Below are 125,106 nucleotides of genomic sequence, written 5' to 3'. Positions count from 1 at the left end.
ATTTTTAGTAGAGACGGGGTGTCACCATGTTGTCCAGGCTGGTCTCAAACTCCTGACCTCAGGTGATCCACCCGGCTCAGCCTCCCAAAGTGCTGGGATTACAGGGGTGAGCCACTGTGCCTGGCCTATAGATAGGATTTCTGACATTAGGATCATAAGATCGTTTAATTGACTTGCATCTGCATTGTTCCCACAGACAGGATCTCTGACATTAGAATCTTAAGGCTTTTTTGGCGGATCACGAGGTCAGGAGACCGAGACCATCCTGGCCAACATGGTGAAACCCCGTCTCTACTAAAAATACAAAAAATTAGCCGGGCGTGGTGGCGGGTGCCTGTAGTCCCAGCTACTCAGGAGGCTGAGGCAGGAGAATGGCGCAAAACCCGGGAGGCGGAGCTTGCAGTGAGCCATGATCACGCCACTGCACTCCAGCCTGGGCGACAGAGCGAGACTCCATCTCAAAAAAAAAAAAAAAAAAAAGATCACTTGAGTTGTTTTTCAGACCCCCAAATTCCAGCAACCAATGTGAAGACCCCCACAGAGGACTGCGAGTAGTATGAGAATACTGCTTCTTCCTCTCCATGTTCCGAAACTTCAACCTGCAGTCTTCCAACAACGATATCCACACTTTGTTTCACCCCAAAATCCTTAAAAATCCTTGCCCCACGCGGTGACTCACGCCTGTAATCCCAGCACTTTGGGAGGCCAAGGGCGGTGGGGGGCGGATCACCAGGTCAGGAGATCGAGACCATCCTGGCTAACGCGGTGAAACCCCGTCTCTGCTAAAAATACAAAAAAATTGGGCGGGCGTGGTGGCAGACGCCTGTGATCCCAGCTGCTTGGGAGGCTGAGGAAGGAGAATGATGTGAACCCGGGAGGCAGAGCTTGCAGTGAGCCGAGATGGCGCCACTGCACTCCAGCCTTGGCGAGAGTGAGACTCCACCTCAAAAAAAAAAAAAAAAAAAAAAAAAAATCCTTGCTCCAGATTCCTGAGGGAGATGAATTTCAGCTTCTCTCCTGTGTTTTTATTTGTTGACCCTACAACTAATCCTCTTTCTCAGCTGCAGCTGGCTGTCTTGATTTGCTGTGTGCATCGGGTAATGGACAAACTGGTTGTACAAACACCTGCCCGTGGTTCCCGTGGCCACCGTGGTCCTCCATCCTGTGACCACAGCAACTTCTCCATCCTCATATCCTCTCCCCATGATCCTGCTCTTTTTGCCCCAGCCCCGTCAACCTTCTCCCTGTTCCTCAGGCACTCCCAGCTCTTTCCTGCCTTGGGTCTTTGTGATAGCCATTCCTCTTCTGGGAACACAGTTCTCCCAGATCTTTGCAGGGCAGGCTCCCTCTCTTCCTTCTCTTTTGCTCTGATGCCTTCGCCTCAGAGCTGCCATTGTGCCACCCCAATGAAAGCCCAACTTCCCCGTACCCACGTTCACACAGCACCCGCCTTTCATTCTCTGCATGGCACGCCCCACATCCTGTTCTTCCTCTTCATTGGGATTTGCAGCCTGGGGACGGTGGCTCATGCCTGTAATCCCAGCACTTTGGGAGGCCAAGGTGGGAGGATCACTCGAGGCCAGGAGTTGGAGACCAGCCAGGGCAACATAGTGAAACCCTGTCTCTACAAAATAAATAAATAAGTAAAATAAATAGAAATACCTGGGTGTGGTGGCCTGTGCCTGTAGTCCCAGCTACTCAGAAGACTGAGGCAGGAGGATCACTTGAGCCTAGGAGTTAGAGGCTGCAGTGAGCTATGATTGCACCACTGCATTCCAACCTGGGTAACTGAACGAAACCATCTGTAATAAATAAATAAACAACAACAACAATGACAAAAACACAGAGGGACAAGAACACCTGGAGATGGAGATGGTTAAGTAGGGAAGGAGGAGCTGAGGGGCCCAGTGGGAGTCAGTGAAGAAACTGGAAATTAGCAGCAGAGGGAAGCTGCCTCCACTGTAGGTTGGAGGAACAAAGGGAGGAGGTGGTGTCACCGGAGCCCAGAGATAAGATTTCCTAGTAGAAGCTGGGAACACAGTGGGATTGTCTGGCTGGCAGGAGCTGGGGCTCTAGAGGAGGCATAACTACCAGGAGAAGGGGGAGAATGACCCTTGGGGAGTGGAATGACCCCGGCTGCTTGTTCTGGTCCTCCAGCCTCCTACCTGAGATTCCCATTGGTCAAATCCCAGCTGGAGGGAAGACTGGAAATAGCAGCGTAGGATGCAGGAAGAAAGGGGAGGGCAAGGAACAAATCTAGGGACACATACAGCTCAGGGCAGTGCAGCACGGGTTCACCAGTGCCTCAGAGCTCCCACCACACCTGCTCACCTGCACCAGGCCCAACTCACTGTTTACATTAAACATCTGGATGCTGTAGGGTTAGAGTGAGGGTTGAGTTTGCAAACCCAGTGTTTCAGTTGTCTATTGCTGTGTAACAAATTATCCCCAAGTTAAGTGGCTTATTTTAGTTTCCCTCTGAGTTTTTGGGTCAGGAATTTAGGAAGGGCTCAGCAGGGTGGTTCTTGCTTGGCATTACTCATGTGGTGAAGTCAGATGTTGGAGGGAGCTGGAGTCATGTGAAAGTTCAACCAGGCTGATGTCCAAGGTGGCTGATGTCCATGGTTGGCAATGTCACTGGCTGTTGGTTTCGAGTTCAGCTGGGCTGTTGACCTGGGCCAGAACTGGCTGAGCAATCCTCCTGCCTTGGCCTCCCAAAGTGCTGGGATTACAGGTGTGAGCCACCATGCCCATCTGCGTATTATATTTATTCATTTATTTTCCCACTTATTCATTCACTAATTCATTCTTTTGCATATTTCTTGAGATCCTGTCATGTGCCAGGCTCTAGGTGCTGTGGATAGAGCCTGGTGACAAGATAGTAACATCGTGAAGCTCACATAATTTAAAGTGTGTTTCAGTGTAAGAACAATCTTGATGGGTAATGTACCAGAATGACTAGCCAAAGACAGAGCAGAAGAGCAAGAATGCATTGTAGAACAGAAGCATAATGTCACAGCAGTTGGATTTCTGTCTTAGCCATTTGAAGTCCAAATATTAATTTGGAGACTGATAAATGAAAATAAATTCCAGATGGACTAGAGTAAAATGTGGGAAGAGGCTAGGTGTGGTGGCTTACACCTGTAATTCCAGCATTTTGGGAAGCCAAGGCAAGAGGATCCCTTGAGCTCAGGAGTTCAAGACCAGCCTGGGAAACATGGTGAAACCCTGTCTCTAAAAAAAAAAATACGAAAATTAGCCGGGTGTGGTGGTGCATGCTTGTAGTCCCAGCTACTCGGGGAGCTGGGAGAGGAAGATCTCTTGTGCCCAGGAGATTACAGCGAGCTGTGATCTGTCACTATACTCCAGCCTGGGTGATAGGGTGAGACTGTCTCTTTAAAAAAAAATTTTTTTAAAAGAAAAGAAGAAAAGTAGTTAACATCCTTAAGGTAATGAAAACATTAATAAATTTAATATGAGAAGCCAATCAGCCAAAAGAGAAATGGGCAAATGACAGGAAAAGACAATTCACAAAAGAAATACAAATAGCTGAAATTGATCAAAGCCAAGTTTACCCCCAGTAATAACTGAACTTGAAGTACTGAAACCCTCCTCTTTGCCTGTCAAATCAGCAAAGATATTAGAAATCTGGTTCCCTATAGCCAAGGAGAGCACAGGGACATGGGAGACCCCACTCCCATTGCTGGCTGCAAACAAGGATGACCTTTCTGAAGAAGAACTGGGCAGCCTTCATCCAAAATCTGAAAATGTGCACATCTGTTGACCCACTATTTCTACTTCTAGGAATTTACTTTCTGGAAGTACTCCAGCAAGTGGGAAAAGATTTCACTACAAGAATTTTTATGACGCCATAAATTATTTATTTAAGTATTTTTTTGAGACAGGGTCTCACTCTGTCACTCAGGCTAGAGTGCAGTGGCGTGATCTCCACTTACTGCAACCTCCACTTCCCAGGTTCAAGCGATTCTCCCATTTCAGCGTCCTGAGTAGCTGGGATTACAGGTGTGCACCACCATGTCTGGCTAATTTTTGTATTTTTGGTAGAGACAGGGTTTCACTATATTGACCAGGCTGGTTTCGAACTCCTGACCTCAGATGATCCATCCACCTCGTAATTTTTTTATTTCATGTATGTTGAGATGGGGGTCTTGTTATATTGCCCAGGCTGGTCTTGAACTCTTGGCCTCAAGTGATTCTCTTGCGTTGGCCTTCCACTGAACCCAACTTCAAGACTGGTGTTTCTAAAGAGATTCAAGAATATGAGAAATGGATCATGTTTCAAGAGCACTGTTTGTTAGACAAGATACAGGAATGGTAGGATATGAACCCTGAAACAGAACTCAATATAATAGTGGCTTAAGCAAAATCGAACTTTATTTCTCTCCTACAAATTGACCAAACATAAAGAACGCAGAATTGGTGTGAAGGCTTCATGGAGTCAGAGATCCAGGTGGCTTCCAGTTTTGTGCTACTATCCCTGGGAGAGCACTGGCCTGAAAGATCCAGGATGGCTCCCAGGCAGGGGGAAGAGGAAAAGGGAAACAGATTTGCCCCCACAGCTCTTTCTAAATACAAGTGAACTGAGAAATGAAATCTAAGCTTTAGTGTTTAATTTGTTCTGGGCCAGGCACGGTGGCTTATGCCTATAATCCCAGGACTTTGGGAGGCCGAGGTGGGTAGATCACGAGGTCAAGAGATCGAGACCATCCTGGCCAACATGGTGAAACCCTGTCTCTACTAAAAATACAAAAATTAGCTGGGCGTGGTGGCATGTGCCTGTAGTCCCAGCTCCTCGGGAGGCTGAGGCAGGAGAATCGCTTCAACCCAGGAGGCGGAGGTTGCAGTGAGCCGAGATCGTGCCACTGCACTCCAGCCTGGCAACGGAGCGAGACTCTGTCTCAAAAAAAAAAAAAAAAAAAAAAAAGGCCGGGTGCGGTGGCTCACGCCTGTAATCCCAGCACTTTGGGAGGCCGAGGCGGGTGGATCACCTGAGGTCAGGAGTTTCAGACCAGCCTGGCCAACATGGCAAAACCCCATCTCTACTAAAAATACAAAAATTAACTGGAATAGTGGCGCATGCCTGTAATCAAAGCTACTAGCGGGGCTGAGGCAGGAGGATCATTCGAACCTGGGAGGCGGAGGTTGCAGTGAGCCACTTTCACACCATTGCATTCCAGCCTGGGCAACAGAGCGATACTCCATCTCAAAAAACAAAAAAACAAAACAAAACAAAACAAAAAATTTATTGTGCCCTGGCCAGGTGTGGTGACTCACACCTGCAATTCCAGCACTTTGGGAGGCTGAGGCAGGTGGATCACTTGAGTCCAGGGCTTTGAGATCAGCCCGGGCAACATGGCAAAACCCTGTCTCTACTAAAAATACAAAAATTAGCCGGGTGTGGTGGCACACACCTATAACCCCAGCTACTGGGGAGACTGAGGCAGAAGAATCACTTGAACCCGGGAGTGAGAGGTTGCAGTGAGCCAAGATTGCGCCACTGCACTCCAGTGTGGGCAACAGAGTGAAAAAAAAAGAAAAAACATAATTTGTTCTGCCCTAAGGACTGTGAGGATCATCTCTTTGTTTACTTTCCAGAGCAAAAAGGTGGTGTACAACAGTGAGGTCAGGTCATATTTGAGCAGTTGAAGGAAATATAGCTGTTCATTCCAAGTTAATAAAAATTGTTTGCAAAAATGTGCTGGATGCAAATTTGCCTATAGAATACGGTCAGGATGCAAATTTGCATATACAGGATGGTCAGAATACATACAAATATGCCCAGTAAAAGACAGGAAATATAATGAAACATTAATAGAAGCTGCCTCTTAGAGGTAGGTGAATTTTCTTTTTCTGTGTTTTTTTTTTATTTTGCTGCATTTTTCAAATTTTTTATAATGAGCAAGCGTTATTAGTTAGGTGCTTTTTTTTTTTTTTTTTTTTTGAGACGGAGTCTCTCCGTTGCCCAGGCTGGAGTGCAATGGCACAATCTTGCCTCATTGCAACCTCCGCCTCCCGGGTTCAAGCAATTCTCCTGCCTCAGCCTCACAAGTAGCTGGGATTACAGGTGCGCACCACCACGCTCAGCTAATTTTTGCATAGTTTTTTTTTTTTTTTAGACAGAGTCTCACTTTGTCACCCAGATTGGAGTGCAGTGGCACAAACATGGCTCACTGCAACCTCAACCTCTTGGGCTCAAGGGATCCTCCTGCCTCAGCCTGCTGTATAGCTGATGTCTCAGGTGCACATCACCATGCTTGGCTAATTTTTAAATTTTTTTGTAGAGACAGGGTCTCACTATGTTGCCCAGGCTGGTCTTGAACTTGTGGGCTTAAGTGACTCTCCCACCTCAGCCTCCCAAAGTGCTGGGATCACAGGTAATGAGCCACCATGCCTGGCTAGATCTTTTAAACTTTATCTGTTGTGACATACAGAATGCCTACAGATGAAGGCAAATGCACAGCACAGTGAATCATTGAGTAAAATTATTCAGGCATCTACTTCCACATGAAGAAAGAGGTCAGAGGTGGGCAGATCACCTGAGCTCAGGAGTTTGAGACCAGCCTGGGCAACGTGAGGAAACCCCAGCTCTATGGAAAATACAAAAAATTAGCTGGGTGTGGTAGCGCGTGCCTGTAGTCCCAGCTACTTGGAAAGCTGAGGTGGGAGGATCACTTGAGCCTGGGAGGTCGAGGCTGCAGTGAGCTGAGATTGTGCCATTGCACTCCAGCCTGGGTGACAGAGGGGGACCCTGTCTTAAAAATAAATAAATAAATGTAATTGATGTATTCTAGAACATTCCTCTTTTGTTCCTTTTTATTCACAAAGTGTACTGTCCCCTGAAAGGCAACCACCACGTTGGTTCTGACGGAACACTTCTGATTTTCTTAATAATTTTGCCACCTATAGCGGGGCGAGGTGACTCACGCCTGTTACTCCAGCACTTGGGGAGGCTGAAACAAGAGGATCCCTTGAGCACAGAAGTTCAAGACCAGCCTGGGCAACATAGTGAGAACCTCATCTCTACAAAAAAAAAAAAAAAAAAAAAAATTATCCAGGAATGGTGGCATGCACCTGTAGTACCAGCTACTCGGGAGGCTGAGGTGGGAGGATTGCTGGAGCCTGGGAATTTGAGGCTGCAGTGATTGTGCCATTGCACTCCAGCGTGGGTGACAGAGCCAGACCCTGTCTCCAATAATAATAATAATAATAATAATAATAACAACAATAATAATAATAGGCCGGGCGCGTTGGCTCACGCCTGTAATCCCAGCATTTTGGAAGGGCGAGGCGGGTGGATCACAAAGTCAGGAGACGGAGATGGTCCTGGCTAACATGGTGAAACCCCGTCTGTACTAAAAATACAAAAAAAATTAGCCGGGCATGGTGGCGGGCGCCTGCAGTCCCAGCTACTCGGGAGGCTGAGGCAGGAGAATGGCGTGAACCCGGGAGGCAGAGCTTGCAGTGAGCCGAGATCGCGCCACTGCGCTCCAGCCTGGGCAATAGAAAGACACCGTCTCAAAAATAAAATAATAATAATAATGTTGCCACCTATGTATGCTTCCTAAAACAGTGTAGCCTAATTTGGACTATTTTTTAACTCTAGGTAAGGAGGAACCATATTGTATATACTCTTCTATGAGGCTTTTTTTTTTTTTTTTTTTTTGAGACGGAGTCTCGCTCTGTCGCCCAGGCTGGAGTGCAGTGGCGCGATCTCAGCTCACTGCAAGTTCTGCCTCCGGGTTCACGCCATTCTCCCGCCTCAGCCTCCCGGGTAGCTGGGACTACATGTGCCCGCCACCATGCCCAGCTAATTTTTTGTGTTTTTAGTAGAGATGGGGTTTCACCGTGTTAACCAGGATGGTCTCCATCTCCTGACCTCATGATCCACTCGCCTTGGCCTCCCAAAGTGCTGGGATTACAGGTGTGAATCACTGCGCCCATCCGCCGCTTCTTTCTTCTTCCACTCAACATTATCTTTGAGAGATAAGTCCATGTTGTGCAAATGGATCTAGGGTATGTATTCCCATGGTTACACGGTATTCCATTGCGTGATATGCCCCAAGGTGTGTATCCTTTCTCCTGCGATGGGCATTTGGGTTGTTTCCTTTGAAAGGCGTTACAAATAGGATGGCCTTACAAATAGGGTGACAATCCTTACACAAGGCTCCTGGTATCTGTTGCACCCATCTCTCTCAGACACAGATGGGGCAGAAGTTTTTTAAAGTGGTTCAACCCCTCTGCGTCCTTCAGAGTGTATGAGATTTTCTGTTGCTCCACATTTCACCACATCTGGTAGTGTCGGATTTTGAAAATTTTGACATTTCTAGGGGTAGAGGGAAAGGTGTGGAGTGGTTTTGCGCTACTAGTTTTGTTTGTTTTTTGAGATGGAGTCTCACTCTTGTCGCCCACGTTGGCGTGCAGTGGTGCAATCTTGGCTCACCGCAACCTTTGCCTCCTGGGTTCAGGCGATTCTCCTGCCTTGGCCTTGTAACTGGGATTACAGGCATGTGCCACCATGCCCGGCTGTTTTTGTATTTTTAGTAGAGACAGGGTTTCGCCATGTTGGCCGGGCTAGTCTTGAACTACTGACCTCAGATGATCCTTCCACCTCAGCCTCCCAAAGTGCTGGGATTACAGGCGTGAGTCACCGCACCAGGCCCTGCATTGTTTTAATGTTCGTTCTCCTTCTGAGGATGAGCACCTTTTCATACCTTTATTGCCATTTAGAGTTCCTCTTTTCTGAAGTGCTTGCTTGAAGTGGCTCATGCCTGCAGTCTCCGAAATTTGGGAGGCCAAGGCCAGAGGACGCCTTGAGCCCAGGAGTTTGAGGCCAGCCTGGGCAAGACCCTGTTTCTAAAAAAATTTAAAAATTAGCTGGGCATAGTAGCCCATACTTACGGTCTTAGTTACTTGGGAGGCTGAGGTGGGAGGATGGCTTAGGCCAGGGAAGTTGAGGCTGCAGTGAGCTAGGATTATGCCACTCTACTCCAGCCTGGGTAACAGAGTGAGACCCTGTTTCAAATAAATTAATTAATTGGCCAGATGCAGTGGCTCATGCTTGTAATCCTAGCACTTTGGGAGGCCAAGGCAGGCCAATTGCCTGAGCTCAGGAGTTTGAGAACAACCTGGTCAACATGGCGAAACCCCGTCTCTACTAAAAATACAAAGATTAGGCCGGGCGCATTGGCTCATGCCTGTAATCCCAGCACTTTGGGAGGCCGAGGCGGGTGGATCACGAGGTCAGGAGATCGAGACCATCCTGGCTAACAAGGTGAAACCCTGTCTCTACTAAAAATACAAAAAATTAGCCGGGCGTGGTGGCGGGTGCCCGTAGTTCCAGCTACTCGGGAGGCTGAGGCAGGAGAATGGCATGAACCCAGGAGGTGGAGCTTGCAGTGAGCCGAGGTCGCGCCACTGCACTCCGGCCTGGGGGACAGAGCGAGACTCCGTCTCAAAAAAAAAAAAAAAAGAAAAAAAATACAAAGATTAACCAGGTGTGGTGGCATGTGCCTGTAATTCCAGCTACTCGGGACACTGAGGCAGCAGAATCACTTAAACCTGGGAGGCAGAGGTTGCAATGAGCCAAGATCGTGCCACTTCATCCCAGCTTGGGTGACAGAGTGAGACTGTCTCCAAAAAATAAAATAAAATAAAATAAATAAATTAATTAAGTATCTACTTGAGAGTTTGCCAATTTTTCTTCTGGGGGGTGCTGTTTGTTTTTAAGGAGTTACTTATGTTTGCAGGATATGTTCAGATTCATTGTATTATGTGTTACAAATTTCTTCTCCTGCTCTGTAACCATTTTCTAATGGTTATCTTCATTTTAAATAAAAAATCTCAAACATACACAAAAGTAGAGAGAACTGTATGATGAATTCCCATAGACTTATTGCCAGCTTTGATGATTGTTGATTCATGGCTAATCTTATTCCCTCTGTATCTGAACCTACTTCTTCTTTATTGGATTGCTTTTAACACATTCCAGATGTCTTATTATTTTACCTCTCAAATTTGTAGGAAGTACGTATCTCTAAGTAATAATGACCTTTCAAAATATGGATCTAAATATACAGCCACATTATCATTCTAAGATATCTTTTGGTGAATGTTAATCCTTGTTTTTGGCAGAGAGTCTTGCTCTGTCACCCAGGCTGGAGTGCAGTGGTGTGATCTTGGCTCACTGTAGCCCCGACCTCCAGGGCTCAAGTGATCTTCTCGCCTCAGCCCCCCGAGTAGCTCAGACTACAGGTGTGTGCCACCACACTTGGCTAATTTTAAATTTTTTTGTAGAGAGAGTGTCTCTCTATGTTGCCCAGGCCAGTCTACACCTCCTGACCTCAAGCAATCCTCCTGCCTTGGCCCCACAAAGTGCTGGGATTACAGGCATGAGCCACTGTGGCAAGTTCTTAATTTTTTTTTTTTTTTCCTTGAGACAGAGTCTTGCTCTGTCCTTGTTGCCCAGGCTGGAGTGCAGTGGCCCAATCAAATCATGACTCACTGTAGCCTCAACCTCCTGGGCTCAAGTGATCCTGCCATCTCAGCCTCCCAAGTAGCTGGAACTACAGGCATGCACCACCACACAGGGCTAATATGTTGTTTTTTTTTTTTTCCGTAGACAGGGTCTCGCTATGTTGCCCAGACTGGTCTTGATCTCCTGGCCACAACTGAGGCTCCTAATTCAGCCCCCCAAAGTGCTGGGATTATAGGCTTGAGCCACCACCCTTGGCCATGACTGCATTTATGTTATGGATGAACCACAACTGATGAAACCATCAAACATTACTTGGATTCTACTTAAAAAGCCTTTAAAATGTTAGCTGTTGTGGTTAAAGTGGGTGCCCACAGCCAGAATAAGGGCCACATTCCAGCCAATAGGAAGAGTAGAAAAGGAGAGAGCACACTCTTTGACTTCAGGGACACAATCTGGAAGTTGCCCGCATCACTTCTTCCCAAGTTGCATTTGCCAGAAAACAGATACATGGCCCTACCAGGCTCCAAAGAGGATGAGAGACACCTTCTTGGCTAGGGAATCTCATGCCCAACTACAAATTCTGTTTCAATAGAAGAAGGGGTGGCCGGGCAAGGGGACTCACACCTGTAATCCCAGCACTTTTGGAAGCCAAGGCAGGTGGATCGCCTGAGCTCAGGAGTTTGAGACCAGCCTGGGCAAGGTGGTGAAACACTATCTCTACAAAAAATTTAAAAAATTAGCCGGCATGGTGGTGACTGCCTGTAGTCCCTGCTACTTGCAGAGCTGAGGTGGGAGAATTGTTTGAGCCTGGGAGGTCGAGGCTGCAGTGAGCTATGTTCCTGCTACTACACTGCAGCCTCAGTGACAGAGTGAGACCACTTCGTCTCAAAAAAAAAAAAAAAAAAATCCAGACGTGGTGGCTCACACCTATAGAAGAAGAGGGGAGAAAAAAATATTGGTGGGGCCAGGTGCAGTGACTCATACCTGTAATTCCAGGGCTTTGGGAGAATGAGGCGGGAGGATGGCTTGAGGCCAGGAGTTCAAGACCAGCCTGGGCAACATAGCGAAACATCATCTCTATGAAAAATATAAAAATTAGCTGGGCATGGTGGTGCGCACCTATAGTCCCAGCTACTTGGGAGGCTGAAGTGGGAGGATCGCTTGAGCGCAATAAGTTGAGGCTATAGTGAGCCATGATTGCACCACTGCACTCTAGCTTGGGTAACAGAGCAAGACCCTTTCTCCAATAAAAAGATAAGTAAAAACAGTTCATTCCTTTTTATTGCTGAGTAGTATTCCACCATGTGGATCTCAAAAAAATGGATAAACAACTTGTTTATCCATTCACCCACTGAAGAACGTTCGGTTGTTTCCAGTTTGGGGCAATTATGAACAAAGCCACTATTCATATATGGTATTAGTTTTTGTATAAACTCACGTTTTCACTTCTCTTTGGTAAATACCTAGGAGTGGGAGTGTTGGGTTGTATGGTGTGTTTATGTTTAAATTTCTTAGAAACTGCCAAACTTCCCCCAGTGTCTGATGCAAATGACAGAAGTCTTCACAGAAGGTCCCAGATCGCTTTAGCAGTGGAGCTGAGGTGTTTGCTCCCCAAGGCAGGAGTAGGATCTGATCTGTGTAGCTCTGGGACTGATTTCTTGGCCCTCCTAGAGATTCAGTGGGTTCCCTAATATCATTGAACACATCACATATCCCCTCCTTTTTTTTTTTTTTTTTTTTTTTGAGACGGAGTCTCACTCTGTTGCCCAGGCTGTAGTGCAGTGGCGCAATCTCGGCTCACTGCAAGCTCTGCCTCCTGCGTTCACGCCATTCTCCTGCCTCAGCCTCCCGAGTAGCTGGGACTACAGGCACCCGCCACCACGCCCAGCTAATATTTTTGTATTTTTAGTAGAGACAGGGTTTCACTGTGTTAGCCAGGATGGTCTGGATCTCCTGACCTTGTGATCCGCCCACCTCGGCCTCCCAAAGTGCTGGGATTACAGGCGTGAACCACCGCCCGCAGCCTCTTTTCTTTTTCTTTTCTTTTTTCTTTTCTTTCTTTTTGTCTCTCTTTCTTTCTTCTTTCTTTTCTTTCCTCCTTTCTTTCCTTCCCTCTCTCTCTGTCCCTTCCTTCCTCCTTCTTTTCTTCTTTCTCTTGAGACAGGGTCTCCTTCTGTCACCCAGGCTGGAGTGCAGTGGTGCCATGATAGCTCACTGCGACCTCCAATCCCTGGGTTCAGGCAACCTTCCTGCTTCAGGCTTCTGAGTAGCTGGGACCACAAGTGCGCTCCACCACACCTAGCTAATTTAAAACAATTTTGGGGGCCGGGCATGGTGGCTGATGCCTGTAATCTCAGAACTTTAGGAGGCTGAGGTGGGAGGATCGCTTGAGGCCAGGAGTGTGAGAACGGCCTGGCCAACATGGCGAAACCCTGTCCCTACTAAAAAAATACAAAAATTAGCCAGGTGTGGTTGCTCATGCCGGTAATCCCAGCAACTCAGGAGGCTGAGGCAGGAGAATAGCTTGAATCTGGGATGGGGAGGCTGCAGTGAGCCGAGATCGAGCCATTGCACTTCAGCCTGGGTGACAGAGAGAGACTCCATCTCAAAAAAAAAAAAAAAAATTTGGGCCAGGCAGGGTGGCTCATACCTGTAATCTCAGCACTTTGTGAGGCCAAGGCAGGTGGATCAGTTGAGGTCAGGAGTTCAAGATCAGCCTGACCAACACGGTGAAAGCCCATCTGTATGAAAAATAGAAAAATTAGGCCAGGCACAGTGGCTCACACCTGTAACCCCAGCACTTTGGGGGGGCCAAGGAGGGTGGATCACCTGAGGTCAGGACTTTGAGAACAGCCTGACCAACATGGTGAAAGCCCGCCTGTACTAAAAACACAAAAAACTAGCCGGGCGTGGTGGTGGGTGCCTGTAATCCCAGCTACTCGGGAGGCTGAGGCATGAAAATTGCTTGAACCCAGGAGGCGGAGGTTGCAGTGAGCTGAGATCGTGCCACTGCACTCCAGCCTAGGTAACAGAAAGAGACTCTGTCTCAAAAAAAAAAAAAAAAAAAAAAAGAACAATTTTTGTAAATACGGTATCTTGCTATGTTGCTCAGGCTGATCTTGAACTTCTGGCCTCGCGTGATCCTCTCACCTTAGTCCCCTAAGGCACTGAGATGACAGGTGTGAGCTACTACAGAATGTTTAAAGGAAACAACCAACTATTTTCCAAAGCGGTTGCTCTATTTTGCATTTCCACCGGCAGTGTCTGAGATTTCCAACTGCTCCACATTTCTGCTGACACTCGATAGGGTCAGTCTTTTTAATTTTAGTCATTTGAGTGGGTGTGCAGTGACATTTCATTGAGGTTTCGTTTGTATTTCCCTAATGACTAATAGTGCTGAGCACTTTTTCACAGCCTTCCTGGCCATCCACGTCTCTTCTTCTTCTTTTTTTTTTCTGAGATGGAGTCTCACTTTTGTCGTCCAGGCTGGAGTGCAATTACTTGATCTCAGCTCACTACAACCTCTGCCTCCCGGGTTCAAGTGATTCCCCTGCCTCAGCCTCCCAAGTAGCTGGGATTACAGATGCCTGCCACCGTGCCTGGCTAATTTTTGTATTTTTAGTAGAGATGGGGTTTCACCATGTTGGCCAGGCTGGTTGTGAACTCCTGACCTCAGGTGATCCACCCGCCTTGGCCTCCCAAAGTGCTGGGATTATAGGCGTGAGCCACCACGCTGGCCTTTTTTTTTTTTTTTTTTTGATGGAGTCTTGTTCTGTCGCCCAGGCTGGAATGCAGCGGTGCAATCTCGGCTCACTGAAACCTCTGTCTCCTGGGTTCAAGGGATTCTTCTGCTTCGGCTTCCTGAGTATATGGAATTACAGGAACCTGCCACCACTCCCAGATAATTTTTGTGTTTTTAATAGAGATGTGGTTTCACCCTATTTGCCAGGCTGGTCTCGAACTCCTTACCTCAGGTGATCCGCCCACCTCGGCCTCCCAAAGTGCTGGGATTACAGGAGTGAGCCACCGCGCCCGGCCTTCACGTCTTATCTTTAGTGAAGTGTCTGTTCAAATCTTTTGGCCATTTAAAAATTAGGCTATTTTTCTGATTTTTAAATTAAATTAATTAATTAATTATTTTCTTTTTTGAGACAGGGTCTCACTCTGTGGCCCAGGCTGGACTGCTGTGGTGCAATCAAAGCTCACTGTAGCTTCTGCCTCCCCAAGCTCGGGTGATCCTCCCACCTCAGCCTCTGGAGTAGCTAGGACTACAGGTGGGTGCCACCATGCTGGGTTAATTTTTGTATTTTTTGTAGAAATGGGATTTTGCCCTGTTGCTCAGGCTGGTCTCAAACTTCTGGGCTCAAGCAATTCGCCTGCCTTGGCTTCCCAAAGTGCTGGGATTTACAGGCTTGAGCCATCACACCTGGCCCCCAGGCTGGTCTTGAAATCCTGAGGTCACATAATATGCCTGCCTTGGTGTCCCAAAGTGTTGGCATGACAGGCATGAGCCACCATACCCTGCCTATTTTTAAAAATAGAATTAGAGCGGGGCACGGTGGCTCACACCTGTAATCCCAGCACTTTGCGAGGCCGAGGCAGGCGGATCATCTGAGGTTGTGAGTTGGAGACCAGCCTGACCAACATGGAGAAACCCCGTCTCTACTAAAAATACAAAATTAGCCAGGTATGGTGGCTCATGCCTGTAATCCCAGCTACTTGGGAGGCTGAGGCAGGAGAATTGCTTGAACCCGGGAGGTGGAGGTTGCGGTGAGCGGAGATTGTGCCACTGCACTCCAGTCTGGGCAACAAGAGCAAAACTCCATCTCAAAAAAAAAAAAAAGAAGAATTAGAGACAGGGTCTCATTATGTTGCCCAGGTTGGTTTTGAATTTGTAGCCTCAAGCGATCCTTCTGCCTTGGCCTCTATTCATCTGATGTTTTACAAAGCTTCCAGCTGCTTTGAGGAGGACAGGCTGTGGAGGGGTCAGTGTGGAAGCTGGGAGAGTGGGGAGGGACTGTAGCTTCCACAGAAGTGAGCTGGTCACAGGCCGACACACTGCCTGGTTTCTGGGAAAGTCAGCGTTGGCTTCCCCAACTCTTGGCCTGCCGCCTAGAAAGGTGAGACACTCACCTCTTGATCTTGTGTGGAGGCCCTCAGCTCAGCTTCCAGGAGTCTGGCAGTGTCTTGGAGCAACGCCTCATTGCTGGGTGCCCTGAATCTCAGCTTCTTCCTTCATCCAAAGAGGGAGGGTTTTGTTTTGTTTTGTTTTGTTTTGTTTTGTTTTGTTTTGTTTTGTTTTGAGACAGAATCTTGCTCTGTTGCCCAGGCTTGAGCGCAGTGGTGTGATCTCAGTTCACTGCAACCTCTGCCTCCCAGGTTCAAGCGATTCTTGTGCCTCAGCCTCCTGAGTAGCTGGGATTACAGATGTGTACCACCACGCCTGGCTAATTTTTGTATTTTTTAGTAGGGACGGGGTTTCACCATGTTGGCCAGGCTGGTCTCAAACTCCTGACCTCAAGTGATCCACCGGCCTCAGTCTCCCAAAGTGGTGGGATTACGGGTGTGAGCCACTATGCCCAGCCAAAGAGAGTGTTTTATCTGTCCTCTAGCCCAGAGGCCAGCCCAGACCTGCCACCTGTGGTCTGCATCAGCACAGTTGTATTGGTTGCTAAAATGTTGAAATATTCCACTTCTGGTTAGTAAAGAGCCCACATAGCCCACAGATGTCTGCTACCACCCGAGTCAATTCCTTGGGGACCCCCTGGACTTTCCCACATCTCAGCAACTAAAGGTGGGGCTCTAGGACCCTGACTCCAGCCCCTATGGCCACATCCATATGACTGGATGGTGCTTGGGGAATATCTTCTGGGGACAGCCCAGGCCTGGCTGAAGTGGGGAGGATGAGACTAGGAGGCTGATGCGGAAGGACTGAGGGAGAATTTTTTTTTTCTGAGACAAAGTCTCACTCTTATCATCCAGGCTGGAGTGCAATGGTGCGATCTTGGCTCACTGCAACCTCTGCCTCCCAGGTTCAAGCGATTCTCCTGCCTCAGCCTCCCAAGTAGCTGGTATTACAGGCGCCTGCCACCACGTCCAGCTACTTTTTGTATCTTTAGTAGAGACAGGGTTTCACCATGTTGGCCAGGCTGGTCTCGAACTCCTGACCTCAGGTGATCCACCTGCCTCAGCCTCCTAAAGTCCCAAAATCGAAAATCACGCCTGGGATTATAGGTGTGAGACACTGCACCTGGCCGAGGGAGGATTTTTATCAAACTGAGCCCAGAACTTGAGACTGGACATACTAATTTTTAGCAGTAGTCACATAGTACCGAAGTATGTTCGCAGCAGTGAATCCATAGGGGTCTGCAGCAACCTCAATCCTTGCCTCCTCAAAAAAGAATTTGACCAAGGGGCATAAGGCAGAGTGAGAAACCCAGGTAAGTTTTAGAGCAGGAGTGAAAGTTTATTATTATTATTATTATTATTTTTTGACACTGAGTTTCGCTTTTGTTGCCCAGGCTGGAGTGCAATGGCGCAATCTCTGCTCACTGCAACCTCTGCCTCCTGGGTTCAAGCGATTCTCCAGCCTCAGGCTCCTGAGTAGCTGGAATTATAGGCATGCACCACCACGCCAGGCTAATTTTTTATTTTTTAGTAGAGACAGAGTTTCTCCATATTGGTCAGGCTGGTCTCGAACTGCCGACCTCAGGGGATCCGCCCACCTCGGTCTCCCAAAGTGCTGGATTACAGGCGTGATCCACCGCACTTGGCCTTTTATTATTATTACTATTATTTTGAGACAGAGTCTTGCCGTGTTGCCCAGGCTGGAGTGCAGTGGCGCGATCTCAGCTCACTGCAACTTCCACCTCCCCGGTTCAAGGTATTGTCTTGCCTCAGCCTCCTGAGTAGCTGGGACTACAGGCGCCCGCCACCATGCCCAGGTAATTTTTTGTATTTTTAATAGAGATAGGGTTTCACCGTGTTGGCCAAGATGGTCTCGATCTCCTGACCTCGTGATCCGCCCACCTCAGCCTCACAAAGTGCTGGGATTACAGGCATGAGCCACCGTGCCCAGCCTAATTTTTAGTAGAGACGGGGTTTTACCATGTTGGCTGGGCTGGTCTTGAACTCAACCAGGCATTATTCTAATAGACCTCACAATATCCTCACAAATATCCCAGCAGCCTGGCCTCCCTGCTCCAGTCCCTGCCTCCACAGTCTGCTCCCCACCTGCAGCCGGAGGAAACCTGTGAACCCCTGAGTCAGGTCAGGGCCCTCCTGGCTCAGAGCCCTGCTCTGGTCTCTGACTGCCCCCTCGCCCACTCAGCTCCAACACCTTGGGTGGCCCGGTGTGCCCAGGAGGACCTACAAGATCTGTTCCCTCCATGCTTGCTGTAGACACAATGGGAGAGGCTTGGGTTTTTAAGGGACAGGACTCAGCCAGGCCTGAACAGTGGTGACCGTTGGCTGAGCTGGGACCTGACCCTCCTCTAGGCTCCAAATCTCTTCTCCTCCCCTCCCCCATGGGCCACTGGGCATCTGCCCTGTGATCAGAATCCAGTTTCCCCTTTTTTCTCCTAAGCCCAGGCCCAAGGAGCGAGGGGGGTGGGGTGGGGTGGGGGTGGGGGGGTGGTGACATGTGGATGGGGGAGGGGAGCTTCCTGCAGCTGTCTCATCCCCCAGCACCCTAACCTCAGGTTCCTCCTTCCCCAGCCCCAGGCTCCAGCTGGGGGCTAGAAGTCCCCGTCTCCTTGGGGTGGCCTCCCTTGGGCCTTGCTCCCAGCCACTTCCTCATTCAGCACGAGAGCCAGCCACCTGCCTCTCCCCAAGCCGCCAGCCGCGCCTCTGTGTCTGTGTCACTGCCTTACTCTCACCTTCTTTCTCAGCTTTGCCGCTGTTTTCTCCTTCCCCATCTTTCATCTTTGTTTTTCCCCCTGACTCTCCCCTAGTCAAAAACCTGCTTTTGGGTCTTGGGTTCCATTTCCACCTTGATTTGCTGTGCAGCCTTAGGCAAGTGTCTCTACCTCTCTGAACAATGGGGATGATAAGAGCATGTGCCCTAGAAGGGCATTGCGGGGACTGAATGGTTTAACGCTTGGGACAGAGTGCCTGCATGTCATTAGTGCCCACATGCTGATGGCTCTTTTAATATCCTTTAAACAGCACAAGGTTTTGATGATTAAATAATCATCATCATAGCTGAGGCTTTTAAAAAGCTGACAAGTGTCAGACCCTGTTCTCGAAACTTTAATTCATTTAATTCCCAAAACTCTAAAAAGTAGGTCCCGTTTTACTCCCAATTTTACAGATGAAGAAACTGAGGCTCAGAAAGGTTGGGGCTGGGTGCGGTGGCTCACACTTGCAATCCTAACACTTTGGGATGCCGAGGCGGGTGGATCACCTGAGGTCAGGAGTTTGAGACCAGCTGGCCAACATGGTGAAACCCTGTCTCTACTAAAAAAAAAAAAAAAAAAATACAAAAAATTAGCCGGGCGTGGTGGCAGGTGCCTATAATCCCAGCTACTTGGGAGGCTGAGGCAAGAGAATCACTTGAATCCGGGAGGCAGAAGTTGCAGTGAGCCGAGACCGTGCCATTGCACTCCAGCCTGGGCAAAGAGAGAAAAACTCCATCTCGAAAAAAAAAAAAAGATTGAGTAACTTGCTCGAGGTTGCCCAGCCAGGAAGAGGCAGAGCTGGTTTCAATCAGCCAGAGGAAGGTCGTGACACTGACCCCCCTGTTAAGCCGATGTCTGACCCCTGACTGGGGATGGAGGTGAAGTTTGTACTTCATGTACCCTTTGCCCTTCACATCCAGTTGTTAAGGGGCTGCAGCACGGCCCCTGGGTGTCTGGGCCTGATTCTTTCTTGGGTTTTGTTTCTGTCTCTCCTCCCCTGCCCCCTCCTCCCTCCCGCCACCACCCGCCTCAGACTTCCTCCTTCACTTGCCTGGACGCTGCGCCACATCCCACTGGCCCTTACACTGTGGTGTCCAGCAGCATCCAGCTTCATGGGGGGACTTGAACCCTGCAGCAGGCTCCTGCTCCTGCCACTCTTGCTGGCTGTAGGTGGTGAGTTGGGGGCTTCCGCAGCTGCCTCCCGGGTCCCTGGGCTCAGCTTGGGGTAGGGCAGGGAGCGGGGTGGAACGAGAGAACCAAAAGTGGGTGTTGGGATGGGAGCAGGTCCCCAGCCTCCCAAAGCCTGTGGGTTTCTCTCAGAGCCCGAGCCCCCAAGTTTTGTCGTCCACTACAAGCAGGGGAGAAGAGACATCTAAGGGTGTTGCCACAGGACAAGTTGTGCAGAAGTAACGCACGTAGTCTGGTGGCCCAGATGCCGGCCCCCTGAGTCCTGCCAGACACATTCTCCCCCTTGCTAACCTCTTGGCTGTCAGGATCCACCCTCCCTGGCTTCTAAACTTGCCTGCCCGACCCCCATCATAACTCTGTGCCTGAGTTTACCTTCTTTTTCCTCCTCAGGTCTCCGTCCTGTCCAGGCCCAGGCCCAGAGCGGTAGGCCTAGACCCAGCAGTCCCTCTCTCTACCTCCCAGAGACCTCTCTGTCTCGGTCCCTCCGGCACCCTTTCCAAACCTCCCTGCCTCTGACCCCCTCCCCACAGTTCCCAGCACACACTGACCTCCTCTGACCCCTGTGCTGCAGATTGCAATTGCTCTACGGTGAGCCCGGGCGTGCTGGCAGGGATCGTGCTGGGGGACCTGGTGCTGACAGTGCTCATCGCCCTGGCTGTGTACTTCCTGGGCCGGCTGGTCCCTCGGGGGCGAGGGGCTGCTGAGGGTGAGTGGGGCTAGTGGGGGACATCCTGAGGACTTGCCCAGATGGGGGTGGGGGGCTGGGGTAAGCTCCCAGATCTCAAACATCCAAAGGGATGGTAATGGAGGTGCTGATTTGGAAATGACAAAACACCCTCAACTCACCACTCTGCCTGTCTCTGCACCCCGAACACCCCTCACCTCCAGCGGCGACCCGGAAACAGCGTATCACTGAGACCGAGTCGCCTTATCAGGTGAGAAAACCAGACTGTCCTCCTCACATTTCGCTCCTGCCGGAGGATATCTGCCCCAGATACTCCTTCATGCCATCAGAGGGACCTCAAAGCCATTCTCCCTAAAGCACCCCCAAACCTTGAAGGCACACTGGACATCTGTCCAAAACTGGGCCGAATAATCAACCACAAGCTTATGGTCAGCTTAAAATGTGTGAAGACGGACTGGGCACGGTGACTCAAGCCTGTAATCCCGGCACTTTGGGAGGCCGAGGTGGGTGGATCACTTGAGGTCAGGAGTTCGAGACCAACATGGTGAAACCTTGTCTCTACTAAAAATACAAAATTAGCTGGGCGTAGTAGCGCATGCCTGTAATCCCAGCTACTTGGGAGGCTGAGGCAGGAGAATCCTTTGACCCAGGAGGCAGAGGTTGCAGTGAGCCGAGATCACGAAATTGCACTCCAGCCCGGGCAACAACAGGGAAACTCTGTCAAAAAAAAAAAAAAAAAAAAAAAAAGAGTGGCTTTGCCTTTGTAAGTGCAAGCACAGGCCTTGCCAGAAGTCAGGCCAGTAATTTTCTGGAAGAAACCCAGCCCTAGGACGACTGATTTCTGGGAGATGTTCTCAGTAGGGCAGAGAATGTCATTCAGCCCTACCTTGGTAACTCTAAAGAGAGGAGTCCCAGAATTCTTTTTTGGGTTTGAGGACCCTGCATCCCTTTGAGAAACTAAGAAAATCTAGACTCCTCAGAAAAATCTACACAAAAAATACAAAATTGTGCATATAATCTGAGAGCAGTATAAGTGTTCTTTATAATTAAAAAAAATTTTTTTTTGGCCAGGCATGCTGGCGCACACCAGTAATCCCAGCACTTTGGGAGGCTGAGGCGGGTGGATCACGAGGTCAGGAGTTCAAGACCAGCGTGGCCAGGATGGTGAAACCCCATGTCTACTAAAAATACAAAAATTAGCTGGGCATGGTGTCATGCGCCTGTAATTCCAGCTTCCTGGGAGGCTGAGGCAAGAGAATCGCTTGAACCCAGGGGCAGAGGTTGCAGTGAGCCTCGGCGACAGAGTGAGACTCCATCTCAAAAAAAAAAAAAAAAAGACCAGGGTCTCACTATGTTGCCCAGGCTGGTCTCAAACTCCTGGTCTCAAGTGATCCTCCCACCTCAGCCTCCGAAAATCTTGGGATTACAGGCACAAGCAACCATGCTGGTTGAGTATTCTTGAAGCTCTTCGTTCTTTCTTTATTTTAATTTTTTTTTTTTGAGATGGAGTCTCACTCTGTCACCCAGGCTGGAGTGCAATGGCGTGGTCTCAGCTCACTGCAAACTCCACCTCCCAGGTTCAAGCGATTCTCCTGCCTGAGCCTCCCGAGTAGCTGGAACTACAGGTGCATGCCACCACGCCTGGCTAATTTTTGTATTTTTAGTAGAGATGGGGTTTCACTATGTTGGGCAGGCTGGTCTCAATCTCCTGACCTCGTGATCCACCCACCTTGGCCTCCCAAAGTGCTGGGATTACAGGCGTGAGCCACCACGCCCGGCCTTAATTTTTTTTTTTTTTTTTTAAGTAGAGATAGGTTCTCACTATGTTGCCCAGGCTGGTCTCAAACTCTTGGGCTCAAGAGATCCTGTTACCTCGGTCTCCCAAAGTGCTGGGATTATAGGCATGAGTCACCATGCCTGGCTGAAGCTCTTTTTAAAAACTATGGTGTATACAAGAGAATCTCGTCATCTATCCACCTCTCTGTCAGTGCTCCTTTTTAACCCTTTAGGGGGTCATGAGATTCTCTAAGACCCCTCCCCTGAAGAATGCATGCCCAGACTAGTCATTATATATGATTTTAGGGTTTCTGTCTGAGGCCTGCCCTTGGGGGCCACATAGATCCTCCCCCTACCCTAAGTGTGAACACTGCTGTGTGAAGTCTGAGATACTGTCTGCAACCAGCTTTGCCTATTCACCTCACTTGTGGATAAAGTTTCTTTGTGAAGTCTAAGAATCTCGGGTTTGGCTCTGTGATATCCAGAAGACCGAGGGGCCTTTCCAGTTACTGGTGGCAGTGAAATTTTAGGGCAAAGCGTTACCCGGATGTATTCATTCCCTCTGTGGATGTGTCCAGCACCTATAAGTGCTAGATGCTGGGGACACAGTGACAGAGTTTATATCCTAGTTAAGACAAACTTGAAGCAAATGAACAAATAAAATAATTTTGGGAGGCACAGTAAAGGAAATAAACAGGCTGTTTGACAGTGGCTGGGGTGTGGGGGGAAGAAACTACAGAGGAGAAATTGAGAAATGCCTCTCTGAGGAGGTGACGTGAGCTGAGACTTGAAGGGAGACGGGATCTAGGGGAACAGAATTTCAGGCAGAGGGAACAGCACACACGGGGTCCCTGAGGCTGGGGCACACTGATGAGGCAGAGAAGAAGGGGGAACACTGAATGTACTTGAATAAAATCCGGATCTCTTCCATGGCTATAAGGCTGAAGAAGCTGCCAGGGGCCTTGTAGGCCACTGGGAGAAGGCTGGATTTTATTTGGTGGGTCCCTTCCACTGATGGCCCCCATTCCTTTAGGAGCTCCAGGGTCAGAGATCGGATGTCTACAGCGACCTCAACACACAGAGGCCGTATTACAAATGAGCCCGAATCATGACAGTCAGCAACCTGATACCTGGATCCAGCCATTCCTGAAGCCCACCCTGCACCTCATTCCAACTCCTACCGCGATACAGACCCACAGAGTGCCATCCCTGAGAGACCAGACCACTCCCCAGTACTCTCCTAAAATAAACATGAAGCACAAAAACATTATGCCAGATCCTTGGGCTGATGGGATGGGGACATGTGGGGGTCCTGAGGGGGCCTTCGATCCAGAAACAGTTCATGGGAGGGAGGCTTTGGGGACGCTGGGGTTCTTTGAGAAAGAATACGACTACAGGTGTTTCAACTGTTTTATTACAATCCAAAAGTTGGGGCGGGGGTTCCTGTGCCACCACACACCATCCAGGATGAGAGGGTCAGAAGTCAAAGGTCCAAGTTGCAGGAGGGTCAGCCCCTGCCTGGCATGTTGATGTAGACTTTGCCGTCTTCTGGGGAGAGGGGAGAGAAAGCATGAAGCTTGACCACCCACATCTCTACTTCCCTGGGGACCCCCTGCTTCAGGGGTTTCCTCAGGGGTTCCCCCAGGCACCTCCTCCAGGGTTTCCCCAGCACCTCCTCCAGGGCTTCCCCAAGGGCCCCCTCCCTGGGACCCCCTCCCTAGGGACACTATGCACCCTCCAGGCCCCGCCCATCTCTGCCCTCACCTTGGGCGGGGCTGCGGCGTGGGCGTGCGCACAGGAACACCGCCCCCACGATGAGCAGTGATGCCACCGCATCAGCAGCCACGAGGCCTGCCAGGAGCGGCAGAGAGAGGGACCCACATCCGGAACAGGAGCCTGGAGAGTGGGGGCCGGAACAGGGAGACAACTCAGGCTCTGCGTCCTGGGGCAGTGCTTTGGCCACAGGGAGAGAGGAAGTCCCCTGCGAGGGGGCGGGTCCCAGGTTCCTTGGGGTTGCGCTTGGGGAATGAAACGGGAGACAGAGATGCAGAGAGGCTGGGGTGTCCCAGGACCCTCGGGGCTGTGCGGTGGGCACACGGAGTACTCCTGAACAGAGGCTGGGGGTCGCTGATTCTGGGACTTGGAGAAGGACACGGATCCTCTGATTTGGGGACGGGAGGTGGGATGGTGACCTGGAGAGCCACTGGGGTGTTCTAGGAGCCGCTGGCCAAGCTTCTGGGATGGAAGTGATACCTGAAGTGCCAGGGTAAAAGGCAGGGACTGATGATCTCTCTCCTGGGGTCGTCTGAGCTGCAGCCACTGTGGAAAGAGAAAGAAGGTGGGTGAGGGTGGAGAGAAGGTCCACAAAACAGAATGCTCAGCCCGGCGCCTTGGCAAACGCCTGTCATCTCAGCACTTTGGGAGGCCAAGGCAGGAAGATCGCTTGAACCCAGGAGTTCAAGACCAGACTGGGCAACATAGTGAGACCTCGTCTCTACAAGAAATATAAAAATTAGCTGGAAGTGTTGGTCATGCCTGTAATCCCAGTTACTCGGGAGGCTGAGCTGGGGGGATCACCTGAGCCCAGGAAGTCAAGGCTGCAGTGAGCCATGATTGTGCCACTGCATTTCAGCCTGGACAACAGAGCAAGACCCCACCTCAAAATAAACAAACCAAAAAATAGGGTGTAGGGAAGGAAAGGTAGTGTCCTGAGAAGTAATCTCCAGGCTGGAGAGATGGAATAGGGCCACATGGGAAGGGGACTCCCAGAGACATGGAGAGTGAAAAGAAATTGGAAGTGGCAGCAGAGATCCAGTCATGAGAAGGGGATGCTAACAGGCAGCCCCTCCAGAACTCCCTGTCTCACCCCCTCCCGCCCCCAAGGACCCAGGCCCTGAAGCCGAATGGATCTCCCAGAAGGGAAGGGAGGCAGGGAGAAGAACCCCACTTTCAGCACCCGTCCCTGCAGACGTCACCCAAGCACCCATCTCACAAACGCTCTGCCTACCATCCCCTGTAACCACTGGCTTCACCTGGGAGCAAAAGCAGGAAGAGGATGTGACCTGGATGGATCATGGTGGACTGGGGTCTGGCAGGGGTCTGGCAGAGGACTGTGGTCCAGAGAAGTCCTGAGGAACTGTGGGGGAGCAGAGAAGTAGCAACAGCGGATGTCACCCTGCGGTGTCAAAGCCATCTGCTTCCTGTGTGTGTTGAGGGGGTGTCTCTGTTACTGCCTTTGGTGAACAAACTCGGGGGAGGGTCAGAGAGACCAGGGAGGCTGCTGGCCTGGTCCAAATGGGAATGACAGGTGGCAAGGGTATGCGGGCTAGGGAGATCTGGAAATATTTTGGAGGTAGGGCCAACAAAATTTGCTGATTAAATGGATGTGGGTGTGTTTGAGAGGGATCCTAGACAGCCAAGCCTTCTGGCATGAAACTCTGAGAAGATGGGAGTGTCTGCTGGCAGAGATGAAAGGTAGGGAAGTGGGTTTGCGGGGAAAGTGATGAGGTTTGGGCATACAGAGCTGGAAATGCCTGATAATCTCCCTGTGGAGATGCTGAATAACCTCATTGCATTTAGGAGTTCAGGGGATAAGGCTGGTCTGGAGATGTAAATTTGGGGGTTGATGGCTTATGGATGGTACTTAAAGCCACAAGACTGGGTGACATCACCAAGGAAGTGAGTGCAGAAAGGATTCTGCCCCTATCACAACACACCCTGAATGGGGGAAGGGGAGGAACTTTGCCAGGGAAATGGAGAAAGAAGGAGTAAGGGAGGGGACCCCGGAGAGCATGGCATCTTGAAAGCAGGGGAGAGGCCACCGCAGTGGCTCATGCCTGTAATCCCAGCACTTTGGGAGGCCAAGGTGGGGGAATCACCTGAGACCAGGAGTTCAAGCCAATATGGTGAAACCCCATCTCTACAAAAATACAAAAATTACCCGGGCATGGTGTCGGGCTCCTGTAATCCCAGCTACTTGGGAGACTGAGGCAAGTGGAGGTTGCAGTGAGCCGAGATCTCGCCACTTTGCCACTGCACTCCAGCCTGTGCGACAGAATGAGACCCTATCTCCAAAAATAAAAAAATAAATAAATAAATAAAATAAGAAAGAAAAGCAAGCAAGCAAGCAGGGGAGAAATAGGGCCAACATGGTCAGTGCTGTGAAAGGTCACCAAGTGAAACTGAGAGTGGCCTCCCACTGGAATGTCAGCTCCAGGGCTGGGAATTCCTGTCTGCTTAGTTCACAATATGCAGCAAAATGCCTCCTCTGCTGCAATAAATTATTTTAAATGATGAATGAGTAAATGAAACCAGACCTCTGAAAAGTGTGATGTAGGGGAGAGGGAGAAATTGAGCCACACCCTATACCCTTACCCACAGCCCCTTCCTCTGGGAGTCTAGACCCCCAGTCCCCCCTCCCTCTGGACCCAGTAATATTCTGCCTGCCCCCACCCCATCTCCATCCCCACTCCTAGCCCTACCCCCATGGGCAGGACCCAGGAGACAAAGCCTCCAGCACCCCCTTAGACACAGACTCAGAAATCCAGGCCCCAGCCAGGCACCATGGCTCAAGCCTGTAATCCCAGCACTTTGGGAGGCCAAGGCAGGCGGGTCACCTGAGGCCAGGAGTTCGAGACCAGCCTGGCCAACACGGTGAAACCCTGTCTCTCCTAAAAATACAAAAATTAGCCAGGCGTGGTGTCCGGCACCTGTAGTGTCAGCTACTCGGGAGGCTGAGGCAGGAGAATCGCTTGAATTCAGGAGGCAGAGGTTGCAGAGATCGCACCATTGCACTCCAGCCTGGGAGACAGAGACTCCTTCGCAACAACAACAACAACAAAAAAAAAAAAAAAAGAAAGAAAAGAAATCCAGGCCCCCCCGGTGTCTCCCTCCTCTTAGAGCCCGGTGCCCTAGGCTCCTTCAGAGCAAAGATCTGGACCCCAGCTCCCTCCTTCCCGGGGGGCTGAGTAGTCCGCCTCCCAAGTCCGCCGCGCCTTCAGGGACTGCGTTCGCTGGAGCGCAACCTGGGGACTCCCAGGCCTGTGGGCGGGCCCTGCCCAGGACTGGGCGGTGCCATAACCCCTAGTTTAAAAACTCGAGGGTACCGGCCCCAAGATCGGGGACCCGGCGGAGGCTCCGCGGGGGAAACAGCGAGGCTGGCGCAGCGCCGAGGCCGCGGCCCTGGGGGCCCGCAATCCACGCCACGGAATCCCCGAGGTAATGGGTGCGGGTAGGGCGCGCTTGGCCCCCTAAGAGAGTGAGGGACTGAGGATCGAAAGACTCCCGAGGCCCTGAGGGACGGAGCTGGAGCATCAGCCCTTTATCCCGAGAGTGAGGGTCCTAGGTGTTTGGAGGAGGAGGGGATCGTGGATCGTGACGGAGGGGCGGCTGGGATCCCGGACTTCTGGGTCCTGGGGATGCAGGGGCCTGGGGATGCAGGATCGCAGGGCCCCGAGGGTGCAAGGGCTGGGAGGCTGGATCCCTGGGTCCTTGGAGGTGCTAGGGGTTGCTGGCAGCCGAGACTCCTACCCCTAGAAGAAGGGACTGGGCTGAGTGCTGGGAGGCGTGGTCGCTTAAAATCGGCGTGGGTCTCGGTGGGGAAGGGTCCGGAGCCTGGCCTCAGGGTCTACGCTGGAGGTGACCCTGCCTCTGCCCCGCCCTGGGATTTCCGGATCGCCACCCGTGCGGGGCTGAGCAGGAATTCCCCTTGCGCGGGGATTCCACGAGCGCCACGCTCCGCCGCGCGCCCCGCCTCGGAGCAGGACACCTGGGGCACAGGACTTGGGGGAAGGGGAGGATGGAAGATTCCCTTGCGTGAGCGCCGTGGCGTCAGTGCGCCGCGTCGGGGCTGTTTCCGAGCCGCCTCCTCCCGCCCCCGCCCCCCGCAATCCCCGCCTAACCCTTCCTCTGCTGGAACCCAGGCTCGGAAGGGTGAGGGTTCTGTCTTTCTGGGTCGTGGGAAGGAGTTTGGGAACTGGGGCTCCCAGGTCCTAGAGAGGAAGGAACTGAGGGTCCAGACTCCTGGGGCCTGAAAAAGAGACCGTATGGATGGGACTTTTTTTTTTTTTTTTTTTTTTTTTTTTTTTTTTAATGGAGTCACTCTCTGTCGCCCAGGCTGGAGTGCAGTAGCGCGATCTCCGCTCACTGCAACCTCAACCTCCGCCTCCCGGGTTCAAGTGATTTCACCTGCCTCAGCTGGGATATACAGGCGCCCGCCACCACGCCCGGCTAATTTTTATATTTTTAGTAGAGACGGAGTTTCACCATGTTGGCCGCCTGACCTCAGGTGATCCGCCCCCCTTGGCCTCCCAAAGTGTTGGGATTACAGGCGTGAGCCACTGCTCCTGGCCCGGGGTGAGGCCTTTGACTTCTCGAGGAGGGGCGCTGGGGACTCTGGATTTCCGGGTCAGGTTCTAGGGCAAAAGAAATGTTGGGAACCTGGATGTGCGTCTAGGGAGTGACGCCTGGGGCCTGCCCCCCATCAACCCGCTGACTTCAAAACTGGGATATCTGGGGGTGGAATTTTTTTACGGAAGTGGGGTGGTTGCTGCAGAGGGGTGCCCTCCTCCCCCTTCCTCACTTTCCGCGACGCTGGTGGAAAGTTGGGTCAGAGGGAAAGTGCGGAGCAAAAGGAAGGAAACGGCGGAGGCGGATGCCCCACCCCAAATCTTCTAATGGCTTTGGAGGAGTCAGGCGGCATCTATGTGCCAGTTTTTCCGCGCGGGAGGGCGAGGAGGGTGCCCAAACCCACTCCCCGCGCGCCACCCCCGCCGCATTTAGGTGACTTAAGGACCCTTGATGACTTCCCCCCTCCTCTCCCGCACAGTGAGCAGGGGTGAGCGCAGCCACTGCCCAACGCAAACCGTGAAGAAGCTTCTGGAAGAGCAGAGGCGCCGCCAGCAGCAGCAGCCCGACGCTGGCGGGGTGCAGGTGAGGCCAGGGAGCTACAGCTCTCCGGAGGCCCCATACTGTCCCCGTAGGGACTCAGCGGCTTGCCAGTCCCTCGGGGCTGATGAGAGGGGTGGTCCTGACCGAAATGTCTTATAGATCCTAGACAGACCCGGAGGAATCTGCCAGATAAAGTCACCTGGGTTCCTTTTTGCTTTTGTCTCTGCAGGGACAATTTCTCCCTCCCCCAGAGCAGCCCCTGACCCCATCTGTGAATGAGACTGTGACTGGTAAGTTCTCTCAGCTCCTGGCCTCCCCATCCTCCTCATTCTTCGCTTTTTTTTTTTTTTTTTTTTTTTGAGACACGATCTCACTCTGTTGCCCTGGCACTGGAGTGCAGTGGCGCTATCTGGCTCACTGCAGCCTCAACCTTCTGGGCTCGAGTGATCCTCCCGCCTCAGCCTCCCAAGTAGCTGGGACCACAGGCAATGCCACCTTGCTTGGCTAATTTTTAAAATTTTTGTAGAAACGGAGTCTGGCTATGTTGCCCAGGCTGGTAGGACCTCATTCTTGCTGGAACTCAGTAGCAGTCTGATTTTCCTAGGTTCTCTGAGTCCAGTATTCTATGCATATAGTCCTACGGAGCCCCAGGGCCCAGGCTCAGCCTTTTTAGTGCCTCAGGAGTCCAGGCCCTCAATTCCTCAGTGTCCCAGGAATCCAGGTCCCGGGTGTTTGGTGTCCCAGAAGTACTAACTCTGAGTACCTTGGGAGACACCAGGCCCTCTATCCCTGGATGTGACGTCCCCAACTCTGGTAACCAGACCTGCCCCTGCCCCTCCTCTTACGCGCAGGCCACCCTCCCTTCCCAGCACACTCGGAGACTGTGGGTTCTGGACTTAGCAGCCTGGGCTTTCCAGACTGGGACCCCAACACGCATGCTGCCTACACAGACAGCCCCTACTCTTGCCCTGCTTCTGCTGCCGAAAATTTCCTGCCTCCTGACTTCTACCCACCCTCGGACCCAGGGCAGCCGTGCCCATTTCCCCAGGGCATGGAGGTGAGATACAGAGTGGGTACAGGATGCTGAAGGGCCCCTAAAAATTCGCAGTTGCACTCCTGCAGTATTCTGAGATGTCTGGAGCTGTTATGATTCCCTTTTCCAGGCCGGGCGTGGTGGCTCACGCCTGTAATCCCAGCACTTTGGGAGGCTGAGGCAGGCGGATCACTTGAGGTCAGGCGTTTGAGACCAGCTTGGCCGACATGGTGAAACCAAAAATAAAAAAATTAGCTGAGTGTGGTGGTGCGCACCTGTAATCCTAGCTACTCGAGAGGCTGAGGCAGGGGAATTGCTTGAACCCAGGAGGTAGAGATTGCAGTGAGTAGAGATTGCACTGCTGCACTCCAGCCTGGGTGACAGAGCAAGTCTCTGTCTCCGAGGAAAAAAAAAAAATCCCCTTTTCCAGGTGGGCAAAACTGAGGCCTAAATGTCGAAGGTTACTTGGCATAGATGGGATACCCAGGGGCTCTGCATGCAGATGTGTGTGTGGTGGCTTGGGATGGAGGAATTCTCAGCTGACTGGCTCTCCCCACCACCTGCACCCTTCAGGACCCCCCAGACACCCAGTTCTATGTAGAATCTTCCCTGCCACAGGCCGGACCCTGGAGAGTTTCTGCACTCCCTTCGGGACCCCCACAGTTCCCTGCTGTGGTCCCTGGACCATCGCTGGAGGCGGCCCGAGCTCACATGCTGGCTTTGGGGCCACAGCAGCTGCTGGCCCAGGATGAGGAGGGGGACACGTGAGTATAGGGGATGGGGTTGTCTGCAGACTCTTGGCTTGGCGGGGGCTGTTCTCACGGCTGTCCCCCACCTGTCCTCAGGCTCCTTCACCTATTTGCGGCTCGGGGGCTGCGCTGGGCAGCATATGCTGCGGCTGAGATGCTCCAGGTCTACCGGCGTCTTGATATTCGTGAGCATAAGGGCAAGGTGAGGCTGGGGCCTGAACTCTCCTGGGTTCAGGGGAGGAAGGAGCCTGGGGCCTGGACCCCTGGATCCTAGAGAGGAGGGGAATGGGGAGTGAGCTCCTGGGGCTGAGGGGAGATGGGGCTGGGAGCCTGGTTTTCTGATGGGAGGGAACCAGGAGCACAACCTGACTTCTCCTGTGGCCTGCAGACCCCTCTCCTTGTGGCGGCTGCTGCCAACCAGCCCCTGATTGTGGAGGATCTGTTGAACCTGGGAGCAGAGCCCAATGCCGCTGACCATCAGGGACGTTCGGTCTTGCACGTGGCTGCTACCTACGGGCTCCCAGGAGTTCTCTTGGTATGGCCAGCTGGCAGGCAGGGGTTTGTCTAGGGGGTAAACTGGTTGCCCAGATTTTGGCTTCCAGGGCCAGGAGGCCAGGGGATACCCTTACCCAGCACTCTGCCTTCTCTTCCTCCCAGGCTGTGCTTAACTCCGGGGTCCAGGTCGACCTGGAAGCCCGAGACTTCGAGGGTAAGTTGGGTGTGGGCAGGGCTGGTGTGGTTGGTGTGGCTGGGCGAGGTGGGTGCAGATGCAGGCCCCTCACTGTCTCCATTCTGCAGGCCTCACCCCGCTCCATACGGCCGTCCTGGCCCTTAACGTTGCTATGCGCCCTTCCGACCTCTGTCCCCGTGTGCTGAGCACGCAGGCCCGAGACAGGCTGGATTGTGTCCACATGTTGCTGCAAATGGGTGCTAATCACACCAGCCAGGTGAGCTGGGATGTGGGCGGTCAGTCCCTGGGAGATTGTGTGGAATGGGGCCACTTGGATGTCCGGGAGCTCCAGGCAAATGCTGACTTTGCCTCTTCCTTGCTGTGTGCCCTTGAACATGTTACTTCACTTCTCTGTACCTTAGGGGTTTTTTGTTTGTTTGTTTGTTTTGAGATGGAGTTTTGCTCTTGTTGCCCTGGCTGGAGTGCAATGGTGTGATCTTGGCTCACCGCAACCTCTGCTTCCCAGGTTCATGTGATTCTCCTGTCTCAGCTTCCTGAGTAGCTGGGATTACAGGCATGAGTCACCACACCTGGCTAATTTTTTTTGTATTTTTAGTAGAGACGGAGTTTCTCCACGTTGGTCTTGCTGGTCTTGAACTCCCGACCTCAGGTGATCCACCTGCCTTGGCCTCCCAAAGTGCTGTGATTAAAGGCGTGAGCCACCGCGCCCAGCAGGGTTTTTTGTTTGTTTGTTTGTTTGCTTTTGAAACAGGGTCTCACTCTGTCGCCCAGGCTAGAGTGCAGTGGTGCAATCTCATCTCACGGCAACCTCTGCCTCCCAGGTTCAAGCAATTCTCTTGTCTTAGCCTCCTGGGTAGCTGGGACTATAGGCGCACGCCACCATGCCTGGCTATTTTGTGTGTGTATGTGTGTGTGTTTTAGTAGAAGTGGGCTTTCATTGTGTTGGCCAGGCTGGTCTCAAACTCCTGACTTCAAATGATCCTCCCACCTTGGCCTCCCAAAGTGCTGGGATTACAGGCGTGAGCCACCGTGCCTGGCCCCTAGTTGTTAACTGGGAGTAATATTACTGACCTTAGGGTATGTTATCAAGCACTTACTATTCATTTATCAAGCACCGAGTTTCATAGATTAGCTTATTGAAACCTCACAAACACCCTGTGACATGTGTACTCTATTTTCTATATTTTACTGACAAGGAAACTGAGGCACGGGAAATCAAAAATCTTTTTTTTTTTCTTTTTGAGACAGAGTTTTGCTCTTGTTGCCCAGGCTGGAGTGCAATGGTGTGATCTCAGCTCACCACAACCTCCGCCTCCTGAGTTCAAGCGATTCTCCTGCCTCAGCCTCCCCAGTAACTGGGATTACAGGTTCCCACCACCACGTTCAGCTAATTTTGTATTTTTAGTAGAGACAGGGTTTCTCCATGTTGGTCAGGCTGGTCTCAAACTCCTGACCTCAGGTGATCTTCCTGCCTTGGCTTCCCAAAGTGCTGGGATTACAAGCGTGAGCCACTACACCTGGCCTCAAAAAATCTTTTTGAGACAGGGTCTCACTCTGTCACTCAGGCTGGAGTGCAGTGGCACGATCATAGCTTATTGCAGCCTTGACCTTGTGCACTTCAGTGATCCTCCCACCTCAGTCTCCCAAGTAGCTGTGATCACAGGCATGCACCACCATGCCTGGCTACTTTTTTATAGAGGTAGGGTCTAACTATGTTGGCCAGGCTGGTCTCAAACTCCTGAGCTCAAGCAGTCCTTCCACCTCTGCCTCTGAAAGTGCTGGGATTACAGTTGTGAGCCACTGCACCCAGCCTAAAAAATCTTATAGCTCGTGAGTGTCAGAGAGAGAATTAGAACCCAGGTAGTCTGACTTTAGAAGCTAGCTTTTAATTATGTTCTATTCCTTTCCTGTGACAGTAGCTCCTTCATAGGCTGGCTGAGAGAATTAAACATCCACAAAAAATGTTTATTTATTTATTGAGATGGAATCTCACTCTGTCACCCAGGCCGGAGTGCAGTGGCATGATCTCGGCCTACTGCAACCTCTGCCTCCCTGGTTCAAGCGATGCTCCTGCCTCAGCCTCCTGAGTAGCTGGGACTACAGGCATGCACCACCACGCCTGGCTAAATTTTGTATTTTTAATGGAGATGGGGTTTCACTATGTTGGCCAGGCTGGTCTCAAACTCTTGACCTCAGGGGATCCGCCCACCTTGGCCTCCCAAAGTGCTGGGATTACAGGCATATAAGCCACCGCGCCCAGCCGAAAAATGTTTTTTTAGTTAAAGAATGTTGAACACCAATAAAATACAGAAAATAGTAGAATGAACTCCATGTGTCCAACATCAATAACCAGCAACTCATGGCCAGTCCTGCCCCATTCACTCTCTCGTTTTCAAGTGATTTTTGTTTTTTTTTTTTTGAGACAGCTCTCGCTCTGTCACCCAGGCTGGAGTGCAGTGGTGCGATCTCAGCTCACTGCAAACTCCGCCTCCCAGGTTCGCACCATTCTCCTGCCTCAGCCTCCTGAGTAGCTGGGACTACAGGCGCCCGCCACCATGCCCGGCTAATTTTTTGCATTTTTAGTAGAGACACGGTTTCATCATGTTAGCCAGGATGGTCTCGATCTCCTGACCTCGTGATCCACCCGCCTTGGCCTCCCAAAGTGTTGGGATTACAGGCGTGAGCCACCGCGCCCAGCCTCTCACTTTCATGTGATTTTTAAGCAAATTCAAACATATTTTTTTCAAAAATATTTGTATATCTTTAAAGAATAACGGTGTTTAGCAGAGTTAGCTAGATGGTGGGGAGGGACTGTAGGAAGGACGGGCATGACTGAGTAGAGACAAGACAAGGCGTTATTAGCAGGTTTGGGAAATGAATGATGGTAATCTAGGCTCTTAATGGTTGCAAAGTAGAGCTAAGTGATCATTTGGGCAATACAGAGAAGGTGGAATTGATACTTTGGTAATTCATTCCTTTCTTCACTCAGAATTTTGGACACATATGATGTGGCTACCAGTGTGCTGGTGATGGAGCATAAAGTTGCTTTTTGTTTGGTTGTTTTTAGAGACAGGGTCTGGCTTTGTCACCCAGGCTGGAGTGCCGTGGTGCGATCACGAATCACTGTAGCCTCGACTTCCTGACCTCAAGCATTCCTCCCACCTCAGCCTCCCAAGTAGCTGGGACTACAGGCACAAGCCATCTCACCCAGCTAATTGTTTTATATTTTTCGTAGAGTGGTGGGGGGGGGTCTCGCTATGTTGCCCAGGCTGGTCTCGAACTCCTGGGCCCAAGTGATCCCCCAGCCTTGGCCTCCCAAGTGCTGGGATTACAGGCGTGAGCTGCCGTGCCCAGCTACCTGTAATGTTTTAATAAGAAAAGACCACTTTCTTGTACTTTTAGACATTACAATTTAATGGAAAAGAGAGGAGATGATAAGTAAACAAAGAACTGAACATAATTACAAATTGGGATGAGAGCTGCCTCGGAAATATAGAAGGAGCTCTTAGACAATAAAAAGATTGGCTTTATATTGGATGTGGGGCTCACAATGAAGGTCATTCTGAGGAAATTACATTTAAATTGAGCAAGAAATGATGAAGAGGAAGAATTAACTGTGTGGTAGGGTTCTGGGAGAACTCAGAAATCAGGGAGTATTTCTCTGAAGAAAGGACAAATAATTTTTTTTATTTTGAGATGGAGTCTTACTCTGTTGCCCAGGTTGGAGTACAGTGGTGCAGTCTTGGCTCACTGCAACCTCCCAGGTTCAAGTGATTCTCCTGCCTCAGCCTCCCGAGTAGCTGGGACTACAAGCATGTGCTATCACACCCAACTAATTTTTGTATTTTTAGTAATAATAATAAGTTTTTTAAAAATAAGAAAGATGGCTGGGTGCAGTGGCTCATGCCTGTAATCCAAGCACTTTGGGAGGCTCAGGTGGGCGGACTGCTTGAGCTCAGGAGTTCGAGACCAACCTGGGCAACATAGGGAGACCCCATCTCTACAAAAAAATACAAAAATTAGCTGGGCTTGATGGCACATGCCTGTGGTCCCAGGTACTCAGGAGGCTGAGGTGGGAGGATCACCTGAACCTGGGGAGGTCAAGCCTGCAGTGAGCCATGATTTTGTCACTCACTGCACTCCAGCCTGGGCGACAGAGCAACACCCTGTCTCACAACAACAACAAAAACAACAACAATAATAAAAGATAAGAACTCTTTCCCTGTAATCTCAGTGCTTGGGGAGGCTAAGGTGGGAGGATCACTCGAGCCCAGTAGGTTGAGGCTGCAGTGAGCCGTGGTCACACCACTGCATTCCAGCCTAGGCAACAGAGCGAGACCCTGTCTCAAAAAACAAACAAAATAATAGCTTTTTTTTTGAGATGGAGTCTCACTCTGTTGCCCAAGCTGGATTGCAATGGTGTGATTTTGGTTCACTGCAACCTCTGCCTCCCGGGTTCAAGCTATTCCTGTGTCTTAGCCTCCCAAGTAGCTGGGATTATAGGCACATGCCACCACGCCTGGCTAATTTTTGTATTTTTAGTAGAGATGGTTAATTATGTTGGCCAGGCTGGTCTCGAACTCTTGACCTCAAGTGATCTGCTCTCCTTGGCCTCCCAAAGTGCTGGGATTACAGGCGTGAGCCCCTGCGCCCTTTGAAAAAAAAGAACTTTTTAAACCTCAGTATCATTACTCTGTCTTTAAAAAATTAAAGATTTTCTTGTAATACCAAATATCCTGGCTGTAGTCAAATTTCCTTTTGGCTGTAAAATGATAATTTTTTTCATTAAAAAAATCAAGATCCAAATAAGCACACATATTATGATGTTACGTCTTTTCAAATCACTCTTAATCTAGAGCTTTGGTTTTGTCTTCATCATTTTTTGGACGAGCAAACTAGGTGGTTTTGCCCTGTTATCAGCACATAAAATGTTTAACATTCATTATCATTACAAGCTCCTTAAAGACACATAAAAAGGTTTCATTTTAGAAAATGTCTTTTATTTTCCCCCAAATATGACGGGAACAGCTCAATATTGTGGTGCAGTATTGCAATATTAGCTAGTCCACTGATTAATGCTGCCAACTCCTGTGCTTGTAGATAAAGTACAGTCTGTGTGGGTCAGGATGCAGTTTAATGTGTTGAATGGAGGGCAGGTAGCCAAGGCAGTTGCTTCGAAGAACTGGAAAAGGAGTCTCTTTCTCAGACACTGGTGGGAAAATTGTCATGAGAAATGTACAGTTCTGGGAGGTGTATGGTGTGAATGGTACACCCTGAGATGTGGTGTTGTGCGGTGCACAAGACATACAACTGAATAAGGCACTCTTGGTGGGGCTCGCAGAAGAGGGCCAGCATCTTATTTATTTATTTATTAATTTTGAGATAGAATGTCACTCTGTCACCCATGCTGGAGTGTAGTGGCGTGGTCATAGCCCACTGCAGCCTTGAACTCGTAGGCTCAAATGAACCTCCTGCCTCAGCCTCCCAAGCAGCTGGGACTACAGGTTCGCACCACCACGCCTGGCTAATTTTTCTATTTTTTGTAGAGATGAGGTCTTGCTGTGTTGTCCAGGCTGGTCTGCAGCTCCTGGCCTCAAGTGATCTTCAGCCTCCCATAGTGCTAGGATTACAGGCGTGAACCACCGCACTCTGCCAAGGGTCAGGGTCTTTAAAGGCTCCTGGATTCTGTGGGAGGGCACCTAGGTGTGAGGCTGGCCCTGACCTCTGCCATTCCCCTCCCCTCAGGAGATCAAGAGCAACAAGACAGTTCTGCACTTGGCCGTGCAGGCTGCCAACCCCACTCTGGTTCAGCTGCTGCTTGAGCTTCCCCGCGGAGACCTGCGGACCTTTGTCAACATGAAGGTGGGAGCCGGGGCTGGGAAGTGCAGGTTGTGTGGGATACGGTAGAGGGGGCAGTGGGATGTTAGGGGTCCTGGGGGCTGTGGACGTGGAGGGGACGATGTGTGGGATCTGCAGGGGAATGTGTAGGAAGCAGACACAGATTGCCCCAGAACACGTAGGCCGTGGACACAGGGATGCATGCAGCGTGGCTGTGGCCGGGGGAGGTCTGGGATGTGAAAGGACAAGAGTAGGACGTGGACAAGGCAGAAATTGAAGTGCAGTTTAGAGGCCTGGGCCAGCTGAGCCCAGATCCCCATCAGGTCTCCCCTTACTTTTCCAGGCCCACGGGAACACAGCCCTCCACATGGCGGCTGCCCTGCCCCCTGGGCCAGCCCAGGAGGCCATCGTGCGGCACCTGTTGGCAGCTGGGGCGGACCCCACACTGCGCAACCTGGAGAATGAGCAGCCCATTCACCTGCTGCGGCCCGGACCGGGCCCTGAGGGGGTGAGTAAGCACTGAGCCTGCCTGTAGAGTGGCCTCTGAGCTCGCGGGCGTGGGATGACCTCCCTGCCCCACCCAATGCTCACTTTCAGAGAATGAATTCTAATCTCGGAAGGTGACTTCAGGCAACCCTGACTCTATAATGTGACCTCTGACCTCAGTGTTTCATCCCTTACCCCAGAATGGTGACTTCTCTGATCTCTACCCCAACCCTGACCTCACAGTGTGACCTGTACTCCCAACCCTGAATCTTGCTTGACCTCAAGGTGTGACTTTTGATCCCCAAAAGTGTGACCTCCTACCCCCTGCCCCTAACCTTGGGTCCTGACCTCAGATGTGACTTTTGACCTCTTACCTCTCATTGCTCACCCCCAGGTGGGAACCCCCAGCCAGCAGCCCCTTTCCCTTCACTGAAGTTCTGCTTCCTGACCCTTTCTCAGTGTGTGAACACAGGCGGTGACCTTCTTCCCACATCTTTATTTTTATTTATTTATTTATTTGTTTATTTATTTATTTATTTTGAGACAGTGTCTTGCTCTGTTGCCTAGGCTGGAGTGCAGTGGCACGATCACAGCTCACTGCAGCCTCGAGCTCCTGGGCTTAAGGGATCCTCCTACCTCAGCCTCTGTAGTAGCTGGTACTACAGGCAGTCACCACCACACCCGGCTAATTTTGTTTTTTTTTTTTTTAAGAGATGGGGTCACACTATGTTGTCCAGGTTGGTCTCAAACTCCTGGCCTCAATTGATCCTTCTGCCTTGGCCTCCCAAAGTGTTGGGGATCACAGGCATGAACCATCACTCCCAGCCTCCTTCCCAAATCTTTTTTTTTTTTTTTTTTTTTTGGCTACGGAGTCTTGCTTTGTCACCTAGGCTGGAGTGCAGTGGTGCAATTTTAGCTCACTGCAAGCTCCGCCTCCTAGGTTCAAGTGATTCTCCCGCCTCAGCCTCCCAAGCTGGGACTAAAGGCACACACGCCACCATGCCCGGCTAATTTTTGTATCTTTGGTAGAGGCGGGGTTTCGCCATGTTGGCTGGGCTGGTCTTGAACTCCTGACCTCAGGTGATTTGCCCACCTTAGCCCCACAAAGTGCTGGGATTACAGGCGTGAGCCACTGCACCTGGCTCTTCCAAAATCTTGACTCTGGACCTCTGACCTTCAAATCCAACGGGACCCACTCAACCTCTCTTCTCTAGCCCCTCCCTCTGCATGTCGTGCCTTCCCCACCTCTGCTTCCAAACTGACAGACTTCTCTCCCTCCTTTGCCTTGTCTACAGCTCCGGCAGCTGTTGAAGAGGAGCCGTGTGGCGCCACCAGGCCTGTCCTCTTAGGACTCAAACCCAGACCCTGGACTGATTTTCCAGTCCCCACCGTCCTGCGGGACAGCCAGCGTATGCTAATGTTGCAAATCCATGATAATGTATGTGGAATATCCTGCCATTGGGGTCTTATATTAAAACCCCAGAATGGCTGCAGAGGGGTGAACAGGCCCCAATATTTGGGGTGCTGTGATACCCCTCTTCTACCCACAAGGAGCCCTCTTGATGATTTCTGTGAAATCGAGGCCCCTTGATTGTTTCTGTGAAACATCCTGCACCCCTAGTCCTTTCCCCACTGAGATCCTTCGGGTTCTCTCCCCTAACTCAGCTGTTCGTTCCCAGAAACCCAGATGTAATCCCCCTACGTGGTGCTTGGGGCATCCCAATACCATCTCAGTAAAGCTCCTACAATGGCCTCCTCACCCTCCCTGGGACCCACACCCTTCGGGTCCTCACCCTGAGACAGGAGGGACCCTCTGAGATCAGGGACCCTTAGGTCCCACTGCTCTCTGATTCAGAGCTCAGCTGGGCCCCGTTCCAGACCCCAGCATTCCCGGTCACTCCCTCCCTAATCTGAGCATCACTCAAGCTCTTTATTAAACTCAGTTTGGGCCAGGTTTGGTGGCTCATGCCTGTAATCCCAGCACTTTGGGAGGCCGAGGCGGGTGGATCACCTGAGGTCCGGAGTTCGAGACCAGCCTGACCAACATGGAGAAACCCCATCTCTACTAAAAATACATATTAGCCGGGCATGGTGGCACATGCCTGTAATCCCAGCTACTCGGGAGGCTGAGGCAGGAGAATCACTTGAACCCGGGAGGTGGAGGTTGCGGTGACCCGAGATCATGTCATTGCACTCCAGCCTGGGCAACAAGAGTGAAACTCCATCTCAAAAAAAAAAAAAATAAATAAAATAAAGAAGAAGAAGAAAAAGAAGAAGATACAGGAGAGAGCTTGCTTCCCTGCTCTCTACTCTCTGCCATATGAAGATGCAGTAAGAGGATGGCCATCGTGGGCAGGGCACACTGGCTCACACCTGTAATCCCAGCATTTTAGGAGGCCGGGATGGGAGGATAGCTTGAGCTCAGGAGTTTGATAACAGCGTGGGCAGCATGGTGAAATCCTGTCTTTACTCAAAAAAAAAAAAAAACAAAATAGCCAGGTGTAGTGGTGCACACCTGTGGTCCCAGCTACTCGACAGAGTAAGGCAGGAGAATGGCTTGAGCCTGGGAGATCAAGGCTGCAGTGAGCTATGATTACACCACTGCACTCCAGCCAGGTGACAGAACAAGACCTTGTCAAAAAAAAAAAAACAAAAAACAAAAAAACAAAAAAAACCCCTGCAAACCAGGAAGAGAGTCCTCCAGACTTTGGAACTGCTGGCACCTTGATCTTGGACTTCTCAGCCTCTAGCACTTGTGAGAAATAAATGTGTGTTTTTTAAGCCACCCAGCCCATAGTATTCTTAGCCCAAACTAAGACTCATATCAATACACACATGTCCACACACCCACCCCACTAACATGATAAAATGTCCCTCAGGAACTTTTTTTTTTTTTTTTTAATAAGAACAGGTTCTCACTCTGTTGCTCAGGCTGGAGTACAGTGGTGCAATGTCAGCTCACTGCAGCCTCCACCTCCTGCCTGGATTCAAGAGATCCTTTTGCTTCAGCCTCTTGAGAAGCTGGGACCACAGGTGTATGCCACCACACCCAGCTAATTTTTTTCGTTTTTATTTTTGTAGATGCGAGGTCTCACTATGTTGCCCAGGCTGGTCTCGAACTCCTGGGCTCAGGGGATCCTCCCACCTCAGCCTCCCAAAGTGCTGGGATTACATGCATGAGCTTCTGCACCTGTCCATATATTCTTATTATTCTGAGACTGGGTCTCGATCTGTCACCCTTGGCTCTCTGCAGCCTCGACCTCTTAGGCTCAAACAATTCTCCCACTTCAGCCTCCTGAGTAGCTGGAACTACAGGCACTCACCACCATGCCTGACTTTTTTTTTTTGTAAAGACTGTGTCTCACTATGTTGCCCAGACTGGTCTTGAGCTCCTAGACTCAAGCGTCCCTTCCACCTCAGTCTCCCAAATTGCTGGAATTACAGTCATGAGCCACTGCACATGGTAGAAACTGAATTATTATAAGAAAAATTGGCCGGGCACTGTGGCTCACGCCTGTAATCCCGACACTTTGGAAGGCCAAGGCAGGTGGATCATCGGAGGTCAGGAGTTCAAGACCAGCCTGGCCAACATGGTGAAACCCCGTCTCTACTAAAAATACAAAAATTAGCCAGGCATGGTGGTGGGCGCCTGTAATCCCAGTTACTCGGGAGGCTGAGGTGGGAGAACCGTTTGAACCTGGGAGGTGGAGGTTGCTATGAGCCAAGATCACACCACTGCACTCCAGCCTGACAAGACTCTGTCTCAAAAAAAAAAAAAAAAAAAAAGAAGAATTACCAAGATAATCTTCAGTGGTAAAAGAATGGCTTGGGGTGCAAGAACATCAGATAAGTAAGAGCAAAATTATTTTTCCTGCTGGAATTTGAATAACAACATTTTTAAATTAAATACTCTAAGTATTACCATTAAACTTTACACACTGACCCTATTGAGCAAAACCGCCTTACTTTTCCTGTTTCACCTACTTGGAGCTCCTTACCTATTGTTAGCCTGTTGATCACTGTTGGTTGTGAAAACACAAAGGCAGCTTTCAACCCCTGTGGTGCCTGTGGTGTTAGTGATAGATTTCCGCTGGGCTCATCCGAGTATAACCAAAGGTATAACCAGTATCAGAGTGATGGTGCAAACTGAGTTCTCTACATTGCATCCAACTTGCACCATGAAACGTCTTCTCCTAATATCTACCAGGTGTATATTTAATATACACTAGCTATATTTACAGTTATATATTATGAAGAACCACAGCTAGCTCATAGGCCCTTTGGGAGAATTAGAAATAGATGCTCCCTCTCCAAACCATCTGTCAGAAAATCATGGGAGATACTGACGTTAGAACATGACACTTTACTGCCATCTGCTGGGAAGCTGTGGTAAAAAAGCAAATCTACAAAGTGGGGAGGTGAACGGTATCACTTGGATTTTATTTATTTATTTATTTATTTATTTATTTTTATTTTTTAGACAAGGTCTCTCTATGTTGCCCAGGCTTAAGCGTAGTGGCTAGTCACAGGTGCTATTCCACTGCTGATCAGCATGAGAGTCTTGACCTATGTTTCCTGGGTCTGTTCTCATTCCCAGGAGGTCATCATATTGAAGCCAAACTTAGTGTGGACACCAAATTGGCATAGTGCACTTCAGTCCAGAAGCCCTGGGCTCAAGCAATCCTCTTGCCTCAGCCTCCCGGGTAGCTGGGACTAAAGCAGCGTGCCACTGTGCCTAGCCACGTGGAATTCTGAAGTGCACAATCGGAACACCATATCGTACAACCTTGGAGTATTAAACAGGAGGTTAGCAAAGTGGCTAGGAGAGTGGATGCTGGAGCCAGGCTTCTTGGGTTGAATTCTTAGCTCTGACTCTTCCTGGATGATGACATAGAGCATGTGATGTAACGACTCTCAGCCTCAGTTCCTAATCTATAGATAGGAATAGTCATAATACTGACTCCATTGGATGGAAATGTGAACTCCGAATATCTGAGACAGGTCTCAATTAATTCAGAAAGTTTATTTTGCCAAGGTTGAGGATGTGCACCCATGACACAGCCTTAGAAGGTCCTGATGACATGTGCCCAAGGTGTTCGGGGTACAACTTGGTTTTATACATTTCAGGGAGACATGAGACATCAACCAACATATGTTAAGATGTACATTGGTTCTGTCTGGAAAGGCAGGACAACACAAAGCAGGGAGGGGGCTTCCAGGTCACAGGTAGGTGAGAGACAAATGGTTGCATCCTTTTGAGTTTCTGGTTAGCTTTTCCAAAGGAGGCAATCAGAATATGCCTCTCTCAGTGAGCACAGGAATGACTTTGAATAGAAAGGGAGGCAGGTTTGCCCTAAGCAGTTCCCAGCTTGACCTTTCCCTTTAACTTAGTGATTTGGGGCCCCCAGGATTTATTTTCCTTTCACAGGAGTAATGGTTAAGTTTGCCAGTGCAAGTAAAGCCTTCAGAGTAGTGCCTGGCACAGGATGAACACCATATGAGTGTTTGCTACCTTAATACTTTAAAATTTATTTAACAAATACTTGCTAAGTGGCAGGTGCAGTTGTAACATCTCCACGAATATTAACCCTTTTAATCCTCCTAACAACCCTCTTGGGACAGATAACAGCATATGTAGAGGGCTAACCCGAGCCAGCATAATGGGACATGTGAGGATATAAATTCCAATACTGGGCACAGTGCTGCAAGCCTGTAATCCCAGCTACTCAGGAGGCTGAGGTGGGAGGATTGCTTGAGGCCAGGACTTGGAGAGCAGCCTGGGCAACATAGCAAGACCCCATCTCTAAATTTTTTTTTTTTGAGATGGTGTTTCGCTCTTGTTGCTCAGGCTGGAGTGCAGTGGCGCGATCTTGGCTCACTGCAACCTCTGCCTCTTGGGTTCAGGCGATTCTTCTGCCTCAGCCCCCTAAGTAGCTGGGATTACAGGCATATGCCATCACGCCCGGCTAATTTTGTATTTTTAGCAGAGATAGGGTTTCATCATGTTGGCCAGGCTGCTCTCGAACTCCTGACCTCAGGTGATCCTCCCGCCTCAGCCTCCCAAAGTGCTGAGATTACAAGCGTGAGCCACCGCACCCAGCCTAAAATTTTTTTAAAAAAATTATCCAGGGGTGGTGGTGCGTGCCTACAGTTCCAGCTACTCGGGAGGCTGAGGCAGGAGGGTCACTTGAGCCCGAGTTGGAAGCTGCAGTAAGCTATGATTGCACCACTGCACTCCAGCCTAAGTGACAGTGTGAGGCCCTGTCTCTTAAAAAAAGGGAGGTGGGGAAAGAAAAGAAAGAAAAAGAAATTCTTCTGCATTTATACGGGCAGTAAGGGGAGAAAATAAAACGAAGTTCAGTAGGCACGTGCAGATATCATATATCCCTTTCTGGGACACGTGACTGGAATCTCCACACTCCAGGAGGGTTTCTATAGACTCCCCAAGAAGGAATGAAGACTTTGGGGAATGGGAAGGGTGGTTCACGATTCATAATCTCTTACAGGACTCTCGAAGATTCGGGTGGGCGCTGCGTGTGATTGTGTATGAGGCTGAGCAGATGGCAGGGGAAACTCGCTGGAGCCCAGCCTCCTTGGGGTCCACTCTGGTACCCAACTGACAGATAGAAGGTGCGGCCAGTTCAGCACCGCGGAGAGCTCCAGGATAGGGGCCTATCCCTGGTCTCTGAGCCCCGCCCCCGGCGCGCCAGCCCTTCCCGCAGGCCCCGCCCAGATTTAAAGCTCCGTGATCCCGTTTAAAGAGGCCAAGGCGGCCTGGGAAGCGATGACACCGCGTCCAGCTGTGGTTACAGACTAATTCTCCCACAGAGACTCAGACTGGCCTGGTAGGGAAGAAGACTTTATTGGGATGTTAGTAGGGAAACATGAGAGGGAGAATTCCAGGGAATAGACACTAGGACCAAGGTGGCGGTCACCTTAAAGAGCCATAAATTAACTTAAAAAATAAATTAAGGTGAGGAGGTGCCACGTGGGGAGGCTGCTGGGACTATCTGGGAATCCTTAGGGATGGAATTTGGAATTGGAAAGGGGAAATAAGAATTTCCAGCCCTCTCACAAAAGGGTGTGAAATGATCACTTCAAGACTCCCTGCTGCCCTAGGCTGGGAGTTAGGGTTCTGGGGCTCCAGGAAGAGGGGAGGTCTGGGCTCGGCTGAAGGGGTGAAGGGGGCCGGGTCAGGGTCGTTCCTCCAGGAAGCGGTAGGTGGGGTTCTCATAGCCGTGCCGCTGCAGTTCGCGGAGCTGCTGCTCCTCCAGGGTCAGCATGGGGTCCACCTGCAACGCAGGGGAGGGACAGGACAGTGTGGTGCGGGGGCGGGACTGCCCGCAGGCCTCTCAGCCCGCCCACACCCGGGCTCAGGAACTCTTCCCACACGTCGTCCTCCTGGGTCTCACCTCCACCACGCCATGGCTGATAGCCCCGTAAGGCTTCTTCCTGCGCAGGAGCAGCATGGAGAGGACGATGAGGGAGCCTCCGCCTGCTCCCATGATCAGCAGACCTGACACAGCCTCACGGGACACCCCTGTCCCAGCTGGTGCCTGCAGCGAGAGGATATGGGGCAGAGGGCATCTTTGAGTGTCCTGTGTGGCTTTGGGAATCACAGCCTGGCCGCTGACCTCTGGCCTCTTCCCCTAGGTACCCGGCTGTTCCTCCTCTTACCAGCTCATCCCTCTGAATCTCCGAAGAGTGGAAAGGGAAACCCCTTGGAACAGATGCATTCACCTGGGGGAGCAGGAGGTGTCAGGGACCCAGAAGCCTGGCGCTGGCTTCCTCCTCCCCAGGGGCCCAAGACAGCGTCCCCCAGCCCTCTCATTTTCTAGGATCTCAATTCCATGTCCTCAGCTCCCTCTTCCCTCAGGACAAGGAATCCAAGCCCCCAGCATCTCCTCCCTCGTACCCAGCCATATAGGCCCCGATCTTGTTCCCCTTTGGGAGCCTAGAGTTCTGACTAACTTACCTTTCGCTCATACTGTTCCAGCGGGTTCATCTTCTCTTTCTCAGGGGATGCAGCATCTTGTTCTGTGGACCCTACCCCCAAGTCTGATCTCATTCTTTTTTTTTTTTTTTTTTTAGACAGAGTCTCACTCTGTCACCCACGCTGGAGTGCAGTGGCATAATCTCAGCTCACTGTAGCCTCAACTTCCTGGGCTCCAGTGATCCTTCTATGTCAGCCTCCTGAGCAGTTGGGACTACAGACATGCCCCACCACATCCAGGTAATTTTTAAATTATTTGTAGGTACAGGGTCTCATTATGTTGCCCAGGCTGGTCTAGAACTCGTGGCCTCAAGGGGTCCTCCTGCCTCAGCCTCCCAAAGTGCTAGGATTACGGGTGTGAGCCACCAGCGCCTGGCCCTATCTCATTCTTTAGGGTCCAGAGGAGGGGATTGGAAAGTACATCGGACTCTACCCCAGGGGGTCTGAGGTTCCCAATGGATGGGCACCGTTTCCTTCTGGGTTCAGGGATTCCGTGGGATTTGGAGGCTGGGGTTAACTGTGAGACACTCACCTTTTGGAAGGGTCATGGGGGTGTCTGCTGGCAGCCAGAGGAAGCAAGGCAGTGGAGCAGTGAAGAGAGGAGGGTATCAGCAAAGAAAGGTGGAGAAACATCCTTCCAGGGACTAAGGAGGAGGATTGGGGATCCTACAGAGGCCCCCGCAACCTTAGACATTCCTCCCCAACCTCTCCCAGTCACTATGGTGGTGAAGACACCCTCAGACTCTAGGGGATTACAAATTAGGCTGGGGCCTGTTCCCCAATGTCTGGGGTCATCTATATGTGGGCTCACTCACCGTCCTTGGAATCTGGAGGCTGCAGCCCACCCTTGTCCTCACTGCTGCCCCCAGGAGCAGGGGCTTCCAATTCACTGGGACCCAGGTGTTCGGAGTGGAGGAGTTCCTCTGAGGGGAACATGCAGAAAGGTGGCTGAGGTAGTGAGCATTGGGGTGAGTGGAGGGCACCCTAATAGTAGAGCAAGTGGGAGATCATGCAAACAGCAGAGTCAGCCCCAAGTGTGGGGTAGCCAGAAGTGTGATCTGAGAAAGTGGGAAGCTGGATGGAGGCACTGCTGGCAGGAAGGATGGAGGCTGAAGTTTCAAGATTACGTTTTTTTTTTTTTTTTGAGACAGAGTCTCACTCTTGTTGCCCAGGCTGGAGTGTAATGACATGATCTCAGCTCACTGCAACCTCCACCTCCCGGGTTCAAGCGATTCTCTTGCCTCAGCCTCCTAAGTAGCTGGAATTACAGGCAAGCGACACCATGCCTGGCTAATTTTTGTATTTTTAGTAAAGACGGGGTTTCACCACGCTGGCCAGGCTGGTCTCGAACTCCTGACCTCAAGTGATCCGCCCACCTTGGCCTCCTAAAGTGCTAGAATTACAGGCGTGAGCCACCGCGCCCAGCTCAAGATGACAGCTTTCTTAAATACTAGGAGAATCAGGGTTATGTGTGAGATATCCAGGAGGAAGCCACAATAGATCTGGGGACTGTGGTAGGTCACACTTTCCGGTATGCACATAGGCTCCTTCCCTTGAATCTGGACTGAATTTGTAATTTGCTTTAACAAATAGAATGTGGGCCCAAGCCTTAAGACCTAGCAACTTCCACTTTGATGTCTTAGAGAGCATGAACCACCACGTAGGGAATCCAGCTACCCTGCTGGTGAGACCACATGGAGAGGCTCCACGGAGAAGAGAGGCCCTGAGCTTCCTTGGAGAGGGAGAAATGTCCATTTGTGATAGACTCCCAGCCCCAAGATGATCTGCTAGCTAAATACAGCTGCATGCTTGACCACTGGCAAGACCACTAGAAGAACCACTCTGCTGAGCCCAGACCAGATGGCAGAATCATGAACAAAGAAAAATCGTTGTTGATTTTCACTGCTAAGGTCTAGGCTGGTTTGTTACAGAGGAATAAATGAAATTGGGGGGCTCAACATTTAGGAGTCAAGATCTGCCCTCAGAGATCTGGAATGGGAGCCAGGGTAATAGGCACTCACGGATTTGGGGCCGCAGCTCCTGAGCCAGGTGGGGGTTCTGGTCAAGCAGGCCCAGGCTCTGATTCACCCTCTCCTCAATCACTTGAAGGTGGGTCTGCACCTGTGGGCGAGTGGACATGAAGGATGAACTGGGCAACGCAGGCTGGAGATGAGGAAACTGAAGCAGTATGAAGGAGGACTTCGATAGCAACCGAGGAAAAGCAGCACATGCAATGGACAGGACGTGGTACAAGGGTCAGGAACTGGGCCATAAGAGAAGGAAATTGAAGAATAAGTTCCAAGGAACAGACAGTGGGGTTTGAGGGGATTCCAGAGACAGAGATTGAGGATTGGAGGGTCATATAGAAATGACGTGGTTCAAGGCAAGATTTGGAGTTCAAGAGCACAGAATGGAGTTTCATAGACAGGAAGAAAACAACCAGGAAAGGGGAATTCAAATTTGAGCGCACAGAACAGGGGTTCCAGGGAAAACAAGTGAAGTTATGGAGAAAGGAGGCTGAGGGACAGGAAGAGGGTTCAAGGAACAAGAAGGGGATTCTCGACCGGGCGTGGTGGCTCATGCCTGTAATCCCAGCACTTTGGGAGGCCGAGGTGGGTGGATCACCTGAGGTCAGGAGTTCGAGACCAGCCTGGGCAACATGGCAAAACCCTGTCTCTACTAAAAATATTAGATTGGTGCAAAAGTTATTGGGGTTTCTGGCCGGGCACGGTGGCTCATGCCTGTAATCCCAGCACTTTGGGAGGTCGAGGTGGGCAGATCACCTGAGGTCAGGAGTCCGAGACCAGCCCGGGCAACATGGCAAAACCCTGTCTCTACTAAAAATATTAGATTGGTGCAAAAGTTATTGGGGTTTCTGGCCGGGCACGGTGGCTCATGCCTGTAATCCCAGCACTTTGGGAGGCCGAGGTGGGCGGATCACCTGAGGTCAGGAGTTCGAGACCAGCCTGGGCAACATGGCAAAACCCTGTCTCTACTAAAAATATTAGATTGGTGCAAAAGTTATTGGGGTTTCTGGCCGGGCACGGTGGCTCACGCTTGTTATCCCAGCACTTTGGGAGGCCAAGGCGGGCAGATCACCTGAGGTCAGGAGTTCGAGACCAGCTTGGCCAACATGCTGAAACCCAGTGTCTACCAAAAATACAAAAATTAGCTGGGGCCGGGTGTGGTGGCTCACACCTGTAATCCTAGCACTTTAGGAGGCCAAGGGTGGATCACCTGAGGTCGAGTTCGAGACCAGCCTGACCAGTATGGTGAAACCCTGTCTCTACTAAAAATACAAGAATCAGCCAGATATGGTGACACCCGCCTGTAGTCCCAGCTAGCAGGAGGCTGAGGCAGGAGAATAGCTTGAACCCAGTAGGCAGAGGTTGCAGTGAGCCCAGATCCCGTCACTGCACTCCAGCCTGGGCAACACAGCAAGACTCTGTCAAAAAAAAAAAAATTAGCCCGGTGTGGTGGTGGGTTCCTGTAATCCCAGCTACTCAAGAGGCTGAGGCAGGAGAATTGCTTGAACCTAGGAGGCGGAGGTTGCAATGAGCCAAGATTGCACACTGCACTCCAGCCTGGGTGACAGAGCAAGAACCTGTCTCAAAAAAAAAAAAAAAAAAAAAAAAAAAAAAAAGAAAAAGAAAGAGGATTCTGGGAAAGGCCGTGGAAATCCAAGGGACAGAACATAGGATCGAGGGTGGGGGGAGTAGGAATCCAAGGGACAAGAAACAGGGGTCAAAGGCACAGCGTGTGAGGGTCCATGTTTCAGGGACAGGAAGCAGAGCTGAGAGACTGGGAAGGGGCAGAGAAGCGGTGTTCAGGGGATAGGAAGGGGTCCAAGAGACAGAAAGAGGGTCTAAGGGACAAGAGAAGAGGCTGAGGCGCTGGTGTCTGAGGAATAGCGGTGCATTTGGGAGCTGGAAGGATGTGAGCACCTGGAAGCGCATCTGCTGTGCCTTCTCAGGATCCACGGCAGCCACGTGCTGGTAGTGGCGCAGCGTGTGCCTCTGCTCCTTCTGCTCCGCACGCAGGTAGCGCCGCAGGGCCAACAGGACACGCTCCGCCTGTGGAAGGGACACAGGATGCCCAAGCCCGCCCTGACCCTTCTCACCCTCTGCTCTCTGCCCCCACGGTCCCCGCACCTGAGGCGGATCTGCCTGCAGGGCCGCCAGGAAGCCCTCCAAGGCGGCCCGGCGCTGGTCGTTGATAAGGGCGATGACGCGGGTGGCGTGGGTCTCCACCAGGCGCTGTCGCTCACCAGACACCTGCTCCTCCAGAGTCTGCAGAATGGACTGGAAGTGCTGGGGAGCGGGTGGGCACAGGGTCAAGAGAGGAGAAGATTGGTCAAAGCCTGGTCAAAGAGAGCCTGGAAAGGCAGGGCTATATGGGGTTGGGGGGCGTTCCAGGGGTCCAGGCCTGGGCAGAACCAAAGGTTATGGACTGGAAGGGGTGGGCTACAGGGCCAGGCAGAGTGGAGGTGGGACTAGGCCCACTGGGAGCCAGTATGAGGATGTAAAGTGTAAGATTGAGTGGGAACAATCTGGGAGCAGAACTGACCAATGTTAAGGTGAAAGGGACAAAGCCTTGCAGGGCTCCTGGCCTGGGCAGGGTCAAACTGGAGACAGGCTGTGCATAAGTGACACGATAGGGATGGGACCAAGAGCTGGAATGGGGGCTAACATAAGTGGGGTCTCCATGGGGTAGGTCAGGTTAAGAAAGGTGAGATTGGCCCGGCAGGGCCAGAATCAGGGGGCGGGGCCTGATAGAGACATGAATGCATCAAAGAGAGACCAAGAAGGCCCTGGCTGCATCTGCAGGGGCCCTAGCTTGGGACAGGACTCCAGAGCCAGCCCTGAGAGGCAAGTCAAGTGTAGATGGGGCCAAATATAGCCAATCTGGGGAGGAGAGCAGTGTCAGGTCAGATGGCGGCTAAGAGGGGCAGGCATGGGGCCAGGAAAGGCTGAGATAGGTGGGAAGGGGTGGAACTGGATGGGCAGGGAATAGCCAGAGCCAGGTGAAACTGAGCGTGCTCCAGGTGGTGGACAGGCATGAGTAGGACCCACTGGGGCTGTCCTACCTCATTCAGGGCCTGTCTGTCGGCTTTAGGCAGATTCTTGGACTGGTTGTCCGCCATGGCCCATTCACGCATCACCTGCGTAGGGAGGGGAGCTTCAGGATCCTGGAATCCACCCTGATCCACCTGGCAAGTCCCCCAACCCCTCTTTAAGATTTTAGAGGCCCCATGGCTGGGCGCAGTGGCTCACGCCTGTGTAATCCCAGCACTTTGGGAGGCTGAGGTGGGTGGATCACGAGGTCAGGAGATCGAGGCCATCCTGGCTAACACGGTGAAACCCAATCTCTACTGAAAATACAAAAAATTAGCTGGGCGTGGTGGTGGGTACCAGCAGTCCCAGCCACTCAGGAGGCTGAGGCAGGAGAATGGCATGAACCCAGGAGGCGGAGCTTGCAGTGAGTGGGAGATCGCGTCACTGCACTCTAGCCTGGGAAACAGAGCAAAACTCTGTCTCAAAAAAAAAAAAAAAGATTTTAGAGGCCCCAGATCCCTTAAGTCTTGCTGGCTCTTGGGTTCCCAAGAGGGAAGATCCAGAAGGAGTTTAAAGTGAAAGAGAGGCCGGGCGTGGTGGCTCATGCCTGTAATCCCAGCACTTTGGGAGGCCGAGGCGGGTGGATCTCCTCCCGCCGGGAGTTCAAGACCAGCCTGGCCAACATGGTGAAACCCTGTCTCTACTGAAAAAACAAAAATTAGCCGGGCATGGTGGCGGGAGCCTGTAATCCCAGCTACTCGGGAGACTGAGGCAGGGGAATTGCTGGAGTCCGGGAGGCAGAGGTTGCAGTGGGCCGAGATCACACCATTGCACTCCAGCCTGGGTGTTAAGAGCGAAACTCCGTCACAACAACAACAAAATAAAAAAAAAAAAACAATAAAGTGAAAGAGTACCATAGAGCAGAGTTTCCATAGAACCTGGTGGCGTCTCAGTGGGATTCTAGATGGGCCATGGATCTCTGGCCATCTTAGGGGGTGGTGTTGAGAGCTCAAGGTCAAAGGGGCTCAGGGAGCCTTTGGAGGTAGTATCAATGTGTCCTGGAGTAATTTCCTGGTATTTAGGGAGCTCTGTACTGTAGGGGGTCCTGGGGCCCCTGGTATCATCACCTCATTAATCTGGCGCATCCTACGCTCCTCCAGGTCCATCTTGGCCCTCAGGAACCCCTCGTGCTCACTGATTTCCCCAGGCATGCCAAAGTAAATATCCACACCGTCTGTGGGCCTCGGGGTGGGAGTGACTGCAAGACCAGGGATCAGGAGGTCAGTCTGCAGCCCACCTCCAGGTCACCTTTTCTACCTAGAGAACCACATTTCCTAGAGTGCACTGGAGACCATCATGCACCCAGTTGAGCCACCGCTGTTGCCTGGCATTATGGGAGATGTAGTTCTGGACTGGGCCTGTTCTTGCAAAGCTTAGGAATCCATTACACCATCTTCCAAGCTTTCCTGAAATGATCCTCCAGACCTACCCAATGGCCCCTTTACTCCCAAGTACCCCCAAACCACCCCCTCCCTTGGCAGGTTAGCCCTTCTACCTCTATTTTATCCAAAGATACTCTCGTCTTTTCTCCTCAGTTGGGCCTTTCCCCTATAGGCCCCTCCCAAAGACACCCCCCAGCAAGACTCCCCCAGATCTTTCTCCCTCTATGGTGGAGAGGCCCCAGGGGTTCAGAGACTGCCTCACCTTTGCTGACCACTGCAAGGGTATGGGAGCTTGGGGGTGGGACCCTTTCCTCCTCCTCTTCCTCTTCAGCCTTCGGAGGCTCCACGAAGTAATCGTCTACTGGTTGTGGGAAGGATTCCTCCTCTTCCTCGTTCTCAGCCCCCTCTACTCTGCTCCCCGGGGGCCAGGACCGGGTGGAGGGGTCACTGAGGGAGCAGGAGAGGACTCAGGCAGTAAGAACCCAGGCCTGGGCTCCCAGGCTTCCATCCCCTGCCTCAGGAACCTTGAGATGGGCACGGAGGGTTCCCTCCCACTCACCCAACTGCTGTCCCAGATGGGTCGGGGATCCCTGGAGGGGGACAGCACACATACTCCACACCACGGAACCGATCCGAGCCACAGGGTAAAAGCATGCCTGAGCCGTGCAGGATGAGGCCTTGGGAGCTGCAGGCCTGTGGGAAGAGTGGGCCCAGATGCCAGGATTGTGGGGTGGGAGGGGGTAGATGGGGAACTGGGCTGCCAGGGTTGGGGGTTGATGAGGCTGGGAGCCTGGATTCCTGGTTCTAGAGGAAGGGGTTGGGGGATAAAATTCTTAGATCCCAAGTGGGAAGAGGATGCTGGTGGCCCATCTGGTGGCGGAGGGTGTTAGGGGTCCCGGTTCCTGGGTTGTGGGGGCTGGGGACGGGTGGGCCAAGGTCCTGACCTCCTGTGCCTCCTGATGCCTCCGGGTTGAACTCTCGCATTGGTCCATGCGCTCCTGGTGCAAGAACTGGCAGCCTTCAGGCACCAGCAGGGCCTCACTCACAAATTCACCAGCTGGGGAAGCACGGGACACCAGGGTGAGACCCTCCTACAGCCACCAACCCCACCCTCCTCAGAATCCAGATATTTTATCCTCAGAGGCTTCTCTGCCCCATTTAGGACACAAGCACCCAGCCCCTTAATGTGGGCCTGAGAGAGGGGCTCAGAACGTTGCCCCTCGGAAACTCCCACCTCAGTTCCCCTCTCCCTGCCTGGGACTCACGCAGGCAGCGGAAGGGCACAACCTGGTGGTGGGGGTGGGCGCAGCTGCCGCTCCGGGAACCCCCGCACCAGCGCTCCATGGGGATGGCCTGCGTAGCCTGCTCCACACGTGCAATCTGCAGCTCCGGGTACATCTGGGGGGATCAGATGGGGGCAATCAGCCCACTGCCCCGCCCCTGCCAGCCACCCCTCTCCAGTAGTCAGGTTCCTTTTCTCTTTCTTTCTCTCTCTCTTTCTTTCTTTCTTTCTTTCTTTGAGACGGAGATTTGCTCTTGTCGCCCAGGCTGGAGTGGAATGGTACAATCTCGGCTCACTGCAACCTCCTTCTCCCAGGTTCAAGTGATTCTCCTGTCTCAGCCTCCCGAGTAGCTGGGATTACAGGCACGCACCACCATGCCAGGCTAATTTTTGTATTTTTAGTAGAGACGGGGTTTCGCCATGTTGGCCAGGCTGGTCTCGAACTTTTGACCTCAGGTGATCCGTCCGCCTTGGCCTCCCCAAGTGCTGCGATTACAGGGGTGAGCTACCGCGCCCGGCCAGGTCCCGTTTTCAAGGCTCTAGTATTCATGAGGACATCGCTTCCCTAGGCCCTGCTTCTCCACACCACCAGCCTTAGATATATCCAAGCTCCTTGTGCTCATTGGCCACGCCCACTAGCAGTTTTCCCTTAAAAGTCCCGTCATCTTTAAGCCCTATCTCTTTTCCTGTGCTGTTTCTTTCTGAAGGTCCCTCTAAGCCCACCTCTCTGGTCAACCCTCCCCGCAGTCAGATTCGTCTCCCCAAAGGTCTCACCCTCCTTTAGGCCCCGCCTTTTCCTCTATTCCGCCTCTCCAAAACTCTCCCTTCCCGTTACAGATCTGTTTTTTCATGACCACGCCCCCCCAGCTCTCCGCGCTCTCATTGGGCTCCACCCCTTTCCCCATCTTGCTGGTCCTTAAGGTCTCTTTCTGTCTTAGCCCCGCCTATCCTTTCGCCACTCCCCCCACACCTCTACTCTTTACAAGGACCACCAGATTCCTAAATTCCACTTCTTCTCTGGCTATCTCGCGGTTCTCCCCTTTTCCTGACTTAGTATCTCAAAACAGGTCCCCTGCCCTAGCATAGTTGCGCCTCTTTATTGGCCACGCCCCCCAGCCTCCACGCCTTAGATCGCGCGGCACCTTGGACCACGCCTTTTTCAAGTCTAGCTTTCTATGGGCGGCCCCGCCTCGTTTGGGGCCCGCTTTCCCGCTGGCCCCGCCCCTCCCTCTTGGCCCCGCCCACCTGTCTGCAGTACTCCAGCACGCGCTGCGGGTCCCGGAGACAGCGTCGAGAGCGCTGTGGGTCTGGTTCCCAGCGGCCGGTGCGCAGGTCCCGGTGAAGGGTTAGGCGCCCGCATAGTCCAGCCACCTGGGCCGACCCCGGGGCCTGGTTGGAAGTGGAGAGGACAGTGAGGGCCCGGGGGGCGTTGGCATGAGGGTCCCCTGGTTCTTTGCTCCCTACCCTAGGACCGAGACCCCTAGCACCAGCCCCCTCCCCCAAGCACCGCACACCGCCTCCATGGAGGCACCGTTCCCTGGGAAACAGCTCCCGTAGGGCGGGGGCGCCCCAGCTCTCCCGTTACTATGGCGACCCGGGTCCCCTGGGATTCTTTCTGCCTTGTTGCCGCGGAAACAGACTCCGCCCCCACTCCAGCGCAGCCGCTCTGGAGCCCGAAGGGGTTAAACCTGAATCGCGGAGGAGGAGGCCAGAACCCAGGCGTTCTGGCCCCTCCTCCCTCCATCCCTTGCTCAGGCTCCCGTTGCAGGATGCAAAGTGACAAGGCCTGGCTTCAGGGGCCTACAGTCCTGGACACCAGGTCCTTGAGGACTGGAGAGCTACATCTGGTTGGGGTGGGTGGTGACTGAAGGACTGGACTCCTGGGTCCTGGGAGGCTGCAAGGGCCTCCATATGGGTCCACAGAATACAAGGGGTCTGGATTATTATATCTAAGTGCCTCGCTGCTTGGTGGGTCCTATGTCCAGGCGGGAGGGGGTTGGGGCCGAGTCACCTGGGTCTGGAGAGGGGGCTGGACTTCTGGGACCAGGGGCTCTGAATAGACCAGTTCCTATGCTCGGGGTGGGAGGGGGCTGGGACGTCGGATGATGGGGGAGCTGGGGCCTGGAACCCTGGGTTCATAAATGCGGTTGGGGGCGCCTGGGGGCTGACCACCTTGCTGGAAAGACCGCGCTTTCTGCCCTGGACATGTCCGCGCCGACGTCCAGAGACCCGGTCCCGCCCCTTCCCCCATCCCCCAGGACCCGGCCCGGCCTCACCTCGGCCGCGCCGGGGCTCCCACCGGCCAGGCTCCCGATGGCGGGCTGCGCGCGCAGAAGCAGCAGCAATAGTGGCAGCAGCAGCGGCAGCGGCGGCTGGCCCGGGCGGCGACTTAGACCGCGAGCAGCGGGGCTGGCGGGCCCCATGTCCCGGCCCTTGTGCCCTCAAGTCCCCTGCACTCCCGCCCGGCCCGGCCCCAGCGGTGACAGGAGCTCCCAGCGCCACCGCCGCCACCTCCTCCTCCCGCCGCCCCCGGGCTGCGCCGGCGCCGCCAGCCCCGCCCCGCGCCGGCCCCGCCTTCCTGGCCAGGACAATAGCGTGGCGGCTTCGCGCAGAGTGGAGCAGGTCGGGAACCCCGGGCGGGAGCCTGCGCCAGGCCCCCGCCCCTCGAGATTCCAGGCGTCCCGCCGCATGAAGGGCCCAGCCAGGAGTCCGGCTATGGGCTCCGCCCGTTGTGGATTTTGAGTTCTCCCGCAGGACTCTCACCCTCTTTAGACCCACACTCACAGTTTTGTCCTTTTCCAAGGATACAAGCATCAGAGACCCCCGTCCCCTAGTAAATTCCTCTGTTGAGGGCTCAGGAATACAGGCCTCCAAAATGTCCCCAGTCAAGAAGGCAGCAGTTGAGACCTAGTACCCTCCTCTTTCAGATCCAGAAGCCTGGGCACCTTCTCTCTCAGGACCAGAGACCAAGCCCCCAGCCCATTCTCCTTCAGACCCAGGAGTTCACTCTTCCTGCTCTGCTTCCCAAGGGCCCCAGGGGATTGGACCTTTAACTCCTAGCTCAAGGATACATGAACCAAAGCCCCCAGGACCTTTCTTTAAGGATCATCCAAGCAGGCACCAGCACCATGCCCACTGTGGATGCAGCACCTCAGGATTAGGGTCTGGATCTCCACGCTTGCTGTAAGGACCAGGGGACTGCCATTTTCCTACCCATACTCTCCCCTTCCCTGCTCCACTTTAGGGCTCACTTGTTTGTCTCCTCTAATGAAAGTGTAGAATTCAGTCTTCCCCAGGACCCCTGGGGCAGCCCTGTCACATGTGTGTAACTGTGTGGACATCTATGCATGTGTCTGTGCAAACATGCCTATGTGTGTGACTTTTCTGTTTGCAACTAGTGTGTGTGTGTGTGTGTGTGTGCGTGTGTGTGTGTGTGTGTGTGTGTGAAGATGTATATTAAAAGAGCCCATGGCTGGGCACAGTGGCTCACGCCTGTAATCCCAGCACTTTGGGAGGCCTAGGTGGGCAGATCACTTGAGGTCAGGAGTTTGAGACCAGCCTGGCCAACATGGTGAGACCCTGTCTACAAACAAATACAAAAATTAGCCGGGTGTGGTGGTGTGCATCTGTAGTCCCAGCTACTTGGGAGGCTAAGGTGGAAGGATGCAGAGGTAGCAGTGGGCTGAGATCATGCCCATAGAGCCAGACCTTGTCTCAAGAAAAAAAAAAAAAAAAAGAGCCTAGAGTGCTTAGCAGGTAGCAAGAGGCTGAGAGGTGGCTCACAGTTTTACTCCTACAGCCACCTCATAGGCTAGGGTAGAGGAGGGACCTTGGGAGCGGTCTAATGGACCCCTTCCTTGATGGAGAGTAATAATGCCAGTAGACTCCCTAAGACACACTTGCCTCTTTGACCTTTTTTTATTATTAAACATAAATATTTCTATCCCAAGATTCCCCTTTGCCCCGACAGTGGTAATTCTCACCATATCCCCACTCCTTGGGTCCAAGTCTTTCTGAGTCTTTAAGGAAAGTGAAATCAAGATGATGGCCATCTTGGGTTCCTAGGGAGTATATGGCCATCTTGGCTGCATTTCCATTGGCCGAGCAAAGTTCCCCTTAGGGAGAGCCAGGGTGGGGCCTGGTATGCTCTTAATCTTCATCTATCCTATGCTACCTTTCTTCTCAATGCAGATGGTCATCTTGAAATATCTTCTTTCAGTGGCTAGAAACAACTTCCATCCTGGCCCCAGACTCCCAACATCCGCTGCCCTGTCCCCATCTCTTCTCAAAGGGCCTACCTGCTATCTTGAATCTCTTTTACACCGGGGAATAGGTGGGCATATTGGGTGGCCATGTTGCTCCCACTTGGGGCATCCCCTTTGGCTGAGCTGACTCTATACAAATGCTTATGACAAATGTAATGATCTTACCCTCCCCTAGTGTTCAGTTTTGGAGGAGTAAGGTCGCCAACTTGTCCTGGCTCCTCAGAAATCAGAACAATCCATTATGGCAAGTTGGAGATCCCAGGACTCTTCCATTGGAGAGATGTCACACATGAGTCTGGAGACGCGGGTGGCTAGGTGTGTGGAAGGCAGCATATGGGAAGTGGGGAGTCCCAGGGGCCAGATCTGGGGGCCCAAAAGATGTGGGTTTGATGTAGCTGGTGAAAGCTCGAGGGTGGGGTGTGGTGAGATAGCCTGCCCCAGCTCTGTAAAGTCTGCAGGGGGGGACCATGCCCAGGTGTGGGTTGAAGTCATAGAAGGTAGGGGTCCCTGGGGGCCCAAGGGGGGAGGGTGGTGGCAGGAAGAGGCCTCCTCCAGGGGCTTCGCCAAGGCTCAGGCTCACACTGACTCCTCGGACCTTGTAGTAACCGTTGGTTGGGTCCTGAGAGGACAAATGGGACTCAGTAAGGCCTGTGAGCGTGCAGGGGGGATGAGGGTCACTGATGGGGAAACACTCTGAAATAGACCAGACCTTGAGAGAGACAAAAAGAGACAGGGGTGGGCAGAGACACAGAGACACACATGGACTGGGAGAGAGAGAAAGTGAGACAGAGGAACAGTGACAAGAGGCAAAGGGGTAGGACACAGGCAGAGAAAGGTAGAGACGGAGAGATATAGGCCTGCTGAGGGGTGTCAGTGTGGAAGGTGCAGAGGGAACAGGAGAGAGGCACTCACCTGCCCAACAGCCTCTAGGCTTTGATTCAGTGTCACACCCTGTGTTGCTGCTACAAGGCATGTCACCAGGGTAGAGCTGGACTGTGTCCTCACAGAATCCCACACCAAGGGAAAAATGACAGATCATGAGACGGTACCCAGAGAGGTCAGGGCTGTGCCTGGGAAAGGCATAGGCAGTGACAGGGGCTGTGATGGCAGAGCCGTCAGCATAGTGGGTGGGATAAGGAAGCCCAGATCAGAGTGGTCATGGCTGTGATGGGTGGAACACAGGCAGAATGATTGGGCTGTCATGACGGAAGCATGGGCGTCCTAGAACAAGAAATGTCTGAGCTGAGACTGAAGGACTAAAGGAGGGAATTAGGTAGACATGGGAAGGAAGGTAGGAGTGTTTCAGGCCAAAAGAATGGCATGTCGACTGGGCACGGTGGCTCACGCCTGTAATCCCAGCACTTTGGGAGGCCAAGAGGCGAGCAGATCACTTGAGGTCAGGAGTTCAAGATCAGCTTGGCCAACATGGTGAAACCTCATCTCTATTAAAAATACAAGAAAAATTAGCCAGCTATTAGGGAACCTGAGGCAAGAGAATGGCTTGAACCCAGGAGGCGGAGGTTGCAGTGAGCTGAGATTGCACCACTGCACTCCAGCCTGGGCAACACAGTGAGACTCCGTCTCAAAAAAAAAAAAAAAAAAAAGAGAATGGCACGTGCTAGGTACAGAGGAGAGAGAGACAGAGAAGTGCTCTGGCCTGGGGATGGCCTGGAGTCAATGTGGCTGTCCTGAGGTAGGACCCCAGAGGAAGGACAGGTTTGGGGAGATGTGGGGCCAGTGTAGGACCTGGTGGCTGAAAGGGGGCTTGACCGTGATGAGGAGAGCACATGCAGAGTGAGCCCCGGTCTGGGGCTCCAGATGGAGGCTAGGGCTGGGACAGATGTGTGGGCAGATTCCGCAGATAGGCAAACTGAGGCTGGGAGCTGGGTGAGATGGCCCAGGGGGCAGGAGGAGTGGGGTGAGGAGCTGAGTCCCAGCTCTGAGGACAACAGAAGGAAAAAGGAGAGGACAAGCATAGGAGAGAGATGGAAACAAAATGAAGGGAGCCCCGCCCCTCCCAACACTCACCCTGGTATCCAGAGTCCCTTCCTCCTCCAGAACCAGATCACTGTGGTCAGTGTGCACAACGGGGCCCTGGGGGAGGGAACTGAGTGAGAGGGAATAGTCAGAGGATCCCCCCTCCCAATGCCAGACCCCAAGGACCTTCAGCCAGCCAGTAGAGGCCAGGCAGGAGGGAGTAAGAGCACCCGAGAGCTGGGGACCGCACTCAGGACAATAAAAGGGCTGTGAGAAGCCAGCGCGGTGGCTCATGCCTGTAATCCCAGCACTTTGGGAGGCTGCGGCAGGAGTATCACTTGAGGCTAGAAGTTTGAGACCAGCCTGGCTAACATGCCGAAACCCTGTCTCTACTAAAAATGCAAAAAAATAGGCAGGCGTGGTGGCAGGCGCCTGTAATTCTAGCTACTCAGGAGGCTAAGGAATGAGAATCACTTGAACTGGGAGGTGGAGGGTGCAGTGAGTCGGGATTGCACCACTGCATTCCAGCTTGGACGACAGAGCAAGACTCTGTCTCAAAAAAAAAAAAAAAAAAAAAAAAAAAAAAGGGCTGTGGGGACATACTGGGCCTAGGGAATAATTGGGTCAGGGTCATGGACTTGGGTGACATTTGGGTGTGGGGTCACTGTTAAGACTAGAGCCCTTGGCTGGGTGCAGTGGCTCATGCCTGTAATCCCAGCACTTTGGGAGACCGAGACGAGCGGATCACGAGGTCAGGAGATCGAGACCATCCTGGCTAACACGGTGTAAACCTCGTCTCTATTAAAAATACAAAAAAATTACCCAGGCATGGTGGCGGGTGCCTGTAGTCCCAGCTACTCCGGAGGCTGAGGCAGGAGAATGGTGTGAACCTGGGAGGTGGAGCTTGCAGTGAGCCGAGATCGCGACACTGCACTTCAGCCTGGGCAACAGACCAAGACTCCGTCTCAAAAAAAAGAAAAAAAAGAAAAAAGACTAGAGCCCTCAGGCTAGGCGTGGAGTCTCATGCCTGTAATCCCAGCACTTTGGGAGGTCGAGGCGGGTGGATCACCTGAGGTCAGGAGTTTGAGACCAGCCTGGCCAACATGGTGAAACCCAATCTCTACTAAAAATACAAAATCAGTCAGGCATGGTGGTGGGCGCCTGTAATCCCAGATACTCAGGAGGCTGAGGCAGGAGAATCACTTGAACCAGGGAGGCAGAGGTTGCAGTGAGCTGAGATCGCAGCACTGTACTCCAGCCTGTGTGACAGAGTGAAATTCTGCCAAAAAAAAAAACCAACAAAAAAAAACTAGAGCACTCCCACTTTAAAAAAAAAAAAAAAAAAGGAGACAGGGTGTTGCTCCGTAGCCCAGGCTGGAGTGCATGGTGCAATCATAGCTCACTGCAGCCTCTACCTCCTGTGCTCAAGGGATCCTCCCACCTCAGTGTCCTGAGTAGCTGGGACTATAGGTGTGTGCCACCATACTCGGTTCATTTTTTATTTTATTTTATTTTGTATTTTTGTAGAGATGGGGTCCCGCTATGCTGCCCAGGCTGGCTTCGAATACCTGGCCTTAAGTGATCCTTGTGTCTCCACCTCCCAAAGTGGTATTACCAACGTCAGGCACCATGCCAGGCCTTAGAGTCCTATTTGAATTTGGGAGCTCTCTGGGGACTGGGCTAGTAATTGGGTCTGGAGGCACAGTCGGGTCTGGGGACCCCGGCATCCTACCCGCTCCTCACGGCTGCCTGTCTCCTCTTCTTCAGGACCTCGCGAACTGGAGCCGTCGCTGCTGCCAGGGATTCGCATCAGGTTCTTTTGCTCGGAGAAAGAGGCTGAGGCTGACAAACAGCGACCGGTGGAGTTAAGCGATGGGCGGGGTCACAATGTGTGCAGACCAATAAGCGGGAAGAGAGAGGACTGGGAACCAATGAGGCAGATCGGGTGGGGCTGTTGGAAACCAGTAAGAATCCTTCCCACCTAGGAGTGTGACCCTGGGAAGGTCTAGTTAGGGCTTAAGGAGGGAACCAGAACCTGAAGGCGAGCTAAGCCCTGTGCAGAGCTGGAAATGGGACTGGAGCCAAGGCCCAAGGCCAGGTCAGGTTACTGGGCAGGCAGGGCGTGTGTGGGGCTGGGGCCTGGGGAGCTGGGCCGGGGCTCAGGCACTAACCCTTGCTGTGGCGCCAGCAGCAGAGGGCCACCCCAGTGATGACCATAAGGAGAGTCGTGGTGGCAGCGGCCACTCCGGCCACTATCCGCACCGTGGGCAGCAAGTCTGCAGGGAGCAGAGGGGACATCCTGAGAAGGCTGGGGGGAACCAGGAAGCGGGGGCTCAGGGATTGAGTTTGGGATCCCTGGGTTCAAAAGGTTGCACATTTGGAGATTCAAAGGCCCTTGAATTTGGGGTTCCCTAAGTTTGAGAGTGAGTTTAAACTCCCTGGCTTTAAGGAGTCTTAGAGTTTGAGGGGTCCTTTACTTTGCAATTTGCTTTGCAATCGTTGGAGTTTCCCTTTTTGGGGCCCCTAGGTGGGAGGAGTCTCAGTTTAGGATTCAGAATGCGAAGGCATTTGTGGTTGGGGGGGTGTCTTGGGAATCAATGAGCCCACAGTTTTGAGACTCCCAAGGTTTGGAGGTCTCTGCATTTGAGGGTCTGAGGTTTTGCATCCCTCGGCTGGGGGATCCCTGCATTTGTGGGGTTTAGACTCTCCAGATTTGGGGTCTTCGGGCTGGGGTCTCACCTCTACGGCCCAGGCTGGCCCGGGCACCTCCCTCGCCCAGCCGGTTCCGGGCACTGCAGTTAAAGCTCCTGCTAAAGTCAGACTCCTGGGTCCCAGAAATGTGTAGCACAGAGATCAGGCCCGGATTCTGTCCTCCGCGGCTCTCCGGGGCAGGGAATGTCTCCACTAGGAACCGGCCCTGCGACCCCACCTCCAGGAAGCCCTCATCCCAAGACCAGACCTGGGGGCACAAAAGAGGGAGGACACCGAGGAGACTGAGGAGGGGAGGAAGAAGCAGGAGGGATGTCTGGGAAGTCAGAAATGGTCACAGTAGTTTCGGGGGGCCAGGTGGGAGGTCAGGGATCACGGCTGGATGGGTCACAGGAGGAGTGACATTTCCTTACCACGGCATCTGGGGCGGGAGAGGCGAAAACCAGACACTGGAGGCGAGCAGGGCCCCTCAGGAAGGCAGGCGCAGAGTGCAGGGCGGTCACTACTGGGGGAGCTGGGATGGAGACGGTGGGTCACTCAGGAGAGGTCTTGCCCTCCCCAAAGGCTGTAACAAAGCCAGGTCTGTCCAGCGCACTCTCCGCTAACCTCAATCAATCAGGCCACGCCGCCTCCAAACCCCGATTCTCCTAAAAGCCTTGCCTTCAATAGGTCCGGTCTCCAACCCCCGCTGGGTGTAAAGCTCCTTCCAGGCCACTCCCACTGCATTAGCCCTTGCACCGTCTGTTCGATCCCTATCCCAGGACGGGCCAGGTCCCCTAGGAAGCCCCCCCTTCTCACCGTTCACAGTCAGCCGAGCCTCCGCGGCGCCGCCCCCCAGGCCCGAGAGCCCAGGCTCAGCCCTGCACACATAGTCGCCTGCGTCCTCGGGCCTCACCGACGGAAGTCGCAGTGTGGCTCCAGAGCCCAGCACCTGCGACAGGGAAGGGGCGTCAGAAGCCGGATTTGCAAGAAAGCCTGGTCCCCCGCCAGCCACCGCCTCAGATTTAGGGCTGCACCTGCGCGCCACCGCGGCGGGTCCAGGTTACCCGTGGAAGCGGGTTCCCGCGCCAGGCGCAGCTGAAGGAGGCGTCTTCCCCCACGTCCACGGACACGGGCTCCGGCTTTGCCTGCAGAATCGGCCCAACTGGACGAAGGAGACTAGGGGTCACATGGCCGGGGCGGAATGCAGCCCCTGACCCGGGATCAGCCCCACAGAAACACCACACCCTCTAGGGCGCAAGAATATGCCCCAAGTCCACACTCTCCTCCTCCTAATACCCCACGCCCACTCTCCCGGCCCCGCCCCTCAACAGCCCTGAAAGCCATGCCCACCTTTGACCACACCCACAGCCCCGCCCCAGCTCACACAGCACATCCAGCGCAGTACTGCGGTTGGCGCTACCCACGGCGTTGCTGACCTCGCAGGACACGGGCTCAGTCAGGAACGAGGCGTCTGCCACCACCTCCAACCTTGGCCCGCGGGCCCCGAGCACCGGGGAGCCCCCTTTTGCCCACCTGAGGAAATGGTGGCGCTGTTAGCGTTGTCCCGGCTCTCTGGCACACCTACTCAGGTCCCAGCCCTTCCCAAGCTCACTCTTGGGGCTGGGGAGAGGTGGTCTTCGTCCTCACCTGTAGCCTGTGACAGGAGGCTGGGCTGTGGCCTGGCACAAGAAAATGACCTTCTCTCCCTCCTGCACAGTGTGTGGCGAAGCAGACAGAGTCACCTCTGGGGGGTCTGTGAGGGTGGGACGATGGTCAGATGGGCAAGGACCAGGAACACCTCCGTCACTGGCCTAGGGGTCCAGTCCCTGGTTCCTCCACTCCAGGAGTCTGGGCCTCTAATCCCCTTCTCCCTTTGAGCCAGGAGTCTGGGCTTTCAGTTCCCAATTCCCCCAGTTACCTCAATGTGCCAGCCTTCTGCCCTCTCCTACTTTCCCAGATGTGAGAGTCAAGGCCCAGCTTTCTCTTTTCCCAGGGACCCCAGCCGTCTGTCCTCTCCTGCTCGGAGTCTCACTCTGTTGCCGAGTGGCATGATCTCGGCTCACTGTAACATCTGCCTCCTGGGTGCAAGTGATTCTCCTGACTCAGCCTCCCAGGTAGCTGGGATTACAAGCGTGTGCTACCATGCCCAGCAAATTTTTGTATTTTTAGTAGAGATGGGGTTTCGACATGTTAGCCAGACTGGTCTCGAACTCCTGACCTCAGATGATCCTCCCACCTCGATCTCCCAAAGTGCTGGGAGTACAGGCATGAGCTACCATACCCGGCCCTCTCCTGCACTCTTAGATCCAGGAGTCCAGGCCCCAGTTTCCTCATTCCCCAGGCACCGCAGTCCGCTCCTTCCTCATACCCAGGAGTCAGGGCCCCACACCCCTCTTTCCCAGGGCCAGCTGCACTCACACTGCAGGCTCAATGTGATAGCTGTGTCCCTTCCCGCAGGCAGGGCCTGGCTCCGGGCCCGGCAGACCAAGGTGGCTCCATCGTCATGGCTGAAAGGGGTCAGGGTTAAGGTGTTCTCCACTGACCCAGGGGTCCCTTCCTTCAGCACGGTCTGGAGGGATGGATAAGAATAATAATGCCATCTACCCCTTACATCAGGGGTGTCCCATCTTTTGGCTTCCCTGGGCCACAATGGAAGAAGAATTGTCTTAGGCCACACATACTAACACTAATGATAGCTGATGAGCTAAAAAATTACAAAAAAGTCTCATAATGTTTTAAGAAAGTTTATGAATTTGTGGTGGGCCACATTCAAAGCCGTCCTGGGCTGCATGCAGCCCATGGGCCGCAGGTTGGATAAGCTTGCCTTACTTATATAATGCTCACTATGTGTTGGTCACTCTTCTGGGCATTTATAGGTACTTATTTATTTAATTCTCACTGTACCCTATGACATGCATGCTATCATCATCCCGATTGTATAGATAAGGCAACTGAGGCACAGAGAGGTTAATTAATTTACTCAAGATCAATCAACTAGCAAGTGGCTGAGACATGATTTGAACCCAGGTAGTCTGGCCCTGGAATCTTTACCCTGCATCATATTTCAAGAGTCTAAACCCTTGAACCTTTGCCCTCCCATGTCTTCTCTTCTGGATGAGCCTGTGGTCGGAATGTACCCCAAGTTTCTCTCAATGGGCAAAGGCTAGCACAGGAATTTGGACCTGACCTGATGGAAGGTGGTTCCATCCAACCGGACCCCATCTCGGAACCACAGCAATTCAGGGGTAGGGCGGGCATCCCCACGGCTCCGACATGTCAGATTCGCAGGAACTCCAACAACCAGAGACACAGAGGGGCCGCCCAGCACCTGGGGGGCTTCTGGGGCGACTGCAAGGTGGATTTGGGGTCAGAGATGGATCCTGATCTTCTCAGCTCCAATTGACCACCCCCCTGGGCTCCCTGGACTCTGCTACTCACTGCTAGTACTGGCTGCCCTCTTGGGCTCCTGAGGGACAAGTGGGCGAGGTCCTTACCCAGCACGTGCAGTTGGGCTGGTCTCGAGCGGAGGCCTGCTTGTGTAGCCTGACATTCATATGATGCTTCATCCTCTAGTTCCACGGGCCTAATGTGGAGGTCATGCTGGCCATTGGCTGCATTCCCTGATATCCAGTACCGGGACCACCCTGGAGTCAGGGAGGAGGCAGTCAGTATGCCATGGTTCTGAGATCCTGGCCTCAGGCATCCATCCCCAGACATCCCCCACCAGAAAACTAGCCCACACATTTGGTGGTAAGACACTATTAAAAAGTGTGTACTGGGCCCAGAGAGACTCTAACTACCTCCCAACCCAAAGTCACTGCAAACTTGGGGGTAATAAAGTCAGAAAGGAAAGCAAGAAAGTGATTGCCATAAAAATTAGGTTAGATACTACTTCTGGAGTGAGGGGGAGGGGGGCTATGATAGGGGAAAGGAATACAGGGGCTTCTGGGGAGCCAGCAATGGACTTGGGTATTGGCTGTGTGAGTGTCTATTTTATTTGGTAAATCTTCCGTTTATATTTACTGTATTTTTTTGCATTTATGTTCTCTCTCTCTTTTTTTTTTTTTTTTTTTTGAGACAGGGTCTCACCATTGCCTGAAGTGCAGTGGCTTGATCATGCTCACTGCAGCCTTGAACTCCTAGGCTCAAGCAATCCTACCACCTCAGCCTCCTGAGTAACTGGGACTATAGATGCACACCACCACGCCTGGCTAATTTGTTTAAAAATATATATATATATATTTTTGTAGAGATAAGTCTTGTTATGTTGCCCAGGCTGGCCTCAAACTCCTGGTTTTAAGCGATCCTCTGGCCTTAGCCTCCCAAAGCGTTGGGATTACAGGCGTGAGCCACCGCACCTGGCCTATGTACTATTTGGCAATAACATAATAATTCCCAAACTCTATGGGTCACCCCCAAAGTAGCAGCTCAAAAATCAGGACTCCTAAATGTTTACCCGAGCCCATCAATTTCCCAAACTTGAAAGTGTCAAAATAGAAACTGCAGGTACAGCCGAGCCCAGCAACTCTACCCCTAGCCAGCCCGTCCCAGCGTGGAGAGAACAGTCTTACCTGGCAGGTCCCTTTGGCCGCCTAGGGCCAGCCCACTCTTAGTCCACTGAACTAGCCCCCAGTAGGCGCCCAGAGCACACGGCAGCCGGGCTTCCTCCCCCAGCAGCACCACTAGGTCCTCTGGCTGTTGCAGGAAATGGGGCGACGGGCCTAGGAGAGTTAGGGGCAGCAGGGCTGAGCTTAGCACCTTCAAGGGCCCCCTCATTCAGGACCCAGGAGTCCCAGCCCCCAGCTCCCTTCTCCCTAGTGAAGCGGCAGCCCGCAAGCAACCCCCCCACCCCCACCCCATATTCCTCCGCTCCCCTCGTGCGGTACCTGCGCTCCCTCTGAAGCAGAAGAGGAGGACGAGGAGGGCGGGGACCCGCATCCTGAGCGTTTGTCCCCCAAGGTTCACGAGATTTGCCGTCGCACGGGCCTTCCCGTCAACTTCTTCCTCGCAAGCACGCCTTCTGTCACCCTGGCCCGGAGCCCCCTTCACGCTCGACTCTTCGCCCCAGCCTAGAGAACCCGTGTCTTTGGCCTGGAGTCCTCCAAGTCTGCTCATCCGCAGCCTCTGACGCTCTGAAACGCCTGCCAGTTCCGCGCCCTGGGTCTCTGGGAGACCCCAAGAGGGCCGGATCCCGCTCGCCCCGCCCGGGTCCGCCCCCCCCGAGAGCTCCGCCCTCTTCCCATTGAAAAACTCCCGCGGCTGAGACTCGGATGAATGGGGGACGCAGGGCGGGGTCCCCCGGCGGGTGGGCGCCCCCGGCTCAATTGGGGTCTGGGAGTAGGAACACCTGGGTTCGAGGAGGGGGTCCCGGTTGGGTTGGACACCTGCGCCCTGCCGGGGTTGAGGGGCAGGCAAGGGGGTGAGGAGGAGGGAAGGGAGACAGTGGAAGAAACTTGCTCAGCCCAGGTCCTAGAGGGACTGCGCTAAGTGGAAACTGAGCTATAAATGGGAGCCCCCGGGGCCTCGCCAGTTTCCGCGCCCTGGGGGAGGCGGGATCCTGGGCTCCCCTGGGCCTGCGGGTCGGGAAGAGGGCATGCCGTTACCTGGGGGACAGTTGGGACCCCTGCCTCGACTCCCCCTGCCTCAAAACCCCTCCTTAAAATACCCCTCTGTTCCCTTGCTATTGCTGCAAACTACAGCACGTCCTAAGACCCAGAAATCCAGGCCCCCGGCCCCTCCTTTCCCAGGACCCCGTAGTCCGGGCCCAGCCCCTCTCCCCACTCTGCCGGCCGGCCCCTCGGCTTGGTTGCCGGGCGACGGCTGCGAGGCGGCGGCGCCGGGCCGGGGCAGGCAAGGAGGCTGGGAACCGCGCAGCTTGTCCTGACGGCTCCATGCAGCCCAGCTGGGGCGTTCCCACGCTGCGCAGCTGGCCGAGCAGGTGGGAGGGACCCCGAGCAGCCTGAAGGAGGGCTGGGGGGCTGGGACCCTGATCTGACATTCCTGGACCTGTAAGAACTGGAGGGTCCACATTCAGATTCTCCACTGTTCTTAGGCTCAGACTCTGTGTCCCTAAATGCGGGGGTGGGATTGGGAGTGGGGGTTGGACTTACAGGATTGTAAGGGACTGGTGTTTCAGGCCTTCGCTGGCTGAGACGCTGATGGCCTGATCTCTCGGTTCCTTGAGAGGCTGGAGACTCAACTCCTAGGTCTCCTGCTTGCAGCATGGTGCACTTGGAAGAGAGTGACAGGGGTCAGAATATCTGGTCTTAAGTCTTAGAGTCGGTGGATTTATCTGCCAATCTCTCCCCACCCCCACACAGGCCCAGGAGGATTTGGAAATCAGACGGTGAACATCTGTCCTAAGTCCTGTGTGTGTGTGTGTGTGTGTGTGTGTGCGCATGTGTGTGTGTGTGTGTGTATGGGAGTGGGGGGTTGCGGGGGTGGGTAGGGTGGCCAGGAGGATCAGAGGCCCAAATTCCCGAGTACTTGGAGAGAAGGGACTGAGACCCCAGGGTCTGAGAGGGGAGGGATCTGGGGGCCTACACTCCTGGATTCTATGTGGCATATCTAGTGCCTGGATTTTGAAACAGGATGGACATGGGGCTGGAACTCCTGAGTCTTAGGGAGGAACTCAAGTAGTGGGGCTGTTTTTCCAGGCACTTGACGCCGCTTCCCCTTCCTGGCTCTCTGGGGCTACGGACATGGAAAGATGGAGAGCCCAAGGTCCCAGGACCACGCAGAGAAGGAAAACAGCCAAGTCGGAGGGTGGAAGGTTTGTGCTAATTAAAGGCCCCAGCAAGGGACAGCTCCATGCTCTGGCCCCTAGGGACACCATCTGGCGAGGGCCCCCAGGACAGAGCTGCTCTCCCAGCTCGGCATCCAGCCCATTTCCCAGGGGGTGTAGGGGGCAGTTGGGAGAGGGGAGGTGGGAGGAGGGCAAGGAGTCAAGCATGTGAGGGAAGAGGGAAGGCCAGCATCGAGGATGAAGCTGGGGGCTGGGGCCAGATGCCTCATCTTGCTCCTGGGGAACAAGACTGGGGGGGTCTTGGGGAGGTGGGGAGAAAGCTAGCATTTCCAATTCCCGCAGGAGTTAAGCAGGCAGAAGCTTATCCCAGGCGAGTGTATGTGCACGCGGGGAGGGCAGGCCCACCAGCATATGGTTATAAAATCCAGGGATGTGATGAGCGGAGCCACTGGGAGATGGAGAGACACATAAGAGAAAGAGGTGTGGTCAGAGTGTGGCTGAGAACAAATATTTATGGAGCTCCTGGTGTGTGTGAGACAGAGTGTGGGGTGAGGGGAGCGACAGAGGTGAGAACAGAGACAAACAGAAGAACAAAGACATGTAGAGATAGAGAGACATAGTGAAATAAAGATTGACTGAGATTTAACCACTTAACACAGAGAGTGAGAGAGTCTCAAACGGATGGAGAAAGATAGAACGATAAATCGGCTGGGCACAATGACTCATGCCTGTAATCCTAGCACTTTGGGAGGCCGAGGCAGGCAGATCACCTGAGGTCAGGAGTTCGAGACCAGCCTGATCAACATGGAGAAATCCCGTCTTTACTAAAAATACAAAAAATTAGCTGGGCGTGGTAGCGCATGCCTGTAATCCCAGCTACTAGGGAGGCTGAGGCAGGAGAATCGCCTGAACCCGGGAGGCGAAGGTTGCAGTGAGCCGAGATCACACTGTTACACTTCAGTCTGGGCAACAAGAGTGAAACTCCGTCTCAAAAAAAAAAGAAAAAAGAAAAAAGAAAAAAAAGAAAGATAAATCAAGGACCGGGTGCGGTGGCTCACGCCTGTAATCCTAGTACTTTGAGAGGCCGAAATGGGAGGATTGCTTGAGCCCAGGAGTTCCAGACAAGCTTGGGCAATATAGCAAGACCCTGTCTCTGCAAAAACATTTAAAAAAATTAGGCAAGTGGCCGGGTGCAGTGGCTCCCACCTGTAATCCCAGCACTTTGGGGGGCCTAGGCAGGTGGGTTACCTGAGGTCAGGAGTTCAAGACCAGCCTGGCCAACATGGCGAAACTCTGTCTCTATTAAAAATACAAAAATTAGCCAGGTGTGATGGTCAACACCTGTATTCCCAGCTACTTGGGAGGCTGAGGCAGGAGAATCGCTTGGACCTGGGAGGCGGAGGTTACAGTGAGCCAAGATCGCACTATTGAACTCCAGCCTGGGTGACAGAGCAAGACTCCCTCTCAAAAAAAAAAAAAAAAAAATAGCCAGAGTGGTGATGCAGGCCTGTAGTCTTAGCTACTCAGGAGGCTGAGGGAGAAAGAACACTTGAGCTTAGGAGGTTTGAGGCTGCAATGGGCCGTGATCACACCACTGCACTCCAGCCTGGGCAATAGAGAAAGACCCTGTCTCTACAAACAAATTTTTAAAAATTAGCTGGAGTGGCGGTGTGTACCTGTAGTCCCAGCTATTCAGGAGGCTGAGGCAGGAGGATCACTTGAGCCCAGGAAGTTGAGGCTGCAATGAACCAAGATTATGCCACTGCCCTCCAGCCTGGGCAACAGAGCAAGATTCCATCTCAAAAGAAAGAAAGATAAATCAAGATGGATAGAGGGAGGGAGAGTGAGAGAAATGGAGAAGGAAAGAAGAGGTGGGGGAGAGGGCAAGAAAAAGAGGCAGAAGAAAGCTCACGCAGTCCTTGCCAAAGGGCACCCACTCTGGGCTCACACTACACCCACACTGGGGGCCGGCGGAATTGGACTCTGCCTTTTACTCCCGCCCACACCCTGTGCACTCCCACATAAGACACTGTCACACACATGCTCTCCACATGCTTATTACAGATCACAGTTCACTCTAACCTTCCCCACTCTCACACCCACATACACACATGGATATCTTCCCTCTCTCCCACACTCTCCCAGCCTGTCACACTCACTCTTGCATACTCCCCAGCAGAGATCCCTAACATCATTTAGGCACTGATGTCTACTCAAGAAAGGAAGGGAGGCCAGGCACGGTGGCTCATGTCTGTAATCCCAGCATTTTGGGAGGCCGAGGCAGATGGATTACCTGAGGTCAGGAGTTCGAGACCAGCCTGGCCGACATGACGAAACCCTGTCTTTGGTAAAAATACAAAAATTAACCAGGCATGGTGGTATATTCCTGTAGTACCAGCTACTTGGGAGACAGAGGTGGGAGAATTACTTGAACCTGGGAGGTTCAAGCCATGGCAGGTGGAAGTTGCAGTGAGCCGAGATCATGCCACTGCACTCCAGCCTGAGCAACAGAGCAAGACTATCTCAAGAAAAAAAAAAGAAAGAAAGAAAGAAAGGGACTAGCCAAGGTCATGTATTAGGGCAGGGAAGACCTGGGGGCCCAGCTGGCTGCTCCCCTGCTGAGCTGGGAGACCACCTAGATCTGACTTCTCCCATCTTCTCAGCCTAAGCCAGGCCCTGGGGTCATGGAGGCTGGGGAGGCACCAAGGAACGCGCCTGGCATGTGCTGACAGGGGATTTTATGCTCCAGCTGGGCCAGCTGGGAGGAGCCTGCTGGGCAGAGGCCAGAGCTGGGGGCTCTGGAGTGTACCTGGGGGAGGTTGCACTGTGAGAATGAGCTCAAGCTGAGTCAGAGAGCAGGGCTGACTCTGCCAGTGCCTGCATCAGCCTCATCGCTCTCCTGGGCTCCTGGCCTGCTGGACTCTGGGCGGCAGGTCCTTCTTGAAAGGCCATGAGTAGTGAGACAAGGAGCAGGGGTGAAGGGTGGCAAGAGAGAAGATAGAGACTGAGAGAGAGAGAGAGAGAGAGAGGAAGAGACAGAGACAAAAGGAGAGAGAACGGCTTAGACAAGGAGAGAAAGATGGAAAGATAAAGAGACAGGCTGGGCACAGTGGCTCACGCCTGCAATCCCAACACTTGGGGAGGCCAAGGTGGGAGGATGGCTTGAGGGAAAGAGTCTGAGATCAACCTGGCCAACATAGTGAGACGCTGTATCTAAAAAAAAAAAAAGAAAAGAAAAAAAGTTTTTTCAAAGAGACAGAGAAAGCGACTCAGAGATTGAGACTGGGAGCAAGACAGAGATAGAGAGACTCTCACGGGGGAGAGGAAAACAGAAAGGGAGGAGAGTAACAGAAAGAGAGATAAAAAAGAAAAGCAGGTGGCAGAGACACAGAGAGAGGGACCCAGAGAAAGCCAGACAGACGCAGGTGGCTGGCAGCGGGCACTGTGGGAGTCACAGTAGGGGGACCTGTGATGGCCCTGGGGACGACGCTCAGGGCTTCTCTCCTGCTCCTGGGGCTGCTGACTGAAGGTGAGTGGGATCCCAGCCTTGTACCCAGCGCCAAGTGGCCCCCATTTCCCACTTACCTTCCCTAGACAAACCCTCTGCCCTTTCCTCGCACCCCACTGTGTCCCCAGGCCTGGCACAGTTGGCGATTCCTGCCTCCGTTCCCCGGGGCTTCTGGGCCCTGCCCGAAAACCTGACGGTGGTGGAGGGGGCCTCAGTGCAGCTGCGGTGTGGGGTCAGCACCCCTGGCAGTGCGGTGCAATGGGCCAAAGATGGGCTGCTCCTGGGCCCTGACCCCAGGATCCCAGGCTTCCCGAGGTACCGCCTGGAAGGGGACCCTGCTAGAGGTAAGGGATCAGAGCCTGAAACCCTTAGCCACCAGCGGAAGCTGCGGCCCTGACCTCCGGCTCCCCCTGCAGGTGAATTCCACCTGCACATTGAGGCCTGTGACCTCAGCGATGACGCGGAGTATGAGTGCCAGGTCGGCCGCTCTGAGACCGGGCCCGAGCTCGTGTCTCCCAGAGTGATCCTCTCCATCCTGGGTATGGGTGAGAGACCCCCAGGACCCATGAGTCTGGGCTTCAAGCCCTCCCCTACCCCACGACCCAGAAGTCCAAGCCCCCAGCCGCTCCTCTCCCAGACCCTGGGTACCAAACTCCAATCTTCAAGTCCTTCTCAGTGCTGGAAGCTTACTTACCCCAGACCCTTCTCTCACCAGTTCCTCCCAAGCTGCTCCAGCTGACCCCAGAGGCAGGCACCATGGTCACCTGGGTAGCTGGGCAGGAGTACGTGGTCAACTGTGTGTCTGGGGACGCGAAGCCCGCACCTGACATCACCATTCTCCTGAGTGAGTGCAGGTGAACTGGGTGGCAGGGGGCAGCATGAAGCCTCTGGAGTGGGAAGGGTGTGTGTTCCTGACCAGTGCCCTCCTAAGGGCCCCAGAAAAGATGTCATCCCTGGGATGGGGACCCAGGAGAAGGTGTGGGGAGATGCTGAGGCCAGTGTGGGACCCAGTGGATGGGAGGGCACATCGAGGGGGACAGCATCCAGCACAAGGCTGAGGCCCAGATAGAAATATGGGCAGTAGCGCTAGTGCAGACATGAGAAGCTGAGGGATGGGGTACATGGTACAACCCAGCAAGGAGTTGAGAAGAGTGGGGAGGCCCAGGACCCAGCACTGAAGACTGCGGCATTCAGGCAGTCCAGAAAGTCGGGAGGGGATGCAGCTCTGCCCCAGGCCCTTTTCCTCTAGAACCAGGAGGGAGGGGGCATCACATCCACCCTGAGGACTTTCAGGCCATGCTCCCCATAATCTATCTTGCGGGGAGCCTGGAACCCCTCTAGCCCTCTTGTTGCCCCAAGGTGGACAGACAATATCCGACATCTCTGCAAACGTGAACGAGGGCTCCCAGCAGAAACTCTTCACTGTGGAGGCCACAGCCAGGTGTGAAAACTGAAACAACCCCCTCAACCTTGACCCCTAATTTTCCCCGTGGGAACCCCAGGCCCCAGGGATGCAAGCATGAAGCTTGGGCTGGGTATGAACATCTGGGACCCAATTCTTCATCCTGACTCTCAAAGCTTCTTCATGGGGAACAGGGGTGGTGGCTCATGCCTGTAATCCCAGCACTTTGGGAGGCTCAGGTGGGCGGATCACCTGAGGTCAGGAGTTCAAGATCAGCTGGGTCAACATGGTGAAACCCTGTTTTCACTAAAAATACAAAAATTAGCCGGGTGTGGTGGTGCACGCCTATACTCCCAGCTCCTCGGGGGGCTGAGGCAGGAGAATCATTTGAACCCAAGAAGTGGAGGTTGCAGTGAGCTGAGATTGTACCACTGCACTCCAGCCTGGGCGATAAAGCCAGATTCTGTCTCAAAAGACAAACAAACAAATAAACAAACAAAAAAACTTCATGTGAACCTCAGTTCCAGAGTCCCAAGCACTAAAGTTTTGGTCAGATGTGGGTCTCTCTAGGCTCCAGTTCTCACTGTTCACCCCCAAAATCTCTCCCACGGAATCCTGGATCCCAGAGGAGATCAGCATGGAGACTTAGACCAGGTGTGGGGACCAGAGGTGGCATCCCCACCTCTTCTCCCTGACTCCCCAAATTTCAGATGATGACTCTGACTCTAGAACCCTGACTTCTCATCCCAGGGTGACACCCCGGAGCTCGGATAATAGGCAGTTGCTGGTCTGTGAGGCGTCTAGCCCAGCACTGGAGGCCCCCATCAAGGCCTCATTCACTGTGAATGTTCTGTGTAAGTGGAGAACTGGGCCAACTAGGGCGCTGAGGATGGGGAGCAGGCACTGGGGGGTGTGGGCGGATCACAGGGATTATAGAAATTCAGGTACTCAGAGAAACATGGGGGTTCAAAGGCAGGTTGTGGGGCCTGGAAAGAGTGGATGGGCTACTCCAGTCCCACTGAGTAACTGATATCCCCCAGTCCCTCCAGGACCCCCTGTCATCGAGTGGCCAGGCCTGGATGAGGGGCACGTGCGAGCAGGACAGAGCTTGGAGCTGCCATGTGTGGCCCGAGGGGGGAATCCCTTAGCCACACTGCAGTGGCTGAAGGTGAGGGCAAACGCAGGCATGGAGATTGGGGGGAGAGCGGGGTCTGGGAGCCGGTCCTGAGCTGGCCCAGGCCTGTCCCTGTCTCCAGAATGGCCAGCCGGTGTCCACAGCGTGGGGCACAGAGCACACCCAGGCGGTGGCCCGCAGTGTGCTGGTGATGACCGTGAGGCCAGAAGACCATGGAGTGCAGCTCAGCTGCGAGGCCCACAACAGTGTGTCTGCAGGGACCCAGGAGCGCGGCATCACGCTGCAGGTCACCTGTGAGTCCTGGTGCCGGCTGCCCCCTTGTCGGTCTGTGCCTCAGAGAACCATCTGTGTGTGCCCCCAAATTATGCCTACTGGACGCCAAAGATCTCAGCATCTGTCTCCAGTCCTGTTCTGTCTGGGCTGGTCTGTGAGAAATCCAGCCCAGCTTAGTGCCTTCCCTCTCTGTCCCTGCAGTTCCCCCTAGTGCCATTATTATCTTGGGATCTGCATCCCAGACTGAGAACAAGAACGTGACACTCTCCTGTGTCAGCAAGTCCAGTCGCCCGCGGGTCCTGCTACGATGGTGGCTGGGCTGGCGGCAGCTGCTGCCCATGGAGGAGACAGTCATGGATGTGAGGCGGGGGCCAGGCTCCTGGGTCTGAGCATGGAGGGGGCTGAAGGCATGATTCGTGGATAGGGAAGGGGATGGATCCAGCAGCCTGGGGGGCTTTCTCCTTGAGGACCATGGGTCCAACAGAGGGGGAGGTAGAGCTATCTCCTGTGTCCCTGCTGGGGACTGGGATGGACTCAGGCCTCTAGCACGATGGATGGGGTGCTGCAGTCCCCACGTCTGAAGCTCACTCCCTGCCAGGGACTGCATGGTGGTCACATCTCCATGTCCAACCTGACATTCCTGGCGCGGCGGGAGGACAACGGTCTGACCGTCACATGTGAGGCCTTCAGTGAAGCCTTCACCAAGGAGACCTTCAAGAAGTCACTCACCCTGAACGTAAAATGTGAGCCCCTGCCCTGGCCCAGCAATGCCCCCAAGCCTCAGGACCCAGCCCAGAGAAAAAGTCATTCTTCCCGCCTCTCCCCCCAGATCCTGCCCAGAAACTGTGGATTGAGGGTCCCCCAGAGGGACAGAAGCTCCGAGCTGGGACCCGGGTGAGGCTGGTGTGTTTGGCCATCGGGGGCAACCCAGAGCCCTCCCTCATGTGGTACAAGGTTGGTGCCACGCCAGGGCTATGGGGGGGTGGCCAGGAATGTGGCGGAAGGACCAGGCCCCTTCTCTCCTTCAGTATCTTGGGCAATCTTGGAAAAAGATTAAATTTCTTGAAAAGTACTAGAGAGTCTGAGGTTTGGCAGGGAATCAGGAAAGACACAAATGCCATGAGAATTAAATGGAATCCTAGGAAAATTCTGGGGAAACAGTGAGAATTTTAGGATAAAAATTGGAACTCTGAATCAAAATTAGGCATTCTAGAGAAAAGGTAATTTCATTAAAATTAAAGAAAATTCTAGTGAAAAATCTCAGAATTCAGGTGAAATGTCAGGAATTTTTGGGAAAGACTTGAATCCCAGAAAAAAATAAAATAAAAATTTAAAAAATGCTATAAAATTTGGCCGGGCGCAGTGGCTCACCCCTGTAATCCAAGCACTTTAGGAGGCTGAGGTAGGCATATCTCCTGAAGTCGGGAGTTAGAGACCAGCCTGACCAACATGGAGAAACCCTGTCTCTCCTAAAAATACAAAAAATTAGCTGTGCTTGGTGGCGGGGGCCTGTAATCCCAGCTACTTGAGAGGCTGAGGCTAGAGAATCGCTTGAATCCAGGAGGCTGAGGTTGCGGTGAGCCAAGATTGTGCCACAGCACTCCAGTCTGGGCAACAAGAGCGAAACTCTGTCTCAGAAAAAAAAAAAAAAAAAGCCGGGTGCAGTGGCTCACGCCTGTAATCCCAGCACTTTGGGAGGCTGAGGCGGGCGGATCACGAGGTCAGCAGATCAAGACCATCCTGGCTAACACGGTGAAACTCCGTCTCTACTAAAAATACAAAAAAATTAGCCAGGCATGGTGGCGGGCACCTGTAGTCCCAGCTACTCGGGAGGCTGAGGCAGGAGAATGGCGTGAACCCGGGAGGTGGAGCTTGCTGTGAGCCGAGATCGCGCCACTGCCCTCCAGCTTAAGCGACAGAGGGAGACTCCGTCTCAAAAAAAGAAAAGAAAATTTGGAGAAAAGCTAGTAATTCCACAGACTATCGAAAATTCATTAGTATTAAATTGAATTCTTGGGATTTGGAGGCAAGAAAATGAAATTTCATTAAAATGAAAGAGAAGCCTAATAGAATTCTAGGAAAATCCTGGGAATTAGGGAGCTAGTTGAAAACTTTGGGGGGAAGACTAGGAATTATAGAAATGACAATGGAATTTCATTTTAATTGGATGGAATTCTGGGGAAGTGCTGAGAATCTGGGCAATACAAAGGAATCTGTTAAAAGGCTGGGATCATAAGATATAATATCGGGAAAGATTCAGAAATCTATGGAAAGTTTAATTTGTGCAGCAGTAATAATAAAAAAAGAAAGTAATCTATGGAAAGACACTGGAATTAAGGAAAATTTCAAAGGAAATCTTTGGGGACAGAAGGAATTTTAAGAAAAGGAACTGAGGAACTCTGGGAAAGGCCTGGGAATTTCAAGGGAGTTTCCTGCACGTAGTGTTGGGTAAACACAGCAGAAATAGATTTTGAGGAGTGCGCTGAGAGCCTGCAGGTGGCTGCAGAGGCAGAGCGGGAGTTGGGTGTGGGACAGAAAGCGGATTCAGATCCCCAAAACGGCCATGCATAGGGACTTGGGGAGGCGGGAGAGACTCGTGGGGGGGTCACTCAGTTCCACTCCCCACTGCTTTGCCCTAGGGGAGTGGCGCTGATGGGGGTGCTTTTCCTTATCACAAAAAGGCTTTGTCTGGGCTGGCGGCACCAACCCAGTGGGTAGGGTGGGGAGGTTGGGGTTTGGTGGAAGCGGCAGGGCTGCCTACGGCCTCCAGTCACTCCTGGCCCGTAGGACTCGCGCACCGTGACGGAGTCGCTGCGCGTGCATCTCGGCAGCGTGGAGAAATCTGGGAGCACCTTCTCCCGAGAGCTGGTGCTGGTCACAGGGCCGTCGGACAACCAGGCCAAGTTCACGTGCAAGGCTGGCCAGCTCAGCGCGTCCACGCAGCTGGCGGTGCAGTGTGAGGGCTCGCACTGCTGAGGCCCGGGGACGGACTCGGCGGGGGCGGGGCGGGAGGGACAGAGCCAGGTGGGGCAGGGACCCAGCGAACCCTGGACCCGAGGGATGCGGGCAGGGGCGGAGTGGGGGACCCGAGACTGGGAGGAGCCTGGGATGCAGGTGGGGTGGACGCAGACCAGGCCGCCCCTAACTTCTGAGTCTCGCTCCTCCAACCCCGTCTCCCAGTTCCCCCAACTAATGTGACGATCCTGGCCAACGCATCCTCACTGCGCCCGGGGGACTTCTTAAACTTGACATGCGTCAGCGTCAGCAGCAACCCGCCGGTCAACTTGTCCTGGGACAAGGAAGGGGAGAGGTGGGAGTGCGAGGGATCCTTCCCCTCTCTGGTCTGGCCTCGCCCCCTCCATGCATGTCCCGCCCCCACCTAGCCCCTCTCCAGCCTCTGGCTCTGCTCGAAGCCCTGGCTTGACCCCGGGTCCACAGGCTGGAGGGCGTGGCTGCCCCTCCCCGGAGAGCCCCGTTCAAAGGCTCCGCCGCTGCCAGGAGCGTCCTTCTGCAAGTGTCATCCCGCGATCATGGCCAACGCGTGACCTGCCGCGCCCACAGCGCCGAGCTCCGCGAAACCGTGAGCTCCTTCTATCGCCTCAACGTGCTGTGTATGTGCCCTGGCCTGAAAGCCCCTCTCGATGCTTTCCTGACCCTAAATTACTCCTTGGGTCTTTCCTTTTTTTCCTTCTTTTTCTCTTCTCTCTCTCTCTCTTTCATTTTTTGTCGCTCAGGCTGCAATGCAGTGGTGCAATCATAGCTCACTGCAGCCTCCAACTCCTGAGCTCAAGTGATCCTCTCACCTCAGCCTCCCGAGTAGCTGAGACTACAGGTGTGCGCTACCACGCTTCGCTAGTTTATTTTTACTTTTTGTAGCAACGGGGTCTCACTATGTTGCCCAGGCTGGTCTTGAACCCCTGGGCTCAAGCAATCCTCCTGCGTTGGCCTCTCAAAGTGCTGGGATTACAGGCACGTGCCACTAGGCTAGGCTGATTTTTTGTACTTTTAATTTTAAATGGAGATGGCATTTCTCTATGTTGCCCAGGCCAATCTTGAGCACCTTGCCTCAAGTGATCCTCCTGCCTTGGCATCCCAAAGTGCTGGGATTATAGGCGTGAGCCACTGCGCCTGGCCTTGGTCTTTGCTGTCACACTATCACTCTATCATTAACCCCATCCTGAAACTTGAAACTCCCGACCTTCATCCTGACCCGTGATCCTGGGCCAACTCCTATCCTGCCTCCCCCCATCTTGCATTTGTCCTCTCTCCTAACCCCCCTCATGACTCCTGTTTCCATCCTTCAACCTGACCCTGGCTTCTACTCTTTTCCTAAACTGTATTCTAACTTCTATCCCGAACCTTACCCCTGAGCTTAGCTCTGAACTTGTTACCTTGTCCACAACCTTAAACCCCGTCGTGACCCCAACTTTAACCCTTGAACCTGTGCCTGATCTCCAATCTGTCCTTGACCCTGACCTTAACAACAATCTTGACTCCCTGCGGCGTCCCCTCTGAAGACCGTCCAGAGTTCCTGGGGGAGCAGGTGCTGGTGGTGACCGTGGTGGAGCAGGGTGAGGCGTTGCTGCCCGTGTCCGTGTCCGCTAACCCCGCCCCCGAGGCCTTCAACTGGACCTTCCGCGGCTATCGCCTCAGTCCAGGTGAGGAAAGTGGGCATGGGGAGGGGTCCCGGGGATGGGAGGCCCTGCCAGGTCCCTTATTCTGGCCTTCCCCAGCGGGCGGCCCCCGGCATCGCATCCTGTCCAGCGGGGCTCTGCATCTGTGGAATGTGACCCGCGCGGACGATGGCCTCTATCAGCTGCACTGCCAGAACTCCGAGGGCACCGCGGAAGCGCTGCTGCGGCTGGACGTGCACTGTGAGCCCCGCCCACCATGGAAACCACACCCACCCAAGGAACCTTGCCCAATGTGGAGTCTCCTCATTGTGGGAGCTCCGCCCACCCACGGATAGCCACCCATCCTGGAACCCTCCCGTTCTGGAAGTCCCAGCTGTGGTGTAACCACGTCCACTGCGGAACCCCTCCCACTAGAGAGACCCAGTGTGGAATCTCTGCCCAGAGAGGGTGCCCGCCTAGACACGGAAGCTGCTCCCGTCAGGCCCACTGTATAAGCCCCTCTACACACACAATTCTGGAAGCCCACCCAACCCGCTCTAATTATCACAGAGGCATAGTGGAGGGTGGAGACAACCTCACCAACCTTGAGAACTCTCCTCCAACTCTTTGGTATTAAGGGCAGATTGTATCCACACCCGTAACTTTCCTGGAACCCCTAAGACATCCCTCCCACCTGGGGCCCTCTCACACGGAGAGCTGTCTGGGCCCAAGTGCCTTCCCCAAGCCTCTGCCTTCCACCAGATGCTCCCACCATCCGTGCCCTCCAGGACCCCACTGAGGTGAACGTTGGGGGTTCTGTGGACATAGTCTGCACTGTTGATGCCAATCCCATCCTCCCGGGCATGTTCAGCTGGGAGAGACTGGTGAGGACCCAGCTTTTGGTAAATGGAGGTGGGGTCAAGGGGTTGTGGTTTCTTGACTGTGAGTTCCTTGGGAGTGGGGACCACATACATCTGTATGACCCTGTATAACTATATACTCGTCAGGGCATGCTCCCAGAACGAATAACTGTTGGTGGCAAAATGAATGCATGGATGAATGGCTAGACAGCCAGGCGAGTGGGTGGGTAGATGGATAGATAGGTCGAAAGGTAGGTAAGTGGATGAACAGGTGGATGAAAATGAGTGAGTGAATGGAGGAAGAGATGGACAAGTGAAAGGATGGATAAATGTGTGAGTGGATGGGTGGGAAGATGATTGAAGGAGAAAAATCAGTGGATAGAGGGTAGATGATGGACGGATACACCATCAGAGGAAAGATATCTATGGAAGGATGATGGATGAATTGATGAATGGATGGGTGGGTAGATCAATGGAAAGATGAATAAATACGTAGCTGGGTAAATGAACAGATGCATGTATTTATGGGTGTGCAAGCATGAGTGAATAGTTGTGTGAATGGGTGGAGAGCTACAGGGGTGGATATGTGGGTGCAGAGAAGGAAGACAAATGGGTGGAGGAATGAGTGAGTGAACCGATGAGTGGATGGAAAGATAAATGGATGAATGTAGAGATAAGCAGATGGATAAATGAATGGATGGACGGATAGATGGTTCCAAGCATAAGTGGTTGGGTGAATGGATGGGTAGGTGGTTGCCTGGATTGGTGGATGAAAAGATGCATTGGGTAAATGGACAGATGGATGACAGGATAATTTTTTTTCTTCAATACCTCTGTGGAGGGTGATTGTGGCTAGGGGAATGAGGCTACAGAAGGGACAGTTTGGGCAGTGATGGATCTGGGGCTAGACTGGGAGGCCAATTCTGGACTCTTGGGCCTCCAGGGAGAAGATGAGGAGGACCAGAGCCTGGATGACATGGAGAAGATATCCAGGGGACCCACGGGGCGCCTGCGGATTCACCATGCCAAACTGGCCCAGGCTGGCGCTTACCAGTGCATCGTGGACAACGGGGTGGCGCCTCCAGCACGACGGCTGGTCCGTCTTGTTGTAAGATGTGGGTATCACCCAAACACTTGACTTCAAGACCTGCCAGTGAACCCACAGCCCTCATGTCTCCCACATAACTCATGTTGACTGCCCATCCGCTCCCAGTTGCCCCCCAGGTGGAGCACCCCACTCCCCTAACTAAGGTGCCTGCAGCTGGAGACAGCACCAGTTCTGCCACCCTCCACTGCCGTGCCCGAGGTGTCCCCAACATCGTTTTCACTTGGACAAAAAACGGGGTGCCTCTGGATCTCCAAGATCCCAGGTGAGCCCAGGCCCAGCCAGGCAGCACTCCAGCCCCTGGTCTGGACCTCCAGCCCCACTTCCCCTCCCTGAGTCCCTGCAGAGAAGGAAGACGAATGGGTGGAGGAATGAGTGAGTGAATGGATGAGTGGATGAAAAGATAAATGGATAAATGGATAGATAGGCAGATGGTTAAATGAATGGATGGATGCATAGATGATTCCAAGCATAAGTGGTTGGGTGAATGGAAGGGTGAGTGGTGCCCTACCTTCTCTCTAGGTACACGGAGCACACATACCACCAGGGTGGTGTCCACAGCAGCCTCCTGACCATTGCCAACGTGTCTGCCACCCAGGATTACGCCCTCTTCACATGCACAGCCACCAATGCCCTTGGCTCGGACCAAACCAACATTCAACTTGTCAGCATCAGTATGGAGGGGCTGTGAGGGTGTTGGGGAGGGGGTGCTCCCTGGATCCATTCCCACATCCCTGATTGGCCCTGGGCTGCCCATGTTTCTGAAACTGGAGGATCTGTGTATGTGTGAGGATGGAGCTTTTGCCTGCCCTGAAAATCCTAGTGGAGACTGGATCTTCAGGGAGACCCACAACAAAGGCAAAAGAAAAAGGAAAGAAGAGAAAAAAAGATGGAGAGGGGGTACTTGTTAGCTCAAGTAACTGAAAAATAGATTTTCAGGGGTTTCTGGATTTAGGTTCAGCTGTCATCAGCAACTCTCCATTCTTTTTTCTTTCTTTCTTTCTTTCTTTTTTTTTTTTTTTGTTGTTGTTGTTGAAATGGAGGTTCACTCTTGTCACCCAGGCTGGAGTGCAATGGCGCGATCTTGGCTCACTCGAACCTCCGCCTCCTGGATTCAAGCGATTCTCTCATCTCAGCCTCCCAAGTAGCTGAGATTACAGGCGCCCGCCGCCACCACACCCAGCTAATTTTTGTATTTCTAGTAGAGACGGGGTTTCACCATGTTGGCCAGGCTGGTCTCCTGACCTCAGGTGATCTGCCCGCCTCAGCCTCCCAAAGTGGTGGGATTACAGGTGTGAGTCATCACACCCAGCCCTCTTCATTCTTATGTCTGCATGTCTCTGTGTTGGCTTTATTCTAAGGGCCCTCATAGTGGTCTGTTAGAATTTCCAGAGGAAACAGAATTCTTTCTCTTCCTAACAGTAGTATGAAAATACCAGGATTAGTCAGGTGTGGTGGCTCACGCCTGTAATCCCAGCACTTTGGGAGGCTGAGGCAGGCAGATCACGAGGTCAGCCTGACCAATATGGTGAAACCCTGTCTCTACTTAAAAAAAAAAAAAAAAAAAAGCCAGGCCTGGTGGCACGCGCTTGTAATCCCAGTTACTCAAGAGGCTGAGGCAGAAGAATTGCTTGAACCCAGGAGGTGGAGGTTGCAGTGAGCTGAGTTCATGCCACTGCACTCCAGCCTGGGCAACAGAGTGAGACTCTGTCTCAAAAAAAAAAAAAAAATATGTATTGATTGCTTGACGCAAATGCTGTGATGAGATGTTTAAAGAAACCTAACTGCCGGGCGCGGTGGCTCACACCTGTAATCCCAGCACTTTGGGAGGCCGAGGTGGGCGGATCATGAGGTCCAGAGATCGAGACCATCCTGGCTAACACTGTGAAAACCCGTCCGTACTAAAAATACAAAAAATTAGCTGGGCATGGTGGTGGGCACCTGTAGTCCCAGCTACTCGGGAGGCTGAGGCAGGAGAATGGCGTGAACCCGGGAGGCAGAGCTTGCAGTGAGTCGAGATCGCGCCACTGCACTCCAGCCTGGGTGACAGAGTGAGACTCCATCTCAAAAAAGAAAAAAAAGAAAAAAAAAAAAGAAACCTAACCATACCAGGTGCGGTGGCTCACGCCTGTAATCCCAGCATTTTGGGAGGCCAAGGAGGGTGGATCACCTGAGGTCAGGAGTTTGAGACAAGCCTGGCCAACATGATGAAACCCTATCTCTACTAAAAATACAAAAATTAGCTGGGCATGGTGGCAGGCACCTGTAATCCAGCTACTCGGGAAGCTGAGGCAGGAGAATTGCTTGAACCCAGGAGGTGGAGGTTGCAGTGAGCCAAGATTGCACCACTACACTCCAGCCTGGGCAATGAGAGTGAAACTCCATCTAAAAAAAAAAAAAAACAAAGAAAAAAGAAAGAAATCTAACCCTTCATTTTCCATAGAAGTAACCATTTGGTCTTGAATTTTTTTTGCTGTTTCTTTTGGTTTTGTTTTCACTTACTTCTTTTTAAAATTATTTTTAATTTGAATGTTTAATTTGAGACAGGGTCTTTCTGTGTTGCCCAGGCTGGTCTCGAACTCCTGGGCTCAAGCATCCTTCAGCCTTGGTCTCACAAAGTACTGGGATTACAGGAACAGTTTGGTGTTTGCCAGAGCAGTGTTCACCATGACCTTATAGAACATGAGTATACTGTGAACAATGAGAAGCGATTGCATATTTAAAATCATTCCTAGGGAAAACCTGGACAGAATCTTCTGAAATTCTTTTGTATCCTCTGACTGCTTTTCCATCTTTCTCCCCATAGGCCGCCCTGACCCTCCATCAGGATTAAAGGTTGTGAGTCTGACCCCACACTCCGTGGGGCTGGAGTGGAAGCCTGGCTTTGATGGGGGCCTGCCACAGAGGTTCTGCATCAGGTGGGTCCTTGTCGAGGCAGGAAAGAAGGGGAGGCAGCCAATGGGCTGGGGCACTTCCCTGAATTTACTATCCCCCTGTTCTGCAGGTATGAGGCCCTGGGGACTCCAGGGTTCCACTATGTGGATGTCCTACCACCCCAGGCCACCACCTTCACACTGACTGGTCTACAGCCTTCTACACGATACAGGATCTGGCTGCTGGCCAGCAATGCCTTGGGGGACAGTGGACTGGCTGACAAGGGGACCCAGCTTCCCATCACTACCCCAGGTGGGAAGGGGGGCTTGGGCAGGTTGGAGTGTTCCTCAGAGGATGTGTAGGGTAGTACAGTGAAGTCCATACTATTCCCCTTTTATGATGAGTTACTGAGGCCTGTAGCTGTTCAGCAAATTGTCCATGGTCACACAACTAGTAAAAGGTAAAGATGAGATTGAAACTCAGGCAGATGAACTTGACACCAACCGTTAACCACAACCCATACTGTCTGAATGTGATTAATGACCAAGGGAAATTAGAAAATAGTTTGAATTAAATGAAAACAAAAACATATAAAAATTTGAGGTTGCAGTTAAAGCAGTACTTAGAGGGAAATTTATAGCATTAAGTGCTTATTTTAGTTTTTTATTTTATTTTATTTTTAAATTTTTTTTATTTTTTTGAGACAGAGTTTCACTCTTGTTGCCCAGGCTGGAGTGCAATGGTTCAAACTTGGCTCACTACAACCTTCGTCTTCTGGGTTCAAGCGATTCTCTTGCCTCAGCCTTCCAAGTAACTGGGATTACAGGCATGCACCACCACGCCTGGCTAATTTTGTATTTTTAATAGAGACGGGGTTTCACCATGTTGGTCAGGCTGGTCTCGAATACCTGACCTCGTGATCCACTCGCCTTGGCCTCCCAAAGTGCTAGAATTATAGGCCTGAGCCACCACGCCCAGCCTTATTTTTTATTTTTGAGATGGAGTCTCGCTTTGCCACCTGGGCTGGAGTGCAGTGGCACAATCTTGGCTCACTACAACCTCCGCCTCCCGGGTTCAAGTGATTCTCCTGCCTCAGCCTCCTAAGTAGCTGGGATTACAGGCAAGTGCCACCACGCCCAGCTAATTTTAGTATTTTTAGTAGAGACGGGGTTTCGCCATGTTGGCCAGACTGGTCTTGAACTCCTGACCTCAGGTGATCCACCTGCCTTGGCCTCCCAAAATGCTGAGATTACAGGCGTGAGCCACCATGCTTGGCCACTTTTTGTTTGTTTGTTTTTGTTTTGAGATGCAGTTTTGTTCTTGTTGCCCAGGGTGGAGTGCAATGGTGCCGTCTCGGCTCACTGCAACCTCTGCCTCCTGGGTTTGAGCAATTTTCCTGCCTCAGCCTCCCAAGTAGCTGGGATTACAGGCATGCACCTGTAATTTTTTTGTATTTTTAGTAGAGACAGGGTTTCACCATGCTGTCCAGGCTGGTCTCGAACTCCTGACCTCAGGTGATCCACCAGCCTCGGCCTCCCAAAGTGTTGGGATTACAGGTGTGAGTCACCACGCCTGGCCTATTTTTTTTTTTTTTAAAGAATAACCTCCAATGCATATTCTAAGTTTTCATCTTAAGAAACCGTTGCTCATGCCTGTAATCCCAGCACTTTGAGAAGCCAAGGCGGGTGGATCACCTGAGGTTGGGAGTTCAAGATCAGCCTGACCAACATGGGAAAACCCTGTCTGTACTGAAAATACGAAATTAGCCAGGCCTGGTGGCACATGCCTGTAATCCCAGTTACTTGGGAGACTGAGGCAAGAGAATCGCTTGAATCTGGGAGGTGGAGTTTGTGGTGAGGAGAGATGGTGCCATTGCACTCCAGCCTGGGCAACAAGAGCAAAACTCCATCTCAAAAAAAAAAAAGAAAGAAAGAAAGGGAGAGAGAGAGAGAGAGAGAAACAAACTAATAAAAGAAGAACAAATTAAACCCAAAGTAAACAGAAAGAAGAAAATAATAATGGTAAGAGTAGAAATGAATGAATTAGAAAACAGAAAAACCATTAAGAAAATCAATGAAACCAGAGGCTGGTTATTTGAAAAAAAACAAAAACATTTACAAAGCTGATTAAGACAAAAAAAAAAAGGGAGAAAATACCAGTTACCAATAACAGCAATGGAAGAAGGGATGTTACCACAGGCTCCACAGACATTAAGAGGATAATTAGGGAATATTGTGAATAACTTTATTCCAATAAATTCAGCAAGTCAGATGAGAAGGACAAATTTCTTTAATATGATGAATACGTTACGATTCTGATAGGCACAGTGTTGTAGTGGTAAATCCTTCAGAGCCTGGTTCAGAGAAGCTTGGGTTCAAATCCCCTCTCTGCTACCTCCTAGTCGTGTGAACGTAGGCAAATGTCTCAGTTTCTAAAAATATATAGCACAGATCTTTGTGGCCCAGTTTCTTTTTCTTTCTTTCTTTTTCTTTTTCTTTCTTTCTTTTTTTTTTTTTTTTTGCGATAGAATCTTGCTCTGTCACTCAGGCTGGAGTACAGTGGCATGATCTCGGCTCACCGCAACCTCTGCCTCCCAGGTTCAAGCAATTCTCCTGCCTTAGCCTTCCAAGTAGCTGGGATTACAGGTGCATACCACCACGCCTGGCTAATTTTTGTATTTTTAGTAGAGACGGGGTTTCACCATGTTGGCCAGGCTGGTCTCAAAGTCCTGACCTCAGGTGATCCACCTGCCTCAGTCTCCCAAAGTGCTGGGATTACAGGCATGAGCCACCACTCCTGGCCGCAAGCTTCTTCTTTCTGTTTTCCTCTTCCTGACACAGCAGACTTTTTCTCAGTGGAAGTAAGGACACTTTCTCACCCCTAAAATCTTCTCTGCTCTTCCCCCCACCCCATTCCAGTCTTCCCTTTGAACACTAAAACATAAAGTATGACACTTGCCTCCTTTGCTTTAGAACTTGTACCTCTATTAAGGGATCAAGAGCCCAGAGTCTTTTTTGGTCAACTCAACAAATTGATAATTCGAGTGAAAAGGACCTAGCACACCAAAAATGCTCATCAACAATTCATTTTTGGGCCAGGCATGGTGGTGCATGCCTGTAGTCCCAGCTAGTCAGGAGTCTGAGGCGGGAGGATAGCTTGAGCCCAGGAGGTCGAGGCTGCAGTGAGCTATGAGCAGGCCACTGCACTCCAGCCTGAGTGACAGAGTGAGACTCTGTCTCTTTAAAAAAAAAAAAAAAAATGGCCAGGCGCGGTGGCTCACGCCTGTAATCCCAGCACTCTGGAAGGCCGAGGTGGGAGAATCACGAGGTCAGGAGTTTGAGACTAGCCTGGCCAATATGGTGAAACCCCATCTCTACTAAAAATACAAAAAATTAGCCAGGCGTGGTGGCAGGCACCTGTAGTCCCAGCTACTTGGGAGGCTGAGGCAGGAGAATTGCTTGAACCTGGGAGGCGGAGGTTGCAGTGAGCCAAGATTGCGCCACTGCGCTCCAGCCTGGGTGACAGAGCAAGACTCCGTCTTGAAAAAAAAAAAAAATTGTCCGTGTGCAGTGGCTCAAGCCTGTAATCCCAGCACTTTGGGAGGCTGAGGCAGGTGGACGGAGTCTTGCTCTGTCAACCAGTCTGGAGTACAGTGGTACGAACTCAGCTCACCGCAAGCTCCGCCTCCCAGGTTCAAGCAATTCTCCTGCCTTAGCCTTCCAAGTAGCTGGGATTACAGGCATGAGCCTCAAGTAAAAAAGTGTCCTTACTTGAGGTCAGGAGTTTGACACCAGCCTGGTGAACATGGTGAAACCTCGTCTCTACTAAAAATACAGAAATTAGCTGGGTGTGGTGGCTCATGCCTGTAATCCCAGCTACTCAGGAGGCTGAAGCATGAGAATTGCTTGAACCCCGGAGGCAGAGGTTTCAGTGAGCTGAGATCGCGCCACTGCACTCCAGCCTGAGCAATAGAGAGAGGCTCAGTCTCAAAAAAAAAAAAAAAAAATTATTCTTAACATTAGCATCACTGTTAGAATTGCTATTAATAGTATTGTCATTGTTATCAGCAATTTCTAGCTCTCTTGGAAATATTCTTAAGCAGCCGTATACCAGTTCCCATGAGTCTAATAGGCTTAAGAAGAGGCTGAGAAATATTTAAAGCTTATCTCAGATTCTTAGTGTTAAGTCACAATCTCTATATCCACCTCCCAGGTCTCGACCAGCCTTCTGGAGAACCCGAAGACCAGCTGCCCACAGAGCCACCTTCAGGCAAGTCCTCAGTCCCCTGATCCCTCCTGGCTCCCCTGAGAATGGAACCTCCTGGTCTCTGACCCTACCTCCTCTGCTTGTAGTCACAGCTGCTTAACGACTTAGTTCTGGCCGAGCTCAGTGGCTCACGCCTGTAATCCCAACCCTTTGGGAGGCCAAAGCATGTGATCACTTGAGCCCAGCAGTTTGAGACAAGCTTGGGCAGCATAGCAAGACTCCATCTTTGCAAAAATAAAAAATAGCTGGGTGTGGTGGCATGTGCCTGTAGTCCCGACTGCTCAGAAGGCTGAGATGGGAGGATTGCGAAGCCCAGGAGTTGGAGGATGCAGTGAGCTATGACTGAGCCACTGCACTCCAGCCTTGGCAACAGAGGGAAACCCTATCTCAAAAAAAAAAAAAAAAAAAAAAGACTTAGTTCTGTCCCTGCAGTCTTGCAGACTCCTTAGAGCTTCCTCATTTTTCTTTCTTTCTTCCTTTCTTTCTTTCTTTCTTTCTTTCTTTCTTTCTTTCTTTCTTTCTTTCTTTCTTTCTTTCTTCTTCTTTCTTTCTTTCTTCTTCTTCTCTTTCTTTCTTTCTTTCTTTCTTTCTTCTTCTTTCTTTCTTTCTTCTTCTTCTTCTTCTTTCTTTCTTTCTTTCTTTCTTTCTTTCTTTCTTTCTTTTTCTTCCTTCTTTTTTTTTTTTTTTGACAGAGTCTCGTTCTGTTGCCCAGGCTGGAGTGCAGTGGCAAAATCTTGGCTCACTGAAACCTCCACCTCCCAGGTTCAAGCGATTCTTTTGCCTCAGCCTCCCAAGTTGCTGGGATTACAGGCACCCACCACCACACCTGGCTAATTGTTGTACTTTTTTAGTAGGGATGGGGTTTCACCATGTTGGCCAGGATGGTCTGGAACTCCCGACCTCAAGTGATCTGCCTGCCTCAGCTTCCCAAAGTGCTGAGATTACAGGCATGAGCCACGGCACTCGGCATTTTGTTTTTTTTTTTAGAGACGGAGTCTTGCTCTGTTGCCCAGGCTGGAGTGCAGTGTTGCAATCTCGGCTCACTGAAACCTCCACCTCCCGGGTTCTTCTCCTGCCTCAGCCTCCCGAGTAGCCGAGACTACAGGCACGTGCCACCATGCCCAGCTAATTTTTTGTATTTTTAGTAGAGACGGGGTTTCACCGTGTTAGCCAGGATGGTCTTTAACTCCTGACCTTGTGATTCACCCACCTCAGCCTCCCAAAGTGCTGGGATTACAGGCGTGAGCCACTGCATCTGGCCAATTTTTTTTTCTTAGATCTTCTTCTTGCCTGGAGTGATAAATTTTCTTCTCTTCCAAATTTAGTTTAATTCCGTAAGACTTAGCTCATTCCATGTCCTGTAAGAAGCCTGCATCAGTTAGCTTTTGCTGTATAACGAACCGCCCCAAACATGGGTGCTTATAGCAACGTTCTTTCTCATGATTTTAAGAGTCTATGGCCGGGCGCGGTGGCTCACGCTTGTAATCCCAGCACTTTGGGAGGCCGAGGCGGGCGGATCACGAGGTCAGGAGATCGAGACCACAGTGAAACCCCGTCTCTACCAAAAATACAAAAAATTAGCCGGGCGTGGTGGCGGGTGCCTGTAGTCCCAGCTACTCGGAGAGGCTGAGGCAGGAGAATGGCGTGAACCCAGGAGGCGGAGCTTGCAGTGAGCCGAGATCGCGCCACTGCACTCCAGCCTGGGCGACAGAGCAAGACTCCGTCTCAAAAAAAAAAAAAAAAAAAGAGTCTAGCAGAACAGTGCTGGTCTGGGCTGGCTTAAATCATCTCTGCCGTCAGCTGGCAGCTCCACTGGACTGGGTGGTCTAGGGTTGCCCCCTTCCCATACTTCTGATGGCCATCTGGCTCTTGGTTGGAACAATGGAGACAACTGGGCACATGTCTCTTCTTGACTTTTTCACATGGAGGTGGTCACGGGGGTCAGAAGCAGCAAGAGAGTACATTCCAATTTACTAGCTGATTCTGTCATAGTTGCTATTGTCTCATTGGCCAAAGCAAGTCACATGGCTCAACATAGAGTCAGTGTGGAAAGGCCCTGCACTCAAAGATCTGACTACCGGGAGAGGATTGCAACCATTTGGCAAACAATCCCCTTCAGAGCCTGAGAAAAAGGTTGCAACTGACAGAAGTACAGCTGTTTTGTCAACACGAAAAAGAATGGCTTGGCTGGGCACGGTGGCTCATGCCTATATCCTGGCACTTTGGGAGGCTGAGGCAGGTAGATCACTTGAGCCCAGGCATTGGAGACAAACCTGGGCAACATGGTGAAACCCCATCTCTATAAAACAAAAGCAAAAAAAATTAGCCAGGCGTGGTGGTGCATGCCTGTAGTCCTAGCTACTCAGGAGGCTGATGCGGGAGGATTGCTTGAGGCCGGGAGGTTGAGGCTTCAATGAGCTGAGATCACACCACTGCACTCCAGCCTGGGCAAAAGAGTGAGACCCTGTCTCAAGAAAAAAAAAAAAAAAAGGCTTGGTACATGAAATAAAAAATTCCAAGTGTGGCCACTTTCAGGTGCTCAAAAATCTCACCAGCAATCTGTTTCTCACCCTCTCTCAACTTTGCCTTCATCTGTGGTGGCTTCTTTCTCAGTTTCTTCAATCGGAGGGGCAGAGAAGCCCTCCCCCACCTCCATCTTCTTGACAGCTACTAGAATTGTCCTAAAAGTTTTGTTAAAAACACATGTTGGGTAAAATGCCTGTGTCTAAACAATCACTGTGGAGAGGAGAATGGAAACTCTTATTGTCCAGGCTGGGCCATGTGCCCACTCTGGAGTCCTGCCTGAGCCCAAGACTGAGAGTGGGGAGTGGCTGTTCTCCCCAGGGGAAAAAAGTGCTGTTAGTAGAAGATAGGGGAGATGGCTGCCCAACAGATCCCTACTTAGAGGGGTTCAGCCTTGTCGCCAGGGATACAGCAGCCAAGTCAGCCTGATATTGGCTGGAATGGAAGTTGGTGGAAAGAAGTCATTTGAGGCCTGGCGTGGTGGCTCGCGCCTATAATGCCAGCACTTTGGGAGGCCAAGTTGGGCAGACCACTTGAGGCCAGGAGTTCAAGACCAGCCTGTCCAACATGGCGAAACTCTGTCTCTACTTAAAAAAAAAAAAAAAAAAAAAAATTAGCCGGGTGTGGTGGCATGCGCCTGTAATCCCAGCTACTTGGGAGGCTGAGGGAGAAGAATCGCTGGAACCCAGGAGGCGGAGGTTGCAGTGAGCCGAGATTGTGCTACTGCACTCCAGCCTGGGTGACAGAGTGAGACTCTTTTTTTTTTTTTTTTTTGAGACAGAGTCTCGCTCTGTCACCCAGGCTGGAGTGCAGTGGCGTGATCTCGGCTCACTGCAACCTCCGCCTCCCTGGTTCAAGTGATTCCCCTGCCTCAGCCTCCCAAGTAACTGGGACTACAGGTGCCTGCCACCACACCCAGCTAATTTTTTGTATTTTAGTAGAGACAGAGACAGGGTTTTACCATATTGGCCAGGCTGGTTTTGAACTCCTGACCTTGTGATCCACCCCCTCTTGGCCTCCCAGAGTGCTGGGATTATAGGCATGAGCCACTGTGCCCAGCCAACTCCGTCTTAATTAAAAAACAAAATAAAGAAGTCCTTGAGATGGGATTTTTTTTTTTTTTCAGAGACAGGGTCTTGCTCTGCCGCCAAGGCTGGAGTGCATGGTGCTATCATAGCTCACTGGAACCTTGACTTACCAGGCTCAAGCAATCCTCTTGCCTCAGTGTCCCGAGTAGCTGGGACTATAGACATGCACCACCATGCTGCTAAATTTTTAAATTTTTTGTAAAGAAGTGGCCTCACTATGTTGCCTAGGCTGGTCTTGAGCTCCTAGGCTCAAGCCATTCTCCCACCTTGACCTCCCAGCGTGCTGGGATTACAGGCATGTGCCGCAGCGCCTGACCTTGAGATGGAATTTGAAAGCCAAACAGAAGTTTGCTTGAGAAGAAAGGACATTTGAGGACAAACACTTAACTATTCTAAAGCACTGAGATGTGAATTTGCTTCAGTGATTCTGGAAACAGCTAGTGGTTGGTTTGTGTGGCTGGACAGTCCAGTACCAGGGTCTAAGTTTGGTGGGCACGGCTGGAGGCATGGGAAGAGGCTGGACCACAGAAAGTCTTCAGTGCCCAGCTAAGGAGCTGAAGCTCCCTCCTGAGTCCAGAGTTCAGTTCTGAGTTTGCAGAGTTCAAGCAAAGGGAGGACGTTTTGCTAATGGCTTGACTTAAGAAAGAAGCCACCTGCCCTTGGGTGGCAGAAGGGGTGGGCACAGAGACCTCTGCCCATCTGTTTCTCTGATCCTGGGGGAGGGACTTGGTCAGGGCTACGCTTTCTCGGGGAGATCCACCCCTGGCCTACAGCCTATTGTCTGGGATTCACTGAGGGGTATCTTCCACCCCTAGGACCCTCGGGGCTGCCCCTGCTGCCTGTGCTGTTCGCTCTTGGGGGGCTTCTGCTCCTCTCCAATGCCTCCTGTGTCGGGGGGGTCCTCTGGCAGCGGAGACTCAGGCGTCTTGCTGAGGGTGAGGAGAGACCCTTCCCTGCCAGGGTGGAGACCTGAGGGTGATGGGGAACCCTGGGATTGCTGCATACTGAAGGTCTTCCCAGGGCCAGGCGGGGCTTGTATAGGGTCACTGAGCCCTTTATTCCTGTTTCCTTCAGGCATCTCAGAGAAGACAGAGGCAGGGTAAGTGGATATTTTTCTGTAAAGAAGGCTCTGAGGGAGGAGGTTTGGGGGAGATGGGTGGCGGGGGGCAGCACTCAACTGCCACCCCCACACCCTCATACTGGAAGGTCGGAGGAGGACCGAGTCAGGAACGAATATGAGGAGAGCCAGTGGACGGGAGAGCGGGACACTCGGAGCTCCACGGTAAGTGGGGGTGGCCCTGGCGACCCCACAGTCAGGGCACCGACGGCGACTGAAACCCTGCTGTTAGCATCAGGTTGATCATTGCCCTTCCCGGGACAGTGGGGTCAGAGGATGGAAAGGGCTTTGTTTGTTTTGCGTGTGGGGAACAGGTCAGCACAACAGAGGCAGAGCCGTATTACCGCTCCCTGAGGGACTTCAGCCCCCAGCTGCCGCCGACGCAGGAGGAGATGTCTTATTCCCGAGGTGAGTTAGGACCACGTCAGGATTCCCCCACTCAGAGGTACCCCCGATGCCTGGACTGGGTGCCTTGATCGTGTCTCCCTTCCACTCCAACTCCAGGTTTAACAGGTGAAGATGAGGATATGGCCTTCCCTCAGCACTTGTATGATGAGGTAGAAAGAACGTACCCCCCGTCTGGAGCCTGGGGACCCCTCTACGATGAAGTGCAGATGGTGAGGAGCTTTGCATCAGCAGCCATCCTTCCTGGCTAGTTCTGGGAGCCTATCTCCTATTGCTTGTATTAGTTAGGGCCAGCTAGCTGCTGTAACAAAGAGGCCTGACCATGATCCAGTGGCTTAAAGAAGGCAGTCAGCTGGGCGTGATGGTCCATGCCTGTAATCCCAACACTTTGGGAGGCCAAGGCAGGAGGATCGCTTGAGCCCATGAGTTTGAGACAAGCCTGGGCAATATAGTGATTTGTCTCTCCAAAAATTTTTTTTAAATGAGCCAGTCATGGAGGTGTGCACCTGTAGTCCCAGCTACTCAGGAGGCTGAGCCAGGAGGATCCCTTGAGCTCAGGAGTTGGAGGCTGTGGTGAGCCATGATGGCGCCACTGCACTCCAGCTTGGGCAACAAAGCAAGACCTTGTCTCTGAAAAAAAGAAGGCAGTCTATTTCTTTTTCAAAGTCAGACATGAGTGGCCCTGCTCAAGTCATCCGAGTCTACAAGAATGAGCCAGTTCACTGGGGGTTCAACCCCCGGGAAAAGGTGAAAGAATGTGGAGGAGGCGCAACCCTGCCTTGTGGCCCAGGCCCAGAAATGGTGCACACCACTCTGCTCTCACTCCCCTGGTGGGAAGAGAGTCACACGGTCGCACCTGATAGCAAAGGAGGCTGTGAAATGTGGTCTAGCTTAGCAGTGATGTGCCTTGCTGCAATTCTGCTACTGTGGAAGGGACATGAATTTTTAAAGATAATTAGCCATATCTACTCCACTGATTAAAGAGAGAGAAAAAGAGAATTTGGGGGCCCATTCAACTGAAAAATCAAGGCATACAATTGTCATCAGGCCCAGCTGGTCCCAGAATTTCCTCCCTAAAAATGTTTTTATGGCTAGGCATGGTCACAGCTCACATCTCCAATCTCAGCAGGCTGAGGTGGTGGATTGCTTGAGCCCAGGTGTTGGAGACCAGCCTGGGCAACATAATAATACCCCATCTTAAAAAAAAAAAGTTAAGCCGAGCATGGTGGCTCACACCTGTAATCCCAGCACTCTGAGAGGCCGAGGCGGGTGGATTACCTGAGGTCAGGAGTTCGAGACCAGCCTGGCAAACATGGTGAAACCCCGTTTCTACAAAAAATGCAAAAATTATCTGGGTGTGGTGGTACACACTTGTAATCCCAGCTAGTTGGGAGGCTGATGCAGGAGAATCGCTTGAACCTAGGAGGCAGAGGTTGCAGTGAGCCAAGATCACGCCACTGCACTCCAGCCTGGGCAAGAGGGCAAGACTCTGTCTCAAAAAAAAAAAAAAAAAGTTTAAAGAATTAACTGGGCATGGTGGTGCATGCCTGTGGTCTCAACTACTCAAGAGGCTGAGGTAGGAGGAATGCCTGAGCCAGGGAAGTTGAGGCTGCCGTGAGCCCTGATTGTGCCACTGCATTCCAGCCCGAGAGACCATGTTTCAAAAAAGAAAGGGAAAAAATGTTCCCAGAAAATCTAGATTTGTATCCTACGAGATTAGAAATCTTCAAAGAAAGAAAATACGTGTTTTCCAGTGGCCCCGAATGCCCAGTGCTGACACTTATTGGTCTAGCTTGGGTCACATTCTCATCACTGAACACATCCCTGAGTCAGGGGATGGAATATGCTAACAAGAGAGACCTGGGTCAGTTCACCATGGGATCAGGGAGTAGGGGCCAGCCCCACTCAGGTCACTGGGCTGAGAGTGGGAGAGGAACAGAGAGCTCACAGGGAAGTGAGGATGGTGGCTGTACAGGCAAAAACAACAGACAGGCACTTTGACCACCAGCCAATCCCCACCCATTGCTGCATAGTTAGGGAGATGGGACAGAACCCCTGATTTCGTGTGTGGCCTTGGCTGATGCTCTGGCACCTCTGGGCCAAGGATTTCCTTCTGTCTCTGTGAACGACCTCCGATACCGGGACTGTTGTCAGATCTTAGCTCCTCACCAGCATGGCGCGAAGCGCTGTCCATGGTGCTGCACCATATGCACTCTCTAAAGCGCAGATGGAGGCTGCACGCTTTTTCCGAAAAGCGCCGGATAGTAAATGCTTTGGGCTGTGTGGGACATACGGTCTTCCTCAAACGCTACACAAACTCTGCCACTGTAAAGTAAAAGCAGCCATAGACGATGCATAAATGAATGAGTGTGGCTATGTTCCTACAAAACTTTATTTTTGGACACTGTAATTTGAACTTCATGTAGTTTTTCTATGTCACAAATGTTATCTTTTTTCATTTTTCCCCAACAATTAAAAAATGAAAAACCGGGCCGGGCACGGTGGCTCATGCCTATAATCCCAACATTTTGGGAGGCCGAGGCGGGCGGATCACAAGGTCAGAAGTTTGGGACAGCCTGACCAACATGGTGAAACCCCGTCTCTATTAAAAATACAAAAAGTTAGCTGGGTGTGGTGGTGGGCACCTGTAGTCCCACCTACTCGGGAGGCTGAGGCAGGAGAATCGCTTAAACCCGGGAGGCCGAGGTTGCAGTGAGCCAAGATTGCGCCACTGCACTCCAGCCTAGGCGACAGACCAAGACTCCTTCTCAAAAAAAAAAAAAAGAAAAAGAAAAAAATAAAAACCATTCTTAGCTCTTGGGCAGTAAAAAAAAAAAAAAAAAAGCAGGCGGCAGGCCATATTTGGAGCATGGGCCAATCTGCTTTAAAGTTTGCTGAACTAAAATAATCATTTTCTCCCAGCCCTAGAACAAAACACATCCCAGTTAGGGCCACCCTTCATGTTTTTTGTTGTTGTCGTTGTTGCTGTTGTTTGTTTTGTTTTACTCTTCTATTATGATTAGGGAACTGTTTTGGAAATTCATAGGACAATATAATCATAACCTACATTCCACAGTTGCCATACCTGATAACATGGACTTTTAAAGTTTTCATTTTTTTAAATTTTTTTATTTATTTATTTTTGAGATGGAGGCTCACTCTGTAACCCAGGCTGGAGTGCAGTAACTCAATCTCAGCTCACTGCAACCTCCACCTCCCAGGTTCAAGCGATTCTCCTGCCTCAGCCTCCCAAGTAGCTGGGATTACAGGCATGCACCATCATGCCCGGCTAATTTTTGTATTTTTAGTAGAGATGGGGTTTTGCCCATTGCCCAGGCTGGTCTCGAACTCCTGACCTCAAGTGATCCACCTGCCTTGGCCTCCCAAAATGCTAGGATTACAGGCATGAGTTACCATGCTTGGCCTAAAGGTTTTATATTTCTGATATTTACACTATTGTTCTAACATGAAATCATTGGGTATCTTGGGCTTGCTTCAAAATAATCCAGTTAGTCGGGGAGGGGAACAAGATAGAAATATAGATAAATCAATTGACCAAGGGTTGCTACTGGCTTTTTCTTTTTTCTTTTTTTGAGATAGTCTCAGTCTGTCACCCAGGCTGGAGTGCAGCGGCATGATCATGGCTTACTGCAGCCTTGACCTCCTGGGCTCAAGTGATCCTCTTACCTCAGCCTCCTGAGTATCTAGGACTATAGGCGCTCACCACCACACCTAGCTAATTTCTTAAAAAATATTTTTTATAGGCCAGGTGCAGTGGCTCACACTAGTAATCCCAGCACTTTGGGAGGCTGAGACGGGTGGATCGATTGAACTCAGGAGTTCAAGACCAGCCTGGGCAACAATGGAAACCTCATCTCTTAAAAAAAAAAAAAAATTCAAAAGTTAGCTGGGTGTGGTGGCACATGCCTGTAGTCCCAGTTACTTGGGAGGCTGAAGTGGGAGGATGGATTGAGCCCAGAAGGGGGAGGTTGCAGGGAGCTAAGATCGTGCCATTGCACTCCAGCCTGGGTGACAGAGCCAGACCCTGTCTAAGAAAAATAAAATTATTTTTTGTAGATACAGGATCTCACTATGTTGCCCAGGCTGCTCTCGAACTCCTGGTCTCAAGCAATCCTCCTGCTTTGGCCTCCTAAAGTGCTGGAATTATAGGCATGAGCCACTGCGCCCGGCCTGATATTGTTGAAGTTAGGTGATAAGCACATGGGGTTCATCATAAGCATTCACTATAATCACACTCCTTTTTTGTATATGTTGGGGTTTTAGTAAAAGCTAAAACACTTTTTTCTGAGAAGTTAAGCAGGGGCGTGTATCCCCCAGATCTTCAATGAAGACCTACAGGGCATCTCTCCACGGTTCTAACTCCACTTTTTGCCTGTCAGGGCCCCTGGGACCTCCGCTGGCCTGAAGACACATATCAGGATCCAACAGGAATCTATGACCAGGTGGCGGGAGACTTGGACACTCTGGAACCCGATTCTCTGCCCTTCGAGCTGAGGGGACATCTGGTGTGAGAGCCCTCTCAACCCCCTTGTCCTGCACCTGCAGGAATTTACACTCCACTGGTCCCTCTCATTACAGCCTGGGCCGAGCTGGTTAGGTGAGCTCCTTAAAACCCAAAGGGACTCGGTGTCAGGAGAGGACATGGAGGGGGCTGAGTGACAGAAGATGGTTCAGCTGGTACCAGAGTAGAAACAAGGTGCATCCTGGGGTTGGCTTTAGAAACTAAACTTCTCCAAAAGGACAGGGCAGATCGTAAACGACGTCTCAAAAATGAAATGCCGCTGGGTGCAGTGGCTCACGTCTATAATCCCAGCACTTTGGGAAGCTGAGGCGGGTGGATCACCTGAGGTCAGGAGTTCGAGACCAGCCTGGCCAACATGGTGAAACTCCATTTTTACTAAAAATATAAAAAATTAGCCAGGAGTCGTGGCGCATGCCTGTAGTCCCAACTACTTAGGAGGCTGATGCATGAGAATCGCTTGAACCCAGGAGGTGGAGGCTGCAGTGAGCCGAGATCACGCCACTGCACTCCAGCCTGGGCGACAGAGTGAGATTCTGTCTCAAAAAATAAAAATAAGATAAAAATAAAAAATAAAATGCTATTCTGAGGGTCCCTAAGTGCTTCATAAAGTTTTCAGAAGTGGGGAAAGACATATTAAAAACTCTGTTCATTTTGCATTCCATGACGTCTGAAATAGCTAATATTAAGTGGAATTTATGAACCCATGTTGTATCCTACCTATTATTTTATTATTTTCCACAGTTATCTAACACAGGAGGCATAAACTATGACACATGTAAACATATGTATGCTCTATAAGCATTAAAATAAACAGACAAAAGAAGCTAGAGGAAAAGAATATGTACTGTGTGCTTTCATTTATAGAAATTCTAAAACAGGCAAAACTAATCTACAGTGGCAGAGAGCAGAGCAGAGGTTTCCTGGGGCCATGAGAGGAGGGTTGACTGCAAAAAGGCATGGGAGGACTTTCTGAGGTGATGGAAATATTCTATATCACAATTGTGGTGGTGGTTGCACGGGCACACAGATCTGTCAAAACTCATTGAACTGTACACTTAAGATGGGTGCATTTTTATTGTACATAAATGATATCTCAATAAAAGTGATTTTAAAAACAGGCTTCATAATAGCAGCCCAGTAAAAGGATCCCTCCCTCCCTCCCTCTCTTCCTTTCTTCCTTTTCTTTCCTGTCTTTCTCTCTCTCTGTCTCTTTCTCTCTGTCTCTCTCTCTGTCTCTTTCTCTCTGTCTCTCTCTCTCTTCCCCTCCTCTCCCCTCCCCTCCCCTCCCTCCCCTCCCCTCCCTTTCCCTTCCTCCCCTCCCCTCCCTTTCCCTTCCTCCCCTCCCCTCCCTTTCCCTTCCTCCCCTCCCCTTCCCTTCTCTTCCCTTCCTTTCTTGTTTCGCTTTGTCACCCAGGAGTGCAATGGCACCATCTCAGTTCACTGCAACCTCCACCTCCCAGGTTCAAGTAATTCTCTTGCCTCAGCCTCCCTAGTAGCTGGGATTGCAGGCACCCGCCACCAGGCTTGGCTAATTTTTTGTATTTTTAGTAGAGATGGGGTTTCAACCATGTTAGCCAGGCTGGTCTCAAACTCCTGGCCTCAAGTGATCCACCTGCCTCAGCCTCCCAAAGTGCTGAGATTACAGGCGTGAGCCACCACGCCTGGCTCCATCTTTCTATTGAATAGCAGGATAGCTGAGAAGCCTACCTGTTTCCGTGAAGAACAGACTTTCTTCAGACCACCACTTCTACTTGATTAACCATATTATCAAAACTTTCTAGTTCACGTGTTTGTCAATATATTTATTTTTCTTTTGTTTTCTTTTTTACAAATACACCCCAATTATTGGATGACAATGTGATTTTTTATCAGCACAGACTAAAATAAGTTTTTACACTACAGCACTGGAATACACAAACACATTAAGATATAAATGATTTCCCTGTAATTAAAAGGTTACTTCATTCCTAACAGTAGAATTTTTCTAATTGTATATTTTTTCTTTTTTTTTCAAATAAATCCACAGCCAACAACATGTAATTGTATATTTTTCCTTTTCAAAGAAAAAACCTACAACATTCTTTTATAATTTTAATTTTTGTTTTTATTTATTATTATTATTATTATTTTGAGAGAAGTCTCGCTCTTATCCCCCAGGTTTGAGTGCAATGGCTCAAACTCCGCTCACTGCAACCTCTACCTCCCGGGTTCAAACGGTTCTCTTGCCTCTGCCTCCCAAGTAGCTGGGATTAAGTCGCCTGCCATCACACCTGGCTAATTTTTGTATATTTTAGTAGAGACCATGTTGGCCAGGCTGGTTTCAAACTCCTGACCTCAAGTGATCCGCCCGCCTCAGCCTCCCAAAGTGCTGGGATTACAGGCATGAGCCACTGCGCCCGGCCTATTTTAATTTTTTTGAGACAGAGTCTCACTCTGTCGCCCAGGCTGGGAGTACGGTGGCACGATGTTGGCTCACTGCATCCTCTGCCTCCTTGTTTCAAGTAATTATCCTGCCTAGCCTCCCGAGTAGCTGGGACTACAGGCTCCTGCCATCACGCCTGGCTAACTTTTTGTATTTTTAGTAGAGACGGGGTTTCACCATGTTGGTCAGGCTGGTCTTGAACTCCTGACCTTGTGATCTGCTCGCCTCGGCCTCCCAAAGTGCTGGGATTACAGGCGTGAGCCACCGCACCCAGCCATTTTTTTTTTTTTTTTTTTTTGTGACACAGTTTATCTCTGTCACCTAGGCTGGAGCTCAGTGGCACGATCTTGGCTCACTGCAACCCCTGCCTCCTGGGTTCAAGCAATTTTTGAACCTCAGCCTCCCAGGTAGATGGGACTACAGGTGTGCGCCACCACACTCAGATAATTTTTGTATTTTTATTCTTTTTTATTTTATTTTTTGAGACAGAATATCACTCTGTAGCCCAGGTTGGAGTGCAGTGGCATTATTTCAGCTAACTGCGTCCTCTGCTTCCTGGTTCAAGAGATTCTCTTGCCTCCGCCTCCCACGTAGCTAGGATTACAGGCGTGCACCACCACGCCCAATTAATTTTTGTATTTTTAGTAGAGATGTGGTTTTGCCATGTTGGCCAGGCTGGTCTTGAACCCCTGACCTCAAGTGATCTGCCCGCCTCAGCCTCCCAAAGTGCTGGGATTACAGGCATGAGCCACCATTCCCTGCAAAACCTAGAACATTCTATTCCACATTGGCTTAAGCAGGAAAGGAAATTTGTTGGCTCTTGCAGCTGACAATTGCAGGGGGTAGCACTGGCTTCAGACACTGCCAGATCTAGTATTGAAACATAGCCATTGCAAAGTCTAGCTTCATTCTCAGGTAGACGCTTTATTTGGGAAACAGAGAAGACCACTTGTAGTTCTAGGCTGGTATCCCGCGAGCTCAGCAACCAAAGTGCCTCTTTTTGCCAATAGTTCTGGAAAGCTCTGGGGCTTTCATCAGCCCAGGCTGGGTCTTGTGCCTGGCCTGGAACCAATCACTGTGGCCAAGGAATATGCTGCTAAGCCAAGTCCTGGGTTGCTCAGCACCATGAACCACTTGGATGAATCTCTCCAAAGTAACCCCAGGCTGTGGCTGGGTCTCTTCATGCACTTCCTACTTCCTCCTCTCCTTTTTCTGATTCAGTGTAGCAGACATCTATTGCTTCTGCCTTCCCTGGATCTAGTCCCCCTTAATCTATACAGATATTGATGAACAAGACAAATGCCTAGTTGTACCAAGCCACTGGATCCAGCCACACCTGAAGTCAGGGCTACTTCTAGACTACCAATTTTCCTCCCGACTTAGGTCAGTCTGAATGTCATTTTCAGTTAGTTGCAACCATAAATGTCCTTCACTCTTAAACCAGTTTGAATGAGATCTTTAGTTAACTGAGGAGGAAATAAATAATTTGCAAGGGACGGAAACTCAAATTAGTAGAGCCTAAAAGGCATGTATTGCATTAGTTACTAAGGGAAAAATAGTAATTTCACAGTGGATAAACCTGACAGATGTCACCTTCCCCAGATGATCAAAGTTAATGCTACCAGTCATGGGACAAACTGACACAAGGGGCCCCTGATATAAAATACTGAGAAGGTGCCGGGCGTGGTGGCTCATACCTGTAATCCCAGCACTTTGGGAGGCCAAGGTGGGCAGATCACCTCAGGTCAGGAGTTCGAGACCAGCCTGACCAACACGGCGAAACCCCGTCTCTACTAAAAATATAAAAATTAGCTGGGCATGGTGGCGCGTGCCTGTAATCCCACCTACTTGGGAGGCTTGAACCCAGGAGGCGGAGGCTGCAGTGAACCGAGACTGTGCCACTGCACTCCAGCCTGGGCGACAGAGTGAGACTCTGTCTCAAAAAAAAAAAGAAAAATTACTGAGAAGGATACAACCACATGTTACTAATACTACTGACTATAAAAGTGCATAACCTGAGCCGGGGCTCATGCCTGTAATCCCAGCACTTTGGGAGGCCAAGATGTGTAGATTGCTTGAGACCAGGAGTTTGAGACCAGCCTGGGCAAAATGGTGAAACCCTGTTTTTACAAAATAATACAAAAATTAGCTGGACATGGTGGTGTGCAACTGTAGCCTCAAGTACTCAGGAGGCTGAGGTGGGAGGATTGCTTGAGCCCAGGAATTCAAGGCTGCAGTGAGCCATAATCACACCACTGCACTCCAGCCTGGGCAACAGAACCAGACCCTGTCTCAACAAACAAACAAAGAGTCTGGTTACCTTTGGGAGAGAGGGGGATGGTGATTGAAACTGGCACCAGGAAAGCTTGGAGTGAGAATGCGCATAATGTTCTTTTCTTTTCTTTCTTTCTTTTTTTTTTTTGATATGGTGTCTTGCTCTGTCTCCCAGGCTGGAGTGCAGTGGTGTGATTATGGCTCACTGCAGCCTCCAACTCTTGGGCTCAAGCGATCCTCCCACCTTAGCCTCCTTTGTAGCTGGGACTACAAGTGTGCACCACCACACATGGCTAATTTTTTTTCTTTGTAGAGACAGAGTTTCACTACGTTGTCCAGGTTGGGCCCAAGTGATCCTCCTGCCTTGGCCTCCCAAAGTGCTGGGATTACGAAGTTGTTTTCTTGACTTGGGTGTTAGTTATACAAGTGTCACTTGCGTTAAATTTACTTTCTGGTCACTCTCTGAAAATTCATACTGAACACATGATATGGGCACATTTCTTTTTTTTTTTTTTTTTTTTTTTTTTTTTTGAGACGGAGTCTCGCTCTGTCGCCCAGGCTGGAGTGCAGTGTCGCAATCTCGGCTCACTGCAAGCTCCGCCTCCCGGGTTCACGCCATTCTCCTGCCTCAGCCTCTCCGAGTAGCTGGGACTACAGGCGCCCGCCACCACGCCCGGCTAATTTTTTGTATTTTTAGTAGAAACGGGGTTTCACCGTGGTCTCGATCTCCTGACCTCGTGATCCGCCCGCCTCGGCCTCCCAAAGTGCTGGGATTACAAGCGTGAGCCACCGCGCCCGGCCCACATTTCTTTATGTGTGCTATACTTCATTCAGAATTTTACATTACATCTCTTAGGTGTCATTGTGGTTGGAATTGTGATTTTTCTGATATGATGTACAACCATTGGTACCATTCTGAACAAAAAAGTACACAATCTTCACTTTCTTTACATTAGAAGCCAGGCACAGTGGCTCACGCCTGTAATCCTAAGACTTTGGGAGGCCAAGGCGGGAGGATCACTTGAGTTCAGGAATTCGAGACTAGCCTGGCAAACATGGTGAAACCCCATCTGTATTAAAAATACAAAAAATTAGCTGGGCGTGGTGGCACAGGCCTGTAATCCCAGCTACTTGGGAGGCTGAGGCAGGAGAATCACTTGAACCCTGGAGGTGGAGGTTCTAGTGAGTTGAGATGGCACCACTGCACTCCAGCCTGAGCAACAGAGCGAGATTCTGTCTCCAAAAAAAATAAATAAATAAAAATAAATTTACATCATAGTTTCATTTCAGAAAATGTCAATATATTTTAAACCATACCAAAATGTTGTGTGTATGTGTATATGTGTTATATTAATAATTTCAGATAACTATAAACTTATTTTACCCAGAGAAGTGCCTGTAAAGACATTTACAAACTGTTCTGGATGCAGATTTCAGCGTCCAGCATTCCTGGTCCCTACGTCTAGACGCCTGTAATGCCCTCCAATCAATGCTGCAGCCAAAAACAATTATGCAAATTTCCCAAGCTCCCACCAGGGTGCGGTAGTGTCCTGTTTGAGAAGAACCAATCCATGAGGGGATTCTGAATGAGTGTGTGTGTGTGTGTGTGTGTGTGTGTGTGTGTGTGTGTACACTGGGTTCCAGAGCTCAGGGGAGAGGTCTGTGCTGGATATTAAAACTGGCTGGAGTGTCCTCTGCTCCTAAGCTGTCACCAAACTCCAGTATTAAGGGATAAGTAGCTGTGCAGTGGGTGGAGGCAAAGAAGACTCCAGGAGCACGGTGTGGGAAGGGATTTCCCTAAAATTGTTGCTGGAGAATAACCCCCAAGTCAGGGAGTGGTAGGAATTAAGGCTAGTGGGATGGCCAAAGATAAACCACAAAGCTCATCTTATGGGTTTGTGCTTTATCCTGTGGGTGACAGGAAGCCATTGAGTCGCTGCAGCAGCAGTGACGGACGGCATTTATGAGCTTCTAACACATGCCAGCCCGCATTCTATGTTCTGTATATGTATCACCTCCTGGAACCATCAGAGTCACACATGAGTCCAGTTTTTTGTTTCATTTTGTTTTTAATTATTTATTTATTTAGAGACAGAGTGCACCTGTGTTGCTGCTGGAGTGTAGTTATGCAATCTCGGCTCACTGCAACCTCGGCTCACTGCAACCTCCACCTCTTGGGTTCAAGCGATTCTCGTGCCTCAGCCTCCCGAGTAGCTGGGATTACAGGCCCTGCCACCATGCCCAGCTAATTTTTGTATTTTTAGTAGAGAAGGGGTTTCGCCATGTTGGCCAGGCTGGTCTCAAATTCCTGACCTCAGGTGATCCACCCTCCTCAGCCTCCCAAAGTGCTGGGACTGCAGGCATGAGCCACCGCGCCCCAGGTAGGTTTTGTGCATTGGTTGAGCACTCTTGAGGCTCCAGAAACAGGCGCAGCACTGAAGCTGGCCGGAATACCTTATTCTTCAACCCCAATGACTGGTATGGGGTCACCTGGTGACCCAACCAGAGCGAATAAGAGGCGGACTCTCCCACCTATGGCTCTCTCTCTGTGCTGGTGTTAGAGCCCCTTTGCCTCTTACCACAAAATGGATGATCACCCACAGAAAGACCGGCTGGGAACTTTATTCCAGAACCTTTTATGGCTACTGTCGAGCAGCCCATTGTGTTCTGTTTTGCAGGGCACTCAGGATTCCCCAGTGACCAGGTGTGGGTGGCTCATGTCTGTAATCCAAGCACTTTGGGAGGCTGAGACGGGAGGACCACTTGAGACCAGGAGTTCCAGACCAGCCCAGGCAACACAGAGAGACCCCATCTCTACAAAAAATACAAAAATTACCCAGCTGTGGTGCCACACTCCTGTAGTCCCAGCTACTCGGGAGACTGAGGCAGGAGGATCCCTTGAGCCCAGTAGTTCAAGGCTGCAGTGAGCTATGAGAGCTATGATTGATCACACTGCTGTACTCCAGCCTGGGTGACAGAACAGGACCCTGTCTCTAAAACAAAACAAAACAAAACAAAACAGAAATTATCCCCACCTAGTCTCTCCTTCCCCCACACTCTCATTTTCAACTTCACTTTCTCGCAATCAAGGTTGTGTGCTTCAGATAGGTGAGAAAATTGCTTTTCCTTCCTATAGCCATATTTGTTTCTACCTCCTTGCCTTTAACTTGTCTGTGGTCTCAACTTGGTATACCCACCCTCTTGATGCAACAGAATTGGTGGAGCATCTAGTCCAGGCTACACTCTGGAGGATGCAAAGATAAATAATAGACCTGGGTATCTTCACTGTTCTGCCATTTCAGTATGATGTGTTTAGGCATGGATTTCTTTAGTGTTTGTTTGTTTGTTTTGAGATGGAGTCTCAGTCTGTCGCCCAGGCTGGAGTGCAATGGGCGATCTCAGCTCACTGCAACCTCTGCCTTCCGGGTTCAAGCGATTCTTCTGCCTCAGCCTCCCGAGTAGCTGGGATTACCAGCACATGCCACCATGCCCGACTAATTTTTGTATTTTTAGTAGAGGCAGGTTTTCACCATATTGGCCAGCTGGTCTCGAACTCCTGACCTCGTGATCTGCCTGCCTCAGCCTCCCAAAGTGTTGGGATTACAGGTGTAAGCCACCACACCCAGCCTCTTTTGTTTTATCTAGCTTAAGATACCTTTGCTTCTTTGTGAATTTGTATTTTTCATCGGTTCTGGAAAATTCTCAGCCATTATTTCTTCTAAGATTGCCTCTCTTCTATTCTCTCTATCTCTTTTTTTTTTTTTTTTTTTGAGACGGAGTCTCGCTCTGTCGCCTAGGCTGGAGTGCAGTGGCGCATCTTGGCTCACTGCAAGCTCTGCCTCCCGGGTTCACGCCATTCTCCTGTCTCAGCCTCTCCAACTAGCTGGGACTACAGGCGCCCGCCACCACGCCCGGCTAATTTTTTTGTATTTTTAGTAGAGACGGGGTTTCATCGTGGTCTCGATCTCCTGACCTCGTGATCCGCCCGCCTCGGCCTCCCAAAGTGCTGGGATTACAAGCGTGTATTCTCTCTATCTCTAATTTCTACTTTTTTTTTTTTTTTTTTTTTTTGAGACGGAGTCTTACTCTGTCGCCCAGGCTAGAGTGCAGTAGCACCATCTCGGCTCACTGCAACCTCCACCTCCCCGGTTCAAGCGATTCTCCTGCCTGAGCCTCCTGAGTAGTTGGGACTACAGGCACCCGCCATCAAGCCTGGCTAATTTTTGTATTTTTAGTAGAGGTGGAGTTTCACCATGTTGGCCAGGCTGGTCTCAAACTACTGACCTCAGGTGATCCGCCCGCCTCGGCCTCCCAAAGTGCTGGGATTACAGGCGTGAGCCACCACGCCCGGCCTAATTTGTACTTTTGAGACTTTCTTAAATACCTGATGTATGCCCCCCTTTATATATCCATCTCTTTGTCTCTCTGTGCTGGATCATTTTGACATGGCTCCGATGAGTGGAGGAACACCAGGTTCTTCGTCTGGAGTCGAATTAGATAAAATGACACGGACACACGTGGAGTGGTTTTAAGGAGCCGAGAGTTTAATAGGCCAGAAAGAAGGGAGAAGGCAGAAGGAAGAAGCTCCCCCATACAGAGACAGAGGGATGGGGGGCTCCAAAGCCCAAAGAGGAGACCCCAGATGTGGTGGAAACCAGCCAGGTATATATAGAGGGTGGAGGAGGCAGTGTCTGATTTGTATAGGGCTCAGGGGATTGGTTTGACCAGGCATGTTATTCATGTAGCCCACGAAAAAGCTGGCCCTCCCACCTTAGTCTTTTAATATGCAAATACAGGGCACCATGATGTTCTACACACGTGGGGATATGTGGGGGCAGCCACGTTGCCAGGAATATGTGGGGCAAGGGCAAGAAGGCCTTGGGAATCGCCATGTTTGGGTGGACCCAGTTGGGTGGCCTGCATTTGCATATTAAAGGTTGCCGGCCTGGCTCTAAGAGCTGCTTTAAAAACAAAAACCTCCAGGCCACGCCTGTAATCCCAGCACTTTGGGAGGCCGAGGCGGGTGGATTGCCTTAGCTCAGGAGTTCGAGACCAGCCTGGCCAACATGGTGAAACCCCATCTCTACTAAAAAAATACAAAAACTTAGCTGGGCGTGGCGGCGTGCGCCTGTAGTCCCAGCTACTTGGGAGGCTGAGGTGGAGAATCGCTTGAACCCGGGAGGCGGAGGTTGCAGTGAGCCTAGATGACACCCGTGCATTCCAGCCTGGTGACAGAGCAAGACTATGTCTCATAAAAAAAAAAAAAAAACCAACCAAACAAAAAAAACTTCCAGGCCGGGCGCGACGTCTCACACCTGTAATCCCAGCATTTTGGGAGGCTGAGGTGGGCGGATCACAAGGTCAGGGGTTTGAGACCAGCCTGGCCAACAATGTGAAACCCACGTCTCTACTAAAAAAACACACACACAAAAATTAGCCAGGCGTGGTGGCGTGCGCCTCACGGCGTGCGAAGTAATCACAGCTACTCGGGAGCCTGAGACAGGAGAATGCTTGAATGTGGGAGGTGGAGGTTGCGGTGAGCCGACGTCGTGCACTCCAGCCTGGGCAACAGAGTGAGACCCTGTCTTATCCAGAATCTACTTGAATTGATGTGTTGCAATCTACAAGTCCCTTGTCCAGCAAATACCAAAGAAATCTGTTAAATTAGTTATCCATTCAACAAAAAGAAGTCCATTCAACAAAAAGAAGTCCTGTGCTAAGCAGTAGGGATAAATTGAGTGAGACCCTGTCTCAAAAAAAAAGGTAGGTCTTATCCAGAATCTACTTGAATTGATGTGATGCAATCTACAAGTCCCTTGTCCAGCAAATACCAAAGAAATCTATTAAATTAGTTACCCATTCAACAAAAATAAGTCCATTCAACAAAAAGAAGTCCTGTGCTAAGCAGTAGGGATATATTAATGACAAAACCAAATGTGACCCCCCCGACCTCATGGTGCTCACAGTCTAGCAGGGGTGTGGGGAGAGAAACTGAGTCCTCACTCATAGACGAATAAACATGACGAGAGCTACAAGGCTGGTGTTAAAATGTGAAAGGGTAAAACTCCCCCTCATCTGGGAGGGGCTGCTCAGGGCAGACCTCCTTAAGGGGGTGTCTTAAATCCTGACATCTGAGGACAGGTGGAAGTTAATTAGGGAAAGAAGGAAGGGTGGAGTTTTCAGGGAAAAGGAACAGCGGAAATGCAACAGCAGGAAGCTGGGTGTGTTCCAGGGACAGTGAAAAGCCAAAGAGGAAGGGAGGACTCCAGTTAGAGAGGCTAAGGTGCCTGATTGTAGGGGCCATGGCTCTTCACCTGGGTGAACATTTGAACCACCAGGGGAGCTTTCAACACCCCAATGCCTACCCAGTAATCACATTTTTGGGGATGAGGCCCTAGGCTGGGCGCGGTGGCTCACACCTGTAATCCCAGCATTTTGGGAGGCTGAGGTGGGTGGATCACTTGAGGTCAGAAGTTTGAGACCCACCTGGCCAACATGGTGAAACCCATCTCTACTAAAAATACAAAAATTAGCTGGGTGTGGTGGCGGGTGCCTGTAATCCCAGCTACTCGGGAGGCTGAGGCAGGAGAATTACTTGAACCCTGGAGGTGGAGGTTGCAGTGAGCCGAGATCGCGCCACTGCACTCCAGCCTGGGTGACAGAGCAAGACCCCATCTCGGGGGGGAAAAAAAGAGCTTCCTGAGTGCCGGAAATAATGGAGATGTCCTTCGACAGGTGAAAGATGGAAAAACAAACTGAGGCACATCAATACAATGAAGATTTAAAAAGGAACAAACGTGGGCTGGGCGCAGTGGCTCACACCTATGATCCCAGCACTTTGGGAGGCCGAGGCGGGCAGATCACCTGAGGTCAGGAGTTCAAGACCAGCCTGGCCATCATGGTGGAACCCTGCTTCTACTAAAAATACAAAAATTAGCCGGGCGTGGTGGCGCGTGCCGATAATCCTAGCTACTCAGGAGGCTGAAGCAGGAGAATCACTTGAACCTGGGAGGTGGAGGTTGCAGTGAGCGGAGATTGTGCCACTGCACTCCAGCCTGGGAGACAGAGGAAGACTCTGTCTCAAAAAAACGAAAAAAGAAAAAGAAAAACCGAAAACCAAACAAGCAATATTGGTTTTATGAAAAGATCAATAATATTGATAAAATTCCCTGTTACAGTAAAAAAGAGAACAGGGATTACCAGTATTAAGAATAAGAGGTTATCACTACAAATTCTGGAATCATTAAAAGAATATAGAGGATATTATGAACAACTTAACATCAACAGATTTGACAAATGACATTTGCTTGAAAAACACAACATTCGAATGTTAACACAGATGAAACAGAAAATTCGAAGAGCTCTATATTTATTAAAGAAATCGAACTCATTATTAAAAACCTTCCCACAAAGAAAATTCCAGGTCCAGATGGCTTCACTGGTAAATGATCAAAGACAAAAGGAAGAAATAACATAAAACCTTTCAAATTTAAGACAGAGCTATATGTGCTGAGATGTCAATGATCTTTCAAAATAATTGTTAAAAAAAAAAAAAAAAAAAAAAAGGCCAGGCGTGGTGGCTAATGTCTGTAATCCCAGCATGTTGGGAGGCCAAGGTAGGCAGATCATCTGAGGTCAGGAGTTCGAGACCAGCCTGGTTAATATGGTGAAACCCCGCCTCTCCTAAAAATACAAACATTAGCCGGGCATGGTGGCAGACACCTGTAATCCCAGCTACTTGGGAGGCTGAGGCAGGAGAATCACTTGAACCCGGAAGGTGGAGGTTGCAGTGAGCCAAGATCTGCAGCCTGGGCAACGGCACAAGACGGAGCAAAAAAAAAAGGCAAGCCGAGTACAGAGGCTCATGCCTATAAGCTCAGCGTTTGGGAGGCCAAGGTAGGAGGATTGTTTGAGCCTAGGAATTTGAGGCTGTAGTGAGCCATGATCATGCTGGAGCATTCCAGCCTGGGTGACAGAGTGAGATACCCCATCTCAAAAAAGAAAGGATAAAAAAAAATTTTTTTTTTAAATTTAGCTGGGCATAGTGGCATGTGCCTATAGGCCCAGCTACTTGGGAGGCAGAGGTGAGAAGATCACCTGAGCCTGGGAGGTTGAGGCTGCAGTGAGCCAAAACTGTGCCACTGCACTCCAGCCTGGGCAACAGAGTGAGACCCTGTCTCAAAAATGAATAAATAAATAAATAAATAATTCATAAATAATGAATAAATAAATAAATAATAAAATAAATAAAAATTTCAAGGCCAGGCGCAGTGGCTCACGCCTGTAATCCCAGCACTTTGGGAAGCCGAGGCAGACGGATCATGAGGTCAGGAGACCGAGACCATCCTGGCTAACATGGTGAAACCCCGTCTCTACTAAAAATACAAAAAATTAGCCGGGCATGGTGGCGGGTGCCTGTAGTCCCAGCTACTCAGGAGGCTGAGGCAGGAGAATGGCATGAATTCAGGAGGCGGAGCTTGCAGTGAGCCGAGATGGTGCCACTGCACTCTAGCCTGGGGGGACAGAGCAAGACTCCGTCTCAAAAAAAAAAAAAAAAATTTCAAAAGCAGTGTGCAAAAGCACAAGTAGTATTTTCTCATTTATGTAATGAATAAAGATGATATATAGGTGCTGGAGCTATACAGGTGCTACAGAAACTTTAGAAAATTCATGCAACTTTCTATGCGTGAACTCTCTCTGCAAGGATACCCTGTCGCCTGAGAGTGAAAAAATTGGTGCACAGAAATTCAGGAGTGAAAGAAAGACTAACTTTTCTTTTTTTTTTTTTTTAATGGTCTGCTAATAGTTTTTTCAATTATTATTATTATACTTTAAGTTCTAAGGTACATGTGCACAACGTGTAGGTTTGTTACATATGTGTACATGTGCCATGTTGGTGTACTGCACCTGTTAACTTGTCATTTACATTAGGTATATCTCCTAACGCTATCCCTCCCCACTCCCCCAACCCCACGACAGGCCCCGGTGTGTGATGTTCCCCTTCCTGTGTCCAAGTGTCCTCATTGTTCAATTCCCACCTATGAGTGAGAACATGCGGTGTTTGGTTTTCTGTCCTTGCGATAGTTTGCTGAGTATGATGGTTTCCAGCTTCATTCATGTCCCTACAAAGGACATGAACTCATCCTTTTTTATGGCTGCAAGAAAGACTAACTTTTCATCTGTTTCCTTTTGTATTGTCTTAGTTTTTAAAAATATGAACCTTGCATGTGTTTTTTTTTTTTTTTTTTAAAGCTCAAAGCCTTCATTTTCAGGGCTGGCATGGTGGCTCACATCTGTAATCCCAGCACTTTGGGAGGCAAAAGTGAGAGGATTCCTTGAGGCCAGGAGTTTGAGACTAGCCTGGGCAATATAGCAAGACCCCGTCTCTACAGAAAAAAAAAATTAAAAAGGCTTTTTAAGCTCAGGCTTTGCTGGATTCTAACCTGACTGTTGTCACTTAGCTCTGTGGATCATGTACTAAAGAAAAGACAGCAGAAAGAGATAGTAAAAATCTTACAGGCCGCATGGTGGCTCACGCCTGTAATCCCAGCACTTTGGGAAGCCAAGGCGGGTGGATCACTTGAGGTCAGGAGTTCGAGACTGGCCTGGCCAACATGGTGAAACCCTGTCTCTACTAAAAATACAAAAATTAGCTGGGTGTGGTGGTGTGCGCCTGTAATCCCAGGTACTCAGGAGGTTGAGGCAGGAGAATCACTTGAACCCAGGAGGCGGAGGTTACAGTGAGCCGAGATCACACCATTATACTCCACCCTGGGCAACAGAGTGACAGTCCGTCTCAAAAAAAAAAAAAAGAAGAGAAAATCTTACAGTCTGGCGTCTCAGGGAAAGAGGTCTTAAATCTGCACTTGGCCACCAACTGGCTGTGTGACTTTAGGCAGGTGTCTCCATCTCTCTGAGCCTCCACTTTTTGTTGTTGTTGTTTGTTTGTTTGTTTGAGACACAGTTTTGCTCTTGTCGCCGAGGCTGGAGTGCAGTGGTATGATCTTGGCTAACTGCAATCTCCTCCTCCCAGGTTCAAGTGATTTTCCTGCCTCAGCCTCCTGAGTAGCTAGGATTATAGGTGCCTGCCACCACGCCCGGCTAAGTTTTTTGTTTTGTTTTGTTAGACATATCCTTGCTCTGTCACCCAGGCTGGAGTGCAGTGGTGCGATCTCGGCTCACGGCAACCCCCATCTCCCGGGTTCAAGTGATTCTTCTGCTTTAGCCTCCTGAGTATCTGGGACTACAGGCACCCACCACCACACCTGGCTAATTTTTGTATTTTTGTAGATATAGGGTTTCACCATGTTGGCCAGGCTGGTCTTGAGCTCCTGACTTCAAGTGATCCACCCTACTTGTCCTCCCAACATGCTGGGATTACAGGCATGAAGTCCTAGGTCCTTTTTTTTTTTGAGAAGGAGTCTCACACTGTTGCCCAGGCTGGAGTGCAGTGGTGCGATCTCAGCTCACTACAACCTCTGCCCCCCCAGTTCAAGCAATTCTCCTGCCTCAGCCTCCCGAGTAGCTAGGGTTACAGGCGCCTGCCACTGCGCCTGGCTAACTTTTGTATTTTTAGTAGAGTCGGGGTTTCACCATCTTGGCCAGGCTGGTCTTGAACTCCTGACCTCATGATCCACCTGCCTTGGCCTCCCAAAGTGCTGGGATTACAGGCGTGAGCCACTGCGCCTGGCAGTGGCTCCTAGGTCCTAGGAGTCCTAGGTCTTAACATGGATGATGATTCATAGTTGTTCACATTGTAAGGTTTTTTTTGTTTTGTTTTTGAGACAGTCTTGCTCTGTCTTCCAGGCTGGAGTGCAGTGGGGTGATCACTACTCACGGCAGCCTCAAACTTCTGGGCTCTATTTTTAGTAGAGATGGGGGTTTCAGCATGTTGGCTGGGCTGGTCTTGAACTCCTGACCTTAGGTGATCCACCTGCCTCGGCCTCCCAAAGGCATGAGCCACCATGCCCGGCTGAGCCTCCACTTTTAACATCTGTGAATTGGGGGTTGTGTAGTAAAGGATTAACCTCGCTCAGCTCCTGAGAGGTAACCTCTAAGCCTTTGTACTATCCTGCTTGATAAAAGTGTTTTTGTTTGGGAGGCTGAGGCAGGAGAATTGCTTGAACCTGCGAGGCGGAAGTTGCAGTGTGCCAAAATCGCGCCACTGCACTCCAGCCTGCGTTACAGAGTGAGATTCTGTCTCAAAACAAAAAAAAAACAGTATTTCTGTTTTTCTGGGGACCTTGGGCCATGCAGTATCAGCTTGACCTCTGGAGGAGCTAGAGATAAGGTCACTCATGCAGGCAGTCAGCCATGCCCATGTGACTGACCCCAATAAAAACCCTGGTCATCAAGGCTCTGGTCAGCTTTCCTGATTGCAATTCTCCACGCATGCTGGGGAAATTGAGCACTGATCTCTTGACTCCTCCTGGCGTCTCCCGGGCCCTTTGCGCCGCTTCCCTTTTCTGACTTTAATCTGTATCCTTTCGCTGTAATAAACCATAACCATGAGTCTCATGGCTTTTCTGAGTTTTGTGAGTCTTTCTAGAGAATGATTGAGACTGACGTGGCCCTGGGGCTTCCCAAACAGAGGGGTGATTAATGGTACATGCTTCATCATGAAGACAAGCATCAATGAGATTGTATACACACAGCACTTAATGATCACAGCCAGTGCTTATTGAACACAGATTGTGTACCAGGTTGTACGTGTCCTTTAATTGGATCCACACAACAGCTCTGGGAAACTAATACTGTGATTAATTTTTTTTACTTTTTTGGTGAAATGTACATTCACGAATGTATGAACATAGGTTATAGCATTAAAAAATACGGCCGGGCACGGTGGCTCACACCTGTAATCCCAGCACTTTGGGAGGCCGAGGCGTGCGGATCATGAGGTCAGGAGGTTGAGACCATCCTGGCTAACACAGTGAAACCCTGTCTCTACTAAAAATACAAAAAATTAGCTGGGCGTGGTGGCGGGCGCCTGTAGTCCCAGCTACTTGGGAGGCTGAGGCAGGAGAATTGCCTGAACCTGGGAGGCAGAGTTTGCAGTGAGCTGAGATTGTGCCACTGCACTCCAGCCTGGGCGACAGAGCAAGACCATCTCAAAAAAAAAAAAAAAAAAAAGAATACTTACAATGTGAAGGCCAGGTGCTGTGGCTCATGCCTGAAATCCCAACACTTTGGGAGGCCAAGGGGAGAGGACTGCTTGAGTCCAGGGGTTCAAGACCAGCCTGGGCAACATAATGAGATTCTGTCTCTACCAAAAAAACAATTAAAAATTACCCTTGGTGTGATCACACGCACCTGTAATCCCAGCTACTTGGGAGGTGGAGGTGGTGGGTGGGGGGATTGCTTGAGCCCAGAAGTTTGAGGCTGTCGTGAGCAGTGATCACCCCACTGCACTCCAGCCTGGAAGACAGAGCAAGACTGTCTCAAAAACAAAACAAAAAAAACCTTACAATGTGAACAACTATGAATCATCATCCATGTTAAGACCTAGGACTCCTAGGACCTAGGAGCCACTGCCAGGCGCAGTGGCTCACGCCTGTAATCCCAGCACTTTGGGAGGCCAAGGCAGGTGGATCATGAGGTCAGGAGTTCAAGACCAGCCTGGCCAAGATGGTGAAACCCCGACTCTACTAAAAATACAAAAGTTAGCCAGGCGCAGTGGCAGGCGCCTGTAACCCTAGCTACTCGGGAGGCTGAGGCAGGAGAATTGCTTGAACTGGGGGGGCAGAGGTTGTAGTGAGCTGAGATCGCACCACTGCACTCCAGCCTGGGCAACAGTGTGAGACTCCTTCTCAAAAAAAAAAAAGGACCTAGGACTTCATGCCTGTAATCCCAGCATGTTGGGAGGACAAGTAGGGTGGATCACTTGAAGTCAGGAGCTCAAGACCAGCCTGGCCAACATGGTGAAACCCTATATCTACAAAAATACAAAAATTAGCCAGGTGTGGTGGTGGGTGCCTGTAGTCCCAGATACTCAGGAGGCTAAAGCAGAAGAATCACTTGAACCCGGGAGATGGGGGTTGCCGTGAGCCGAGATCGCACCACTGCACTCCAGCCTGGGTGACAGAGCAAGGATACGTCTAACAAAACAAAACAAAAAAATTAGGACATATGGTTTCCATTTTAAAAAAAGAAAATAGGATATAGAAGTCCCCATATCCCTCTATCCAGTTACAATTCCTCCCATCCCCCACAATCAGCCACCTCTCTGACTTCTGTGATAATCATGTCCTTACTTTTCTTGTCCTCATAGTTTGACCACCCATGCATGTATTCCCAACATTTTACTGTAGTTTCACTTTCCTTGCTTTTATATTTATTGAAAAGAATAGGCCAGGCACAGTGGCTCATGCCTGTAATCCCAGCACTTTGGAAGGCCGAGGTGGGCAGATCACCTGAGGTCGGGAGTTCAAGACCAGCCTGACCAACATGGAGAAACCCTGTCTCTACTAAAAATACAAAATTAGTGGGGCATGGTGTCACATGCCTGTAATCCCAGCTACTCTGGAAGCTGAGGCATGAGAATCGCTTGAACCCGGGGAGCGAAGGTTGCAGTGAGCCGAGATTGTGCCATTGCACTCCAGCCTGGGCAACAAGAGTGAAACTATGTCTCAAAAAAAAAAAAAAAAAAAAAAGAATAATACAGCTTGCCCTGTTTGGTGTCTGGTTTCTTTCACTTGACATTGTGAGATTCAGCCACAGTTGTGTGTATCAGTATCCATTCTTTTTCATTACTGTATAGTATTCCACTGCATAACCACCATGTATGTATCCATTCTCCTTTTGATGGACATTTGGGTAGTTCAGATACTGCTCCTCTGAACATTCTTTCCTGTACATGCTTCCTGCTGCCCATGTTCAAGGTCTCTAGGATATGTACTTAATATGGAACAGCTGGGTTATATAGGTTGTCTTTTTTTTTCTTTTTTTGGAGACAGAGTCTCACTTTGTCACCCAGGTTGGAGTGCAGTGGCACAATCACAGCTCACTGCACCCTTGACCTCCCAGGCTCAAGAGATCCACCTTCCTTGGCCTCCTGAGTAGCTAGGACCACAGGTGTGCGCCACCACCCCCAGTTAATTTTTGTATTTTTTGTAGAGAAGGGGTCTCGCTATGTTGCCCAGGGTAGTCTCAAACTCCTTTGTCTTGGCCTCCCAAAGTGTTGGAATTACAAACGTGAGAACCGTATTTCCAAATGTATTCAATAACATTACAGCATTTCCGATTTTAAGAGGAAGCAACTGCGACAAAAGTGGTTAAGTAGCCTGTCCTGGATCACAAAGCCCAGTGTCCTGAACTCAGGGATCCTTGCCCCGGAGCCCCTGCTTTCCCAGCACATGGTGGTTACCTAATAAGTACCTGTTGTGCTGAGCATTGTTGGGGGCTGTTATTGGGGTTCACCTCCCGTTACTGTTACTCTGAACTCTGTCCCGATTTGTTAATAATTAATTGCCCCCGAGGAGCCTGTGATCCTGAGGCTTTGCCCAGTTAATCAGTCACTGCCCCCGGCCTGGGCAAGGGGCAGTTGGTGAACCTGCTGCCTTCAGAGCACCTTCCCTGGTGTGGAGGCATCCAGGGACCCAGGATGCTCCGGACCTGTTACGTGCTCTGTTCCCAAGCTGGTCCCTCCGTCAGGGGCTGGCAGCCCCTGAGCTTTGATGGCGGGGCCTTCCACCTCAAGGGCACAGGAGAGCTGACACGGGCCTTGCTGGTTCTCCGGCTGTGTGCTTGGCCCCCACTCGTCACTCATGGGTTGTTGGTGAGCAGTGATCCCGAGGACCAGCCTGGAGGCTCCCCATAGCCCGGCGCTGAGCCCTCGCTCCCTGTCACCCAGCTCCAGGCCTGGTCTCGGCGACTTCTGGGCTCCCGGCTCTCAGGCGCGTTTCTCCGAGCATCCGTCTATGGGCAGTTTGTGGCTGGTGAGACGGCAGAGGAGGTGAGGCGCTGCGTGCAGCAGCTGCGGACCCTCAGCCTCCGACCACTGCTGGCAGTGCCAACTGAGGAGGAGCCGGACTCTGCTGCCAAGAGCGGGTGAGTAGGGAGCCAGGGCCCGGGAAGGCTGGGAGGATGCAGGAAGGGGCTTTGCTGGTCGGGCTCTGACACCTGCTGGCTGGGCAGTGAGGCCTGGTATGAGGGGAACCTCGGTGCTATGCTGCGGTGTGTGGACCTGTCACGGAGCCTCCTGGAGCCCCCCAGCCTGGCTGAGGCCAGCCTCATGCAGCTGAAGATGACGGCGCTGACCAGCACTCGGCTCTGTGTAAGGAGTGCAAAGACGAGTGTGCGGGGAGGGTGTGGCTGCCCACCGGGCTCCCCTCACCACCCCGCCTATCACCACATTTCAGAAGGAGCTAGCTTCGTGGGTCAGAAGGCCAGGAGCCTCCTTGGAGCTGAGCCCTGAGAGGCTGGCTGAAGCCATGGACTCTGGGCAGGTAAGGATCTCAAGTGGGACTGTCGGGGACAGAGTGCCTTGGACTCAGATGCCGCCACACCGCACGCCAGATGTTCGTACGGTGGTGCGATCACAGCTCACTGTAGCCTCGAACTCCTGGGCTCTAGCAATCTTCCCACCTAAGTCTCCCAAGTAGCTGGGATTACAGGCATGGGCCATCATGTCCAGCTAATTTTTAAATTTTTTTGTAGAGAACAGGTCTCACTGTATTGCACAGGCTGGTCTCTAACTACTGGCCTCAAGAATCCTCTTGCCGGCCGGGCGTGGTGGCTCACGCCTGTAATCCCAGCACTTTGGGAGGCCGAGGTGGGCGGATCATGAGGTCAGCAGATCGAGACCATCCTGGATAACATGGTGAAACCCCGTCTCTACTAAAAATACAAAAAAATAGCCAGGCGTGGTGGCAGGCGCCTGTAGTCCCAGCTACTCGGGAGGCTGAGGCAGGAGAATGGCATGAACCCGGGAGGCGGAGTTTGCAGTGAGCTGAGATCGCGCCACTGCACTCCAGCCTCGGTGACAGAGCAAGACTCTGTCTCAAAAAAAAAAAAAAGAATCCTCTTGCCACTGGACACAGTGGCTCATGCCTGTAATCCCAGCACTTTGGGAGGCCAAGGCGGGCAGATCATGAGGTCAAGAGATCGAGACCATCCTGGCCAACATGGTGAAACCCTGTCTCTACTAGAAATACAAAAATTATCTGGATGTGGTGGCGCGCACCTGTAGTCCCAGTTACTTGGGAGGCTGAGGCAGGAGAATTGCTTGAACCGGGAGGCAGAGGTTGCAGTAAGCCGAGATCGCGCCACTGCACTCCAGCCTGGCAACAGAGTGAGACTCCGTCTCAAAAACGGCCACCTCCAGGCTTGGAACAGCCGGCAGAAATGCAGCTGTAGCTCCCAGGCATGGCTGAAATGGATGGAATCAGGGTCATCTGGGTTCTCAGGGAGGAGCCTGGAGGCTGGAGGCTCTCAGAGGAGGGATTGGGATAGAAGCTGTTTATCAACTAGAAGGAGGTACATCAATGTGTCCTCAATCAACACAGCCACATGGGTGTGAGCTGGCTGGATGTAAGTTCTGATTAGGCCAATGGGGTCTTAGTTTGTTCATTCAATCATTAATTCCTTTCTATCTCCATATTCTATTTCAACACTACTCCATCTTTTTTTCTTTCTTTCTCTCTCCTTCCTTCCCCTTCCTCTTTCGCTCTCTCTCCTTCCTTCCTTCTTTTCTTTTTTTTTTTTTTCTTTGAGACAGAGTCTCACTCTATCGCCCAGGCTGGAGTGCAGTGGCACGATCTCGGCTCACTGCAAGCTCCGCCTCCCAGGTTCACGCCATTCTCCTGCCTCAGCCTCCCAAGTAGCTGGGACTACAGGTGCCCGCCACTACGACCAGCTAATTTTTTGTATTTTTAGTAGACACGGGGTTTCACCCTGTTAGCCAGGATGGTCTCCATCTCCTGATCTCGTGATCCGCCCGCCTCAGCCTCCCAAAGGGCTGGGATTACAGGTGTGAGCCACCGTGCCTGGCCCTTCCTTCCTTCTTTTCTTTTTCCTTCTCTCTCCCCTCCCTCCCTCCCTCCCTCCCTCCCTCCCTCCCTTCCTTCCTTCCTTCCTTCCTTCCTTCCTTCCTTCCTTCCTTCCTTCTCTATCTCCCTCCTCTAGATCTCTCTCTTTCTCTTTGTCTTACTGTGTTGCACAGGGTGGTCTCTAAACTCATGGCCTCAAGCAATCCCCCAGCCTCAGCCTCCCAAAATTCTGGAATTATAGGTGTGAGCCACCACACCCAGCCTGCTGTCTTGTATAATGCATATCTTTTTGTTTCTATGATTTTGTTTTGCCAAGTGTATACCATTCATGGGGGGCATATTTTCCCCAATATTCTATTATAAAAATTTTCAAATATACAGAAAAGTAAAAAGAATTGTACATGAACATCCATGTACCCGCCACCTTTAACTATACTCGCTTTAAATCATATCTATCCCTCTATTCCTCTATCCATCCATCAATCCATCTTATTTTTTGGTGCATTTCAAAGTAAATTGCAGACATGTTTTCCCCCTAAATGCTTCAGGATATGAATAATGGACTCATTAATTAGAGCCCAATAATTATTCAGATTACTTTTTTTCTTTCAAGGTAAAACAATGAACTACACACATTGTAAATGTGCCCTTTGATGAACCTTAACCAACACACACACTTGAGCAATCCAAATCCCTATCAAGATTTAGAACATGGCCGGGGACGGTGGCTCACGCCTGTAATCCTAGCACTTTGGGAGGCTGAGGCGGATGGATTACTGGAGGTCAGGAGTTCAAGACCAGGCTGGCCAACATGGTGAAACCCTGTCTCTACTAGAAATACAAAAATTATCTGGACATGGTGGTGCGCACCTGTAGTCCCAGTTACTTGCGAGGCTGAGGCAGGAGAATCGCTTGAACTGGGAGGCGGAGGTTGCAGTAAGCCGAGATTGAGCCACTGCACTCCAGCCTGGTGACAGAGTGAGACTCCGACTCAAAAAAAGAAAAAAAATCTTCTTGCCTCACCCTCCCAAATTGTTGGGATTACGGGCTGAGCCACCATGCCTGGCCCCCACTGCTTCCAATGGTTGATTCTAGCTGCTGCATGGTTTACCTCTCCTGGGGTGAACCCCTGGGTGGCCTCTGTGCCTCCACCCTCCCAAACAATGCTATAGAGGACATGCTGATGTTTCTTTTTCTAATCTTTTTTTATTTGTAATTTTTATTTATCTATTTATTTATTTATTTATTTATTTATTTATTTATTATTATTATTTTAAGACAGAGTCTTGCTCTGTCGCCCAGGCTGGAATGCAGTGGCGCAATCTCGGCTCACTGTGACCTCCGCCTCCCAGGTTCTCCTGCTTCAGCCTCCCGAGTAGCTGGGATTACAAGCGCCTGCCATCACGCCCAGCTAATTTTTGTATTTTTAGTAGAGATGAGGCTTCACCATGTTGGCCAGGCCGGTCTCGAACTCCTGGTCTCAGGTAAAATGCCCGCCTCAGCCTCCCAAAGTGCTGAGATTACAGGTGTGAGCCACCATGCCCAGCTTTTTTTTTTTTTTTTGAAATGGCATCTGGCTCCGTTGCCCAGGCTGGAGTGCAGTGGTGCGATCTCCGCTCACTGCAACCTCTGCCTCCCGGGTTCAAACAATTCTCCTGCCCCAGCCTCCTGAGTAGCTGGGACTACAGGTGCACACCACCACGCCCAGCTAAGTTTTGTATTTTTAGTAGAGATGGGGTTTCACTATGTTGGCCAGGCTGGTCTTGAACTCCTGACCTCATGATCCACATGCCTTGGCCTCCCAAAGTGCTGGGATTACAGGTATGAGCCACTGTACCCGGCCTTATTTGTAACTTTTAAAGTGTGTCAGAGAACACACAGAAACAAGATTTCATGGTTCAGAAAATCAGCTTTGGAGAGTAAGGAGTTGACCTCTTCATGAGCTTTGGTTTATTCCTGTAGGGAGAGTGACAGCAACTTCTCAGTGGTTTTAAGGATTAAAACAGGCTGGGTGCGGTGCCTCATGCCTGTAATCTGCATTTTGGGAGGCTGAAATCGGAGGCTCACTTGAGCCCAGGCAGGAGGGTCACTTGAGCCCACGAGGTCAATACCAACCTGAGTAATACAGTAAGCCCTCATCTCTACAAAAAATTTCTTTAAATTAGCTGGAGGTGGTGGCAGGCACCTGTAATCCTGGCTACTTGGGAGGCTAAGGTGGGAGGATTGCTTGACTGGCAAGTTTGAGAGTGAAGAAAGAAGGAGGGAGAGAGGAAGGGAGGGAGGGAAGGAGGCAGGGAGGGAGGGAGGGAGGAAGGAAGGAAGGAAGGAAGGAAGGAAGGAAGGAAGGAAGGAAGGAAAGAAAGAAAGAAAGAAGGAAAGAAAGAAAGAAAGAAAAAGAAAAAGAAAGAAAGAAGGAAAGAAAGAAAGAAAGAGAAGAAAAGAGGGCTGGGTGCTGTAGCTCACACCTGTAATCCCAGCACTTTGGGAGGCTAAATCGGGGTGGATCACTTGAGGTCAGGAGTTTGAGACCAGCCTGGGCAACATGGTGAAACCCCATCTCTACTAAAAATATAAAACTTATCCAGAAGTGGTGGCATGTGCCTGTAGTTCCAGTTACTCAGGAGGCTGTGGCAGGAGAATCACTTGAACTTGCACCACTGCACTCTTGCCTGGGAGACAGAGTGAGATCTGTCTCAAAAAAGAAAGAAAGAAAGAAGGAAGGAAGGAAGGAAGGAAGGAAGGACGGAAGGAAGGAAGGAAGGAAGGAAGGGAGGGAGGGAGGGAAGGAGGGAAGGAGGGAGGGAGAAAAGAGAGAAAGAGCCAGGCTCTGGAAAGGCTGAGGTTTAAACCTCAGGTCTGCCCTGAGTTAGCTGTGTGACTTTTGACAAGTGACTTCCCTGTTCTGTGCCTCAGTTTCCCCATCTAGAAAATGGGGGATAATAACAGTTGGTACATTAAAGAGTGGTAAATATTAAATGAGTTAAATATTTGGTGGGAGTCTGAAATAGCTCCCTGAGGGCCTGAGACTATGCCCCAAGTCAAGTGGGAGATAATGCTCTGACGGGGGAAGAGGAAACCAGGCTGCTGCCTCCAGCTCTTCCCTTCTCCAGGAGGCAGCATTCTCCCCACCATGGGGAGGGTTGCAGCTTCCAGCCCAACCTGCCTCCAGGTGGGATTCCATGAGCAAGCCTAGGCCTATGTCATCTGTATCGACCCTGTTGGATATAATAAAGCTTTCAGCCCTACCTGTTCCTCTTTCTTCCATTTCCCAACTTCTTTGAACTCAGCCAGACTCCCCGGAGTCACCATCAGCTCACATTCAGCCGGATGAATCTGCATAAGACTGTGAGTTAGAAACGGTTCTTATTTCCATGATACAAGCATATCCACTCCTGAAGTGTTTGCTGAACATCTATCTTGTCCCAGACACGGTGCTAGGGGCCGAGGAGGCATGAAGGCGAAATCCCTGACCTCGAGGCACTTACTTGCAAGTCAGGGGCAAGAGACAATAATTAAAACCAAAGTCAGAATCCCAGCACTTTGGAAGGCTGAGGTGGGAGGATCGCTTGAGCCCAGGACTCTGAGACCAGCCTGGGCAACATAGGAAGACCTTGACTCTACAAATAGTAAAAAATTTGCCCGGCATGGTGGTGGGTGCCTGTGGTCCTAGGTACGCGGAAGGCTGAAGCAGGAGGATTGCTTGAGCTGGGGAGGTAGAGGCTGCAGTGAGCCATGATCGCGTCACTGCATTCCAGCCTGGGCAACACAGCAAGACCCTGTCTCAGCAAAACAAAAGTCAGTACGTAACAAGTAGGGGAAAGTAAGGCTGAGGAAGAGGAAAAGAGGTTGCCAATGTATAGCTGGGAAAACTATGTTGAGAAAGTGACATTAGAGCAAATACTTGAAGGAAACATGGGAGCAGGTAAAGGCCTGGAGGTGGGAAGGTGCCCTCGTGTTGAAAGAGTAGCAGGGAGGGCTGAGCACAGTGGCTCATGCCTGTAATCCCAGCACTTTGGGAGGCCAAGGTGGGCAGATCACTTGAGGTCAGGAGTTCGAGACCACCCTGGCCAACATGGTGAAACCCTGTCTCTACTAAAAGTACAAATATTAGCCGGGCATGGTGGCAGGCACCTGTAATCCCAGCCACTCAGGAGGCTGAAGCAGGAGAATCACTTGAACCCGGGAGGCAGAGGTTGCAGTGAGCTGAGATCATGCCACTGCACTCCAGCCTGGGCAACAGAGCACGACTCTGTCTCAAAAAACAAACAGACAGACAAAAACTGAGGCCCAGAAAGGTTATATAACTTGCCCATGGTCACACAGTAGGTAGTGGAGCCTGGATTCAAGCCCTGACTCTAGGCTCATAACCCCCTCAATAAATAGTACCTAACTGATATGGCTTATTTTTAGATTTCTAGCAACTTCTAAGCTTTTCCCCACTTCCCCTGCTGCCCCCTAGAGCCTCCAGGTCTCCTGCCTCAATGCCGAGCAGAACCAGCACCTCCAGGCCTCCCTCAGCCGCTTGCATCGGGTG

The 125,106-nt window shown here is 51.3% G+C and overlaps 7 protein-coding genes across 31 annotated transcripts in view; 4 read left to right on the top strand and 3 right to left on the bottom strand.

The window, feature by feature from the left end:
• The first annotated feature begins 18,322 nt into the window (after positions 1 to 18,322).
• On the top strand, positions 18,323 to 23,307 carry TYROBP (transmembrane immune signaling adaptor TYROBP). Of its 3 annotated transcripts, XM_063615071.1 has the most exons (6): positions 19,188 to 19,271; positions 19,427 to 19,566; positions 19,972 to 20,004; positions 20,153 to 20,287; positions 20,470 to 20,516; positions 23,076 to 23,307. In XM_063615071.1, the coding sequence occupies exons 2-6, from the start codon at positions 19,506 to 19,508 to the stop codon at positions 23,139 to 23,141; spliced, it is 342 nt and encodes a 113-aa protein (XP_063471141.1). In that variant the 5' UTR covers positions 19,188 to 19,271; positions 19,427 to 19,505; the 3' UTR covers positions 23,142 to 23,307. The 3 variants fall into 3 exon arrangements, with proteins under 3 accessions (XP_055093119.2, XP_055093120.2, XP_063471141.1); XM_055237144.2 differs by having other exon boundaries at positions 18,323 to 19,566; XM_055237145.2 differs by lacking the exon at positions 19,972 to 20,004 and having other exon boundaries at positions 19,091 to 19,566.
• A 131-nt stretch (positions 23,308 to 23,438) lies between these two features.
• HCST (hematopoietic cell signal transducer) lies at positions 23,439 to 27,669 on the bottom strand. 4 transcript variants are annotated; one of them, XM_063615072.1, is made up of 5 exons: positions 27,572 to 27,669; positions 25,075 to 25,178; positions 24,296 to 24,361; positions 23,807 to 23,938; positions 23,439 to 23,590 (listed from the first exon to the last, which is right to left on the bottom strand). In XM_063615072.1, exons 2-5 carry the CDS (start codon positions 25,115 to 25,117, stop codon positions 23,550 to 23,552), a joined length of 282 nt encoding a protein of 93 aa, XP_063471142.1. In that variant the 5' UTR covers positions 25,118 to 25,178; positions 27,572 to 27,669; the 3' UTR covers positions 23,439 to 23,549. The 4 variants fall into 4 exon arrangements, with proteins under 4 accessions (XP_063471142.1, XP_055093116.1, XP_055093117.1 ...); XM_055237141.2 differs by lacking the exon at positions 27,572 to 27,669 and adding an exon at positions 25,983 to 26,106; XM_055237142.2 differs by lacking the exon at positions 27,572 to 27,669 and adding an exon at positions 25,983 to 26,106 and having other exon boundaries at positions 23,439 to 23,587.
• On the top strand, positions 25,406 to 40,403 carry NFKBID (NFKB inhibitor delta). 11 transcript variants are annotated; one of them, XM_055237133.2, is made up of 12 exons: positions 25,406 to 25,516; positions 28,869 to 28,972; positions 29,160 to 29,220; positions 29,782 to 29,987; positions 30,582 to 30,727; positions 30,809 to 30,914; positions 31,101 to 31,247; positions 31,370 to 31,421; positions 31,511 to 31,659; positions 37,149 to 37,265; positions 37,585 to 37,749; positions 39,023 to 40,403. In XM_055237133.2, exons 1-12 carry the CDS (start codon positions 25,426 to 25,428, stop codon positions 39,074 to 39,076), a joined length of 1,398 nt encoding a protein of 465 aa, XP_055093108.1. In that variant the 5' UTR covers positions 25,406 to 25,425; the 3' UTR covers positions 39,077 to 40,403. The 11 variants fall into 11 exon arrangements, with proteins under 11 accessions (XP_055093108.1, XP_063471136.1, XP_063471137.1 ...); XM_063615066.1 differs by lacking the exon at positions 25,406 to 25,516 and adding an exon at positions 27,027 to 27,259 and having other exon boundaries at positions 30,537 to 30,727; XM_063615067.1 differs by lacking the exon at positions 25,406 to 25,516 and adding an exon at positions 27,121 to 27,259 and having other exon boundaries at positions 29,800 to 29,987; positions 30,537 to 30,727.
• Positions 40,404 to 44,570: 4,167 nt separating this feature from the next.
• On the bottom strand, positions 44,571 to 56,029 carry APLP1 (amyloid beta precursor like protein 1). Of its 2 annotated transcripts, none has more exons than XM_055237219.2 (17): positions 55,775 to 56,029; positions 54,744 to 54,887; positions 53,482 to 53,614; positions 53,161 to 53,273; positions 52,776 to 52,909; positions 52,479 to 52,663; positions 51,902 to 52,032; positions 50,807 to 50,881; positions 49,872 to 50,030; positions 49,665 to 49,793; positions 47,742 to 47,841; positions 46,536 to 46,643; positions 46,253 to 46,276; positions 45,703 to 45,773; positions 45,405 to 45,467; positions 45,140 to 45,283; positions 44,571 to 45,019 (listed from the first exon to the last, which is right to left on the bottom strand). In XM_055237219.2, the coding sequence occupies exons 1-17, from the start codon at positions 55,919 to 55,921 to the stop codon at positions 44,921 to 44,923; spliced, it is 1,959 nt and encodes a 652-aa protein (XP_055093194.1). In that variant the 5' UTR covers positions 55,922 to 56,029; the 3' UTR covers positions 44,571 to 44,920. The 2 variants fall into 2 exon arrangements, with proteins under 2 accessions (XP_055093194.1, XP_055093193.1); XM_055237218.2 differs by having other exon boundaries at positions 46,253 to 46,279; positions 55,775 to 56,027.
• A 1,368-nt stretch (positions 56,030 to 57,397) lies between these two features.
• On the bottom strand, positions 57,398 to 68,698 carry KIRREL2 (kirre like nephrin family adhesion molecule 2). 6 transcript variants are annotated; one of them, XM_055237215.2, is made up of 16 exons: positions 67,318 to 67,878; positions 67,003 to 67,152; positions 65,926 to 66,075; positions 65,619 to 65,779; positions 64,850 to 65,000; positions 64,079 to 64,184; positions 63,816 to 63,964; positions 63,466 to 63,593; positions 63,248 to 63,380; positions 62,863 to 62,963; positions 62,480 to 62,699; positions 61,912 to 62,016; positions 61,473 to 61,582; positions 59,792 to 59,857; positions 58,344 to 58,382; positions 57,398 to 58,074 (listed from the first exon to the last, which is right to left on the bottom strand). In XM_055237215.2, exons 1-16 carry the CDS (start codon positions 67,544 to 67,546, stop codon positions 58,003 to 58,005), a joined length of 2,070 nt encoding a protein of 689 aa, XP_055093190.1. In that variant the 5' UTR covers positions 67,547 to 67,878; the 3' UTR covers positions 57,398 to 58,002. The 6 variants fall into 6 exon arrangements, with proteins under 6 accessions (XP_055093190.1, XP_055093187.1, XP_055093191.1 ...); XM_063615063.1 differs by adding an exon at positions 68,542 to 68,698 and having other exon boundaries at positions 57,407 to 58,382; positions 67,318 to 67,563; XM_055237212.2 differs by having other exon boundaries at positions 57,398 to 58,382.
• Positions 68,699 to 72,004: 3,306 nt separating this feature from the next.
• NPHS1 (NPHS1 adhesion molecule, nephrin) lies at positions 72,005 to 99,726 on the top strand. Its single transcript, XM_055237211.2, has 29 exons — positions 72,005 to 72,705; positions 72,813 to 73,028; positions 73,101 to 73,223; positions 73,400 to 73,528; positions 74,044 to 74,125; positions 74,837 to 74,940; positions 75,127 to 75,254; positions 75,343 to 75,514; positions 75,696 to 75,853; positions 76,093 to 76,237; positions 76,324 to 76,448; positions 78,282 to 78,450; positions 78,675 to 78,804; positions 78,933 to 79,105; positions 80,012 to 80,152; positions 80,228 to 80,368; positions 80,870 to 80,991; positions 81,911 to 82,082; positions 82,181 to 82,337; positions 82,595 to 82,746; positions 84,879 to 84,990; positions 85,077 to 85,258; positions 89,159 to 89,215; positions 93,639 to 93,758; positions 93,898 to 93,922; positions 94,030 to 94,105; positions 94,255 to 94,348; positions 94,445 to 94,557; positions 98,746 to 99,726. The coding sequence occupies exons 1-29, from the start codon at positions 72,648 to 72,650 to the stop codon at positions 98,875 to 98,877; spliced, it is 3,708 nt and encodes a 1,235-aa protein (XP_055093186.1). The 5' UTR covers positions 72,005 to 72,647; the 3' UTR covers positions 98,878 to 99,726.
• Positions 99,727 to 117,714: 17,988 nt separating this feature from the next.
• PRODH2 (proline dehydrogenase 2) overlaps positions 117,715 to 125,106 on the top strand; it is a 14,575-nt gene continuing 7,183 nt past the window's right edge. For 3 of the 4 annotated variants that reach the window (XM_055237802.1, XM_055237800.1, XM_055237801.1), the window contains exons 1-5: positions 118,147 to 118,360; positions 118,436 to 118,632; positions 118,720 to 118,858; positions 118,944 to 119,030; positions 125,032 to 125,106. The exon at positions 125,032 to 125,106 is cut by the window's right edge and continues 6 nt beyond it. In XM_055237802.1, coding sequence (XP_055093777.1) covers positions 118,187 to 118,360; positions 118,436 to 118,632; positions 118,720 to 118,858; positions 118,944 to 119,030; positions 125,032 to 125,106 — 672 coding nt within the window. In that variant the 5' untranslated portion in view covers positions 118,147 to 118,186. Of the gene's footprint in view, positions 117,854 to 118,097; positions 118,361 to 118,435; positions 118,633 to 118,719; positions 118,859 to 118,943; positions 119,031 to 125,031 lie in introns of those variants that run through there. The other variant, XM_055237799.1, reaches the window with a different exon arrangement.

The sequence above is a fragment of the Symphalangus syndactylus genome, chromosome 13 (genome assembly GCF_028878055.3).
Source record: "Symphalangus syndactylus isolate Jambi chromosome 13, NHGRI_mSymSyn1-v2.1_pri, whole genome shotgun sequence".
In the NCBI taxonomy this organism is placed as follows: Eukaryota; Metazoa; Chordata; class Mammalia; order Primates; family Hylobatidae; genus Symphalangus; species Symphalangus syndactylus.
Note: the sequence above shows the minus strand (reverse complement) of the source record. Positions and strands in the feature narration are given on the sequence as shown.

Bases quoted from the DNA above. Each gene is read 5' to 3' on its own strand.
- APLP1 (XM_055237218.2), bottom strand. From the start codon at position 55,921: ATGGGGCCCGCCAGCCCCGCTGCTCGCGGTCTAAGTCGCCGCCCGGGC. The intron at 53,615-54,743 runs GTGGGCGGGGCC...TGATCCCCCCAG, and splicing joins TGCTGGAGTACTGCAGACAG to ATGTACCCGGAGCTGCAGAT. The intron at 52,033-52,478 runs GTGAGGCAGTCT...CTGGTCTTGCAG, and splicing joins CCTTGCAGTGGTCAGCAAAG to TCACTCCCACCCCGAGGCCC.
- HCST (XM_055237141.2), bottom strand. The intron at 23,939-24,295 runs GTATCACTTCCA...CCCACTCTCCAG, and splicing joins CTTTTACCCTGGCACTTCAG to GCTCCTGTTCCGGATGTGGG. The intron at 23,591-23,806 runs GTGAGGGCAGAG...CCCTCTCCCCAG, and splicing joins ACGCCGCAGCCCCGCCCAAG to AAGACGGCAAAGTCTACATC.
- NFKBID (XM_055237130.2), top strand. From the start codon at position 27,460: ATGCAGGGGCCTGGGGATGCAGGATCGCAGGGCCCCGAGGGTGCAAGG. The intron at 30,728-30,808 runs GTGAGTATAGGG...ACCTGTCCTCAG, and splicing joins CAGGATGAGGAGGGGGACAC to GCTCCTTCACCTATTTGCGG. The intron at 31,422-31,510 runs GTAAGTTGGGTG...TCCATTCTGCAG, and splicing joins GGAAGCCCGAGACTTCGAGG to GCCTCACCCCGCTCCATACG.
- NPHS1 (XM_055237211.2), top strand. From the start codon at position 72,648: ATGGCCCTGGGGACGACGCTCAGGGCTTCTCTCCTGCTCCTGGGGCTG. The intron at 73,529-74,043 runs GTGAGTGCAGGT...TGTTGCCCCAAG, and splicing joins TGACATCACCATTCTCCTGA to GTGGACAGACAATATCCGAC. The intron at 93,759-93,897 runs GTGAGGAGAGAC...TGTTTCCTTCAG, and splicing joins ACTCAGGCGTCTTGCTGAGG to GCATCTCAGAGAAGACAGAG.
- TYROBP (XM_055237144.2), top strand. From the start codon at position 19,266: ATGGAGGTGAAGTTTGTACTTCATGTACCCTTTGCCCTTCACATCCAG. The intron at 20,005-20,152 runs GTAGGCCTAGAC...CCTGTGCTGCAG, and splicing joins CCAGGCCCAGGCCCAGAGCG to ATTGCAATTGCTCTACGGTG. The intron at 20,517-23,075 runs GTGAGAAAACCA...CCATTCCTTTAG, and splicing joins AGACCGAGTCGCCTTATCAG to GAGCTCCAGGGTCAGAGATC.
- KIRREL2 (XM_063615063.1), bottom strand. From the start codon at position 67,546: ATGAGCAGACTTGGAGGACTCCAGGCCAAAGACACGGGTTCTCTAGGC. The intron at 62,964-63,247 runs GTGAGAAGGGGG...TCTCCATCCCAG, and splicing joins GGCTCGGCTGACTGTGAACG to CTCCCCCAGTAGTGACCGCC. The intron at 62,700-62,862 runs GTAAGGAAATGT...TTGTGCCCCCAG, and splicing joins CTCCCGCCCCAGATGCCGTG to GTCTGGTCTTGGGATGAGGG.